The following is a 122,966-nucleotide window of genomic DNA, read 5'->3' as shown; positions in this document are numbered from 1 at the left end:
ATAGCATAAAAAAGTAATAATAAAAAAAAAAAAAGAAAAGGTGAAATAATGATTGCCCTTCATTTACAAAATGCCATTGCACCACGGAGGATCCTACAGTTCATACACAAGACTACTCTGAACGTTTTACTGTTTGTATACACGATTTAGATACTGTATACAAGAGTACAAAAAAATAAAAAATAAAAAATAAAAAACTAGGAGGATGATCGTCCTTCAACCACGAATACCATGTTGTTGAACTGTACGTCTGCCGGTTCTGTGTCAAGGACGAAGTAGTTTGGGGTGCAGCTGTGTAGATTGAGTTGCTTCTCGTCTCTTCCCCCTCTCCAATGTTTATAAATGCATACCACATTTTTTTTACACGCGAATAAACTAGGGTTGGTGCGTTAAAATTGACTACAATACGCTAGATGATCCCCCGAATTAACGCAGGATAAAGCCGAGTTTTTCATTATAAAATCATATATATATAGACTTTAGTTGACATTAGCGATTTTAGTTCAAATAATGACGTCACAAATGTTAACGGTTTCGGCGTTATTGTCTGCACGCTTCAGTTGGTTAGCCTTGTCGCTTTTATATGATTCGCATCTGCCCTAAGCATACAGCTGCTCGTATTGTTTGCATTGAGCAAAGAGGGGGGAAAAAAAGAGTTTTTTTACGGCTTTCGGTGCCTTATTTATATAATACAACGCAAACACTTCAATGGTGTTAATATATCTTTAGTTAATTAATCGCAGTTTGTATTCGAATTTACTCCATCCCACCTAAGTAATTGTCTTTAATAAAGCGAATAAATTCATATTTTATAAGTTTAATTAATATATTTTAATTATAATTATTGATAAAACGTAAAAAGAAACGCCGTAATAGTAATAAAGATTGAAAGTGATACGTAAGCAATGACGTTCTAATCTTTCTCGATCTCGCCGCACGTGCGATAATTCGATGAGTGAGTGGGGAAATGTCGGGGAAAAAAGGAAAAAAAAAGAAAAAAAAAAAAAAAAAAAAAAAAAAAAAAAGATTCGATTCAACGTTGGTAAACTTATTTACGGTTTAAGCGGGAAAATATTAAATTAACGTTTTTAAACAACGTTATTTTCCATTAAAATTCAAAAATTCTATCATTAATTATGATAATTGAAAAATGTCGCCGCCTTTAGGTGACGTCGTTGTCGTCGTCGTCGTCTTCGTCTGGAAAGCGAGAGGGAAATTTTCTTTTTCCCCCGACTTTAATCATTTTTTTTAAACTTAGAATTAAAGGAATGATCAATTTTAAAATTATAAACCCGGAGGTGATGTATATATTGTAAGAGATAAAAATAAAAATGCATTTTTTCCTCTTCGAATAAGGTAAGTGGGGGAGAAGAAGAAGCCCAGGTGCATAACTGGGCGTACACAAGACACAATTACCTACTTTTAAATGGCTTTACGACAAAGGAAAAGTAAAATAACATTATTTATTAAATATTATTATTGTTTAAAATAATAATTGTAAATCACGGATATCTCCAGTATAAGAAACTCCCATACATAAAAATAATTCTTCCCCTATATGAGGGGGAAAAATTCCGTTGGGGATAATTTTAGGGAATTTTTTTCTTTTTTTTTTTTTTAAATTTGAATTGCTTACAATTCCGTATTGTTTCTATACAAACAATCGTTAACGGATTTAAACAGAAATCCGTTCGAAATTTAAATTATATCACGGGATAATGTTTTAGTTAGATAAGCTTCCATGTTTTCCTAGAAATTGGCGTTTTCCAGTGGATAACTCTCGCCAATCAATCTCCATTCCCACAATGCATTGCAGAAGTAGCCCATTTCTCTCAGACGAGGGAGGTTAGAGCTAAGATAGACACTATAAAACACGTAAAAATGGCATTCGACAATGTAGCAAAGTATGCCGCGTTCTCAGAAACAAAAGAACAAATTATCGTCAGCGGGAGGGAAAAAACCGTAAAAAGAAAAAAAAATCCCCGAAACCCGATCATCCGGGAGTTGTATTATAGCAGAATTTCACACATTAAATCCTACACATCCGGTTTATTAAACGAGAGAGAAGTTTACACAGCTAAACGCGAATAAATGGTGGATGCAAAGGTCAGATACCTTCGGTATTGATTTTCTGTTAGGACGTTGCTCGATGTGGATATGAGGGAAATTGGCAGTTTGTTTAAAATTTTAACGCCGAAAATATGCTGGAAATTTGTTTAAAAATGAGGCAAAGTCTTAGATTTTACCGCGTGTCACATTTTTATTTAATAATAATAACAAATAATAAGCAATTTCCTCTCTGAATTTACGAGATTCGTAAGTAGATAAACGGGTTTTCGGGGCGGATTTGTTGTACAAATTCTACTACTACTTTTTTCTTTTTTTTTTCCTTTTCAACGTTTATTTTTAAGTAAAAACGTTGCGAATTTGTCGATTTTTATCTCTCAAATGTGTTTTATGCACAACGCGGCGGCGGTGGCGGCCGTGAGACATTTTTTATTTATTGTAATGCACCAATATTATCGATCGAAACGTTTTTCCGAAAAAAAAAACCAGGGGGAGTAAACGGTATAAAAAAAATCTGATTGGTTATACGATTCTCAAAACGATCGAGGCGACGCCAAAACTATTTTTTACACGTCACGGATATTTATTTTTTTTTTTAATTACGTCACCGCGTGAATAGAAGAAAAAAAAACACGAAATCGTGGAAAGAGGATGGGAAAAAAATTTCGGAATTTGGCCACTTCCGGCACGTGAGTGTGATATCCTGTGGATAGGTTCGAAAACCTACGTTCTTCAAAACAGAATACGATCGATTGCGATTTTACTTCTTCGCTATTCCGTCAGGTATAGTCCCGGATGTATCGATCGCTTCTTTCCAGACGTCTTACCCCCCTTCTCTACCGTCTGAAGGTCCCGGGCCTGTTGTCATAACGACTGCACGCAGCATCCGGGAATCTAGCCTGTATAATTTTCATCGATCGCAACTTACAACTCCTCTATTGGGAGAAATTCGAACTTAGAGGTCAAGCGCCTCTGAATTAAAAACGGAATGTCTGTCCGAAACGCTGTTAAGGGACGAAATTTCCCCCTTTTTTTTACGGGGGAGAGGTTCACCTCCACCTGCGTTCTCGGCCTCTCAACCTTGACGCATTGTTTATTGGGGGTTTCTCCTTTATTAGGGCCTCTTGTCTTGTAGCCGACACGAGAGGTTTGACGGTTTACGTGTCATCTTTTTGTCGCACTGGAACGGTTGGCCGATCATTCAGAAGAAAATCTGGAGAATTGCCTTAGTGGCACCTGTTGTGGAGAACGTACTCGAAAACCTCTAATGCGTCATAACCCCTGGGGTGTAACAGGAAAGATTACCGCATGTGGACCACTTAAACAACGTCGTTTATCTTTTTTTTTTTTTCCTTTTTTGGAGGGGTTCTTTTAATCGATTTGACTATCGATCTGCTTATGAATTAATTCTCTTTTGCGTGACGCCCGGGGTATCGTGTACGTTGTGTGTTTCTCAATGGGTGCCAGCGACTATGCTGTACTAAGAGGGCGCTCTTCTATCTTTCAGTAGAGGTGTGAACCGATAAAATATTGCCGAAAACAGAGACGAAGAGGCATTCTCTTTGTCAAGAGTTTCGCTCGAAAGGGTCGAGCCCCCTATAGATCCTGTTTAAGTACCTAGAAAACTCTCTCTATCGGAGGAATTCAACACATGGTACATACGACGTTCAGAGGTCAAGCGGATTTCACGTTGGTATCGTGCGCAATTTCAAAATTGTCGAATTTTTGGGCCGTGCCCCCGCTACTACAGGATATAAAATGGCGATTCAGATTGCAATTAGCAACCGACGAGGATTAAGTTAAAGATTTTCCTGTTGCTTCGGGGAACATAAAACCAGGACACATGACCTCAACCGCTAAAAATAAAAGCGCCCCTCATGTCGATGGGGGTCAGGAGGGAAAGTTTCCTTCACAGATTTTTTTTCTGTTGTTTTTGGAATTTAACTCTCCCCTATCTGGTTGTACTTCGATAAAAATGGTACAGTATTTTTTTTTTTTTTTTGGTATACGTATTCCTCTACCATTTTGCTTCTAGAAATCTCTATCTAGAAAATAAAATTCTAGATCCTTCTCGAATTTCCCAACCATTAAAGCCACCATTCGATTTCCTTTTTATGCCGAATAATTGTTGATTTATTTAAAAAAATTTTATAGCAACATAGGTAGTGCCTAGGGCTGGCCTATTTATGCGGTAGGAAATGGGGGATTAATGAAGGAAAATTTGATAGAAAATCGTTAAAAAGCGAGCTGTTTTTCCCCCCTTCTTTTCCTTCTGTATAATCGCTTATGATTGGAATAATGCGATCGTGATAAGTCCGGATGCTTTTGCTACAAGGTCACCTTGGACACTACATGTTCTTTGTTTCACTAGTAGACCTTCTTCCCCCAACTTTCTCCTTCTACTTGGGGGCCCATTCAGGGGAGACGAGTTTCTACTAGGAGCATTTGCTTACTTCGAAGAGTTCCCCCGTCTTGGCTTGTGAAAAATTCTGCTATTTTAGACGCTGGATGCTATTTTATTTCCCTCCCCGAATCGATTTTTTTAAAGTGTACTATTTTTTCCTGGATGGTCTTTTTTCTTCTTCTTCCTTCCTTTTCCATGCGTAACCTTCGCATGGCTCTAGATGACGACCCCTGCCATCTGGGTGTGGTCCCGTGTGTGTGTGTGTGTTGTGTACGTAGCCCGAGGTTAAATGAGGTGGCACGAAGGGGTCTTGTGACATTATCCCTTATTACGGGACCGCAAAAATAGAACGGGAGGCAGGAAAGTAAAAATGGATCTGTAAAATTCTGTTCTTTATCTGGTCCATCAGTTTATAGATTGCTGTTGTAACCTTGGGCGTGTGGGGAGTGCCCTGAATATTAAAACACCAGCACGTGGCTCCGGGGCAGGTCGTTGAGAGACTTTTTAAAACGATTTTAATTACATTCCAGCATCCCGTGAAGCTTTATATAGGTTTAAAGGTACCCCCAACACCCCATTTTTGGGTTGCGAAGAGGAAAGGCGTGCCCATCCCGAATCCTTCTACCCCCTAGGGTCCTTTCACTTCTCTCACCGCGGTGATCGTTAAGGGTATCGTCACTTTACCCAATGACTGCAACAGTCTACACATTAACCTTACCCCAACCGAGATTAAGCCAAGTGAAAAAGTGCTTTTTATCATTATAACCCCTTTATATAACTCCAAGCCATTGAGTGACATCTGGTGTTTAAGTTTATTAAATAATTGGGATAAAATCGCAATTAATTATTAGCGAACGAGAAAAAATAACAATAATAATAATCTATTCAAATAACTAATCGTGATTAATTGCTTAATTAATTTAAATTAATTAAAATTAATAATTATAAAAATAACTCATTTATATTTTTACGCGAACTGAAAACCGTTCGCGACCGTGCTGCCATCTTTTGACGCATTTATAAATTACCATTATAAGTTGTTTTTTTTTTTAAAATGTTTACGTAATTTTAATTTGAATAAAAAACGAAATAAACTTTTAAAATTAAAAAAGTAAATTTTTAAAATAAACCTCTAAAAAAAATGTCAATTAAATAAGGCATAAAAATAAAATTTCTTGATTACATCCCTCTCATATATCAACTCTTTTTCTTCCCTTTTAAATTATCATTATTAAAGATTCAAAAAAAAAAACAAAATTTATTTTTACTAAATTTAAAATTACTTCCTGATTTAAAATTTAATTTTTCATGTATATATATTTTAAAATAAAATATTAATTAAAAAATAAATTTTAACTGCTTAGAAATCAATATTTTCGGGTAATAATTTAGAAAATTTGATGCTTATATTAATTTTTAATGCATTTTTTTAAAAATAATTATTTACTTGCTTTAGGAATAAAATTTATTATTGATTAGAAAATATTTTTTCTTATAGTTTAATATAAATTTTTAACTTAAAAAGAAATTTGTGGGGTGAAATTGTAGACTTGGTACTCAAAAATATATCATCAGATGCATATCATTTTTTATTTATAATTATCTAAAGTTTAAGTAAATGATGATTAGGAGTTCAGCAGTATCATATCTTATGTAACATACTGATTAATGCAATAAATTGTCTATAATTTGGCTTCTAAAACGTTGATTTTATAATTTTGAGTCATACAATTTACAGTTTTTTCTTGTATGGAAACATAATAATTCTGTAGTTAGAAATAATATCATTTCTATTTTCTTGAAATATCCAATTGTCCTTTCACAATGACTACAGAATCTCCGCTTATCTCTACTCTTTGGTCTTTTACAGTCAATTGGAGCTCTCCTCCTCGTGGAGAAGACTGAAAAGCTAAAATTTTCAATGATGTTAAACATGTAAATTTAGAACATGCTAAATGTAAGAGTTAATTGCTTACCAAATAATTTGTTTTTGGACAGTATACGAGACCAGTAAGGAGCCGATATGGTGTGTGCCGAACCTGTCGTACGGTTGGTGGAGGACTTGTTAGTTTCCGAGTAATTTAAATGTGTTTTAAAGTTACAAAAGTGTTATATTTTGTTACCTGTTACGGGATCTTCTAATATACCAACCCAAGGACCAAAATAACGTGAGATAAAATCATACTGTATACCGTCATCGTTAATGCAACCGTTGTTTGAATTTCCTTTTAATGTAACTATTGCCCCTCGGATACTAAGAGGATTATCTATTTCCAATATGGTTTGCGAGGAAAACTTGATAGATTCTAAATCCTTCCTGTTAAAAAATACAAAAATGTATAAATAAAACTATTAAATTTAACATCAGAATAATTTGTATTGATAAGCATTTACCTTGACAAATTATCACGCAAACGAATCATTAATTTTCCTGCAACCGATGAAACCAGCACTTCCTCATACTCCAATTGTCCTACTATAAGCTAAAGAATAATGATAATCTTAATATAAAATGCATTATAGCATTATAATGATCAAATCAATTGTGTTGAAATCACTCACATTAACCAAAGGCTGTAACATCTGCATTTCCTCTTCACTCTACGGGAAAATATAATGTTAATAATTCGTATAAATTTTCTTACACAAACAGTAAAATAAAACAATTTCAATTTTGGTAGGTTTGTCACTATCTATCGATTGATTTTCAATAGCTTGGGACAAACCAAAGTCATAAATGATTTGCCTTATTGTAACTTAGCAACATATAAAGAGTTAAGTTATAAACTATCATTTCGCTTTAAATCTAATTCTATATTAATGATCATTTTTACCAATTTACGAGGATCGTTTCGAGGAAAGTCCAACGTTATTAATCCGTTATGGCTTCTAGAAGCATAGACTCTTCCAGCTAGAGTCTCGAATTCTAAGGTAGGAGAAGTGTTACCTAAACAGTTGAAGAGTGTGGATGCAGAAGCCAATGTAGCGTGACCGCACAACCAAACTTCTACTTTGGGAGTAAACCAGCGCAAACGAAACTTTGATTCTGTTCGCCCAATTTCATAATAAAAATATTCTGTATTAATGTGTGCATTTAAGCTTTGTAACATATTCACATAGACATAAACTCGTTACCTTTAGCAAAGCCGTCTTCGTCGCCGGAAGTTATGACGAAGGCAGTTTCCGATAAGTTCATTTCGGCCGCTATTTTCTGCAAAATTTCATCTGGCAGCTCCTGAAACAATCATTTTAAATTGAAATAAAGATTTCTTAAAAAAAAAAAAAAAATTAAATAATTAATAATAAATTACAATTCTGGTTAGCATCTTACTTACATGTTTCCTGGAAATTAGGCAGACAGCTGCAGGATTTCCAGCAAATGCTTTTTTAGTGAATGCATCAACAATATACAAAGGCAGAAGATTGTGATCCATTTGTTCAAACTTACTACTGTCTCCCTGTATCCTGTATAAGTGTTGACCTTGTTTCTGTTAGATAAGGCAAAACTGCAGATAATTCTTAGATGTGTGATTAGCTTCTAAATACAGTTACAACTGTAAACTGGCATTCAGCCAAAGTGTATGTGTATATATATATATATATTTTATTTTTACAAGCTCTTTTCACTGGTAACAATATTGCTATTGCTAATTAATTACACGACTCATGCAGGTGTTTCTCAGCTTGATACCAAGAGATAAGACTTTTTTTTACAGTTTATTCGTTCAGTTTAAGCAATATTTTACTTTATTTTATTTCTTTCGAGCCGGAGAATACGTCAGATAGAGAGAGAGTAAAAAAAGGGAGTCAAGGATAAGATTTACAGTGCTGTAAATATACCGGTTCGGCATATTATGCGCATAGTAATGAGAATAATTCTTGTTTTTCTTAAACGTCTTCGGTTATAAACAAAGGGAAATGTATTATTCCACATTCTATTCGTTGTTTATTCTTTATTTTTTCAGTCTAATTGCATAAATAACTCCGCAAAATCATCCACGAAAGTGCGCGCTTTAAGTCGGAAAGGGGGGGGGGAGAATTTAACGAATTTTATTTATTTTAATTTTTAGAAATGCTCATAAATCAATTTTTAATGAAAATTTAGGGGCCAAAAACGGCTCGGAACGGCCGAAATTTGTTAACTTAAACAGATGACGTAGCGGTCGTAAAGTAACTCCGTTTTTAATTGTATACGCGCGTAAATTTAATTTACTTCAATGAAGATAAATTAAATTCGCGAATAAATTTTAATTACAATTAATTTGATGTATTTTTTTTTTAATTCGCATTTTTAACTTAATTACGTTTTCGACATTTCTTATCTCACGTTTCAGTAAGCGCCCCAAGCGGTGGTAACGGGAACGAGTCATAAAAAAAAAAAATGGGGACAATAAAAATTCGTGAAAAATATGGTTTTAATAGCTGTCGAATAAGGAATATTTGTTGATAAAATTACAAAAACACTTCAAGTGCAATAATATATCTAAAGAAATTTTTTCGGAAAAAATTACGTCATATTTTCATATTTTTTAAAAAAATTAACCAATCGGATCGAAGGTTACATGCACGCGAGAAAGATCTTCTTTCTCGCGTGCATGTTCTCTCTCTCTTTTTTTTTAAATAATAACGATCGCTAAGGATAATTAATTTAAAATTTTTAATTATTGTTTTTAGTTTAAAGTATTAATTTAAATATATCTTAAAGAAAAGAAGCTTCTTTCAAAATTCGTCCGTAATATTACTTTAAGGGGAATCCAGGATCGGGTCTATTTCGAAGCGTCAGAAGCATGCAGTACATTTTTATATATTTAATTGCCTAATTTGCGCAACAAATACGTAAATTTACACCTTAACATTGTGTTGTATGGAAAATGTTTTATCTGTTGAAAATGAAAAATAAAAGAACCTTAATTCTTTCTGCCCAGCATATAAAAGTGGACATTGTTTTCGTGTGTGTTTAGTTAAGTTACGGCAAGCAACACTTGGGCGATCAGCCTAGGAGGGAATGCCTTCCGGGAGGTAATTTTAAGAGTAACTGGCCCCTGTTCAGGTGGAGAAAATCCGGAAAACTCCACGTGGCCAGCCCGTCCGGGTGAGGCGCAAACCCACGACCGAACTCCCAGTGTTCGGGGAACAAAACCGCTTGGCCACTGGTGGGCCCATTTTTTTCAAGCCCTTTAATAGATTTTGCCAGGAACATAATGGGTGACCGGCGAATGAAGAAACCTGGAATCATGTGGCCGACTTGCGAGCGACTACCTGTTTCTAACTAGCGGACAAATTGGGCCTTACATTTCCAGGTAGTGCCGGCTTGATAGTAACTTGCGCCTGAAGTAAAACTGATTTTTGCCATCCCCTTCTTTTCAAACCGTTGCAATAGAGTACCGGCACTCTTGTTTGTATGAGTCATTCATAAATAGCTTTAAAGTACAGTACAGTAAGTTTAAGGGACTTCACTCTATTTAGTTTATTTTTTATTCATTTTCTCTCCTGTTGAACATTTCTGACCACTCATTGTGTCATTTGTGGCAGTCATTTCATTGCCTAACCAATTGAGCTGGTCTGGGTCTGTATTCTGGTTGTTGTTCCTCATCTTTGAGTAACATTACTACATCATAAGCAGGTCACTTGTGATGTAGTATCGTTACTAGCTAATTATATTAGTAGAGTGACTGAGGTAGTAGAGGCATCGGCCTTCTAATCTGAGGACTCTTGGTTGGCTCAGAGATTTTTATTGGCACATCGTCCCGGATATATAGTGTTAAGCCCATCTCTTGCCGCCCATTTTGCTCCTGTCGCAAGCCAGCGAAAATCATCATAGAGAAATAAGCCTTTTAGAGCATGCAGAGCAAAGAATTAAATATATTTATATCAATGAAAAATTCAGTTTTTTGCCATGATGCCTGTCAGAAAAATATTTTTCCAACCGCATTTTATCGTCACCTGTGGCAACAAGAAGTATATTATGATTCTAGAACAAGAACTCATGTTTTAATTCTTTTATTGAAGAGTTTCCATTCCTCTTAACTTGTTTTCACACTTATAAGACCAAGAAGGAATGATAATATTTTTACTATTGTAAGAAATATCATCTTATTTAAACTTTTTACTTTGAAATTACAAAGTTAATACATATAAATAAAATTTCAGAAATAAACATGTCAACATATACTTAATTTTAAGACTGTTTCTACCCCACGAGCATTAGGAACGACTTTTATTATCTGTATCAGTCATAGGCTTGGCCAGATCCACAGGAGGACTGTCAGAGAGTAAAGAGCAGACTGGATGACAATCTAAAATATCTTAAATTCTGATTTAGATTCAAATCTGTGTATGTCTCAGAGAGGCATGCATCTAGTAATTACTACTACTAGAACTAAAATGAAATTAACCACTGTATCTATGGGAATGCAGCTAATTCAGTAAGTTTTTACAGTTAAATCTTTGGATGTAATTACGAAAAATATCACCTTTCTATACATCTAACAAAACGATTTTGATCTAAAATGATAAAAGATAATAATAATAATACAAATCTCTGAAAATGTTACGACAGTAAATGAAGTGTTTGACTTTTATAAGACAGAATTATAAGTAATTTATTTTTGTTTTGGCTCCTAAATTTAGCATTTTTACCTAATAATTTAAGTATATTTTAAAACAAATAAAATAACGCAAGATGTCAAAAGATTTTCATTCATATTCTGATAATTTAATAGCAATAACTGAACAACAACAACAACAACTTCCTCCACTCAAAAAGAATAATACATCTAGTCTTCTTTTGTTCCCCGTGGACATCCAATCAAATCACGAACAACAACTTCAAATCTAATCCTTAATTAATATCTACATTCAAAAACAAGAATTAAAAACCTAGAAATAAATGATTTATAGGCAATTAATTTATATTTTTTATATGGTACTAAATATTTAAATATCCTTACCGACGTTCTATAAATGCATTATTATTATTATTATTTAAAAATCCTTGAATCGGTATTTATCCAATCGATTAGCAGTCGTTAGACTACGTGGATAAAAATGTTTGTCGTCTATATAATGAATAATATTTACGAGACAATATTTTATGGGTTATTGACCACGCAAAGTCTGATTATTACGTCGTACTGATGGTAAAAACTAGGTCTTGTAAATAAAGAAAACAACAAAGAAATATAACAAATACGATGCAAACCTTTAAGAGTTTGCTGCACTGCAAGTGAAATCAAATGTAGAGTCCCTTTTTTTAGTGCAGGACCATACTAGATAGCAAGAGATGATATTCGACCATAGATCAAAAATTTTTAGGAATGTGTAACACATTCTTTACTCCTATGCTTATCTGACCTTTGACCAAATGTAGGTACAATCGCAGGTACTTGCTGTGCTGATTAGAAAACTGATTCGTTAAAAAATCATTTAAAGACCCGTGCAATTATGATCTAATTTGTTCCTGGAAAATTATTGTTAAGCAAACCATCATAAATTAAATTTGGATTTCTGTTAGACACAGTTTGAACTACATAAAAGTAAACAGGGACAGTGAACACAAAAAATGTGGCAATTCACAATAAATATGGGGAATAATAAATTGAGTAGTTGTATGACGAGAGTCTACTTACATATCCAGTGCATTATAAACGTATGAAAGATTTATTTTTGGTATGTTATAGTTTAACAGCAAACACTGCAAACAAATAAGAATATATCTTGATCAAATAAAATCAATTTTATAATATTTTTGTTAACTGACTTTTGGGCCACCTCGTATAACATTTAAATCATTAAATTCTATTTTATCTATACTTTGTTGAAGATATTAACAGATATTTCCAAATATTTTTGTTTGTTTTATAGGATTTTTCAAAGTTTTTGTAGTTTGTATCATTAATTGATAAAAATATCAATGGTAATTCACATTAGATAAGGATACAAAACTCGATAAAATTGGAAATAATAAAAATTGAGGACTTTAATATTTTTTCCTGTACAGAAATTATTGTCTTTTATGCCATATTATATCTACACTACTCTACTAAATAAGAATTTTGCTACAAAATGGAACAATTACTTAGAACACTTCAATGATTTTATCGAGAAAAATAAAATTAACAGAGGAATAAGGTAAAGCAGGGCAGATTTTTGTCATTTAGTTCATTTTTTTTTATCTTAAGTTTATATAATAGAAGAATTGTATGCATCACACAATACTTGATATTTTACAAGGTCTAAGGTCTTAGATTGTATTGGATCCCGAATACTGGAACAAGACTATCAACAAGTGTTTATATGTGCATATCTGAGGCTCCTAAAAGGTGCAAGGTCCTAGGCAAAAGACTAGGTCATCTGTGCCTGAAATTTCCAGTCAGCAGCAGATGTAATGCATACCAAGATAAACAGATTCACATGTCTTCGTATCACAAAAACTAATTTAATGATAAAAAAGTTTACGTTCTACTGCAAATTATATATAGATATTACTAAAGAAATCAATAATTGGAACGCAAGATCACATGTAGTGGAACAGACCTTCTGTATAAGCTCTTCTCCATCTAAATATGTAAAACTGCTAAGACATTCCTCTGGCATTGGTATAATTTCTACGGTATTTTTCTACAGTAAAAAGCAATAGAACAATGGAAAATGGAAAGGTCAATGCTGGAAATTACAATAAGAGCTGGAAAAAATAAATGAGTAAATAGAGAAAAGACAAGAGTAAAAGATGGCATGAAGAAAATAAGAGGAAATAAATGGAGACCGACAGGATGAGTCAGAATGAAGAATAACAGCTGGCTGGACAAAGTGAGTGACGCAATGAATGCTGAGAATGAAAGATGGAGAGAGAAAGACCGAGAAGATGACAATGGGATGATCTCAAAAGGAAGCTTAGAAAACAACTGATAAGACAGAGAAGAGGAAGCAATGGAGAGACTATCCTGCACACTGAATAATTTTAGATGATGATGAAGAAAATATGAACATCTTTCACTATAAAATTTAATAAATTACTGTTTTATATGAAAGCATTTTTCTACTTACACTAAAATAACTCTAGTTATGAAGACAGTTTGATGGAGGTTTAGCTAAAGAAGAATTAAGAACTCCAGGTTCTGGGACAAGTTTATAAGAAAAGTCTTCTGTCAGTAATGCATATTTTTCAGCTTTCAGAAACTTTCTGAAAAATTTTAAATGTTATTTTATTAAACTCCTATAAAATGTATGATACTTTATATGAACAGTATAGTGATTAAATATCAATTTTCACAAGATATTTCTATGTTGGAATGTACGACTTTGTACTAAGAAATGATACATATTTTCTTTTATTTAAGACCACTGGATTTATTTTTCTGAAAGATTGCTTATTAACATATAAGAAAAAACAAAGGAATATAGCAATTCTACAAAAATATCTGAGTGTTAGTCAAAACTGATCACCATGTATGCTTACATTAGGTACAGACAACAGGTCCTTTTGGTTATGATGCAGCCAGTAAGTTAAAACATTAACTAACAACGATGGCAACCTTTGTAAAATTCATACATTAACAGTGGCCAAACTGTGGTTCTTCTAGACCTTTATTGCAGCTCCCATACATTGGACCCCCTACCCCATATTACTTAGGGTTAGAGGTCTGACTTTAGTGCTATTCGTCTATTCTGTCTATACAGTATGTAGGAATTAATAAAATACCATTCGAATATAGAATGTGGCTCATGTATTCTGATATGTGATATATGGCTCCTAATATGACAAGATTTGGCCACCCTCGTGTGTGTGTATGTATGTATACACAGGATGAATCAAAAGTCCCTTACACCCCTTTCATCCAAAAGCACTGAAGATATTTCAACTTTGTTAATATTTTTACATAAAGTGGTGCATGGAGAATCAGATAGAATCTTTGTTGACGACTTTGAAAATGATTTTCAAGGTCACCTACGACCTCACTCTATTACATACTTTATTTACTTATTAATTTATTTCTAATTGATAAAATTAGCTTTGTTAAAGCCTGATAAAACATTTGGCAGTCCATTTGAACTTTTACATTAAGTAAAAGTTCCAATAGGAAAATTAAAGAGTACCATTTAAACAGTCTAAAAGAATTTTCTAGATTCAAATATACTTGGAACTGCATTTAGATTATATCATTTATATGTACTCAAATTTTCTTTAATTAATATTGAAATTTAGCCTAAAAGTAAGTGGTTGTGTTGCCATCTTTTAAAAATGTAGAATTTAATTAAATAATTTAGAAAAATTCTGGAAGAAAGGAGTGGTAATTTAACCCGAAACTCTCGCATACTGAACAATTGTGATCCAGATTATGTTTTTAATGCCAAGTAACATGTGATTGTAATTAAAGTACCATCTATTCAACACTGTTTAGAAAGTTACTTAGTGGTCCAAACTCAATCAAATTTGATATGGTGGCATTTCAAGACATGCAAATGAACATTTTCATAAAAAAAAATTAATATTAAAACTTGTCATTACAGAACTTCAATGCTGCAAGCAAAAACACATTTCACTTGTACGAGATATGCCACAGAGATCTTAGCAGTCATTGCTCGGTGCTTTACAGTTCCCATTCTGAAAATGTAAAGTCTAAAGGCAATGAATAACGTGTTTGACAACTGTCTGTAATCGATCTTCTGTAATGTTTCTTGCATACAGTTTGATATTGTTTTTTGAAACTGTCAAATCTGCAAAAAGTCCTTGATAAACCACACTTTTCAAGTGCCCCCACAAATGAAATTGTTCATTGCTGGCATCAAGTATCACAGTGGTATGTTTTGCCACAAATTTTTTACAGAAATATCTTCTGCATGCCCCGAAATGTCTACTATATCTTTACAATCTCACATAAGAGTAGAAAAATCACAGCCATCATATTTAAACCTTTAAATATATCTGAACTAGTTAAGCATTACGGTGGCAAGGTATATCCAGGTATTGTCATAAGTGAGCTAACCAGGAATAAGTGTGCAGAAAGAGAGAGAGAGAATTTATAATAAATTCTCACAAATTAATCATTAGTTTGTTCTCATTGGTTCATTCATAAATCATCTTTAGTATTTAAATCATTATTATAACGTTAAGCTGGCTAAACATGTACCAGTATACCTGAACGGTTGGATGAGAGAACTCAGTTTTTTACACGTTTAGGTATACTGGTATATGTGTAGCCAGCTTTAGAGTTCTGTGCGGATATGGTGATATCTCGTGATTGTATTCACGTGTATTACATTAATAAGTACTAACAAGTATGAACGGTATTTAGTATTTATATACAGACTAATGACTGCATTCGATTATGGCAAGCCCTTACTTTGTCAATAGATTCTTGAAAACTGCAATGTTAAGTGAAATCATACATGACAAAACCAATTTTATGATAGGCTAGTTGACAAACAAGAGTTAACTATGGGATATTTCTGTTCACAAAAACATCACCAAACTTCTAAAAAAAACCTCCAAAACTCCTCTAGTATTGAAAATTGAAATAAATATGAGCTGTACACAATATACAGGATCTTCCAAAAAGAATGCTACCATTTTAAATTATTGTAATTGTGTTAATTATTATCCAAGAACATTGCAACACACATTAAAACATTGGAAAACTGTCCAAGTTTCACATTTGCCAATTACACTTTCTCAATGCATGTGCCTCATGTCAATACACAAATTCTTTCTACACTTGCTACGGCACACCTGTTGTCACTTATCCCACAATTCTACCACTCCAAAATGCCTTCTCTGTTGTGGAGTTGCCATTTTTGTTTACAGTGTTTCCTAGAGATAGTGGATGATAAGACATTTGTAACCAGATGGGAGAAGAAATTTGGACAGTTACTCTATTGATTGATGTATATTGCATATTTCTCAGATGATAATGCAATTACAATAATTTAAAATGGAAGACCTCGTATTTAATAAAGATTAATTAAAACAAGTAAAATGATTATTTACCCCTAATTTTGGGAATCAGTGAGTGATAAAAAGTAATTAAAATAATATCTAAAATAACTAAGATTAAAAAATATATATATCATAATAAAATAATAATCAAACAGAAAGCAATTATTAAAATTATTATTTAGAAATTATAAAAAATTAAAATGCTTATACAAATAAGAGAAACTTTACTCCTTAAATATTATCAGAATTTCCTCTATTGCCAAAAGACTGATACAAAGTTTTGTATTTGTCTTAACTCTACAAAGATAGCGGAAACTCCAGAAAAACATTCGAGAACGGCACAGAGTTGACTTTAGTTAAATATTTATCTGTGGGATCAAACTGTGCAAATTGCTTAGAATTGCAGTTTGATCCATTAAATAAATATTTAGCTAAAAATATTTAAGGATTAAAGTTTTCCTTCACTGTTTAGTAATTTAGTTTAAGTTTAAGCTGAGTGTGAGCACAACCGAAAAGAACAAATAATGAGCAATTCTCAGTTAATTATCACAAGAAAATTGGACAATAGGAAGAAAAAACCGATTTCAATTATGGCCGTATCTTCAAACTGTACAAAATGAATTATTAAAAAATAAAATTTAATTTATTAATAAAAAAAAATTATGTATGAGATGGTGATAAAGGTACAAATTATGAATAAGACAGCAATAAAAGTACAAATTATGAATAAAACGTCAAAAGTTGGCAGTGTCTACAGAAGTGATTCGAGAGAATGTTTTCAGAAATTTAATTGCCATAGATTTTATTAATTAAATCTTGAATTTTAATTATTCCATGCTTCTATTTTATTTGGATAATTAAAATATAAATAATTATATACATATAAGTAATCCTTGGCTAACATACTTTCAGAACCATGTTCTTTATATCATTTCTCTTCTTACACAAACACTGTGTAATACTGTTTATATAAGAAGAGAAACAGTTTATTAATTACGAACAATTTTCATAGCACTAGCCATTTTTTCAGCACGAAATGGTTCCGGAGCAACTATTAAGCTTTGCATAGAGAGTTTGATTTATTCCAGACATGGCTGACAGAGTTCCTACATAACTTTTTCTATGATTTGCATACTATCGAGAGCCTTAAATGTATTTAAATCATAAGTAATTTACAATAAGCAAATGAACAAATATCATAATGCTATAAGTTATAAAACCTGAAGATTAGTTATCCGTAGTATTCGCACTTCCTTCACAAATATAGAATTTACATAAAATTCTGTTTATAGCAGCCTGATTTCACATCAAACAGTGTCCTATGGCCCTTTATTATAAAAAATTTTCTTGAGCCTGATCCATGCCCGAGCCATGACTTCGAGGAATGTATCTATTGAATTAATTGAGGAGTATCTGTAGATAATTTTTAAACACGTGCTAATTCATTGAAGTTTCAATTGGATATTATTATTTGTAGAAATAAAAATAAAATCACTCCTTTACAGGTCTCACATATGAAGTTTTTAATGCAGCAGCAAGACTAAAGTATAAATTATATATCTTTAACAAATTAACTGAAAATTGTGTAATAATTTAAGAGCATCTCATTCTACTTTTTTATTGAAAAATTTCATTTTATTGAAAAATTTTTATAACATTTCCAAAATAAATTTAAACACTATGTCCTATCATATTCAATACATTAACTTTATAATTTCTAAATTGTGTAGTTTAGAGTCGAAGAAAACACACGTTTAAAATAATAATTTGCACAAGCATCAATTCATTACTTTTAATATCTTATGTACAAGTTCGTTTTAATCTCCATAGTGAACTTATCTAAATGTTTATAGCTGTTTAAGTTTGAAGTGATTTAACTTGTTGATTATCCAGCTGTCCTCGACTCCTTTGGTGAATTCTCGAATAAATCTGCAAACGATTTTTTTGATTCTAGAGAATTCTATAATTTGTTACCCGCCCAAATTGTCTGTAATTACTATTTACGACATTATAATTTTATCTAAAACTTACCTGTAATTACAAACCGTAACTTTTTCGATATTCTGTGTTAAGTTGGACTTTATTCCGCTTAGAGTAACATCGTCTTGATAATCTTCTATTCCGTGTATACAGTGACAGACAACAGTGATTTCGACATAACGTTTCTTTGAATCTATTAAAGTTTCAAATAGTGGTTAACATTTCTCTATGAAAATTGCAAAATTTTATATATAAGGATTCAAATTTCTCACCGTCTTCCATAATAATACCAATCTGATAGATAAAACTGAAGAAGATTTCTTCCAGTTTTATTTGTAAGTCTTGTCGCTGTTTTAAATTCATAATGGTGTAACTTCTTTGTATTTCAGAAAGTGCCTGGAACATAAATGATGTATATTATGTTGTAATCATTCATGCTATCATGCTATTATATATATATATAAACAGTAGGATCATTTCTATCATTTATAAGTGATATGTGAAATACTTTTGTGGATGAATTAACAAGACCACAGGCAAGATTTGGTCTTGGGTTCATAGTTTCGGAACCATTGGATTGGACCATTGGCATACTCCAAAGAACACGGTTCACAATTAAACTGAATCTCTCAATATTTCAGCGCATACACAGTTTATATACAGTAGAACCTCGAAAACTCGGCTCTCGATAACCCGGCACTCCGGATAACTCGGCCACACCCTGGCAAAGCAAAAACATCCTTAGTTAATTAATTTTCATTATAGACAGCTTTATAAAAGTATAAATCTCTCATAAAGTATTTTTCTGGGGTCTGTCTTATCAGGTAAATTACTGTACACAGTGTATTCATTAATTTTCATTTTCATGTAGTAAAGGCTCTATGCCTTCATAAAGAACGTACTTTTCCTTTGTTTAAGGATATTTGGGCAGTTTCTTCTCTGTTATATTCTCAAGTAAACAATACATACAAGCACAGTACAGTATTTTCTGAGGAAACACTCGTACTTATTTTTTTAACCCCATTCCCGATAACCCGGCATTTTCACAAACTCGGCCACCCTTCGGTCCATATTAGGCCGAGTTTTCGAGGTTCTACTGTATTAGAGTTTATCATATAGTCTGAATTTTGTAAATTTATTTTACAAAATTCATTTAAATTCATGTAATCTATTTATATGCTTGAAAAAAAAAGAGAGTTTCATATTAGGAGAACATGTAGATTCATATAAGAGAGAATTTCTATGATTCTCTATGTTAATTATTTATACTGTTTCTATTTAAATAAAATAAATTTAAATTTCAGTTTTTCTATATAATGTAATTTCATGCAGATAACCCGCAGAAAATTGCAAGAATAAAAATAAGATCTTTGTATAACCCATCCTGCCGTATACATGTATCTTCAGGACAGCTGTCAAAAGCAAGATAATTACCAGTGCACAGTTTAGAAGTCGTCATTGCAAGAGTTAAAATATTGTTTTTTCTGTTTCATTTCTATTAACAAATCATTGTACGTATACATAAACAACCAAGCCCAAATATTCTATAATAATCATATTAATTTCTGGATTATTCAGAACTATAGTTTGGCTAACTATTATAAGATAATTTTTCTAAAGGCAGGAGTTTATACTGCTATCTCATACTAATATTAACTAATAATTATTGGATTGGCCAATAAGTCCATGTGTTTGTTTAAGGTGAAAAATAAAAAACATTTTTTTTTATGAAAAATAAAAATTTTATTCAATAATATTCACTGTTTATATTGAGTAGTTTTTGCCCTCTTTTGGGAAGCTTCATAATACCTCTTTTAAAAAACTTCCAGTTTTTTTTTGGCAAAAAACTGTTCCAAGTGTTGTTTTATGTCATCATCAAAAATGAAGTGCAAAGATTTAAAGAATTTTGAAGGAAGCAAAATAAATGATAATCAGAAGGAGCAAGGTCAGGTGAATATGGAGGATGAAGTACTGTACAACATCCCAGCCAAGCTCCAACAATTTTTGCTGGGTTTGCAATGATGTATGTGGCCAGGCGTTAACATGGTGGAAGATGAAATCCTTTAAATTCACCAGTTATGAATGCTTCTTCTGAATCGTTGCATTTAATTTGTCCAGTTGGTAACAGTATACGTCAGAATTGATCATTTTGTTTTTCAGAAGCAGTTTGTAAAACAAAACACCCTTCCAATTCCACCAAATAGATTGCTTAGATGAAGTCCAGCTTCTGAAGTGATTTGCAATGGTTTGGTGTGCTTCTCCCACGATCTTTTGCGATTGATGTTGATGTAAACAATCCACTTTTCATCCCTGTTACTATTTGCTTCAGTCACTTTCCTCACATTTTTTGAAGAAATGCAGATGGAAATATAAGTGATACAATTGGCTTCACTATGTTTGTGTGGAACCCAAACATTCAACTTGACGTATCCAAGTTGAAGCAGATGATTTACCAAGCTCAATTTCAATATTTGAAGAATATCTGCAATCTCTTGCGTCATATGGCACGGATTATTGTTGACTTAATTCTTTTATTTAATCGCTGTTTACTCAATTGGCTGACCTGATCATGATGCATCTTGAATGGAAAAATCTCTGAAATAAAATCTTGCAAATCACTTCTGGCACACACTTTCTTTCACAGTATCCTTACTATACATCTCTCATATTTTTTTTTGCAAGTTTGCACTGCATTTTTGCCTTTTTTTAAAATAAAAAAAAAAAATCACAGTGTGTCGATAATGTATGTTTTGTTCACTCATCCTTCAAATACTGACAAACACACAAAATGAAACTAACCGTCAAGCTTTATTTTTGACAAGTGTCGGCAAAATGTTGCTTGTCAAACACGTGTTTTCAAGATTAATACTACTAATAATTGCTAATTCAGAGCATCTAATAATAATTGCTTTTCAGAGCATCTAATAATTGCTTTTCAGAGCATCTAACTTTATCTATCGGCAAAAACTACACAAACTTATTGGCCAACCCAATACAATACTTATTAGTTAATGTTAGTGTAATTGAATTCAATTTAATTCAAAATAATAATGAACAAAATTGAAACTAAAGATGACCTTTTTGCTTTATTTTTTAAACTCTGTAATGTGTAATAACAGTCTCTCATCAGTCTGAAATGCATTTCCAATACTAATAAATCACACTGGATCTCTGAATACATCTCATTGCTTAACTTACAAGGTGTGATAAGTCTGTACAATTAGTCAGCTTGGGCTATACAGGAAGCATTAATCCATACAAAAAAAAAAAAAAACAAGAATATTTACAAGAATAAATAACTAACTGTAGAAAAGAGCTTATATCCCGTAGAGGCCTAAAATCCTGGCTTGGAGTCCTAGTGGGCCAGATTCCACATGATTGTCAAATAAGTCTTCCAAAACCTGGTACATCTGTGAGCAAGCAGTAATGCTATCTACCACAAAGTGGAAACCCAGAACGTACAGATCTTGTATGCGGTGCCGTACATATAACTTTAATGTCATTACAAATTTCTCACTAAACAGTAATTCTTCGAACACCCTGTATTTTATATAACTTAACACACATCATCATTGCCAAAATATGTAAAAATTACAGTATAACCATTGCATCATGACAGCGAATATGTGATAATCCACATGGATTGAAGCATATGATATCTGGATTAGATGTTTCTAATTTCATAGTGCTTTTAATATACTGTATTAAAATTTAGTACAGAACAATCTTAGTTTACTATTTTACCAAAGTAAATAGGATAAAATACCATAAATACAGAATTTATTTTAAAAATATCCAATTAATTTAACTTTTCAATAGTTATGATCCAAAACATGATTTCAGTTATAAATAAAACCATTTTCTTCATGTATACACCATTTTGGATAGGTTGAAACATTAAAAATAAAGGAAGATGATCATTAATTGGATATAACTATTATCGTCACCATCAAATTTTAAAGACAGAAAAAGCAACTACCGGATGATGGAATCAAATTGTTATTTGGGAAAGCGGTCCAAAATTCTGTTGGCCAAGCTAACGTGACATAGCGGCTGCCAAGAATTTTGATAAACGACGATTATATTACTCAACTGGCAGAGTTTTGGGTAGTTTGCCGCAAGTTAAATCTTCCAAAATTTCAAGTGTTCTTTATATTGTATACCTAAAAGTTAATTTGTTAAAATCTACTGGTATCATTTGACAGATGCTTTTTTTCTTCTTAGACATTTGATAAAAATAATAAATGGTTGACTGAAATATTTTATATCATTGTAAGTATACAGATATAAATGTCTACTGTTCTATCATTGTAAGTGGTTTTTTGAAACAAAAATAAAGCAATTTATTTATTTTCGTGTCATTGATAATACAGTCGACCCCCCTATAAGATATAGATACGTTCCAATTTATTAGGAATCCGATTTCTTACAAGTCGTTCCAATCACAGCCCAACATGTGTCAAGTTTATGGACTACGGCTGATTGAAAGGTTTTCTTCCATAAAATTAATCGATTCTACACTAATCCGACTCAACATTTCCAAAATACGTATATTTTTTCGTAGTTTTATAGGAATCGTAATTATAGGGACTGTAATTATAGTGGGGTCGACTGTACAATAATTTAACGAATTCTTACTTGATTCACATCTGTACATCAATTAATCAATGAAATAATAATAATAATAAAATTAACGATTAATAATTACCTCACTAGTAATTAGTCCTTTTAGAGCATCGATATCACCTTTGGCGAGTAGATTAGATACATGTACAAGTGCCTAAAAATTAAAAAAAAATATTATTATTATTATTGAATAATAAGTATAACTCATATGTTATTGTTTTGAATAAACTTTCTGAAGTTGTTAAAAAGCATAAAATTGTATTAAAATTTAAATATATTGTTGAATAATGACACGTTTAAAACAAAGTTATTGGTCCTATTTAAACACGATATACAAAACTGCATACATTTTTACAAAAAACGCAAGTTAATGCTAAGAATTAATTCATTAACTAGCAAAAAATGAATGAATGAACACAAATTATACAAAATTATTACTTTATAGAGCAATAAGAATCAATATTTTTTCTTGGTTAAACAATAGTTTGCTTGAGGCAGAACATTAGTGAAGCCTCTTCTATGTTGCTTATAGAACTGAGCTTGTTCTCAAAGTTTAGTCGGTCAATTTTTATTAAACTTTATCTTTTTACATATTACAAAATGAGGAAATTAAATATGTAATAAAAGTCAAAGGTTTATGATTTTGTTTTTGAGATATAGTGGGTCAAAATGACAATGTTCAAGGTTGCTAGTACGAGCGTGCACAAATTTTTAATTCTTTTTTATTCCAGTGGTAATGTCGCTGCTATGGTAGTGGCAAGCGATCATCACAGATGATTTTCTGAAACAATATTATTGACTTCTAGAGCTTCGACTTAATTCTTACTTTGTGTTCGGACAAAAAACAAACTGTGCCAATTTATATCCCTTGGTTTCTGTAGATTTGCACAATACAGGACATCACAACTGATGTGGTTTTGCTCAATCCATGCAATACATTAGTGCCAGAGACTTAAACCAGACCAGGGCTACTTTTTAGCATGACACCCTGTATATACTGAATGACAATTCAGTATAATATACTCTATTAGTTATACCTCTTTGAGCATAGATGTAGGATGCTTTCATAGACAATATGTCATGTGGGTATGAATGGAAGAAACAGACAGACATCTAGTGACTCAGTTCATTGTAAGAGAAGAATGAGTAAGACGTGACTTGAGCAAATTTGAGAATGAAGTAATTTTTAGTATTAGGTGTGCTGGCTCCAGTATTTCAGATATAGTGATCTGGGCTATTCGTGTATACTAGGGCATACAGGAATAGCATGACAAATAAGAAATATCTAGTTGCTAGCAGTTCTTGAACAAAAATAGCTTGAGAAATAAAGATGAGATCAATGGAAAAAGGGAATACAAAGGCTTTGTCATTCAGTTCTATATAGCAGTAGCATGCAAAACACATCTCTAAATGTACAACTTGTCAGTTTGTCTCAAACAGTATTTATCCATATCAGACAATTAAATACTGTCAGCCAAAAAGACTTCAATCAGCATTCAGTTATCAGCATCGGATCTATATCATCTGGTCCAGCGAGTACCAATCTCTCATATTGTTGATGACAATGTCAGAATTTGGTGTAAGCAGCACGAGACTATAGATCCATCTGGCATGATGTCAATAATGTAGACTAGTAATGATAGTATAATGGTGTGGGGGGAATGTTTGTTTACATTCATTAGGTCTCCATATCACAAACATTTGAAGCATAAACATATTCTTACTGTTCACGTACTTCTCTCAGCTATAGACTCATTCAGGATAATGTGACATGTCATGCAAGTACTGTCATAAAATAATTCATAACATAACATAAAATTCTGTTTAATTCAATACCCTGCCCAAATTCCAAACGTCAACTTAACTGAACACCTACAGGATGAAATGGAAAGAACAGTTCACAACCTGCAAGTAATAATGTAAAACAACTGCTTGATAGTGTTATGTTCGCATAGACAGTTTCCTGTGGAATGCTTCCGATATCTTGCCAAATCCAAAACAACTGCTTGATAGTGTTATGTTCGCATAGACAGTTTCCTGTGGAATGCTTCCGATATCTTGCCAAATCCACATGCAACTAAACACAAGCTATCTTGTAAGCTTTACCATTAGAAAAATACCTAAAGAAGTGATTTTTTTTTTTTGCTACTTTTTAAAAAATAATTTTCATAAAAAAAACTAAGTGTGAAGTGCAAAATAATGTTTAAAGTAAATAATTTTATGTTTATAACAATTTAATAAATGTGATAAATTATAATTATTGCATATAAAACTCTATATATCTGTGGTTCAAAAGTTACTAATTATTACAACAGCTCTCCGCTTAAAATGCTTCTTTCCAACGCAACAATTAATTAAAATTTACTAAAATTTTCATCTAAATACTTTCAACTTTTTAATTCAACAATAACTTTACTTTAGAACTTAGCAAATCAAATTAAAAACAATATTTATTCTTAATTAGATGCTTAATAGGCATTAAGAATTATCTTTCGTGAAAATGATTCAATAACATTAAAAATAATTTAACTATTAATGTCTTTGTCAGGACATGATAAGTAAATGTACAAAGCAGATAATTAGCTAGAATTGTAAAGTAATTAAAATATGATTCATGACTGGCAAAATTTAAAAATCCAAGGATGAAATGTACGGTATAGTTTGTCCAAAAAATTATTTTAAGTAAGGTTTTAACAAAAGTGAAGTTTTAAGTACAGTTTCTCCTATACTAAATGATGAAAATGTGCCCCACAGACCCCAAAATCCGAAGAAGTGTGGTCCGGAGACATATTGGGCCATATTCCACGAGAGATTATGAGATCGGCAAAGAAGTCTTCCAAAAACTTGGAACATCTGTGAGCATGCAGTAATGCCGTTTACTGCAAAGTGAAAACATGGGAAATATGTCTTGTAAGCATTATCATATGTATAATGTCACGACAAATTTCTCACTGCACAATAACTTTTCAGATGCCCTATATATTTAAAATATTGATATAATACAAACTGAAGAGTAAATACGTATAAAATTTGCTGTCTTCTTATATCCTTTCTAATCATAGGAACACAATTAATACTGGTTCTTCCTTGATTATAATTATGTAAATTGATTAAAAACTCTTTCTGGAACCAGATTCTTGTAAAAATGTAAAAATCCAAGGATGAAATATATATCTTTGAATGAAGTTATATAATTATAGGCAGGGAAAAGCCACAAAGTATGTATGGAACCCAAGTAGAGTGTATCCCCTTTGCCATTTTTCAACAAATGAAGTACATAGAATATTTCTTTATTAATAAAATGCAGTTTACTGTTCTACTGGCTGAACGCCAAAGTGAACTGCAGTATCTTACATTGAAGTTGAATGAGAGCTGAGTAAAAATGGCATTGAGAATAAGTGGAGAGAAAACAAAAGTTTTAGCATTTGAAAGAGATGAGCTGATTGAATGCAAGATATAGCTGAATGGTGTGACGATAGAGCAGGTTAGGTTAGGGAGTTTAGAACAGCTTTGAAAGAAATGGCAGAATAGTCAGGGAGATTAGAAGGTGAGTGAGTGCTTGTATGAAAGTGGTTGAGTGCACAGGGCAACTGGTTTGTAAGAATATGTTTCTGAAGAAGGCAAGTATGGCTGTGTACAAGAGTGTGGTCCTCCCAACTCTGTTGTATGGTTGTGAAGCATGGGTGTAGAGAATGAAACATAAGAGCTCAGTGATTGCAGCTGAGACGAGATATCTGAAGTGTGGTGTGACAAGGAGAGATCTGGTGAGTAACGAAGATGTGTTGATGCAGAGAATGCAATTGAGAAAGTGTGTCAAAGATGTCTGCATTCGTTTGACCACATAGAAAGAATGTCGAAAGATGAGGTGTGTAATAAGTTGTATGTTGGGGAATGTGGAGGGAAGGAGAGGGTGTGGAAAACCAAGGAAAAGATGGGCTGAGCAAGTGGAAGAGTGAAAGAGAAAAAGTGTGTGTGAAGAGTCATGAATGTGGAAGAAGCAAAATAGGTATGGATAGATAGAAATGGTGCAAGATTATCAGGTATGGATGTAATACATAATTTCAGCAGGTCCCAGAGTAAAAGTTTGGGCAAGTGTTCCTGGTGTGCTAAGCCTTGCCCATATGATGTTTCTCAGAAGACTGAAGCTTGCAGGGTGTTGTGCACAGGAAAGCCACTTTTTTCTTGATCAACCCTTTAGGGAATGCTATGAAAATATAGTAAGTAAAATGCAGTTTAAGTTTTTATTTTTTGTTAGTAAAATAACATTAAAATATTCCCAGCTCACCCTCTCAAAAGCTGAGTCTGTCTAAATAAACTATGTATGTGTCTGCTGGTTGAGAGAGCCAAATTTTTAAGTTGTACCATATAGTAATTGTGATGCTTGCTCACTCATGGAGGGCCTACAATAATTCTAGGATGCTGATAATCTCTATTAGAGGTAAAGATCGCGCGTGTGTGTGTGTGTGTGTGTGTCTCCATATGAGTTAAGGAAAGAGTGTCTATTATACTTTTAATTACTTAGGGGTAATTAAGTGAAGTGTGATGAGCGGTGGTGGTTCTGGGGCAATTTAGAGTGGGAAAGGACACTTTTGTGTACTATTGCCTATTCTCCATACACTGCATCAGTCAAGACTCACTGTCGTTTGCCTTGACCTCTACTCTACACATGTAGTTGTGGCTTTGGTGCTCACTGTCACTTGCATCTCAGCAGAAGGATGGGGGAAAGTCATAATAAGATGTAAACTCTGAATAAGGGATATGCCATCCACAGAATTATAGACCCCTTCCTGTACAAGGGATAAAGTCAAAGGAACCATACCCATACATGCAACCCTTTGTGAGATAATTGTCTCTAGTCAGTTATTATCACAAACCAGTACACTGCCTGTTTTCCATGCTTGCATCAGTCAAGACTCGCTATGGCTTGCCTTGACCTCCACTCTACACACATAGTTGTGCACTTTGGTGCAAGTGCTGCTAACATGGGTGAGCCCCACACCCCCTAAAACTATATAATATCAAATACTCCACAAACGGTCACGTAGGCTACTCAAAGCTGGCATAGTTGCATGGGCTAAATAATGAAATGAATGTCTTAGCAAACCGACACAATTCCCGATCACTTGCAACCCAGAAGTAGGCCAATTTTGGGAGCAGCATCTCACCAAGAGTCGCACATAGAGGCATGGTTCCTTTGACATTTTGGCTCCTATGAGTAAGGTCTACAGCTCCGATTCCCAACCGTTCGGAGATGCAATTGTACCAGCCCAAACTAGATAACTTTGAGTACTCCACAGTTGAGAGGATTACTCGAAACCAGAACCGTCAGGCCAACCGGACAGAAACAAAATGCTAATCTTGTCAGGACCTCCCCTACCGCTCATCACATTTCACCTGATTGCGGCGAAACACCACACCCCTTCTTAATTCACACCTCTGTCTCTGGACACTACCAAATGGGCCAAACCATTAACAGAACAAGTTCTATTTTGCATAAATACCGTTTTATGACTCGGCATTACTCTATTCGTACCACGTACATTTCGGTAATTTACAAAAGAAGAGAGATTTGTTTATGTTTTTCTCATACAAGACTACTGGACAACAACTTATTCTCATCACACGTATTAAAGGCCCGTTAAAGCTGAGAAGGAGATATTAACCTAAAACTTAGCACCTGTTTAGCACCTTTAAGGAAACTGGGCTGATCAAATTCTGGTTCGAAGTAGGGCTGAATAATGAGTTTAGTCAGAATCCAGTTTTTAATGGACATAAACAAACCCGGCCAAACGACCGGAGGGAATTCCATTAGATTTTTTGATGTTTCCTCCTCTTTTGAATCCTTCGAGCACCAACGAATTTTCTCCTTGTCTAACGAACACATTCCGCCGCTCCTTATCAATTTATACACTTGGCGATTGGAAAATAAGTCATTCTTGATGTGAATAAGTGTTCTAGCGTGTTGGATTTTGAACTTTTTGATAATCGTAAACAAACGATCCGCCGTGTGACATCTAAGGACGACCGCCATCTTGGTTACTTGCCTGCCCTCTGGAGTCAAAAGTTTGCTTCTCGTCGTAATTTAAAAAAAAAAATTAATTTTATTATTTTAATTTTAAAGTGTTTGCGTCATTTATATTTTGAAGAATTTGAAGTTTAAATAAATTAATATTACATGGAATTTTACTTTTATCGTCATCCTCGATTAACTTTTTAAAGCAAGATATGGGTTGTATGGTATGGTTGAAATTTTGCCCATTTAGGGACAGGCAGAATTATAGTAGGACGGATCGATGAGGTGAAGCGATGCGACAAATGGGTGATGTTCATTTCGCGAAGCTTTTATATAGGAAACTGGCTATTTAAGTAATACACGTGACTAGAAGAAAACCCGAAAAACTCCACCAGGCATCCCGCTAGTAAGGCGCAAATAGCGTTCCGTAGTTTTATCTACTCGGCATGGATGAGGAAATAGAACAACTCCCCCAATCCAAATTTCTTGCGATAAATTATGAGAAATTCGAACCCGGACCTTGAGAGCAATCGGCTGACGTCTAAACGATAATCTATGGGTTATTGCTTTTATATCATTGCCGGCTGTTATCATATTAGAATTTTTTGTGTATTCTTTCCGCCCCATGGGCACTAAGGCGGCCTTTTTATCGAGTCCAGTACGAATTCACCAGGCCCACAAAGGGACGGGGCTCGATATATCCAGAGGGACCATTCCCCGAAAAATTTCTGGTGCTTCTCGACTCATCCGGGCTCACTAGAGCGGTAGGCTGCCACCCTAACCGATCGGCCATTGTCCTGTTAAGCTTTTACCATAATTATCTTTGTTAACATTTTATTTTTTAATTGACTAAAAGTACAAAAATGTAAATAATAATGTCATGTCTTAATATTCTTTTGGACGAAGTCAAATTATTTCATTTGTTTACGAGTTTGCCGCTTTAGAGGATCAGGGTTCGAATTCGGTATCTTCACACATTTATACCAGTGATTTAAACAAAAAATAGACTTCACGAAGATTTTCTCGTTATTACAATTTTTTAAAAATAAAACCCATCCCTAACCTCAAAATTAAGCTTTATCTTTTTAATTATTGTAAAATGGCGAAAAGTTTTTAATAATAACATATAGTAACATATGGCGCCACACACAGTTTTAAATTGTTGCCAGGAAAGTTAAAAATTCAGGAATGAGTTGTGTTTATAAGAACATTTGGCACTCCAGAAGAGTTTGACAAGCCGAAACAAATATTTGGTTTGGTCTGGTTTCATTGGTACGTGGCAACGTGATGTGAGTGGCAATCCGCAGAGGAGAGATCTTTCGTGGAAAACTGGCCCTTTTAGGAGTTACAAACGTGAAGACAATCCAGAAAATTCCACGGCCAGGCACAAACCAACAACCGACTACTGGTGTCGTGGTTTCGTCTACCTGGCCACGAGTATTCGGTCCTGGATTAACAGGTCTGCATTGGTAAAAGCCAAAGATGCAGTGTATTATCCCCGATTTAAATTCTCTAGACTTGGCAATATGCAAAAATCTCTCTCTAATGAAGAACATGCAGATTCTTTGGGAGTGTGTCAGACATGACAAAAGGAATTTCTGCAGCAGCTGGACACCTTATTGACCAATTCTGTGAACATCACAGAATTCAATTTGAATAACAATTTTTCTGACAGACATACACCTTTCAGTATGGGGTGGCGTATCAATCTCTTCTTTCCTACTTTGTCCAGCTTATTTGGTTTTAAGCATATATAAACAGAACAATGTATTTTCACACTATTTACAGTAGAAATCCTATTATGCAAAATCCAAATAAAACAAGAAATGTGTGCAAACTGTTTGAAAATTGAAAAGATCTTTCTCATTCTATTTGGATTCGGTTGGTGAAAAATTAAAAATTGTTCCTCGATGTGAAATATGTATTATATTATGCAATAATTCTATTTGGCCTTTAACAGTATGCGTATTTTTACTAGTTTTATTAAAAAAACAGGCATAAATGGGTCAAAATAATTTTTTTTTGTATTGTCTGTCAAAAACTGAAAGTAGAAATTTCTGCTGATTTTTACGTTAATTTTAACTCCCACATTTAAATGTAAGCGATGCATGGCAAAGATTGTAGATTGGCGTGGTGTATGAACTGTAATGTTATGCTGAAATCTGGTAGTATATTAGTTATGAAGAATCATTTAAGTATAAATTACTGTCAACCGAAAGTCAAAAATGCAAGTAAACACAAAGCCACTTTCACTGTAATAATAAATATAAACACTATAATAGCGTGTGTGAGATTACGGGATGATCTTAATTTATTCATTAACCACTTACTAATGAGATGTTAGTAGACGACAAATAAATTCAGACCGCCCTGTAATCTCTACCACACTATTTTAGCATTTATATTAATTATTACAAAAATTAGGAAGACGAAGAGGAAGATATTTGCAAATTTAGAGATCATCTAAGTTTTTCAAAGTGAAGATAACAGTTTTAAACTAACAGATTTTACAAATTATTCAAAATGTGATAAATCTGTATTTATTATTGTTGACAAGAGATGTTTTCGAAAAGAATTTTGTGCAAGGATTAAATGCATTGTGAAGTATACACCCAGTATTGGTTTTGTCTGTTATGAGTGGGCCTAACCTACGACAGGATTAGCAGCATAGATGAGTTCGAGGAACAAAGTCGTAATTCGGAATGACAAAAATATTATATCTGGTTGGCTATATTTTTAAAATATATTTTCTGTACGAAGTTATTGATACGAGCTGAAATTCTTGATACAGTGGTACCTCAGGATACGAACGCCCCAGCATACGAAATTTTCAGGATACGACATGAAATTCGAACATATTTTTGCTCCACGATACGAACAAAAACTCACCATATGACGTTACATTAGTTTGCGGTGCCATTTTTTATTCACTTCTGTTCGTTGGTCTCAGTCGGCGCGTTTTCTTCGTTGTGGAAGGATCTCGCTCGATAAAGGAAATCTTGAGGTATTATCAGAAAGTGGCTGATTTTATTGTAAAGAAACATCCCAAAAAGATTCACACTGGCCGTATTGCTGCTCAGAGTAATGACATTTGCCTAAGTCATTTTAGAAAAATTTTAAAAAGTAGGCAAAGCCAAACCTCTTTGGTTAGATATTTTACCAAGCGACCTCTATCCAGTGAAAGTGCTGGTGGAAGTGAAGGAAAGAAAGCAAAAAGCAGTGAATAAAAATTAAAAAAAAATATATAAAACAACACTCATTTTTTTAATCTTTTCTAAGTTATTTTTAAGTTATTGTTACATTATGTTATGTAAGTTAAGTTTTAGTATCATTTCCCTTCTCCCTCTCCTCCGCCACCAGTTTACACCTCCACCGTCGTCTATCCTCAAAGTTAAAGTTCAAATAAAACTACATTTTTTAAATCAATTATTATTCTATTATGGTTATTTATACATTTACAAATACAAAATGCATTTTTCAGTGTTTTCCTTACTATATTTATTATTTTTTTAATGTACAACTTAGCTTCAATTTGAGTGTGTTTTTTGTGTTGGAACGAATTTTTTGGTTTTACATGTAATCGTATGGGGAAAAATGATTCACCTTACGACATTTTCATGATACGATCTCAGTTTCGGAACGAATTAATTTCGTATCCTGAGGTACCACTGTATATACACGTACATGTGAACATACCATCAACATCCAAATCAATTTATGAATATAAAACCAATCAACTGCAATAAACAACAACAACAAATTTATCTGAATGAATGGTATTCTTTATATTTATATACATATTCCACAGGAATATACAAAAACAATTTTCTCAGGATGTCATACAATATACAGGGTTTTTTTTCTCCTGAGGGAATTCACACAATTTTTCTATATATATAATTTTTTTTTTATTTCCATTTCTGCATTGTGCCCCTAAGTTGTCTTCTAGTGCTATGATGCATTCAAACTGGAGTAATTTCCTTTGTGAGTAGACTATATATGCAGCACCATCCTATAAATAATGGAATTTGTATTTTCTACAAGGCTGGTTTTTGTAGAATATGCAACAGGTTTTTTTTTTCTACTCCCAAAAAAATAAATTACTCAACAAACTTTTCTTGGAGGGGGAATTTTGGCACTGCAGACTAGTATGAAGTGCCCTGTCACAGATCTGCCTTTCTTGGATGTAACACAAAATCTATGGGAGCGGGATGGTGATTTGGATTTGGTACGGTTGTATAAATCGACCTAGACATCAATAAAAATATGCTTGACATTGAAAACTCTTATAGTAGACAATGAAAAACTTAGTGTGCTTTTTTTTTTGTTTTTTAGAAAAATCCAACTTGAGCACGTCTTACTAAATATTCCTGTTTCGAAAAACGAACTAACTGGGAATTAAAATTAGAAAATTAATTTATCGTCAATTATGGAATGTTCGACAGATAAACGTCTTTGTTATTTTAAACACGCACAATACAAAAATCACAAAATAAGGCAGATTAAAATTGCCACATTTTGTAAAATTTTTTTTTTCATCATTCATGAATAATTCTTAATTACAAGTAAATATTTACCTACTATGAGCATATTTAGGAAAACTTATGATATTAACCAATGATTCGTTTTCTTATTCAAAATAAATTATGCGCTCGCTTGGAAAGCTGTTTGAATGATGAAAATTCACTTATAATATTATACAGGCTGGCATTATAGAGCTTAGCAGCTGGAGAAAAACTGCACTATCAAAATGGATGTCCGTTAAATGGCATGAAGAGTTGATGCATTCAAATTACCATTCTTTCAAAAATGTAAAATTAAAAATGTCTACTTTGCAATCAAGCAAAAATGAATAAGAGAACATGAAAAATTATTTGAATCAGAATACTTTGCTAAAAATTAAAAATTTGTTAGATATGGATAGATTTTAGTGTATGAACCAGTTTCTCGAAGCATTTTCAATTTTGAAATACCTAGAAAATAAAGATAAATTAAATTTTCTTCTGGCAGCATAAAAATAGTATTTAAATACATTATAATTTAACATATTGTACCTTTCCATCAACCATATGAATGACTTTAAATAACTGAACTAGTAGACTTGACCCAATTTCTTTCTTCTTGTATCCTCTCAAAGCAGTCAAACATAAATACATACTGGAGAAAAAGAAACAATATTCTTTTAATTATTACATAATATACAAGAATTCTATAAATTCTAAAAGAAAATTACTAGCATCATAAAAAAAAACAAACAAAAAAAAAAAAAGAATTGTTTGCATTTAAAATTGGAGATGAAATTCAGACTTCAGTAGAATCCACTTATAGTAATCACTTTGGTATTCACTTATACTGATGATAATGCTGTTTAAATTATGTAGAGCAGCGATTTTCAAACTATTTTGAGCCACCACCCCCTTGTTTCCATAACCTTAGACCCAACACCACCAACAAATTTTCACTTGTGTGAGAAAGGCTTGGCAATATTTTTATAAAAACTTTTCTATGATCCTCACTTTTGTGTCATTACATTGTTCTCCACATCTGGAAACCATTAAAACGCAATATTTTATCTTACCCATTTTAACAGAAGAAAAGGAATAGTTGTCAGTGACTGCAACCGTCACCTATGGTCACTGTTCAAACACCCCTCTGTCACCCACTTGCTTCATTTTATTCCCCTAGATTTACTCATCGTCCACTTTGGGAACCACTGATATAGAGGAAGTAAATATGACAATTAGTTGCTCTGTTTTAACACTGACGTTAAAAATGTGTTAGCAAATAAAAAATGTATAACTTGAAAATTTATTAATAATAATTCATCTAGTGTCTGCTATCTTTAGAATAAATTTTATTTATTTATATTTCAAAATTATAAACCTTCACTTAATCATCATTAGATAAAATAATTATGAATGCAAGGCAATAAATAAAAATCTTAAAGATATGTAATTTTGCATTTACTTCTGAAACTCAGTAATGCAAATAATGTATAAATTGTTTGGAGTATTTATTCATGCACTACATATAATTTATTTGAAATTTTTCATTAAATGCCATCGTATTTTATTTAATGAATATTGTGATTTAATAGAACATCATTTTCAGCCAAATTAACTGGCTTTCTTTGGTTAATGAACTAGCAAATACTAAGTTTGAATGTAAAAGAATAAAAACTCTAGCATTAAATCGAATATACAAAATTTAAAACAAAAAGTAATATACAAAAATGTATTTTTGTTTATAATACTATAAAATAATTCTCAATCAGAAAAAATTTGAATGAATTTATAAAAATATTACATCAAAACAAACTGTTTATGTAATCACAGTTTTTGCAATATCAGATGTACAGTACAAGTTTGTTTATCTAATAAAGTGTAATATAATTTTTCATACTTCAACTTTTTCCATCGACAAATAAAGATTCATTCACACCCAACTATAATCATTCTGTACTATGAAAAATAACATTTTTATTCATTTTATAATTTTTGTTTTCATTTTAAAATCCTCTCTCTACTGTTAACTTTATTATTTGTTTACATAATATCAATAGTTTAATATAAAATATGTAATTTGTTTCTGAACTTTATCAATATTGATAAGATTCTGTTATTTGAATGTAATTTGATTTAATAATCGTATAATAATTCTTTAATGAAAAATTTTAATTCATTAAAAACGTGAGCATGTCTGAAGTTAAAACTTGTTAAATAAGTTAAAATGCAAGAATAATAACACAAAAAAGGTGATTAAAAGGCATTCAAAATAATTGAAAGTACAATTACTAGAAAGATTTATAAATTAACAATGTTTAAATATTTAATATATTTAAACATAATATACATTATATTTAATAACAACATTATAAACATATTTACATTAATTTCAGATTTTTCAATTTGTAATTCTACAAAAATAATAATCTAAGAAACAAAAGTTGTAGCTATTTGTTTTTTCTATATCATGTCATTGTAAGCAGAAAAATTTGATAACTAATAAGTGAAGTAGGCATGCTTTGTAGTAAAATTCCATAATTGCCAAAAATTAACTATTAAGAATTAAAATTTAACGTTAATTAATTACTCATTTTTGTTAATATATGATTATAGAAATTATAGCAAAAAAAACTGAAATCTTAAACATCTAAGTGCATGTAAAATACATTATTAACTTCACTAATTCTGAGTAAACCATAAATTTTTTTTGTTAATGAAAATACTTACATATGGTGTGTGAATTTTCACCCAGCGTGGTTTCTTTTCTGGACGACAATATTGGAAGGTAAAGGACATGCCTTCATCATCTAATTCCCATTCTTTTATGCTATCCCAAGCAAATTCAATCACTTGTGACTGAAAAATAGTTTAAATTATAGAAAAATTCATACAAAAAATTACTAATAAATAATATTATTTAAGAATTACCTCCATTGTACCATCATCTTTACATGCCTGAAGTTTAAAATTAGTTAATCCTACAGTTGCAACTACATGACCTTCTTTTCTTGCATCACATGCACAATGAGGAAATGATATTTCACCATAGCCTTCTAATAGCCTAACTAAACTAAGATACTACAAAAATTCTTTTATTTAACATTAGTTTTATTAAAAAATGTTATAAAAAAATTGAAAATTAATTAATTACCTCAGATTTCCTTGAGGAATCCTGAAGAGCTTTAAGTTCATATAATTTACTACCAGGTTTAACTTGGCCTTTATTAACATCGTCAATTGCCTAAATTAATTAAAAATGACACATAAAATAATGCCTAGATTAATTTCAATTAATTATAATAATTCCCCTGACCTGCCAGAAGAAAAAAGTTGCAGCCATATTATCATCACTAAGTTCGATTTCACGTTCTAGAGTAAACAACCATTTACGAATCAATAGACAAGTAGATGTAGCTGTACTATAATTCTGTATATATAAATTATGAGGAAACTCATTTGGCTGAAGTTTTCTTTCTGTTAAAAAATGAGAATTGTTTCAAGTTAAAATATTTCTACATTCATTAAAAAGAGAATATCTGACGAAAATAATTTAATACCAAATCCATATTCTACAATTTCAAACAGAGCAAAATACTGTAAGATATCTTTGGACATTCCTATTTTTTCAACTACAGCCTAATAAAAAAAAAAAAATAATGTTTTTAAATTAATTTGTTTGAGAAATAAAATTGAGAATGTAAGAAATTAAATAGTTTCTTACTTGATATACTTCTTCTGTTGAGCTATTTTTGCGAACATTAACGACAACAGTCGTTCTGTCAGGCAGAAGTACTTTTAAATCAACAGCAGCAGAGCTACCGCCCTATTATAATGTTAAAACTGTAGTTAGAAATACTGAATTATACAATGCAAAGTATATTGACATGTCATCAGTAGAATAAGTAGTATTAAAAGAGTGAATTTAAAATCAGAATAAAATATAGGAGGAATGCATTTCAAATCATTCTTTATGGAGGCAATTTAAATGGAAATTTGAGTATTATATACACACACATTCACACAATTATATTTTATAACAGGTATTTTGTATTGAGCTTCAGTGTACATTAATGCATGTATTGGAATGTCAGCAATAATTATAATATTTCCAGAAAAAACTGATGACAAATTAAAATATATTTTAAAATAGTTTCATAAAAATCTCCATTCCTACATTTCCAACAGAAAATTTATTTAAAAATTTAAATTAAACATATTTACAATATTTTTAACTAACAAATTGTAGCTTTTCTTTTGTTAATTTGAAAATGTTCAATTATCTATATTTATTTACAAAAATAATGTTCGTTCATTTTTGTTTTAAGACACATGCACCCTCTAATGTTCTTATGAATAAAATGTATCTAACACAACCTAACACAATGAAGAATTAATTAAAGAAGTCATGTAATATTAAAACACAGTTCTGTTAAAATATTTTATTATTAATATGAAAATTATATCTTACTGTTATGAAAACAAGAAAAATATTTAATAAATCATTTAAAAATTCTTACATTTTCATCATCTAAATCTGTAAGAAATTCTTGCATGATATCATTTTCGGCTATAACTCTAACAGCGCAAACTAATAGAAAAAAAATATTAAAAATTTATTATTATACATCTCAAATCAAAATCGTTTGATGTTAAGTGACATTAAATTTATTATGATGCTTGTTATACATGTAAGCCAATCAAAATTTAATAATTCAATTATTTAAAAATTTTAATGTTTTCAAAGTATCTTGTATCATAAATGAGAAAATAAAATTTAAGATATTATTTATAGCAAAACTGAAAATAATACAGGATTTGCACATAATGTAGTTTATGTTATATTTACTGAATGTTATAATTATAAACACACATTGTTAGATAGTATTTATGCATCCAAGCCAAATGCATTGAAAAATATAAAAAATGTGGAAGCCATTGAAGCTTTCACTTCGTTTTCTCCTGGAGATATCAAAGATTATGTCATTGCGCATTAACAATTAAATAATTAACAGATGATAACTAAAAGCAAGATGCAAACATGTACCAAAACCAATATGGCCTACAAACACCAAGCATGTTTTTATGTTAAATGTGCATAATGATGGCAATACATTGACATCAATAAAGGATCAAATAAAATTAGTTCTACAATTCTACAAAATAAACGTCTCATGTAAAATTTTTCTTATGCTTATACTGGTTCATTACACAAAGTTATAATGGATGTTTTTAAGATGTAAAATATGTCATGTGCAAACTATAATATCAATAGAAAAATTTAATATAATTTTATACAAATGAAACACAATTACATTAAATTATTTTAAAATAAATTCATTATTTTCTTATAAATTTACACATTGAAATAGGTTCAAGCTAATCAAATTAATAAATTGAAAGACAAGACAATATATAGATGAAACAATAAGCAAATAATCAATATTCCTTGCATGTAAACCAATGTTCCATCTAGATCTTTAGAACTATTATAAATTCTATTGAGTAAACTAATACAATTTGTGTTATTTCTTTGTTAACAGAATTATAAACCATTTTAAAATATCAAAATAATTTATTGAGAATATCAAGACATTAGTTGGAAAGTATTTATACTTACCAACTAATGTCTTTTTATGTTTTTTTTTTTTTTGTGGATAAGGAAAAAATATATTTACAACTGTTTAAATCATACAATACAAATCAATGCATTTATCATAACTTTAAATGTGTTAGTACATTAAATGTAAAAAAATCATAATTCTTTCAAATATCTTTGTAATCACAATTTTCAATTTACAGCTATCAGTTAAATTTAATTATAGAAATTATCAGTAAAAGGATAAATAATGATAGTGTATCAGAATATAAGCTGATAAATAAAATAGTACTTTTCAAATGTATTCTGTGTATATAATGTAGTGAACAATTGAAATATTAGCTATATTAAATTTTTTGTTATTGATATTTAAGTTGTATTTAGTAGGTATAAATTTTATTGTAATTTCCATTATATGCATATAAAATTAATTTTATATACTAACAATATTCTTATAGCATTATAATTACAATAAATTACAAATTTCAATCATTTATTTGAGAAAATGTTTTAAACCAAAATTATAATTATATTTCAATGTGGCTCATTCACAAGCTCAATTAGAAATGTGCACCATGATTTGAAATAAAAGCAGTTTATTTCAAAAATAGGAATATTCATAATGAGAGAGACTTTTCATTGAAATCACTTTTATGGCTTTCCAAAAATTGAAAAATTTCTTTCCCTTATTTTAATTTCATATTAATGTATGCTTATGAGGGAATAACAGTTAATTTTAGTGAAATAATCAATTTATTCTCTCTGAAAATCAAAACAAACTAATCAAATGTTTATAAAACAAGTTATAAAAATAATGCTAACCTTAAGTATTTTCAAATTATAAATGCAGGTTAATAATTTATATTGTTTACAACACATGAAACTACAAATAGTAAAAAGAATGCCGATGTCAAATATCCCTAAAGCATTATTTATGTTTATTCAAAACTTATTCCAGATATCAAATTTCTTTTATCTAATAATGAATGCTTCTGTTTGTTTTTAGTTGAAAAGTGAGCTAACTTTTCAACTAAAAACATTAACATTAAAATACAAGTTGGTAATTGAAAAATTTCAAATATAAATCATGATTTGTGGAGGGGAAAAGAATCAACAAATATCTTCTCATCCATATATATTTTTGTTTTCTAGAAATGGCTCTACCAATTATTAATAAATGATATATTAAAGCTTATAGATAAACAAAATGTGAACAAACATGAAGAATTACAACTGAAAATAAATAAAATATTTTCATATCCAACATATAACTATATGTTTATTTTGCTACTTGAAATGTTATACTAAAAAAATATTTATGTGAATTAAGTAATTCATTTTGATATTATTTTTGAAGTGTAAATACAAAGTTTATAAGAAAAATACAAAATTTCAGACACATTTTATATAATTCATAAACTTAAATTTTTATTAAAAATTAGACAAATGAACGCCTAATTAATTTGGAATAAAAATATGTTAAACATTTTAAAATTTATTTATTAATGAAGATCTGAAAAAAGCTGAAGACATTTGTGTTGTATATAAGATAAGAATATTCTTTACAAATTTTGTATGGCTTTTTATAATTTATGGATGGTTATGATTAAGATTATGAAAAATAATATTGACATGTGTAAAATGTTCATGTTTGTTTTTATGTATATTTATTCAATATGTTTATACATAATTATAATTACAATACATTAAAAAAATGTAAGATAGTTAAAGTCATTTGTTGTAATGAAATTAATAATTTATAAACAGATAAAATTATAAATGCACACCTTTCTCTAAATATTGTTCAAGACCTCTTCTTCTAGCATCTAGCTGCTGATCTGATAAAGAAAATGGCCATTTCCCAGGGAGTTTAGGAAAGTTAAAATCTGGAAATTCTTTTTTGAGATTGACGTGGAGTGTAGAAAACTCTCGATATCGCCTCGAACACAAATGTCTTCCAGCCATATAAATATTATACACCTGGTAATATAAAAGTAGCAGCATAATTTAAGTATTTACTAAAATCATAATTTTGAGAAAATAGATAAATGAAAACTTACAACAAATTTCTCCCCATTTTTTTCCATCCAATTATAATCGGGGATAGAAATAGGTAAAGAACGTTTCTCACTATAATCGATATAGGAATAGCCTGAAGAGTCATCACTGGGCTCTAACCTCTCTGCTTCCTGTGTCCAATTAACCATAATCAGTACTTCCTGACTAACGTCAATTATTTTATTTCTCGTGTTATTCATTCAAGCAACAATAGTTTTAAAAAACATGCAAAAACTTAAAATAATGCATTTGATAGAGAATGTTGTTCACGGCAGACAAGATATTATTGCTTTTAAAAAAGTTTTTAATCTATCAAAGTACAAAAGTTCAACAACATACCTGAGCAGTCACTGATATTACAGTTAATGTCAATCTATCACCTCCCGATTTGATTAAATCAACTACTTGTTTATGAGTAGCTCCTTCCACATTATTTCCATTACTATTGAGAAATAATTATGTATGTATTATAGCTTCATTTCCATTATTATAATCACTAAAAATATAATTTATATATTACACATATTTAACTAAATCAACTTACTAGAAAATATATAATGTAATTAATGCACGTTGAATAATGGCTAATGTTTTCGGCCCGGTTAACCGGGCCGAAAACATTAGCCATTATTCAACGTGCATTAATTAAGCTAAGTAACTATACTGACTAGATCAACAGGATTAAGGGCTATTTTAAGGCTAATTTTAATAATTAAATACACAGTAGTTTGAATTTAAGATATGTAGGCAGCCTAACTGGCTACCACCTCTTAAAATAATTAAAATTAGCCAGATAATCTGAAAGGTCATTTGGCTGTGGTTAGATCACCTGTGAAAATATAAAAGGGCAAGTTATTTGTAATTAATGAATCTATTTTATAAATTATATGATTTAACAACATATACTTTAATTTGGAGAGTTTATAACAATAAAATCTTTGTTAATTATTAATTAATCTTCTACTGAAGCATGCTGTTATAAGATTCAGAAATCTTCATTTGTAAAATCTTAGAAATTTACTATAACAAATTTATCGATGTTTTGATTAGTATCATTCAACCGACGGGTTAATGGGGGAGAACCAGTAAAAATTAAATTTAAAGAATGGAAATTCTTTAATAGCTATAAAATGTTATCTAAAATATGTATTTAAAAGCAAGAGATGGTAAGTAATGAATACAATAAGGATGTTCCTTATAAATATTTAAGTAGTCTAAATTGATTAAAGATTAATGCAGTACTTAAAGTAAAATTTAAATTTATTCTAGAATAAATGGCATCGAATCGTTTCAGATTTTTCCTATCAAGTTTCATAATTTGTATTTTTCAAAATAACAATATCAGGTAACACTGCCATAACAGCATGTTGTAAGCATTGGGAAAACAACAAAACAAACAAGTCTTGTATAAAATTACTTAACGTCAATTAAAAATGGTTATCGCAGTGGAAAGAATTTTATTTCGTCCACAAATATTTTTATTTCTAAATGAATTTAGTAAAGAATAAAATGTTTATATTTAAACCTAATTAAATTTTAATATCAAATTTAACAATTTAAAATTTTTTAAAAAATTTATTCTTTTGCGACGGCTAATAAATATGCAACTGTTAGTTGGTATGAATTTAATGTTACTACTAAACATTCAGAAATCCAAGACAGACATGTACGAAAATCAATGAAAATGCCCCACCCAGTTTACAGATTTTTTTTTGCGATGAGGAATCTATAAAATTGTTTATAACTAAAATGCTAGCAGGAATAATTAGTTATGGAAAGAATGAAAATCTTCAGCTTTTGAGCAATTATTTATTCGTATATTTTTTAATATAATCTCATTAAATAAAAAAATATCAAATATTAAATTAAATATTTTTTAATTGAACAGGACAATTCTTTATAAATATAATTGAGAGTAAGATGAAATTTGTTACACTTACACTTCGGACAATATTATAAACATTGTCCTTTCCCCCCCCAAAGAAATTCACATAAAATTATATTGTTCGTGAAACAATGTAATATGGATCAGTAAATTACCGTTGTAAATTTATCTATTTATAAAATGAATTAATTTTGTAACTAGTTTATTGGTTTTTCTGCCACTTCCCAATGTGCTATTTTCACTGATGTATGTCCATTCCTCCTTTAGGTCATCAACCCACTTTTAACTTAATGAAGCATACCCAGTTTTCTCCTTGCTACCTTACATTTCGAAACGACCTACATGAACGAAAATGATTATCGAGTTAGATAAACAATATCCGATAAATATTAATTGCGGGACAATTTCGGCTTGTTGCGTCTAAGTTAATCAATTATCGAAATGAAAATGAAATCAGTGAAGGATATGAAATGATTCAATTTAATTTTGTCATCTGAAATTCGATTCATTAGCCAACAACAGTTTTTCCTAATTAATTTTTGTATATTTACTCTTTGTATTTATCATTTTTCTTTTACTTATTATTTTAAATTAATGCACTTTTCTTTTTAATTCATTACTTTTGTTTCAATGCTTCAGATAGACATTAATTTATTCTGGAGAATGTTAAATGCTAGGAACTTTAAAACTTTTTTTCCTAAATTAATTAATCTTGATTTTATTCATTTGATAAATCTGTTTTAATAATAAAATCTAGAAATTAATCATAGACGATAAAAAAATTCTTCTTCTAGTTTGTGAAATTATTAAGTTTAGGATGAAATTTAAACAAAAAATTTACTGTTTTTATATTTCAACGAAGCATCTGTGCACAAATTTCATTCAAAACTTTCAATGTAAGGTACTAATTTCACATTTAAATTTTAAAAATAAGTCTTAATTTCTTTGTGTTATCAATTATCATACAACTGTAAACAAAATACAAAAGAAATGACATAAAAACAGAGATAAAAACTATAAAATAGAACAGAATTTCTATATTTAAAAGCATTTAGAGTAGTTTTAAGTTTTTAAATATCTAATAAATTTTTTGATAAATGTTTTATGTATGCAAAATCTATTTTTATATATCTTTTATGCTTGTGTTTTTATTGTATGCATCATAAATTTCAAATATTTGCTGCTTTGTACAACTTGTAAAAGGAAAGATCTTTTGATTAGCAAAATATTTTTGCCCATATACTTTTAAAATTTTACTGTTATAAACAATGAAACTGAATAAATTTAATGCAAAGAATCTTCAGAATTCTACAGATCCCTAAACAGAAAAAAGATGTCTGAAGACGGCTCCAGGCATCTGGTATTTGCCGAATGCCAAGCAAACATTTGGCTAATACGGAGTAGTGTGGATGACTATTCATTACTTGCTGTTTCCACTTCTTGTCGGTATATTGTGCTAAATCTTAAACAATTCCCACAATAAACCAATGTTCAGCAAATAATCATGTGTTTGTGTATGTGCTCATCATGTGACAAACACTTTGTAATGTACAGTACAGTACAGAAAAATTTTGCCAAATTCAGTAATTAATGCTAAAAACTAAATCAAATTACTTGTAACTAATATGTAAATTAATTTTTTTAGTTCTATTCACTTAATATCAAAGGCTTTAAAAATGCTTTATTAATAAAAAAAACTTTCCTACTTACAAAATATAATTTGATTAAAGAAACTAATTTTACAAAGTACTTCATAAAAAAAAATTTTTTTTTCCAAATATTTTTATTTTAAATTTCATTGAAAATGAAATTAAGAAATCTCGGGGAAAAATTATTTCATAATGGCATTACACTTAAAAATTTTTAAATGCAAATGAGTATGTTGGCGGTTTTTTCTCAGCCAAATTATATTNTTAATTTCTTTGTGTTATCAATTATCATACAACTGTAAACAAAATACAAAAGAAATGACATAAAAACAGAGATAAAAACTATAAAATAGAACAGAATTTCTATATTTAAAAGCATTTAGAGTAGTTTTAAGTTTTTAAATATCTAATAAATTTTTTGATAAATGTTTTATGTATGCAAAATCTATTTTTATATATCTTTTATGCTTGTGTTTTTATTGTATGCATCATAAATTTCAAATATTTGCTGCTTTGTACAACTTGTAAAAGGAAAGATCTTTTGATTAGCAAAATATTTTTGCCCATATACTTTTAAAATTTTACTGTTATAAACAATGAAACTGAATAAATTTAATGCAAAGAATCTTCAGAATTCTACAGATCCCTAAACAGAAAAAAGATGTCTGAAGACGGCTCCAGGCATCTGGTATTTGCCGAATGCCAAGCAAACATTTGGCTAATACGGAGTAGTGTGGATGACTATTCATTACTTGCTGTTTCCACTTCTTGTCGGTATATTGTGCTAAATCTTAAACAATTCCCACAATAAACCAATGTTCAGCAAATAATCATGTGTTTGTGTATGTGCTCATCATGTGACAAACACTTTGTAATGTACAGTACAGTACAGAAAAATTTTGCCAAATTCAGTAATTAATGCTAAAAACTAAATCAAATTACTTGTAACTAATATGTAAATTAATTTTTTTAGTTCTATTCACTTAATATCAAAGGCTTTAAAAATGCTTTATTAATAAAAAAAACTTTCCTACTTACAAAATATAATTTGATTAAAGAAACTAATTTTACAAAGTACTTCATAAAAAAAAATTTTTTTTTCCAAATATTTTTATTTTAAATTTCATTGAAAATGAAATTAAGAAATCTCGGGGAAAAATTATTTCATAATGGCATTACACTTAAAAATTTTTAAATGCAAATGAGTATGTTGGCGGTTTTTTCTCAGCCAAATTATATTTTTAAGGACAGATTTTAACATTATATATCATTAAATTCAGATAATTTAATGTTGTTATACTACAAAATATGCATATATATTCTTATTCTTTTACTGATATATTAATGACGTAAAAAAAATGTATACACAGAAGCAAAGCATTTAAAAAGTAGAAATACATTATAAGAATAAAATGCAACTATTTAAGGAAAACAAAGTTTATTTAATGGAGAAATGTTTTTGGACATTTACATGGACCAAATCAGCTGACAGCACGATACCGTTTGAAATGAATGCAAGATACACATAAATTTCAAAATCTTTGGGAACACTGTGTGTTAAAGTTATATACTGAACTGAAGTTGGTCTGAATAAAAATATGAAAATCTCTATTAATTAAACCAAAAACTACTTATGGACTAGTTTTAGAAATACCGTATATTCTGTTCTGGACTAATGTTTTTGGTCAATGCTGCAGACTTTTGTCAGAAAAAAAGCAGTTCATAAGAAGGAATGTTTGTATTCTATAAAAGAACGTTCAAAGAATATCTGCTAAATTTGAAAAAACACATGTGCACCCATCAGGAATAACTTTAAATGATATTTAGCAGATGTTTTTCAAACATTCCTCTCAGAAACTGCCTTTTCCTAATGAAAGTCTGCAGTGTTGTCCAAAAATGTCACAAATATATTGTATATTTTCTACTATACTAAAACTAGGGTCCATAAGTGGTTCCTATTTGTTCTGTCCAGTTCTATCCTGTAAGTGTTCTCTTATTAATTAAACTTTGGTTTCCTTAAGAAGCTGCATTTTCTTCTTATAATGTACAAAACAATACCAAGATTTACAAAAATTTTTGATAGAAATATTGTTTATGTAATTAAAAATTGTGTTCCACAAATATAAACATTCCTACAAAATAATGAGATAAAGAACTTATATCTTGATTCAATTGAACTCATTCTATATTTCAATAAGTTAATGTTCAATCCTGAGGATAACTGTTTAGTATAAATTCAAATAATTTGAAGCTAGTACAGCTTATATTTTGAAAATAAAATGCAGAGAAAATAGTACGTGATCTATTGGTTTATAGAATGCACGCATTTCAGATTCGTCAAATGCATATGTTCCGAGAACTATGGAGACAAGAAAAACTGACACGTTTCATGTTAGTGACATCTGTAGCTGAATAGTGTTGTTTAGCTATGTTTTTTATAATGTCTGTGTATGGAAAATACATAAATTTATTTTTAACTTGAAGTGATTAAAGAAGTGAAAAAGAAAGCAGGGAGAAGAATGTGATATTTCTAAAGACTACAGAACTCTGTCAAACATTAGTTTAATGTTCAAAGACTGATAATTCAAAGCTTTTTGAATTCCTCCCGGTGTTCACATTAGAAATTCAATTGTTTATTTTAGCCAATGTTTCAAATTTGTAAAAGTTAGACATCTATTCACTCCACATTATTACAATGAAAATAATTATTAAATGTCAATTTGGACCTTATAAGACAAATCTGGTCGGTTATCGCAGTGGAAAGAATTTTATTTCGTCCACAAATATTTTTATTTCTAAATGAATTTAGTAAAGAATAAAATGTTTATATTTAAACCTAATTAAATTTTAATATCAAATTTAACAATTTAAAATTTTTTAAAAAATTTATTCTTTTGCGACGGCTAATAAATATGCAACTGTTAGTTGGTATGAATTTAATGTTACTACTAAACATTCAGAAATCCAAGACAGACATGTACGAAAATCAATGAAAATGCCCCACCCAGTTTACAGATTTTTTTTTGCGATGAGGAATCTATAAAANGGACGTACTTTTCCTTTGTTTAAGGGTATTTGGGCAGTTTATTCTCTGTTATATTCTGTACAAGTAAATACTGTACAAGTACAGTACAGTATTTTCTGAGGAAATACTCGTACTTATTTTTTTTAACCCCATTCCCGATAACTCGGCATTTTCACAAACTCGGCCACCCTTCGGTCCACATTAGGTCGAGTTTTCGAGGTTCTACTGTACTGCAAAATATATGAAATTATTCAACTCTTGAAACACAGTAAGCTTTGTACTCCGACAAGGGTAAAAGGTTGTCCAAGTTAATGGTTCTCCAACAGCATGGCTATACAATACATTAATTTAATACAATCAGCTCTATATGCAAGTTTGACTGAACCCAGATTATACCGTTGAATTTATTATTATAGGAAATGGGATCAAAAAATTTCATGATAGTACATTTTACATGAACAGTCAACTTTCCGACTAGAGTAATATAATGAGCGTATTGTGAAGATTTCTGAATATCAAAATCACTGATTATATTTTTCTATTATCAAGAAATTTTAAATTAAATTACTGTTTCAAAAAAGTTTGACTGCATTAACAGGAGTTTACTATAATACATAAAATTTTAAACAATGAAATGAATAATAAAGGTAAGGAGAGAATGTTATAAGTGAAAAAATATAAAAATGCTTGATAAAATTTAATGAGTTTTCTTCAAATAACACTTGAAAACCCAACTTAATATTTAGTCACAAATAAAATATGTAATCAAATACAATACAAAAGATGTTACCTAATAATGTTCTGTATATTAACTGAAATATTTTGAGATGAAAATTTTCATTTCTACATTTACAAATAGGCTAATTACTACTTTACAATGATATAAAATAAAATTAATCAAAACAATTATGTATTACAAATGTATTTAATCTATTGTAATTCCATTCAAATTACATTTTAAATTAAGTTTCTACCATTAGTTTTCAACAATTTATCAGGAAATTGATCTTTGCACTCTTCTAATCAATAAGTAGTATTTATTGACAATACATTGTAAGCATTATATTTTCAATGTATTGACTTTAATAATGATATTGATATATAATCATAACTAATATTCTATAGATCTAATCTTAATGTAATCATTCTCATAGATGTAGATCTTTATGCATTTCTTTAATTAATTATTAAAATGTATAGATTTCATACGCAACCAAACTAAATGATAAACCAAAACTGCTAGATGTTTATCAGATTACTTTTTTATTCTATGCAGTTAAATGTGTTACACAGGGTGTTACAAAAATGGCGGTTTCTGTAAGCATTCGTATTATATAATTTATCTGGAAGTTGTATTATACTCAATAAAAAAAGTTTATGTAAGTGTACGGTCTAAAATGCATTCAAAAAGGTAATTAGTATATGCCTGAAAGCAGTAAAGATCTGATTTGTTATTTAAATTATGCATTTTTACTTACTTGATGAGAGTTAGCATATTAAAATGCTGATTGCTGAATAATTGCCTATTCATCCTCTTTGATTTGGCACAGTGAAGTATGTGAATCGGCAAATACCATACACAAGTCACAAGTAAATCATCACACTTCTTGATATTGGCCAAATGTTTGCTCAGCATTTGGTGAATACCAAATGTGTGGAAGTGGCTTTAGAAATTCAATGACGTGACAGGTTAAATTCAAAAATAAGTGTCACGACAGTAAAAAAAATTGTGAGCACTTGCGTATCAAATATATTCAACGTAATTTATAAAATTTGTTATATCAACAGAATAAAAATGTAAGTTAATATTAATAATATAATGCCAGATATTTGTTATACCAGAACATTGAATAAAGTAAATGTAAGATGATCATATTAAACATATATAACACTAAATAATTTGGAAATATATGGAAACTAGGCACGATAATATATTAAATTAATCCAAAAACACTGCTATTTTCAGGTTACCAAAATATATATTTCACAAAACATTTTCAGCCTAATTTGGACTATCCTCAGCATCAAACACAAAAGAAATACAGTAGTTTTTACAAATGCAGAAAATATTTTATTTTGTTTATGTTTACAAAATTATATATGAAGTTCAAAAAGAATTAAGATCATTATATTATAGAACTGATATAAATTTTTTATGTTAATAAATGAACTACCAGAAAGGATGGAGATCAGATGCAAAATATCTAAATATGAAGGTATCATCATAAAAAACCCACTACTACTACCTTTCAAAACTTTACCAATTTTCAACAAATTTGAAATAAAATAAAATAATTTGATATTTAGGAAATAAAAATTAGGTTCTATAATTTACAGTAAGGAAAGAAGCCATGCAGAATGCTATACTAGACCAAGGTCTGTATTTTGGTCATTATCTCTCGTCTTCAAGAAACATTACTGTGTCACAAGCAGATTGCTGATTGTGACATAGTTACTGTCTCTTGAAGACAACACATAACAACCAGAATACAGCCTCAAGTCAGTCTTTCAACATTTCTACTGATGAATCATACTAACACATTTATATTCTAAATAATAATAGTGATACTGAATAATGGTCAAACATCTGAAAACCTACTTAGAAGAATTAGTTCATTCTTTCATATAAATGCTAAAAACTTTCAAGTTCACAGCAAGTTAATATTAAAATTAACTGATTGTTTCACAGCTCAAGGCTTACTTAACAGGTAGAGAATGACAATATTATGATAAATAACTCTCTAACAAGTTAAGTGCCATTATTTTTAAGGTTATAAATCTATACAAAAATGAATTTGAATATTCAAATGAATATTCAAAATTCTTGTTCATCAATATATACAGAGAAAATGTTTCATTGAATTAACAATTTGATATACCAATAAAACTGAGTACAAAATGACACGATTAACAAGTCATATAGTAGTAAGTTATGAACAATTTCTAAATATTATTTGATATAAATTAAAATTTATATAATACATACAACACTTTTAACAACAATTTTTACTGCCACAATAATGATGATATAGATCTAAGCTCCTTAATTTTCATAAAATCCTGTTTTAGAATTTCATGATCTAATTAGTGATATAGATCAAGGAGCTGATAACAGTTAGTACCTTGACTAATATGGCTCTAAGCAAAGAAATTATTATTATTTTTTTTAATTGTATAAAAGGTTTCAAGTATATAGACTTTAAATAAAAATAACAAGCAAACACATATATATTTTTTTTTACATGAAAACAAGTTCTCTCTCAAATAATTTTAAATGAAAAAAAAAAAAGTTTTATAGTAATATATTTGGAAAAGAAGGGAATATAAAATTGTTGTATTTTATGTAATATTTTGAAAATTATGCAATAGAATTTCACTATAAAAATGAGACAAACTAAAATTAGAATCGTAGAGATAGAAAGTAAACAACTGTTCATTAAAACACTAAAAGATTTTTTGGTAGCTTTTAAAGTTTAGTATATTTTTACCTTGAGCTATTGACATAATTATAAATTCTTTATTTTTAGCTAGAAAAACTGAAGTAGATTGTCCTTCGAGAAAATATCCAAGGTCTTTAGATATTTATTGACATCTGAATAGTCAGTCATTGCAAATGATTAACATTTATAATTTTTATGGAAAGTAATTTCTCTCAAGAGATCTTTTCAATATATTAGCAATGTTATAAAATAAATAAGTTGCATCCTCTGCATCATAAAATTTTAAATTCTATCCAAATCTTTACATATATATATATATATAAAAAAAATGAAATCCAAAACCGCACACAATTACTTATATGATATATAAAAAAATTTCATCACAGAACAAAGTTGTACATCATTTTAATGAGAAAAATGTTCTAAATAATTTTGCACTCTCTACTTGCTATTAACTAGAACAGCAGACTACAAACAGAATAGCATTCACCTGTGAAATTCCTAAGCAAAAGAATCAAGAAATTTCATTTATTCTTTTATAAACTGTTGAAACCTATCAAGTGACAAAACTATATATATATATATAAAAATCAGAGATAAGTGAAATATTGCAACATATATAATATAGTTTTGTAATAAAAATAATAATAATAATAANTTATTTTATTAAACATGTATTAAAGCTATTTAACAATCTAAGTTTTGCACTTACATATTTAAATTCTAAGATAGAAATTGCAGCTTAAGAATCTTATTTTAAATTAGTTAGTTATTAATTTGGAAATAAGAGGATTACAAACAAAATATTAAAAATTTATAACCTTTAGAAAAACATTAAATACTTCGGCACTCTAATTACCTTTAATTAAGTAAGGTAGTGATAATTCTTGACAATTTGATTAAATTTTACTTAAAACAGTAGAGAATGAGGGAATTTAAACTGACTAAACTAAATAAACTCCTTACATTAGTTTAAATAAAAAGGTTAGAAGCATGTTTGTGTTGCCTAGAAAAGAAAATTTAATCGCTCTTTTCTTATCAACTTTGAAAATTTTGAAATGTATGTAAAAATCAAATAATAAAAATAAACTTTAGTCATCTGTATCTTTCACAAGGTAAAATATTTCTTAAGCATGTTTATTCTATTTTGATGTTAATATAGTTTTCAGTTAGAAGCATACAAAGTGTTCTATGTTATATTATTTTGAAAATGAAATACCTTAATTTATACACCTAAAAATTAACTACTAGATTAATTAAGGTATTCAGATTACTATAATTTCATGCAGGTAACTTTCAACTGCTTTCAAACTGACAACACACAGGTTAGCTGCATGATGTTACAGTAATTTAATTTTAGTATCGACACCCCAAATAAAACTTATTTTAATATTAGAAAAAAAATTCATAAAATAGAATATGACATTTATAATAATTTACATTTTAATTTTTATAATAAAATTAAAATTTTTCTATGTTTTCAGTACAGGAGCATCTGCACACACTGGCAGTCACACTAGAAGAGGTGTCGTATGATACATGTGCTACAAAAAACTGAAATAAAGCGGCTGCGTGGAAAAGTAGTCTGCCAAAATTCAAAACTATCCAGTTTTCTGGTAATTCTGGATTTCTGGAAGCTGGATATTTTGTCCAGTACTGTTTATCATTTGAAAAATATTTGAAGTATCATCATTATATAAATAATATTAAATTTTTTCAATAAAATATTTACAAGTATTTTGAAAATATATAATCAATATATTTATGAAAATATTGACTTTTTCTTTTTGCAATTTAATTCTATATTTAACTGTGTAACATCTTAGAATAACTTTTATTCTGCAATCCAATAATCAGTAAACTAACACCAACAAAAGTTTAAACTGAAGTCAAGCATTTTTAATTTACAGTACCAAATTCTTGTTTTTCTAACTTTAAATCATCACAACCTGTAAAAACGTATGTGAAAAGTAATATTTAAAAAATAATTTATTTCTATTTATGAATTAATATTTGTGTATTATATGTAATCATACTTATATAATAGAAAGGAATCGATCAAACAGGCTATCATTGTGCAGGCACGACAATGTGTGAACATACTTTGTGAAGTAGCTATGTTCGGAGTGAAATTTTTTAAAGTATTAGAATATTCACAAAAATGGATAAAAGTAAGTTTTCTATTAAGAATATTATATTCAGCAAGATATTTGAAAAGTAATATTCAAAAATTATAAAACTAATTTAAATTTTAAAAAAAATCCAAATTTTAAATGAATTAATTTCTCAAATCTTGAAAAAATAATTTTTTTCACAAATGAACTTTGTAAAGAGGAGAAGAGAAAAATAACATTTATGAAAATATTTAGAGATTTTATTCAGTATGAATGCAGTTTAAAATTCAAATGATAGTAAAACTGAACTAATTGGCAAGTCGTATTTTGATCAAATGAAATATTTAATGAGTTGTGGCTAGTATTAGTTATAATATTTGATTTTTTAAAAATCTTTCATATGTAAGTGTACAGATGACCTTTAGAAATTTTAAAAACTTATCTATTAAGTTATTAAAAAAGAGACAACCTAAAAAGAAGTAAACATAAAAAAAATTCATAACCAAAGATGATTGGTTTTTATATATATATAAAAAAAATGAAATCCAAAACCGCACACAATTACTTATATGATATATAAAAAAATTTCATCACAGAACAAAGTTGTACATCATTTTAATGAGAAAAATGTTCTAAATAATTTTGCACTCTCTACTTGCTATTAACTAGAACAGCAGACTACAAACAGAATAGCATTCACCTGTGAAATTCCTAAGCAAAAGAATCAAGAAATTTCATTTATTCTTTTATAAACTGTTGAAACCTATCAAGTGACAAAACTATATATATATATATAAAAATCAGAGATAAGTGAAATATTGCAACATATATAATATAGTTTTGTAATAAAAATAATAATAATAATAATAAAAAAAAAACATTAAGTTTCAATATTTTATTAAAAATGATGTAATAAGTTACACAAATAAATTAAGAAATTATATATAATTTAAAATTTGATATGAAAATTATCTTCAAGTACAAATTAAAAAGTAAATACTATTGTAATTATATAGGAAATGTAGACTGATTTGGTCAAACTAATTAGATATGCATAATCGAGGTAACAGGATATTAAGAAAGTCTTTCGCACACAGTTACACACTTCTTTACCCTTTTTTTTTTTCATTTCATTTCAAGAAAAAGTATGCAACTGTGTGAAAGTCTTAACAGGAAATAAGACACAAAGGATTTAAATATAGAATAATAATAAAAAAAATTAGACTTAATAGAATCATTATATACATTATAATGGCTGTAAGAAAATAGAAAATTTATAAAACTTATAGAAAATTAAATATTCTATGGTAACAAAGAGAAATCACAATAAATTTTATGATGTGTTCAGAGATATAATAGCATACATTAAAATTTTACTGAAATGTATTTTTAAAATACAAAAAAATATTCATTTATTTTAATAGCACTCGTGAAATGTCTTTTTAAAGCTTATTAATGCACTATCAACAGTTGTTGAAGTAAAAATAATGGATGAGAGTTGAATGCACTTAATTGTGAAATGATTCTTAATATATTTATAGTTTAAAGTTTATTGCAAATGATATAATCAATACATAATGAGAAAGCTTAGTCACATTGTGGGAAATCACATGCTTATTAAAAGAAAATAGTTGCCATTTATTTAACTAGAGAGAGAGAGAGAGGAGAAATTTGTCTAATTTTATTTAACTTCTAAAATCTTAAATATATATTTATAATTGATCATATTTGTGTTTCAATAAAAATTATATTGCTATTATCGTTAAAAAGAAAAACAAAATATCTTTATGAAGAGTTCAGAATTACAAGACACTTCTATATAGTTGAATGATTACATGACTAAAACATTAATAAAAATAAATATGTCTAATGAAACAAGTAGCATTGACAGTTTCAATGATTAGTGATCAACCTTAGCATTTTTTAAACTATACAATACATTACTTTTAAAATAATAGACGGGTACATGTAAATAATTCCTAGAAAAATATTTTATCATCATCAATAACAATTATTAAACAAGAAGAAATTATGCACATTGACGACAATCATAAATTAGAAACTGCTTACGAAAATAATTTAAAAAATCTAGTATTATTTTCTTACATTTATCAATCATTTCATAAGGTATCAATTATCATCTTACAATTAGAAAATTATTATATGACTACTTTTTAATGTAATAAACAATACAATCACTCACCACATCGGGATATAGTTAATCACATACTTTAAACAAATTATGGTGTACACAAACAAAAAACTACTGCAAACATTTTCAAACTCCACCAGAGTTCTTCAGACGTTGTAACGATTACCCGATGGAATGCCGTAAAAGCTTTTGGAATATAATATTCAAATGAGCATTTGAATACAAAGATACCGTTCCTTTTATAATCCATCAGGAATTGGAGTTGAGCTCTGGCCTTCATTAGGCCTAAGACTATTCTACAGTATATTTTAACCGACATTGCTAAAAAGTAAACAACCACTCGCCACATCGGGATATAGTTTTTGTTTATGTGCACACCATAATTGGTTCTGAGTATGTGATTAACTATAGCCCAGATGGTGAGTGGTACTTTTTAACAATGCCAGCTAAAATATGCCAGAGAACAGAATTCAACTCCAATTCCTGATGGATTGTAAAAGAAACAGTGTCTTTGTATTTGAATGCTTGTTTAAATTTTATATTCCAAAAGCTTATACAACATTCCATCGGGTAATTGTTACAACACTCGAAGAAGAACTCTGGTGAAGTTTGAAAGCGTTTGCATTAGTTTTTTGTTTTTGTTTACGTGCACACTGTAATTGGTTCTGAGTATGTGAGTAATAAACTATATTTATTGTTTAGTTTGAGTAAAAATACAATTAAATTCAACAAACTATCAGAAAAATTTTGCTACTAAAGTTAAATTTATTTACCTTTAATCCTTTTTGAATTATAAAAATTTAAATAACCTTAAAGTGTTTATATATTTAAAGCTATAAAAAAATTCAATATTTATTCAGTAAAAAAGTAGTGTCTTAAATATGCAAAATGAATTACAAACAAAACTTAAAACTAGCAATAACAATATTTAAAACACATTATAAACTTTTACTTACACTGAATATTTGTGTATAAATGAGAGCAAAACAGATTTTAATGTATTAAATTGTCTGATTTTACATTTTATCCTGTAAAGCTTAGTATTATGAATTAGTCTAACTTCATATATAATGTATAGGATAATTTCTTAAATTGCTGTTTCTATTGCAGAGAAAGCAATATTCCATAACTAACAATTATAAAACTGTTAAAACATGAATAAAAGTATACCAAACATTGCATGAACTTACTAGTTCTAATTCATTTAAAAAACCGCACAGTAATTATTATATAACATATTTAATGATACAGAATGCATAAAATTCATAACTAAATTAGTAAAGCTACAAAGAGAGAAAAAGAATTATTTTATTAATTTTTAAAAAGACCTTAACAAACTTTAATCAGATTTAGGTAATGTTAAATAATTAAATAAAATTTAATTGTAAAAGATTATCTTTAATTACAGGAGCTAGAATAGTATAAAGAAGTATCAAAATGAAATACCAGATTAGAATTAAATTATATCAGCAAACTGTTTACAATCGTACTCAACTCAAATTTACCAAAGTAAATTTTATTATGTAATCTTCAAACTTTTTTTTATTTCCCAAAACAAGAAAACTTTACATCATATTTAAGCTTACGTAACAAGTCTGGCATACGTCACCAGTTGCCAAATTTACCGACAAGACAATTTAAAGGATAAAAAGGTAATAAACAAACACGGAATTTACTACATTGACAATTTCTTCATCGTAATGTACAAAAGTGATGAACTGTTAGGAAGAGTAATATAAAAAAGTGAAAAATTGATTTTATTCATGTAAAAGGTTATTGGATACTTTTGAAATGCCCTCTTTTCTCTGCACTAAATTTATTTTTGATTGACATAAAATTAATTATAAAATTTAACACAATTCAAAAGTACAACTGCATGCAACATTAAGGCTTGTTGCCAAATCTGATTTTAAAATGAATTTTTCTTACATTAAAATTTCAATGTATAGATTTGTGTAATTTTAATTTATATTTTATAGAAAAATTTAGTTCTAAAAAAAAAAATGGTAAGTGGAAACTGAAAAAAAGCAATCTAGATTTTTAACAATGTTTTTAATTTATTCTTTAAAAGAAAACTTTGTGTCAAATCTTCTAGACCAGGAGTCAGCAACCCATGCCTGCGTCGCATAAAATATTAATAAATACGTATGTGAACAGTTTTTCCCACAATGAATTTAGTAAAAAATTAAAATAAGAAATTGACTAACAGACTTGCATCAAAACTAATTTAAAACTAGCGGCGACTAATATTCAACTAAATATTTCCAATATATTATGTTCACCGCAATTCCAGAAGTTAAATTAAGTATACCTATATTAATTTATAATTATATATGAATAAATAATTGCAATTTACTGGCATTTTTTTCTTTTTTCTCTTGTACGTGGCCTGCATCAGTTCAAAAGTTTTAAAATATAATCCTTACACTGAAAAAGGTTGCCCATCCCTGTGATCTCATTTATTTTTTAAAAACATTTTTACATTAGAATATAAAAAAAAAAAATTATAAATATTTATGGATATTTTTACGAATGTACTTCTGGTTTAAAATTTAATAAAGTAAGTAATTTCGACTTATAACAAATCTAATTTTTCCAGATAAGTTAAGATAAATCGAAACATGACTGTAAGTAGCAGAATTGAGGTTTAGACTAGAACAGGGGAGAAAGAAAAAAAAAGAATAAAAAATACACATGTACAAAGAATAGAGAATAAAGCCCATGTCTCAGAAGGGGAGAAAAGATAAAGCTAACAATACAATCCTATATACCTGTAGCTATTTGTCAGAGGGTGAATTTAGTAACACTTTTGAAATAAAAAATTAATAATTTAACTAAGAAATAATGATTAATTTCTTATACAAATTTCTAAAATAAAACTAAGTAAAAGTAAAATAATTGTTAATAAAACCACACTGTAAAAACATTCAGTTGATTAAATTGGTAATTAAGATTTTGAATGATTGTATCTCAAAATAAATTATTATTATTATTGGAAATTTCAAAAAATATTCAATAGGATAAATGATGAAATAAAAAAGTATAATATTATACTTCAGTGAGATTCAGCAAAATTAGTTACTGTCTGTACTTGCACTTTCATATCAGAGAATACGTAACAGATAAAAGAAAAATTGAATAAAAAAAAATATGGAAGCTAATATCCTGTCTCTCATCAAAGAACGAAAGGTTAAACCAACCAAATAAAAATTAAAATCCTCAATTTAAAATAAAACAAAAAGAAACATTATATTAAACTCCAGCACCTGCATAAAGATTTGGTGCATTTTTTCACAAAGAAAGCCTTTTATAAGAAATGGAAGAGAGATTTGACTGTTTAAGACTTCTGAAACAGTCCGCCAGGAGTTTATATATTAAATGTATTCCAAACTAACAACTAGTTCATCCAGGATATTTTTAACGAAAACTGAAGAAATAACTCTCTCAACAAACAAATTGAAAACCACTATTCATCCTCAGAAATGAAAATCTCAATTCTTGCAAGTAATGTTTTTGAGAGCTTACTAATCTCAAAAACAAACAGAAAAATACAATCATTTACGTCTCATGAAATTACATTGCCAATATTTTTAAAAAGTTGACTTTCATCTTTTACTTTTATGGATGGAAGCCTCCACATCTGAAAATGCTATGTAAAAACAGACAGTAAAACTTCTCTAACTCAAATACTTCTTTCACTCGAAGAAAACGAAGCAATAGGTAAGTGTCAACAGAACAGCACGGGGATTTAATGTCTTTGACTCGGATTCTTTCCAAGTCGAAGATTTTCGCCGTTCCCCCAATACCAATTTACATCACTTTCGATTTTCCCAACTGAAATTTTAACATTTATTCTATGCAAAGCAATCCCATTCTTGGATTCAGACAAAATTTTCGGACAGTCAGTTGACACCTATTTGCAGACAACATACCAGACCGAAGTGAGAAGACTTCTCGCTTTATCTCAACGGGATGCACCTGCAAAACTTCACTTCCATTAGTTACATCGAACATTTAGTCAGAAGGCGGGCCGTTTAAAAGTAAAAATATTGACGGTTCTTTACATAAAAGTCTATTCAGAATTGGCATTTTTTCACTCTTTAAGTCAGAGAACGGCATCCCCGCAACTCAAAGCTCTTCCCCGGCTCTCGGAGCTCCGAGTCGGAGAAGTTTCGCCACGATCCGAAAGGGGATGGAAGACAAATCTCATGCGGATACGCCAGTATCGCAGATTACCGAAAATCGAGTAATAGGGGCTACAAAGTGGGAAAATCGAGTTTAAATGACCAATAACACCTTTAAAAAAAAAAAAAAAAAACGGCATGTTTGATTAGTGAACGGAGATTTCGTTAAGCCATTCGAACGACTCTTATTATAATTCGTTAACGAGTAACTTAGATTAGAGAATAATAATAATAACAATACGCGACACTTACACCTCGAGTATCCTGTCCCCTTTCCTGATCCCAGCTTTCTCTGCCGCTCCACCTTCCAGGACTGCGCTGACATGTTGGAGAGGAGCGTAGAGTTCGCCGTTGATGCTCTTCAGGGGTCCACCTTCGCTGACTTGACCTCTAACGTTGAAACCGAATCCCGTTTCGGTCTTGTATATCGTAACGACTCGAGGTCCCGTCTGCACGCAAGGAGACGACGATTCCCCGTTGGCCGGACTTCTGTCCGAGTCGCTGTCTGCCATCTTGAGAGGGGACGGTCTTCACCTGAATGACCTAACCGATCAACGGTAATATCTGGCTGATCGGTTACATTAATTGCGTTTGACACTCGAAATTTTGTCGTAAACGAGTCACACTACCGAACTACATGACAGGAGTCTGACCGTTGACTAAACGACGCAACCTATTAATAACTTAAAAACAGACGAATCCCGAGGTAAAATAGCAAAGCGATTTCTACTTGCCGCCGCCAGATGGCAATTTGTTAAATGACTTTTTTTTTTTTTTTTCTCCTTTTTCCCAATCGAGTTCGTCTGTTTCGTTCGTTGCACGCGCTTTTCTGTCCCAATTTTTTGGGTTTTCGAATGAATATTTTTTCACCCGCAAATTATTACGATAATAATATATCGTTATTTATATTTTCGGGAATATTTTTTTAAAATTTTTTTCCAATAGTCTCGCGCGTGTTCTTCTTTCTCGCGGATGTGTTACATTCGTAATAGTTTTTTATTGATTCTGTATCGTTTATAAGTATTTTAAATACCACATAATGACGTTAACTTATAATTTATCTCTTCCCTCTATGACAATGTTACTTAATGTAATGAGTCTTACTGCAAGTTAAATTTAATTATTTTGAAAATTGAAATGAATACATTGCAGATTAATTTAATTAATGTCTAATCTGTTTATAAAAGTGTGTAAATATGAACATAACATTGTATATAACTTGATTACGTGCGATACAAGCAATGGATCTTTAACTCGACATGGATGCAATTAATCCGCATATTAGTAATTTAAATAATGCAATTTAGGACACGAATGGTCTAAATCTTAAGGAAGATTGCACTGGACGAAACTGTGGGAAGATCCTTATTACTTCTTAGTGTGTAGATGAACGCAAGACGACGTAAAACTTCTTTACAGAAACTTCAGAGTACGGTACAGGACTGAATATCCGGCAAGCTTGCAATTGGAAGCTGTTCGGTTTTCCGGATGTAGGCCAAATATACACTTAAAATATAAAATAAACAATGGCTTCGTTCGGCAGACTTGATGGTTCCGGAGCTGTTGAGTACTTTTCTGCCGAATGCCCTTTACGGAAGTACTGTTTCGGAACATGTTTGGTATTTTGACGTCACATTTAGTAGCGTCTTTCATTTACTCTACCTATCACTATCCAAAACTGACTGACGACGGCTGCTTTGTGCATGTCGCTTGTCATTCGGCAGATGTAACTACTTAACGGCTACCGATTGAAACACCTTTACTCGGTTATGACTGTTGACTCTGCTGAATGCAGCCGATGGAAAATAAATAATGAAACTGTTTTTGACATGCCTTATACTTATGCGATGGAAACCGAAACATTCTGCACGGTGAACTACGACCTGTCAAATTCAAAACTAGCAGGTTTCAAAAATAGCCAATTTTCCGGTAATTCCAGATTTTGGAAACCTGGATATTGGTACAATACTTTACTTTTGTTTATGGTAAGCCAGTTTCCTCAGTTTTGTATTTAAATACAAGACTTTTTTTAAGTTTTTGCCTTCCTCCTCGATGTGGATTGACTTCCCTTTCTGTATGTATTGATTTTCTTTCTTTTTGAAAATCAGTAAATGCAGAAAGGAAAGTCAAGAGTACAGAGGAAAGAAAAACAAAGAAAAAGAGGAAAATCTAAACAGAGAGAGGAACTAAGCAAGAGCTTTCAATAATAGTTGAAGCAGAAAATAAATAGGGCATTCATAGACTTTTCTAAAGTTAAATATTAGAAAATACAATGACTCACAACTGGGTAAACATTCAACATGGGCCAAAATGTTAGCTCTTTTGCACTTTCCTGCTGGTTATTTTGGTTTTTGTTACTGTTTTTTTTTTATTTTGTTAAATATTACTTTTCTTTTGAATATGGACTTTGTTAAAGATATCACTCATTAGTTATCTTTATTTTTCTTTAATTTTTACAACATTCCAGTGTTTGAAGGATTTTTAAAAAAGTTGCAATCTCACATTTCACAATGGCTATACTATTCTCTCTCCAAATAACAATCCTCCAATAAAATCCAAAAATATAAACAACATACCTGAAGCAAGCATTCAAACAATAACAAACTTGCTCTTTGAAATACTGAATTAAAATTAGTGTCTTAACAAATGCTGCTATTAGTTTGATTATTACATGCTTAATTTAATACAAATCCAATATCAGAATTATATAAAAACAATCTATCACCTTGAAGATGAATGATAATATGTATATGTCCTTGTAATTGGAAAAATATATTTATATAAGACTGATAAACACTATTATATATATTTAATTTATGGTTTCATTGACATTTGTAGTAACTTCTGATTCAAATAAATAATAAACTCAAGAAATTAATAATATTTTCAAGACTTTTAACAATAAACACTGGAAAATAATCTAATATACTTCGAGATAGATAACGATACATTTTCTGTTGTTTAAATATGCTACAATATTTACTAAAATTAAGCATGTAATAAAGAAAACTGTTGACTCAATGTTTAGTCTATCCTGTTCAATGCTTTTCAGTAAACTGCATATTCAGTTTAAATAATATATGCATGTACGACAGAAAGTTAAGTGATAACTTTATTGCAACACTATGTTAGGGGACTGTACTAAAAAATTTTTGAATGTGAGACCAAGATTAAGAAACTGTTGAAAAATAAAAATGTCTGGCAATATTAGCTATAATTTAATATAACAATAAAATGCAATAAATATACAAAATCAAAACCCACAATTTAACTTTGATACATTTAGTTTATCTTGTATTTAATAATTGTAGTGTCAGTGACTTATTTATTGTGTTATCAGTTGCAAAATATTTAAAAGCTGTTCCATATAAAGATGAACATTTTACTAAAATCTCATTTAATGAATTATTTTGATATAGTAGAAATGTTCTTTCTATACAGGGTTTCTCCAAAGTCACTTTGTGTTTTGGCGACATTAATTTTTTTTTTTTTTAAATGCTATGCTGTTGTAAAGATATGCAGCTTTAGTGCAAATCTGTATACAGTATTTACAAAACCTTAATTGGTTTATGTCAAATTCTGTGTAATTGTTAAATTTTCTATTCAGACCCATGTCACTGATGGTGAATGTGGAAGAATGTGTTTATGATAATATGCAAGATAAATGGCTTGAAATGCAAGAAAACTGGAAATAATTTTAAGAGAAAATTGCATAAGAAAGGTCTAACAGACAAGATTATTTGTGACTTGGTATACTGGAAAGTGTTCCAGGAAGTAGGTTATTGTTTTGAGTTCCATAGAGACATTGATGATTGCCATGTGGAGTACTAATTTTTCGCAGCATGTACTTTGAAATAAATATATTTTTCAAAATAGATAGTGACCTTTGAGACACTCTTTATACCAACTGCAATACGTTCAAAGTATCTGTCTTAAAATAGTGACTTAATCAATTCATATGTGTTATAACACAGAAAATGATAGTTTAAATTAGTAAATTGTTTTAATGTTTAATAAATTTTAATGAGAAATATGATTTTTCTTAATAATTACAAAATGAAACCCATGATTCTTGTGTTACTTTAAGTATATAAATTTAAATAATTTATTAACAATAATAAAAGTGTATACAAATTTATTTTACAATGAAGTAACATTATTATTATTATGCAAACGTTAATCTTAAAATAGATATACTTCACAATTTTTATTTGAATATAGACATCAATAACAAAAGCTAGCATATATAAAAAATAACTATGTATATAATGAATACAGTAAACCCTATCTAAAATGGAATCTGAGTAAAAGGGAAACCTGCCTAAACAGAAAAAATTCATTGGAGTGTAGTGATCTTTGTTAAATTTTATTGTAAGATGAAAACTTGTCCTATGTGGAAATGGAATGGGTTTGAATGTATGAAAAATGTAACTTAACTAGGATAAAGTGTAAAATTAAGTAGACAAATAAGTAAAATTACCTACAGGTATAATGATCATCATAGAGCACGACAAACCATATTCTTACAATGAATCGAAAACTTGTTAGAGAAAAGAAGGTCACGTGACAAGGGAACATATGGACTAAGGTCTTTGTTGACATTAACCAGGGGCAGAATCGAATACTTTCAGGAATCAAATGAGTTTCTAAGAACAGAGTTCTCGAGAACAAGCAATGGATGTAATTTGTGAAAAAATGAGAATATGATAGCACAATACTGCTAATTTGTCTTGTATGGAGTAGTTATTAACTAACTAGTATTGAGTATTCAAAAACAAGTTGATTAGTATGTTAATAATTACAGAGATTCAAGTAAGTGGCTACTTAGAGTATTCTTTGAGAAGTCAGATTACAGAATAATTTGGGTCTGTGTATTCCTGTAATGTAATTAAAATTCAGCAGAGCAATACACTAATTTTTGTTACTCAAATTGGCTTGTTTGCTGTTGTGTAAGTTCATGAGGATCACATCCTAAAAGTATTTAAATACTTAGCACAAATTTAGGAAAATAACATTAACTTTTTGCAATTGAACAGTACTCAATTCTTGGATTTGAATACTCCCATCTTTAGTCGGAATCATTTTGGATTATGCCAGTAACAAAATTGTTTTACACACATTAAATTGATTTTACTATAAAAAATGAATGTAACTGTGTTACATTCATCTGGTTTAGTTTAAAGAATACAATATTAAAACCTGTTCAAAATAGAAAAAATAATTTGGTATTGCGCAATTCTGATTTACACAGGTTTCACTGTACAAATAATATAAAATAAACTAAATCATTCAATAATACTGGAGCCACAAAATTCAAGAATCACAGCTATCTTCCAGATTTAGTGGTTGAATTAATTTGTCAAATATTAATGATAGGCACTTCTCTAATTCTTTGTTGTCACTGTTGTTAGAAATTATATAATCCCAATTTTCTACATCGTCCAAGTCACATTCTGATGCAACATCATCCACTCCTATGATTAATTTATATAATAAAACATTCCATTAATTATTTTAAAAAATGTGAATGCATTAATTAATTTATGGAGAAAAAGCAATACAAAAAATACTTTAAGACACTCATACTTTTATAATGAGTGTTCCTGAGGACGAAAATCATGGTTTGAAAACATTAGGACATATTGTATTTTTGTTGATTTTAGTTAAGAGATGGTGCCTAACATCTACCTCTAGTAGCAAATTACCTAGTATTAATCATTAAATTAGTAGAGTTACAGCCCAATTATTTAAGGCGATCATTTGGTTATGATTTTATCTCTATTAAAGCATCTCTCATATTGTTTTTTCCTATAAATAGAGGTAGTTGATTATAAATTACCTTTTGTAAATTCCCAACCACGTAATCTTCTCGTCGTTTCGGATGCAAATATTCGCACTAGATATGTTACTTCGGGATAAGTCTTTTTAAAGAAATCTAAGTCTGTCTTCCTTCGAGCATCAGAAATAACCCAAACTGCCTTTTCTTTTGCTCCATTCTGGGCAATGGAGAGACGACAAAAATATCCTGGATCCTTTTCCCTTATAGAATCACTCCATCTAATCATGCTGAGTCTATAATTTTCTTTATAGGTACTAGAATCTAGAAGTCGATTATAGTCAAGGTTGTGATCCTAAAATATTAAAAATTAAATAATTATTTTTTTCTATTAATCTTTAGATCTTACATTAAATTAACTAAATAATCAGTTTAAATAAGAAATCAATTCCACTAAATAAATTTGAAATGATTTCAAAACCTTTATAGTCCAGCAATAATTTTTAATGAACAAACATTTTCAACCATCTTACATTTATTGTTAATTTTCATATTTAAATGCTTATCTTTACTCTATTATATGCCTATGTAGCTCTCTAAATTGTTTTATGTTCTGGAACCTAATCATAAAGCTGGCCATTTAAGATGATTGAAAACATTTGTTTATTAAAATATAAATTTCAATTTTTTCATTGCTAGTGTGGAAGAATATAGAGTTTTAAGGATAATCACTTCATTCCATTTCATTATGAAATCTTTGCACTATCATGGACAGTACTGTGTTACAGTGCCCTTTTTCAATGCTATTTCACCTTACTCTTGCTGATAAAGGTTTCTCAGTAAGAATAAGAAAATTAAGTAAATTTATTAACTATTTCTCACTGCTGGCATTTGATTTATATTGTTAAATGATTTGTGAAATAGTTCTTTCACTTCTACACTGGACTTACTGATTTACTGATGCCAGTGACAAATTTCACAGGTAAACAAATGCTTGTTTACCCATGAAATTTGTCACTGGGCAGAGGTGAGGTTTAATGAGGTGTGACTTCTGAAATACTGGATGATTGTAACTAAATTACAGGTAACCCTTGTATAACATGATACTTGTACAATGCAATTTAAATACAAGAGTTCATATGTAATCAACTGTTTACATTATTCTAGTAAATGTTTTTCTAGCTACTACAGCATACTTTGCCAATGTAGATTGTCCAATTTTCTCCCATATGGTGATAGATTTTTATTTTTTATGGCATCTTGTTAAAAAATACTATTCTGTGCTATTAAGAATGTAATTTTATACACAAGAAATTCCCTTTGACATTTTGTGTATAAGCTGCTGCTATAATTTTCTTTTATTCTTTCAGTTGTATACTTGAAAATAACATTTAATTAGATAATAAGTGTGGACAAGTTAAATGAAATCTTCTGAATTACATAAAACACGGTAATTAATTATAGAGAGGCAGAAACATTCTCCCATGGCTGGAGATCTTTATTTCATACCCCATTTTAAAGATTCAATTTCATCCTGAAAACCTAAATGATATCATCTAAATTAAGTAATAATATTATTATATTTGTAATTATTTTAATACAAAAATATGATATGGGATTTCAACAGGTCCAAACTGAAGATACAGAATATTAACACCAATCTTTAACTTCAGCCAACGAATCTTAATATCAATGATGGACCACGTGAATCTTTTTGATATATTATTCCTCCATTGGAATATGCTAGCTCTAACAAGACATTTGAGATGGAGTATTTGAATTTCACAGGATTGTTCCATTGCCAGAATGTGCTGTTCGAAAAATACTAGTTAATGTTTGTGTCAGAAAATGATGTTTAGAAGCACTGAAGATGGTCATTAAAAGATTGAAAAGGTTCTGCTGCTACAATTTGTTGGCTGAAGTTAAAGGTTAATATTTTAATATGAATACAATACCTTAGCATATTGTTCTTTTAAAGGTGCAGAAAGCCTTAATAATGCACAGTTTTTCTCTCCAATCCTGTAATCAATAATTAAAATTATTATAAGAAAAATATGTTGGTAAAATATACTTAAACAAACATTGAATCATTTTATATTCAATATATTTTTATGCAATCATGCTAGTAGATTCCTAAAAGATTGCATTATTGCTAGTATATTAACAATTGTGATGTTTTTGGGATGTCAGTAAGCATAAATTTAAAGAAAAAATGAATATATTTTAAAACATATTAGACAACTGCACCAGTAAAGATTTAAAAAAAAGTTCAGATGAAGCTGTAGATGTCACTCCTTTTGTTGAAAGGTTAAACTTTACTTATCCTGCTGATAAGTTTCTAGTTTTGTTGGAGCCAACTAGATCATGTCAAAAATATAAGTGATTAAATGAAAAAGTTTGTTTGCAAAGAATAGACCTGTGATGCCATGAACCAGCTATGCTTTGCTACTATCCTGCTATACATCACAAGAAACTCTTTGAACATCTATTTACTACAGACTAGATAACAAAACTCCTCACAAATAAACTTTTCATTTGATCACCTTGTATAATTATATTAGTAAAAAATCCAATAATAAATGAGATTAATGTTTATATAAAGATTGTAAAAAAAAGAAGCTTTGGTAAAGAGATTAATACAATAAAAAAAAACAACATAACATGGAGATAAACAATATACTTTTAACAGTGGGTAACAGCTTGAGTAAACATGAATGTTTTTGACCATAAACGGTACTTTTTATATCTGAAGATGGCCTGATTAACCTGTATTATTTGCTTCATGAAGTGCAAAGGCATTCTTCAAATGTATTTATTATGCTGCTATCTTCCCAACAACAAATTTTTTGAAAATTAAAAGCACTTGAAGAACAGCTTATATCTTATATATCTTTTATAGTTTTCAACTTAATTAAAGCATCTTTTTCATTACTATTTTGGAATGGAATATTTTTTGTTGTTCATATAAATGATTTTCAACCATTTTGCACTTGTGACACACACTTTTATAATCATGTGATGAGTGCAACACAGTTTATTAATTATATAGCACTAGCCAACAGGTTGATTACAATTGATCAGTATATTAAGGAGTGACTTTCATTTGAAGTCAAAATATCAAAACATTATTCATATAACCAATAATAGTAACTCACTGGTAGTTAATAACTCCTGCAGATAATTCTCCAAAACCATACTTCTTTTATCCACTTGCCCTATTTTTTAGACACAACGTTATGTCCTTGCTTGTACTTGTCAAGCCTGTGGTAATGACTGATTTTTAATCAATAACATATACTCTGAATATCTAAATGATTCTACCATATAACATCATCTCAAAAATAACATTAAAACAGGGCTGTGGAGTCGGAGTCGTGGAGTTTTGGTGTTTTAGCCGGAGTCGGAGTCGGAGTCGGATGGTAAGGAAAAGTCGGAGTCGGAGTTGGAGTCGGTAGATTTTTATGCGACTCTACAGGCCTGGCAGGGCTGTGGAGTCGGAGTCATGGAGTTTTGGAGTTTTAGCTGGAGTCGGAGTCGGATTGGTAAGGAAAAGTCGGAGTCAGAGTTGGAGTCGGTAGATTTTTACGTGACTCCACAGCCCTGCATTAAAATGATATTAACTGAATTCGACCTATAGTTAAATGATAATTCTTTCTTTAAGTCTGTACTCATTAAATGATAAAAATAATCACCACATTGTGTTGTTTGCACAGTATTTTTTAAGGAGTTGAAGAATTGCTGTGAATCTGGTGTTGCTTGGCTTTAAGTGGTAGGGGATTGGTAAGTTTGGATTGGGAGAGGGCAATAAAAACAATGGCATTAATAACTAAAATGTACATTTATTGACCTGAGTATTTACAATAATGAAACTGCAATGTTATATTAATGCTTGCTCAGGCTTTAGGGATGGTTTGGGTGGGAATCCCACAATATTTTTTCTAAGGGTGTCAAAGAATATTCACACCCTTAGAAAACAATTTCTAAGGGTGTGAATATTTCAAACAGATTCTATTTTAAAACAATAATCATTGTTATGAAAACTTCTATTAACTAATTATAAATACTATGATTTATTCTGCTATATACATCAGAAATGTAAATAAATCTTAGGAACTTTCATATCTTTCAGCATCTTTTTAAGTTTTAAAAAATTAATTACAAATTTCTTGATAATTTCATAATCAAAAAAGTTTAGAGATTTCAATTTCTTTGTGATAAATGAATTGGTAACTGATATTCTAGAAAAATATTTAATTTAGATAATTTTCATTTTCTTATCATGTACTTTGAATAATGATAAATATTAAATGAATGAATGATTACTTCGGACTTTTTTAAAAAATGAAATTTACAATTTTCGTTAAATTACAACAATTTTTAAATACTTGTAATTAGATATTCATTAAAGAAAAAATTACACAAATGACCCCATCTGGATTTTTTTGTTTGGAATCATCTTAAAGCATTGGTGTGATGTATATTCAGTAACATCATGCGATGTTGATGAACTGGAGTCAGACATATGAAAAGCCTGTAAAATGGTGACACCAGGAATGTTATGTGCCATCTACAGCATCATGTTTAACCATCAATATCTTTGTATTACTGGTTGTTTTGAGTATGTTTGCTAATAAAATAAAGCTCACTTTTGTATCATTTTTTGCATTTTTTTTTTTTTTTTTTTTGTTTGGAGTTTCTTTTTTTTTTAGTTTTTTTTAAATCAATTCCCTTCAGGTATTTTAGCACTGGAACAAGCACACACTGCATGCATACATTCATGCAATGTTGGAAGGATCTCTTTTGCTCCTAGATAGATGTTTAAGTGGACATCCTTCTCCTTTGAAATCCTGTTAGGATTATAATCCTCCCTATACAGGCAAAACAAAATCAAAAGAAATTGTGAATTTTTGGATGGAACTTTGGAGCAGGATATCTTGTAAAGAGATGCTGAAGAGCAACTCTTCAAATGATATCTTACTCAGGAGTTTTCCTTACACACTTTCTGATTTGTTCTTATGTAAAATTAGTACTAATTTTTTAAAGGTTCCTTCAAGAATCATATAATCTTTAAGTTAAATATATTAATAAATATTTCAATTTATCTGTGGTATAACATCAAGTAGAGTAACTGGGGGTCCAAATTAGAATATAAATCACAAAAGTTAATTTAACAAAAGTAATTATTATAAAACTAGCAGAATACATTAATCTTTTAACGTCAAATTCCAGTAAATTTAAAAGAAGCACTATCCTCTAAATACGTTATTTTTTTGTATAAAATCAAATAAACCATATTTTATATTAAACCACTGTATTTAATGGAAAATCTATAATTGGATGACGGCCATACCAGCGATGAATTATTGCTTTTGTGCAAAATTTCAGTCATTCCTATACCACTATGAATGTATCCCCTAGTGCCGTGCAGGGCCTTTGAGAGGGGAAGGGAACTGAAGCTTTTTTCCCCAGGCATGGAGAATACTTAGGGGCCACAGTAGTTCCTAGTCCTATAAAGTTAATGTTATTTTTACTGACAGAAAATAAAATCTTTGACTGCTTCTTATCAATAAAAAAAATTCTATGTATTTTGTTTGTTCAAAAAAAAAATGTCTAAAGAGAGCTGGCTCTACACCTGGACCCCATACAAGCTCTCGATGGCCCAGGTGCTGTGGCATGTAAACTCTGAAATAATATATAGACACGTATATTTAACACATTACAATTTTTTCCCCTAAACTTATACCTTTGACATTTATTTATTTATAAAAATAAGTAGGGCTAAGACTTACTCCCTAATTACACTAATAGCATTATGCATCAATCTCGTGCACTAAATAGGCAGGAAGGTGCCGTACAGTGGCCCTTATGCAAAATTTATATGCCACCCTAGAATTATTATAGTTATAATGTTTAGCATTAATTGGTTATTTGTAACAGTAACTAGAAATAAGTATAATTTAAATAAATATAGAAATCTTTAAGTGCATTTATTATTCTTATAATTCTTAAAATAACTTTCTGTGCTTTCACGTTAACAAAATCTTGAATAAGCGTGCTCAGTGCCGATTTCGATGCAGGATTTCTAGCGAAGGATCCATAGCTGTGGAACTCTGCAAGAGCCCGAGGTACATCACAGCGTGTGAGTTTTGTAGTCCACAAGAAATGTCGAGAACTACCGATATGTAGTTAGTTCCGTTTCATTTATTTGGTCGTGTAAGGCTGCAACTATGAAGACGTGATTAAGCAAATTTTCTGAGCGAGCGAGAATATGTGGCGAGACACAATAAATATCAAACCCTGTCAGATATGTGTGAGAACCAGAAATTTGCTCATGCCAGTGAGATTTCTCGCTTCTCACTTGTGCATGTTTTTCTTTGTGAGAACTGTATCGCTCACAAACTCTCACTCTCTACTAAATTTGAGTCTGCGTAGTCACACCCTAAGGATGCATACAATCCTAGGATGTGTCTAAGATGCCACCAAATCTTGCCTAAATTAATGCTTCATATGTAATTGACATTTTTTATGGCTTGTATGACTGACACGTGTTCACTATAAACAATATAAAAAAACCTTTACCAAATTACCTTTTATGTAGAATATTAGTAATATAATCTTTTCCAGATTTCCTCTTACCACTAAAAACAAGGATAAGTTTTGGAAAATCGGTGGCCATTTTAAAACGATTACAATACAAGAAAGAATCAATTTAAAATTACTTAATACAATAACAATAAACCACGTGTAAAGATGTGTTTAAATTTGAAAAACGTAAACACAAAAGACCCTGACGGTACAGGAAATAGATAATTGAAAAAAAAAAATTAATGTATTATAAAAGCGAATATTTTTATAAANAAGAGTAGATTACTCTTGTACTCTAAATAATACTTGTTTGTACAGCACTCAACAGCTGTAATGTAAAAATAGACAATACAGTGTAGGCTATTTGATTTAATAAGAATCTTAATTAGCTTTAATAAAATGAATTCCTTCATAAATGTTAATAAAGTAATACTATATAATAATTGATTGCTAGTGATATGATTTATTATCGATCTAAATTCTTTTACTTGGCTATAGCACATTTACTATGCTTAAAAATCCCACTTAAAACCAATATAAACATAGGATGATACAGCCAGTGTAGCACAACGATTGACAGCAGCGCCTCTTGCGGCAACCTCTAATATAGGGACAGAAAATAAGCTCGATTTCGAAACTATATTTTCTAGCCACTGTAAGCAGGATAAGCAAATGCTTTGTCAGCCCGCAAGTATATCGTGGGAATGCTTGCAATTTTTTAAATATGAGTTTTATACTAAATTATTATATAAATATCGTAACTTTCTATTGTACTGTATAATTGCAAACATTTTACAAAATTTTAGATTTAAAATTAAAAACCAATCTCAATTTTGTGATTTTATATTTGCACACTTGCTAGGACACGGGGTTTGGTTTATTTCATTACGGCAACGTGACACGTGGGCGATTTGCTGAGTGGCATGCCTTCCGGGAGGACCGGGTTTGGCGGCACAATTGCAGATGTGAATGACACCATTGGGACCATAACAGAGTTGTAGACCATATCCATAGGAGCAAAAAAAGTCAAAGGAATCATACTTCTACTGGTTACCGTGCCTACAACATAACTTGCTTGCAGACGTTTGTTTGCAAGCAAGTTGGCGACCGGAACTGCCGCCACTTTGGTTCCACATTTGGAGGACTTTGCTCTATTCCTTACCGATAAATATCTGATAACCGTGTTGCGCTGTCTGTCAAACACTCGATAAGCTTAGCGGAGCGGCAGCATGATTGCCGGTTGCACCCAGAAGTAGGCTGATTATCGGGAAGGGTCTCATGTATAATTCCTTTGACTTTGCTCCTATGGGCACAGTCTACAGCTGTTAACGTCCCATCTACAATCTTATAAAACTGGCCCCTATTTAGGTTTTAACGGCGTGGCTAAAGTCCGTACGCGGCACGTTTCGATACTAGGCGGAATTGGTCTGGGTTGCGTCCTACTTTGTCCGTGATGTCCACGTTGACCTCGACCACGTGTTCTGTGTTCGTCGGCAAAGACTGACTGAGAAACTGATCCAGGCGAATAATTTATTTTATTTTAATCGGCCTCGCGATGTTTACAATAGTGTCCAGATATAAATCCAAGATCTGCACAGCTGTCGACTCCAAAGGTTAACTAACGTAAAGTGAAAAGCTCTCTCTCCTCGTTGGAGTACAGGAGCAAAGTGAGGTCAGAGGGCAAAGGTCACGCGGTGGCGCCCTCTGCCCTACAAGGTATTACAAACGTAAAGACAACATGGTAAACGCCACTGGTGGGCTGCTAGGACATGAAATTTCCAGCAATAAATGATGATTTAATGGCCAAGAAGTGAGCTTCGTACTTCTTTTCAGAGTACGAATTAGCTCAGTATTTTCTGCAATTTTTTACAGACTATGGCAGAGCAGCACCATAACTAGCATTTTATGTGCCCAGTGCAAGCTTCTGTAATTACACTCCAAAACTTGGTCCAGGTCATTTATGCACCCCCCCAGAATCTGCACTGTGCCTGGGCACCATCCTAGTTATGGCACTATGGCAGAGTAACAAGTTTTTGCCTAGCTTGCTCTGTATGAACTACTGTATAATCTTTCTACCTTTTTGCAAGAATCCTATTTGCTTTTTGGTCACTTTTATAAACATTTGTGCAGCCTGAAATGTTCCTCCTCCAGCCTTTTGCTGTTTTTCAGTCTCAAGACTTCTATACATGTCATTTGCACATGTAGATTTTTGCTTGGATAGGCTCATTCATCTGAGCTTTTCCATTTTGAGCCTTGAATGGCTTTCAGGTTTTCTTTAGAGGTTTGCTTCCTTTCTTTAAAGGTGTAGAACTTCTGAAATAATTTCTCCAGGAGGTGCAATGGATCTTTCTTGTCAAAGGTTACAATACATATATAGAAAGGTTATAGCTTTTCCATTTTCTAAATTCTTAACTAAAACCTAATTAATTTACAGTGGCAGATCTATGAAACTAATTTAGTCTTCATAGGCCCCAAAGCAATTTTTTTTTGATGTTGCCCTATTGTTGCTGGTTACAAAAGTCCCTCTATAACAGTTCAATCTTCAGGGTACTAAAAATTGAGTTTAGACAGTGTAATTTTTATTAAGATTTCTATTGTTTAATGTTGTGAGCAACTAGTCAAAGATTTAAAGCTTTAACCATGCTAATCCATTAAAGAATCCAGGTTTAGGTCTTTGGTTAATTGAATATTGAGCTAGGTATTGTCTGTAGGTGAAGTTTTATTAGCTAGAATTTCAAATGACATTAAATCAACTTGAAAGAAAACAACAAACAAGTAAATTCTTTATTTATTTTTTTATTTATATAGCATTCAAATACACAAAAAAATCACTTAGGCCCTAATATTGGAATGGATCTTTCAACAATCAGATTACAAAGATATTAAAATCTTTTAACATCATTTCATATGAAGATTTTTTTTAATGTTTTTAATAATAATAATAATAATTTACTTATTGCTCTTGAATCATCAAGTGACTTTTAAACTGAATATATTAACAGATAAATATTCATTTTTTAAAAATATATATATTTAATGTTAAATTTTTAATTATTATGATTAATAACTCCTCTTGGGAATGCACATAAATCAATATTATCCAAAACTCTGCAATACTTTTCGCTCGAGAATGCGAACACGTACCAAGAATCATAGATACGAAACTATTATTTCGAGAAAGAAAGAAAGGGACTGGCTTAAATGCCGTCGAAACAACAAACCTGTCGGAAAGGTATCGGATAAATTAAATTTAATACTGTATAACAAATAAAATATAGAAAATAATATAGATATTAACATAATTCTTTATTTTGTACAAATCTGAGGTAATTTTTTCCCATGTCATAAATGCCCACAAAAAATAAAATGAAAAAAGCAAGCTAATACTATTCTAACACACAACATAAATAAATAAAACTTTGTATCACACAGAACGATTCCGTGTATAGTTTTATACTTCAATAACTAAAGAACTACACAGTAAATAATATCCGAGAGCCTCACTTTTAATGTCTTTTATATAATAATTTTATCATTGCAGAACTATTTTATTTTATTTACAGAATCCCTTTACAGTACAGAAAATAACTTGTAGGCTTTAACTTGTAGAATTAAAGTCAATAACACTTGTTAGTAGAAAGTATGTCATAATGAATGGTGACAATCATTAATGGAATCTGTAAGTAAAGTAGATTCTAAAGTCATAAAATTATTACATAAAAGACTAGAATAAGGCTCTCAAACATTATTTACTGCATAGTTTTAACATATATGTATCATTAGTTATTGAAGTACGAAACTGCACATGGACTTCAGGATCATCCTGTATTTTAGAATTAATGATGATACTTAATTGGATAATTTGGCTATAAATACATGCCAATGAAAATTACCTAAGGTTTCTGGCTAATGAAGTAAAACAATAAAAATGAGGTACCAGAACAATAAAACCAACAGGCTGAATACCATGATTGTCTGTTCTTTCTATTATTACGCGTGCTGTCAAATTGTGGTTTTAACGCAACCCCGAAAGGAATTCAAAACAGTGATTGATAGAAACTCTTATAAAATATATCATTCATAAACCATTTTCAAGGTATAAAACTTCATTTTCATACAAACGTTCTTCTGCACAAAAAGGTGTGGTTATAAAATTTCTAAATGCAATTAAGAAAGATAGAAAATTTACATTATGACATCAACTTAAAGTTACACTCATCTATTTACACTAACATACATTGATTGTGATGTGTATTAACACCATACTAGTCTTAACATCTACTGGATATTGACGAAGAATAATTCTTTTGCTATTTATACAAAACGACTGAATATTTATTCTCGGTTTTTAATTACAAAATAGAGAAAAAACAATGTACCTGTCTGTGGGATTAAGGTAAATTGCTCAAAATCCATAAGCTGCAATCAAGAATTTAATCGATTAATTTGCTATCTCTAGATCAAATGTCCTTATTCATTTGATAAATAAGAATGATCGTGTCCTGGTATCTACGCCTACAGCTTATAGATTTTGTTAATTCATAGTACATGATATTTAATATAACAATTTGATATTTCTTATTATCATCTCTATATCATATTGAACATATAAAGTTTCTAAAAATATTTAATTCAATCTAAAAATAGTAAATTTAATCCTATGTTGTCCTGCCGTCATTTTACACAAGAGAAAAAATACTTGAAAATAAATTAGAATGTAATCGACCCTGATGTAAAATTTATTTACTACTAAAAATTATATCTGAGAGTATTTAAAAATTATACTCATCTACGGTATATTCTAGCATTCGCTTCTATGAAAACCAGTTTCGGACTGACTTCTCTCGGGTGTGGATGAAAATTCTAGTGTGTGGAGAATAGAAGAGACTTGCAAACTTATGTCCATCAGTTGTTGACAGACGTTACATAAATTATATTCCGCTTGTGTGACAATAAAATAACCTGTTCTATTTTCACAGATATGTCTGCAATAAATTCCAAGAATGACTTCTATATCGTCTTCTTCACTGTTTCCAAGGATCGATCCAGGTATCATAGATCGGTAACTATGTAAATGCTTAATGACCTTTCCCCATTTGCTTCCTTGAATTAATTCTAGAAGTACATTCTCCACATCGTGGCGGGAGACTTCTAATTGGGATGACGGAGAAAGACGATCGCTTTCGGTTTCTTCGACTGCTTTTATCAGTTCTAATTTTATAGCCGTTACTTCGTGCGATAAATCAAATACTTGGGAATGAGAAGAAATGGCATTTAAAAATGATAATAGTTTTGTATAGCTTTCTAGTAACAACAAAAGTTGAAAGTGAAGCTTGTATAAGCAACGACAAAGATCTACTCTTTGCTCTTCAACAGTTTCCTCTGCAACGGGTTCGCCCAAAGCTTCTAATTTCATTAAAGATTTAATACTGTCCATACATTCAATGGTATGTTCCTGTTTTTCAAGAAAAGTTTCCCAATGCTCTTGAATTTCTAGAACACAGAATTTATGCTTTTCTAACAATTGGAAAGATACTATAACTTCTGGATCTATATAAATAAATGGACATTCAGCCTGGGTCAGCAGAACATCCAACATAGTTAAGAAATGAGAAGCAATCTTTCTTAGAGAATCAGTCATTGTAAAAAACTGGCAACATTCTCTTGTCAGTCTTGCAGTTTTGCGAAACGTATCTTTAAAAAGTCGTGTTAGAATCTGGTATGTGTTTGTAGCAAGAATTCCAGTAGAATCATTCATCAAACTGTGAATGTGCGATCGCCAAATATCTTCGACATCGTCCAATGAAACTGGAGCTAGATGAACGACAGCTGCCAATGGTGAAAAGCTTGGAGATGTATTACTTAGAGTAAGATCTCCATCACTAGCAAGACTATGAGTAGAAGCAGATGCTGGACTTGATGATCTTCTTCCACGGTTTAACAGTGGTAGTGAGCTTGGAGGAAATACAAGACTAACGTTTCCACTCGGTAATTCTGGATTGTCATCAAGAGGAGACACACTTCCCATTTCGTCATCAGATGATTCTTCTTTACGAGGACTTAAATTTGAACCTCCAACTGCAAGTCCTATTTTCTGTCTTGTAGTTTCTTCAGATCCTTCAAAATTAGTGAGAGAACGTCTGCGTACACCCCAATTAAAGTTATCTAGACTTTCACCTTCTTGACTTTCTAATTCATATTCAAGAAAATCAAAATCTTTAAATATTCCAAATTGCTGTTCAGGATGAATAGTATCTTCTAATTTACTGTCAGCAGACATGTCATTATTTGTAGCTGAAATTTCTTCAGTACTACTGCACATAGATGATTGGTGTTCTATAATATCACTACTTTGGCTAAATATTACAGATGGACTCTTAGGCAAGCCCACACGTTGACCACAGCTTGTTAACAAACCAATCAAATGTTCTCTTGTTCTGGTTTGCGATAGCCAAGGACGTCTCCAACTTGAAGCTGAGCCATTCTCAGTAAATGAGTGATTATGTGATAAACTTCTCCTCGGAGATGCTGTTGTACTTTCTTCTTTCTCTGTTGTAACATTCGAATCTTTATTTGACATTTTTTGTTGAAATCTTTGCCCAACTACTGGAGTTAGTGTCAAATCAATGGTGAATTCCATAGTACGACCTGGTAATTCTCTTTTTGTTCCAAATTCTGAATCCGCAAAAGATGTACTTGATGCAATGCTCACACTATCTGCCGAAGAACTGCCAATGCTCATCGATGCAGGTGGTGCGGCCAATGTGGAGGAACGTGTAACAATCAGTTTCAATATCTTTAAAGCATCTTTCCACTGAGATGTCTCAATATATCTCGAAATGACTCTCAAAAGATCTGTATTAATAGCTTGGGCAGATGAAGCAACATCTAGATAATGAAGCATACAATGTAGGATTCCTAAAATGTGTTGTAACAGATAGGTTGGTCCTTTTTCCAATATTTCAACTAAAAATGAAATTAAATTTAAAAATACATGTGAATATGCATCGTATAAATACTTAACTACGCATTTTGTCCATTGAAAACTTTCTTTGCTGAAAGATCTTCGACTATATAGTGTCATCACAGTGGCTAGATTTTCTAGCTTCTTGGATTTTTCCATGCAAACCTGAGCAATACTTTCTGCACTTTTCACACAAGATACATTTGGATCATCATAATTATGCAGGAAATATGGAAGTAACGCCATCACATTAAATGGAAAACTTAATGATTCTGAAGGATCTATGACAGGAATGTCAAGTAAAGGTATTAATCGTGATAAAAGATCAATAGTTGATTCAAAAGTAGTTGGTGATGTACATCCTTTAAGAAGGAGAGCATGTACTCCAGGAAAATTAGACCATTTCATTTGAAACTGAATTTTTTCTAATTTTTCTTGGCAATCAGTACGCTCTATGGGTAATTTAGTTAAAACTTTCTCAAGAAGTCTAATCGCCAGTAAGAATTCATGTTCATAATCAGATTCAAGGAGGGATACAGCAATCCAAAAGAACTGAGCTAACAATGCCATTTTATCTTCTTGAGAATATTGCTCATCTGCCATTTTTAAAGACTGAGCACTGCGTGAGCGTCCTAAATTGTGTCCTTTCATGCGAGAATCTATATCAGTATTACTACGATGTCTTACGTCACGTCCCTCGCTAGTCGGAGAATCAGGTATCTTTCTCCCAGGATAAGAAATAGAGTAGGATGTACTACGTACATGGCCAGAACCACCTGTAAATACACCTAAACTTGCAGCTGGTTGTGTGATTGTAATTGGTGGTGCACTTTTTCTATTACTTTCTTTGTTCAGATTTGGTGTAGATTTGAAAAATTCTCGCATAAAATCACTTATTCTAAATGCTGCATCAAGAGAATCTATTGAAGCTTCAAGAGTAAGCATTAATTCTGTAACATAACCTTGCATATCTTCACCCTGCTCAGTTACAGTTTCTACCAATCGTGATAAAATGTCCGAAAGCATTCTGGCAGTAAGAGGTACCTTCAAAGCACGAAATATTTGCAACGAACGCCCTGCGTAATGCCGAGAAGAACAAGAAAGAGCTAACTGTAAAGCTACTTGAGCCCAACGATCTTGTATGTGAGCCAGTGGAATCGATTCTTTGAATACAAAGAGAACATGTTGCAAGAAGGATGACAGTTGCTCAGCACTTCGTACCACCCAAACTTTTGCTGTAATATCTTCGTAACTCCAAAGAGGATGTCCCATTTTTGATGCAATAAAGTCAATGAGAGAATTAATGTTTTCTGCAACTGTAACATTATGATTGCTTGTTAATTCCGACTTTGATTCGGTTTTATTTTCCTTTGTTGTATCACCCGAGCAATTGTCATCGTGTGCTACTGGTGCATTCATTTCAGTCACAGTAACAGTACTTACATAACTGTTAACACTAGAACTTTTTGGCAATTTTTGAATGTCTGTGAAGTTCTTTTGAACTGTTAGATATAGAGGTGGAAGACCATATCCCATCTGTTGCATTTTATTATTTAAAATAATTTTTGCAACAGTTAAATTATCACTATGATGTGTTATGATTATCAACAAATTTAACAGTAGTTTCTTACAATGTTCATGTACTAAAGATCTTGTGTGATCTAATCCTAGAAAAATAATGTGCAACATTAAAGGAACGTGAGGAGACCAATCAATATTAATCCCATCTAAAACAACATCAGCAAGTAACATAACTGCTAAATTACATCTATGAAATCCTGTTACTGGTTGAGAACTGTCTGGAAGAAATTCTGTAAGTGGTGCATAATAACCACCAAATTCTGGCATTGGTAAAGGATGAGGTTGTGGAGTTTCAGGTTTATTTTGGTCTTCTTCAGGAACCTGACATAGAAGAATGAAATTATCTTCTTCAACTGATGCTGATACTGTATGCTGCCCTTCTTCACTATTCGTTAAAGATGGATTTTGTCCTTTATTTAGACTTGCAATACTTGGAGTGCTTTGAAGTGATCCTTGACCACTACTATCATCCTTAATCTGGCTGTCTTTTTCACATCCACTTTCTGTGCTATGACGTTTTGTGTGCAAAGTTCCTCTTTCTAAAGTTAGTTCTCCTCGTGGAGCATCAGTATGAGTACTGTTTGAACCACCGTCATCTGAATGGCTACTACCTTTTCTAACACTAGTAACCCTGAAGAAAGGTGGAGTCTCAGTTCGTTCAATGAGACAATTAAGAGTTTCGACAGTTTGCATATCTGCCATCATTTCGTCAAGCAGACGTTCTGGACACGATCGTGCCATATATAATACTACTCTTTTGGCATAGGTAAGTAATTCATTTGGTGCAAGACCAGTGATTATGAATAAATATCTAATGATAACTTTCAAATTATTTGGCCAGCAGCTGCAAAGAGATGCCCACAGCTGCTCTATTTCTTTTGGATTTTCTTCTCCAAATTTAACAGTTATATAAAAAAGATTATTCAAAACCATTTCGGTAGCTTCAGCCGAACCCCATCCTTCCCGTCTTTCTAACTGTGCGGGAGGACACGTATCTTCTCCACAGAATTCCTGAATTCGTCCAAGATGGGTGAGTGGATTAATCTGAGTTATATTAGGATCAACGAGTTCCATATTATGAAGCCAAGGTAAAAGATACTGCAAAAGATTCTGTCTGACAGAAGGTCTTGCAGTCTGTAAGCGGTTTGTAATTTCTGAAAATATAGGCATCGTGAGTTCCGGATGAAGTTGTGACATTTGTTGAGATAACTGTATTTGTGAGCATGGATAACCTGAAATTAAAACATTTTCAGGCATTCCAGACATTTTTTTCCTCAATACAACCATACTACCCTGATCACCTTCAGAATCAATCTGAAGAGAAGCAACATTTCCAAAGAATCTATGATCTAGAACTTGAAGTAACTGAAGTGCAGTTTCTTGTATATTTGCTCTTGGACAACCTGCATTTAATAAAGTTACATTTATAATTGCCATATAATGATCACATGGATATTCTCTGATACTGAAAATTGTTGCCAATGCATTAAAACAGCCATCGGCCATCTGGATTTCTCCCGTATAACAACAGTCAACTAACCAATCTAAGAGAGAGCCTACATCTGGATTGAATTCTAATAAAAGAACAACAGTTTCCTGTCCTAATCTATATATTTTTTCTTCGGGACAACTTAAAAGACTATTTAGCCATGAATACATAGAACTTTCTTCGATCAATCCAAGCGGATCAAAGGAAGGACCACAACATAATGTAGCCGACATAGCTTGAAGAGCAGAAAATTCAAAATCAGAACATGGCTCTTCTTTTATAGATTTTCTATCAACAACATCAAAATGAGATCCAAATTTCCCACTCCAACTTGCAAAGAGATAAAAGAGATTTCTTCGTAAATCTCTTCCCAGAAGATTATAACGAGATTCTAATGGAAAACTTTTTATCAGAGAATGTATAAATTCACAAAAATGTTGCTTGATTTCCTGTACAATACTAGGAACATCTTTGTCATTTTCAGTTTCTAAATATAATCGGGCTCCATCAATGTATTCTACAAATGTAGTGTTAAGGGAACTAGCATCACGATCTAAAACACTTGGACTAATGCCAAAAGTACCTTGCTTAGCTATAAGCTCTAAAACTCTAGCTAATTGAACTCTCAAAACATCTCTTCTTCTTCGTCTTCTCATGTTTTCTTGTTTCCTATCTATTGCCTCTCTAATATAAACAACTAGCTCTTCCATTAGATCTTTAATGGCTTGTGGATTAACATGAGATAGACCAATCACAACCGAGTCTCTAAGATCTGCTTGTTCACTTCTTAAAAGTGGTACAATCTGTTTAAATAGATTACAGGCATGAACACCTCCACTATTTGGAGATCGACTATCTGATCGATCAGAACTAATACTATCTGGAGAAGAACTTAAACTTAATTCGGGAGATATGTAACGAATTGAAATGACTGAATTTGGAGGTGCAACTCGACAAGCAAACATTAAATAGTTGCGCCATAAACTAAGATGGAGATCTCTTTCATTGGGTGCTTTCTTTACTGCTGTTGGTCTTAAGAGCGAAGCTCGATTATCATTCACTGGATTTAAGTCAAGATAGTTAAAAAGAGTTGTAATTCGGGAATATACTATAGGCCATGACTGTGCAACTGCTGTGGGACAGTGTTTCAATACGCATTCACTATCAAGAAATCCCATTAAACAAACACACCATGCATCTACAGCTGATCCATCAGAAATTTCTGAACAACTGCCAACAACTTTAGTCGTGCCTTCACATGTTTCATGAAATCCTGATGTCCAAGCAGCACTACTTCTCTCTGCAAGCCATTGGAGATCAATATTAGATGCGGATGCTATTGCAGCCTTTTCTCCAGGTGGAAGATATGGTAAGCATTTATTAACAATATTTGGACAGGCACGATCTATGACATCAATAACTGGTTCTTCAATATCTTTGGCTGATGCAATATATTTCAGAACTAATTTGGCCTCTTTTAAAATGTGAATTGATAAACGTCTAGGTGGAAGACGACAACTACACAAAATTACAAGTGCAATGGCTTCAACTAACCTCAACACATTTATTGAATATTCAAGTTTTCCTTGTTCACGAGATTCTTTCTTCAGTGAATTATGAGATGGATTTTGAAGAGCATTTTTCCAATTTGTAAGAAATTGTAGTAGCATCCTTAATGCATTGTCTAACAACTGCGGAAATGTATCATTTACTTCACGCAACATAAATTGTAAAAATCCATGTATTACATCTTCTCTCCATTCAGGGAAATCTAGTGTTGTGTTCTGAAGTGATTGGAATGCTAAACCTCTCAATTCCTCGTCCATGTGAACAGTTAGACGAGATAACAAATCGACCAAATCTTGACGACTCATTCCATCAGGAATGAGACGAGGAATTGCAGCAACACACGTACGGAATAAATCTATTTTTGGTTTACGCTCACCAGTAATCATATCGTCAGGTTCTTTATTTATGTTTTGCACAGTCGTCATCATTAGTGGTCGTCCAAACTGAACATCAAGTGCTTTTAATATATCATCAAATGCTTTCCTAACATATACATAATATTGGGACATACCAATTGTTCTTGCTGTTTCTTCAGTTAACATTTTATTTAAAAATGTTTTTTTGACACGGAGAGTATTTCCAGACGGCAGCACACCCACAGTTCGAGGCATAGGAGGATCACCTTCTTTTTGTTGAAGACTATCAGCAACAACAAGAAAAGCTCTTAAACCAATACTCATTCTTTCTGGCGTTAGAATAATTTTGATGGGACGTCCTACTGATAACAGATCAAAAACAATTTCTTTCATTGCAAAATCAAGTCTTTCTTGAGCAATAAATTGGATAATTTTTACAAATATATTTAATGGCGTGTCCCTCGGAACAACAGCTTTGGATCCTTTGGGAAACAGAGAGTTAACAATACTCTGCAATCTACTCTGAGTGGCCGTGTTGCTCTCGCATTTGATACGAATCATGTAAACCCACAACAGGCGATATAAAGATTCCAAAGCCACTCTGCACATCTTTGGATCTCTATTTTTTAAATGAGACAGACACATAGCTAAGAAGTAATGCCAGTTCTGAAGAAAAAATGATTTTTGACTGACACACAATAAGCATGTAACAAGTGGGAACAAAGCCAAACTATGTTTTTTCTTTGTGCACAGATCCAAAGTCTGTGAATACAACATTTCAACAAAGGTCTTTAAACAAGGGACATTCACTTCGTTCTTGACCGTAGCTGCAACAGGAACTAATATTTCTACAAAAAGTCCAGCTAATGCATGTTTAATATCCTTATCTTTAACTTCTAAGAAGTATGTTGCACATTCTTGCATGAACTGGAAAGATGCTTCAAATTCTTCAATAGGAACCATTTTAACTCTAAAAAATTTCATACCCATTAATAAACTAATGGTACTATGAGTGATAATCGGGCTGGGTTCTTTATTTCTCAGTTCTTTTAATTCGGCCATAAAACGTTTCCTGACCGACTGAAATCTGGACTGAGCGAGGACTCCGATCACTTCAGCGTATAAATCCGCAATAATGTTGACATTTTGTACATTAGGACCGGTCTGTGCCCCTTCTCTAAATTTAAAGTGCTTAAATGCTAAGTTTTCAATGTGATTTACTAAATCGTCATGACCCGGATGAACGGGCAACTGTTTCAAAACTTCTATCAAAACCAAACAGAATATAAACTCGACAGCCAAGTCTCTCCGTTCGTGTAGATAATCTCTTTCCGTTCTCTCCATCATTTCTCCTTTAGATTTGGAGTCGGAACGAAGCTTCTGCTCCTGGTTGCTCGAGTCGATACCCTGTCTGTCATACCAGGCAAAGAGAGTTCTCAACAGAGAAGGTAGACAGTGTTCGGAAGCGGAACCAAATGCACTGAGAAGTTGGTCGAAGAGGGGATCCTCTCCTCTCTGTAGGGATTTGGACAATGGCCTCTCTAGTTGCTCAGCAAGAACTAGATCGATTTTCTTTTCGGCCTGGACTGTAAATTCGGCAAAAAGAGTCCTTAAAACAAATTCTCCAGGTTTAACTTCTGTATCTATGTTTATTCCTGAAGGAAATGGCTGCCTTTCTTTCCTTGCACCCCATGGAAGCTGCGTCTGTGCACTAACTGTATAACTACTCTGTTGAGGTTTGTTTTCTGTATTACTGGCACTCATTTTTATTCTTTAATTTAACTAAAATAACTAAAATTAAAACTTCGGTTACATTGTAATTCACTTCCTCTCCTCGATCCGCTCAACGCCCTCTATTGTTATCGGATATTCCAACAATAGCGAAAATTTTTATTTATTTATTTTTAAAAAAGTAGATAATTATAATGTTTAATTTAATTATTTATTTTAAAATATTTTTGTATTAACATTAAATAAAATAATTTAAGTTTAATTATAATAATGCTTATTTAATTGAGATTATTCATATTGTTACGTCAATTTGACGTCATTTCTTCAATTTGACAATAAGAAATTATTAATAATGACGTCAAATTTACGTAATAAAAATCGAAGAGATCTAACGTTAATGAATTCGGCAACGACTTTAACGTGCAGTTATGGGAATTCGGGTTCGAGTTCGATCGAGCCTTAGAGATTTTAATGAATGGTTTGACCCGAATTATCAGGTTCCTTTTCTTATCGATCGGCAGATTTATTTGTGAGCTTGACCGAATCCGTAATGGGCACGAAATAGGAAAACTTTAGAAAGCATTTTTATAATTTCAATTTAATTTTTTATTGTAAAAAAATTATTAAATGTGAAAATTACGTAAAAAATCTAAAGAATCTTGCATTAATTTACTGTAGCGGTTCTCAATATTTTCGGCATTTGGATGCTACAATACTAGCGTGTCTACCGCTCTGAGGGACTCGGGAACGGATAGGGGCAAGATATATTCCCGGGGGTTTGTGACTCTTCTGGATTCCTTTCCGGGTCCACCGAAACGACAGGCACACTCTACGAATCATACCGATTGAGAACTATTACATTAACAAGGAGTGCTACACTTATGTGCCCCGCCGATTTTGATAAATTTTGGCACAAAGCTAGTGTTTGATACGATAATATACTCACGCAAATCGTTTCATTCTATGGCCATAATGAGCCAGTTATAACTAATTGAATGTGAAAGTACTTATGGTCGACGAGTAATATAGTAATTTGGACACGTGAGCGCTGATGTGCCTAAGAGAGGAGCAGCAAGAGAAGATCGATGGCGTGTTTTTATCCACGCCGTTATATTGTATCACTTATTAAAATACCAGCACAATTAATATTTGGAGAGAGAGTAGTTCAATATCAACCGTATTTAAATAAATTTTTAAACGCCAAAAATGACTTGATAGAGCGGTACCTCTACAAACTAGTCAATGGCAGAAGATTACGAGGATGGATACCTTAACTTTCTAACCTCGATAACTCATTCATTACGGTCCATAGAATGAAACGGTTTTGGGAATTGCATTATCGTATCAAACACTACCTTTGTGCCAAAATTCATCAAAATCGATGGGTAATCTACATAAGTGTAGTAATCTTTGTAAGTTAATGTAAGATTCTTTAGATTTTCTATGTAATTATTTAAACTTGTTTACTTTTACTGTAATTTGTAGTGTACTATATTAAATACTGTACATCAAAATCGAAATATTTTTAGTATATTCCAACACTTTTATTTAAAAAAAAACAATTAAAACTGAAGTATACTGTCATGACAAATCGTCAATTTTGTATATTCGTAAATAATAATTTTTTTTTTATTTAGATACCATCGTGAATAATAATCCAAATCAGTTAAGAATTAATTTTCCCTTGCGATCAAATCCAGCTCTTTGCGTTCCATTTCTCACTTTGAAATGTCTTATGCAAGACCTCAAATTCTTCTTACCCTTCTGCACAAAGATATGTTCCTCTGGATTATATCCAACATTTACGTAAACGAAAGGTGTTAACATGGATAATGTACCCAACGAAGGTGAAGTATATATGAATCGTCTACCAAAATCACGCATTACGAAAACGTCTCCCAATATATTTTGTTGAATACAAATATCGGCAATGATCCACATCTGATCACCATTTGTCTGGTATTGATGAATGGAATTTTTAATTTCGAGGACACAACTATTTATTGCTTCTGTACCACACTTGGAATTTGTATAAAAGACATCAGAAGATAAATCGTAATCCAAATGACGAAAGTATTCTACTGTAGATTTTGTTCCGGAATCATCTACTAAATACACGAGACTATGCTCTAAAGATGTAAAAGTAATTCCACGGTTTGAAAACTTCGCTATACGATTCCATAAATCCACGTTGATGATTATTCCTTCTTGTAAGATGTTACCAAATGGATGAAGGATGCAACTGTTATCACCAGAGTGATCGATGGCTGCCACACATCTACCCGGAACATTTACCACGCGAACTGCTTTGTCAACAGTAATATCAACTTGAATATAGTGGTCGAGATGAATTCTGATAGTACCTTCGGGTGTAATTACGGGACAAAAATTTGGATACTGAGGATAGACGCCCGAGTGTAATCCATAATTTACCGAATAAGCGTCATAAAAATTGTTGCAAGGATTGTCGTTTATTGATTCAGATGTTACGTTTTGAGGTTCTCTCGAACTATTGGCATTAGATGAGGGGATCATATTTTGAATTGTGCGATCGTTTCTTGGACTGTAATAAAACATGGTCCTGAAGAAAGACTTGCGCCAATTATAGTAATATCGAAAGTTTTGGTTTTTTTTAATCTCGGAGAATATTCTTCGCTTTAACTCTTTGGTCTTTCTGTAAAGATTTAATTACATTAATAAATTAATGATAAATTAAGGAATTGTATAAAAAATTCAAATATTATAGAAATAATATATCTATTAATGCTTTGAATTTAATTTGGAAGATTAGGAATGATGGAATAACGTTAACTTGCTTTGATTTGATGGAATACGGTAAAGCAACACGTGGGTCATCAGCCAAGACGGGTTTCTCTTGGAAGGAAGGACTTTCTAAGAAAAACTGGCCCTATTTAAGTGTTAGACATGATGAAAACTTGGAAAATTTCACATGGCCATTCCGTTAGTGAGGCGCGAAACCTCCACTAATTATTAGTGGTTAATTTCGTGGCCGATTTGGTCACAAGAAAATTCGTTTTTTGGAATTTTAGAAATGGGTTGATATCTTAATTTTGTGTAATAAAAAATAGATATTGTTAAAGCTTATGTTTAATTTTATTAAATTTTTAGTCTGGAGTGCACGAGAAGAAAGGGGCAAATGCTGGTTTAGGTGTTTGAAAGGGTATTGGAGAGACTACGAGTGTGTAAATGACAGAATGTTATGGGTACGGTTCAAAGTGAAAATGCTAAGAGTAATTACGATTGTTGTATAGTGAAGACCACTGTAAGTAATGAGAATAATGAGAAGCTCTGGGAGAGGTGGCGGGAGATAAATAACATGGGTTCAAGGGTCAGTTGAAGTCTATAAGGGAAAGACTGTCAACTATAAAGACCTGGACACGTTAGGTCATAACAATTTGTTACATTCAGTGTAAGAAATTGTAAATATTTTATTTTTTTATATTTAAAATCTTGTTTGGCGTTCCAATGTTTTTTGTTCTATTTTCCGTTAGCTTTTGTAAAGTGTTCGAATTTTAAATGGCAAACTGACGAAAGTCTTTATTTTTTTATTTTATCTTATTTATACACATTTACACGTTAGTTTAATAAACATTTTTGCTTCTGTACGACGTTGTATGTATAAATAGTTGTTTGAGTGATCTACTGAAGCAGTTATTTTATGAATTATGATTAATTTTTTTTTCTTTTTAAAAAAGTTGAGATTTTTTTTTTGTAGAATTTTATTGTGACGTTTTGCCATTTATCAGAAAACATTTTAGAATTTCGTACAACATGTATACAGGGTGGCTCAAAAGTCAGTTAACGATCATAAGGTCTAAATTTCTGTCACATTCTCCTAATACTTTATCGCTTACAAGTTTTACAGAAAATTATTCGAAACCTTTCTTCTTCAATACATAAATTACGATGTTTCAACATAATTCCACAGAATTTTCTGGCAAAAGACTTTGTTAACTGACTTTTAGACCACCCTTCATGTTATTATAACATTTACTGTAAAGTTTATATAATTATATGAATTTCTTATAAAGACATTAAATTTTACCTTCTTATCGTATTCTTTAGAATTTCTTTCGTCGATATTCAAAATTTTTCTAACGATTTAAATTAATTAATTCGAATGTTAATCATCATCATCGATAGATAGTAAATAAATACTTTTATGGTAAATTTTCGTAAATGTTTACGGAAATAACTTTAATCTTTAAGTATATTAATAAATATACATTTAAAATCAGCTTATTTTAATAGACTTAAAAATGTGAAAATGTTGAAAATAAAATTTAATATAATCCTTCGCTTTACGACGAGATATACAACACAACACATGGGCCAAATTTGCCAAAGGGGTGGCACTCGGCAGGGCTTTCTATTGAAAACTGGTTCCAATTTAGGTGCGAGACACGTGAAGAAAACTCGTAAAACTCAAAAACTCTACCTACTATATATCGATTATAATTATGGCTGACATAATTACAGTAGAACCTCGATTATCCGACCCCCGATTAACCGACACCCCGGTTAACCGACCGTCCTAGTCGGCAAATTTCAAATGTCCGCGAGTGATGTGGTGCTACAATATTTGGCTATGTCTTGGCTACTTTAATATTATTTTTACGTGTTTTAGCTGGCAACACTCATTCGACCATGAAAGGGAGCCAGTATTTAAACGAGGCTTAATTTTCTAATTTTTAACGATACAATAGCGACGATTATTATTATTTTTTTAAATTTGATAGGCTTAACAGGGAGGAAAATTCAACGCGAAGTAGGTTAATAGCGATATACTAATATACTAATTACATGGGATATAATAATATACTACACTAATAATGGATTTTTTCATACTTTTCGGTTATCCGACTTTTCAATTATCCGACCAACCCCAGTCCCCAATTAGGTCGGATAATCGAGGTTCTACTGTATAACCTTACAATTTTATTATGATTGATATAAATTTTCTGTTGTGACTTTTGAACATATTATTTCTGGTATTACATAATTGGAACGTAATATTAAATTTTTACCTTGAGAAATAGGAAATAGAACGGCTCGCTTTACGATGATTCGCTTAACGACGGTTTTCTAAAAATCAATTAGGTGGTAAGGCGGGAATGTGTTATATCTGTATATAAATAACGTGCGATTTTTAATAATTATAACTTATATTTTATGAATAAATAAAATAAAAATCACGATAATTGAGGGATTACATAACAATAAATCGTTTGTTGCCAACATCGCTATTGATAAAAGAGCAGAAAGTTTATCATTTCGATCTCTAGTTATTACTAATTTAATAAATATAACGAATAGTTCATTGCTAAATTATAGAGAACTTCCATTATTCTGTAGAATATGGATAAAGAAGAAGGATCCAAATCTAGCAAATCCGAAATTTCCAAAGCGAACTGGAGGAAAATTTCGGAAAAGTTCGTCGAGATTGTTAATTTGAAAGTAATTAACAACAATAATTCTAAGTTTATAAAATCTATTCACAGTCTATCTGATACAGTTTATAAGACACAGTAGAATAGAGTGCCCAACAGAGAAGATTTCTTAGATCCATTAGAGTAACGGTTCAAGAGCCTCAATAGGCAACGTTCTTACTGAATCATCTGAAGTAATTAGAAAATCAGGAAGAAAAAGGAAATTAGGCAATCCTATTTATCCTTCAAATCGTGCCGTAATAAATGAAAATGTAGACCAATGTAAAAAAACCTTTCGCTCGCCTCTTCCTTCAAAAGAACAATACAAGGCTACAAAATAGGGATGGATCAGAAAATACAATCTGGATTACTCCAAAAGTGTCCAATTAACAAAAGAAAACAAGAACCAAATTGATGTAAAACTATCAAAAGGTAGTATGAGACAGGATGAAGACCCAACTACGATGAGTGAATCCTGAGTTGGTAACTGATGGCCTTCAAGTTTTACTCTTTGATTCCTTAGACAACGATCAGGAGAACTTGGATTTATCAAAATTGTCTCGGGTGATGGAATCGATTTGCACGACTCCTGAAGATATATCAAGAATCGGTGATTGGATAATTAAAAAAAGAAACGTTGCCGAGCAGTACAATAATAAGAGTAAAGGGCTTTCGAAAACTATGAATAAGGATTACCATTTAAGAAGATATATCCATAAATTGAAGAAGACCGCTGACGTTCTGCAAAATGAAATCAACACGCATCCAATAAAACAAGAAATCTCTGAGATGAAAAACGATATTCAAAGATTCAGATCGAAGTTGAAAAATTTGAGCTCCAGTTTCACGAAAATACAAGGACAAATTTACAATTTACTGAAAGATACGAGCAAAGAGTATCAAAAGGGTATAGTGGGGTCGACTGTATTTTGACTGGTTAGAGCTCTTATTAAATTTCTTAACTATAAACTTTCATGAAATTTAATAAGAGCTCTAACCAGTCAAAATAGTAATTTTATTGGATGTGTTAGTACAGTAGAGTGTCGATTATCCGAGTCAATTGGGGACTGGGATTGTTCGGAAGATCGATGTTTCGGATAACTGATCATACACGGAAAATATATTAATTTATCCCATCTTGACATTTTTCTCCGTTGCGTGTCGCTTCGCGTTAAATTTTCGTCGATGTTAAGCCTAACGAAGACTATTGTATCGTTAAAAATTATTTTTTTTATTTTGTACGAACAAAATAAATATATTGAAAAATATAAAAACAATAAAAAATTATACTTCAGAAGTTAATTTAGTATCAAAAACGTAAAATATTTGAGTAGCCCAAGACATAGCCAAATATTGCAGCGCCACAGCGCTGGCGAAAATTTAAATTTGCCAACTGGAATTCTTTCGGATGATTGACGTTTCGGATGATTGACTTTCGGATAATCGACGCTCTACTGTAATTGTATTTCTTAATACTTCTATGTACATTTTTTTACATTTTTATATTTTTATTTTATGTTACTCCGTTGGTTATTTAATTTTTTATTTTTTATTTTTAAATTTTTATTTTATCTTATTCCGTTGCTTATTTGATTTTGAATTTTGAATTTTATATTCCATTAATTCAAATTTGATTCTCAACCTGAAGATGGCCTGTGAATCAGGCTGAAAACGTTTGTTTGAAATAAATTATATTTCTCGGCAAGGATAAGGTGTTAGTTATATGTATATACACACTTCTTTCAATTTTAAAATTAAATTATTTTTAAATTTTAAAAATTGTAAAATATTCGATAAACGGTACGTTCCATTTTGGAACATTTTTAAATTCTAAAACTTTTATATTATTTATATTTTTAATTTACTCTAAACGATTTCGAATTTCTACATTCGAAGAAACGCTTGAAAATTTAAAATAAAACCGAATCTCCGACTTATAATGCATTAAGCGTTGTTGATTGAAATCTATTCTTCACCAATAAAAGCATGGCTCTGAAAAGAGCCGTTTGATTGCTAAATTACGGGAATCTAGCAATTGCAATTCCGGTTCTGGTTGAAGATTTCAGTTCTATCGACGCCCTGTTCTGTTTCTGCTGCCATTACTCCTATCACAACTCCTCTTTCTCCCCTTGGATCCTCCACTTTTCTTCCTCCTCTCCAACCTTTTTAATTTCGATCGTCTTGTCCTGGCTTTGCTGGCCTTCGACATCTTCCTAGATGTGTTCTTTCGAGTTATCCTGCTTCTTCCACTTTTTCTTAGGATATTTCCGCGTATATTTCTGCTGACGTCGTGGAGGAAGTCCTTTAATCTCCGAAGCGTTTCTTGGTCGAAAGGAGTCATTTTCTATAATTCGGGGGCTCGAGTTTCTTCTTTTGTTTTTTGACGATCGTCCATGGCGTTGTTTTTCTTCTTCGGAATAGAAGCAGAATGACGGAATTCGACGTTTCGAACGATGTTCAAAGAAACGATTCCGTTCTATGGCAATCGAACTTTAATATTCCAAATTTAAAACACGATTTAAAATTATTATATTTAAAAAAAATTAGCAAAATTTATGTCTCTGAATCGGTTAAAATTTTTGAAAAAACTTTTAAAAAATATTTTAGTGTGTAATCGTTTAATAGGAATCTTATTTACACCGATTTTAACACGACAGATTTTATTCGGAAGGCAACTTTATTCTTATTTATTTCGATTACAGATGATACATTTCGGACCGAAAACTTTATCTGGTTCTTCTTCAGACTAAAAACCAACCAATTTTCATTATTATTATCATGATATAACAATATGAATTTGCGTAACTTTTCGAACTTGCTTAATCTCGTATTTAGATAGTACTAATTTCCCCTCTGTTAGATACACGAAACAAGGTAACGTATTGTAATCGTGTCAAATTTGATCCTCCGAGTTTCCTGCAAATCTCCATGTTTTGAAAACCCCTGAACCCAAAAAATTCAAAAGAGACGGAAAAATTCCGTGAATGCGTGTACGTTGGTGTCTATTTCTTGAAATATGTCAGGATGGGGTAAAGATTAGGAAACGAAATTTGGCATGGTATCTTGTGTGCAAGGAGCATCGATGCTATTAAATTTTGGTGGTAAAAAGTCGAAGGGGTGGGGAGTTAGAGAGGGTCACGTGTCATATCTCCACTAGGGTTTAATGAAGTTTTTACTCGTTATTAGCATTTACAATTTTCTATAAAACTCCTCACTAGTCTCAAAATTAAGCTATTTGCCATATTGTAATAATTATAAATATGAAAAGTTTTTATAATAAAGTCTCATAACAGATGGCGACACACGTAATTTTATTTATTATGATTTTAAATATAAAAGTTTTATTTTAAATAAAACGTTATAACAGCCGGGAAAGTTATGGAACTCGTTGCTGGATTTGTTTTTTTACTTTTTTTAGGTTCAGGGATCTTAAAACGTTGAGATTTACGAAAAATACAAAGGGCGAAATTTGACGCGATTCCAATACTTTCTTGTGTCCAATTCCTAACAGCCAGGAAAATAAAATGCGAGATTTAACGTTTTAAATGATTTACAAGGAAAATTGCGAATTTTATTAAAGAATTTACTTACGCAAGTTGGTCAAACCGAAACTTTTCGGTTCATTATAAGGGTGGATTATGGTTTGAGATCACAAAGCGCGTATATAAGCCCACAAGAGTCTGGCCTGGAGTAGAAAATTTACACGAACAATTTTTTCTAAACTCCTGCAACTTTCAGAGTAAACGTTTGGAAATAAATTTACAAAGTGTCTTAGAAACAGGGCCTCTCAGAGATTAAGAGAGGCCTGCTCAGATAAATAAGGCAAAATGTAATTTACAGCGTATCGAAATAAAAATCGGAATACTTTACGTAAAAGCTATTAAAAGTTTTTATTTCTAAAACCATTTTAAAAATTACAGAGTAAAAAAAAGCATATATTTTATAAATGATCTTTTAAGAAATACCTTATAAAAAATATAGTTTATGTTCAATTTTTCATAGATATACACTAATCAGAAGCTATGGAAGTGTGCCCAATGTTTCCAGTTGAGAATTTGCTGATTTCAGGACCGAAAGTTTCGACGCTATCAATCGCTGAAGGATCAGAAAAAGTTTTCGATGCTGTTTGAACGGATGTCTGCGAAGTTTTAACTCCACCCCTGAAGGGATCACTAACTGTTTTTGTTGTAGTTTTAGTTGAAGTTTTCGATGTTCCAATCCCGTCTCCGAAGTAATCACCAGCGACTGTACTAGAATCTTTGGAGGTTACGACAACAGATTTTACACCATTCCTAGAAACAGTTGAGATCTGTTTTCTGGATTCTTCGAAATTTTTGACACCCGGTCCACCATTTCCTCTGACTTTAACAACTTCCTCAACTTTAGTTTTGTAAACTTTTCCTCTATTTCCAGAGAAGCCAAACTGTGCTGATGCGATGGTGAGAAGTAACAACAAGAAAATAATTTGTTTCATCATTTCCATTAGTCTTCCTCTTTCTCTTATGTCCTACGATTTAAACTGTGGTATTTATAATATTTATAACTGTTTTTCTACGAAAATACTGCCTCTTTGTTCTCTACATATTCACCAATAAAATGAAAGTTTGATAACCTATATATAATTAAAATTCAGACTGTGCGCTGTTTGCTCAGCTTTCATGATTCAGAAAAGTTATCCCGTGTTTTATGTTTTTTATTAATAAAATAAAATACGGAATTAATTATTTAAGTAATATAAAATTTCTTATTAAATTTTAATTATTATTATCACATAAAAGTCAACAAAACCCTTAAAATTTATTTTTGAGAATGAATTTTAAGTGTTAACTATATCAATCTTAAATTATATAAGGACTTATATAATTGAAATTTTTAGGAGTGATTTTACCCAGATACTTTAGGAGTAATTTTACACAGATACCCACAATGGGTCCACAATGAAGGATGAGGTCTGGTAAATCCCGGACAGACTGCCCAATTGAGTCCTAGGAAGTTACTCCCTGGATTCGATGTTGGGTCCTCCAGACCGGTAGGCTAATTCCTTAACCTCCAGGTGCCTTTTTATGCCTTGCAAACACTCTTCAAGTGTTTGCAAGGCATAAAAAGGCCCTTTCATATCTATCATAGTTTATATTGTTTCAATATTTAAAAAAAAAAATTTAAAAAATTATTTTAATTAGGCAAATTTAGTGATATTATAAAAAATTACAAAAATCTAAATTTAGTAAAAAGTAATATTAAAATCAATTATTTTTATATCACTCGCTCTCAATACCAAAGTAAACATAGAGCATAGAGCAGCTGTATTTATTTTAATGAACATACACTATCAATGAATGAGCTTTTTCGCAGGAAATTAGTTTAAAACTCTTTTCTGGTAAATTTATAATATAAAAAATATATTTTTAGTAGTTGCATAAATACTGTACTTAAATACATAAAATTAAGACCTGTAAAAGGTGTGGCTATAAGCAAACGTGACCATCAATCACACACATTGTGGGTTCGTTGGGGTCATTTTTTTCCAGACCCCAGGCCCAAAAGGCTTAATGGTTAGTTTTTTTTAAATTAAAACATGATAAAGAAACAATATAAATTAATGTTTCTTTTGATAGAATGAAAAAACGACCGTAATTATATTAATTACAGGCCAGAACTACCGACAATAGACTTACGTGGCCAGTTTTTCACCAAAGAAAATAAAATTTTTATCACTTCTATGTCCGATATCACAGGAGATTAATATGGCCAATTGACCCTATTAGTCTGTTTTTATCTGGTTCTGTATATTAGAAATGTTAAAATCGTTTGAATATTTGAAAATTTTTCATTATCCTACCAGTGGCTGAGTGGATAACACTACTTAACACTGGTAGTTGTGGGTTCGACCCTCGCCAAAAAGCTAGCCACGTGGTGCTATTTTGGGTTTCCTTCACGTATTTTTTTTAAACTCTTTCCGCCCTGTGGGCACTAAGAGGGCCTCTTTTTGCAAGCCCATTATGGGTTCGGCCAGGCCCACAATGGGGCTGCCGGGTAGTGAAGGGCGGGGCCCGACATATCCGAACGGACCACCCCCCAAAATTTCCTGGGGATTTTTCGACCCGCTCGGATTCGAGCCCGGGTCCCCCAGAGCGGTAGGCTGCTACCTTGACCGCTCGGCCATCCGGACGCCTCCTTCACGTATTTAACGTATAAATAGCAGTTAACTTGCCGTAGAAAGTCTTCTTGGGAGGCATCCCTATTGACAGATCGCCTTTGTGTTGTGTTGTCTTATTCCATCAGTTTCAATTCCCAAATGTTTTTCACTGTATTTATGATTGAAAAAATGACGAGTATCTTGTGCTGAAAGAATAAAGATATAAAAACATTTGATGTTATGTTTTAACTGTTTTTTAAAAATGTAGCATTCTATATTAAAAAGAGATTTTAATTTTTATAATAATTTATAGGAAATATTACTTTTATTGTGATTACGTATAAACATTCAGTTATTCTCCATCAATATTTTTTCTCTGTATAAATGAACCTTTAGTTAATAGCATTGACTAGTATGTAATAATTCGATTAATAATTTTAATTTTGTAAGAATTGTACACATAAGTTTCTAATTCAGTAATAAAAAAATATTATAAATTAGTTTGACTTTGATTATAAATTATAAAACACATTGTTAAATCATATTCCATCACATGTTGAGATATATTCTTGTATTTTTCTTGTAATATTAATTAATTTGATCCATTTCTGACATTTGTAACGGAAATATCACTTTAGTGCAAGACCTACTTAAAACGGTGAATTTTATTTCAGATGAATTACTATTACTTAATAATAATAATTAATAAATCAAGTTATTAAAAAAACAAGCATTAAAAAATGTAAATGTCCTTTTATAGTCACAATCAATAAATTTCTACCATCAGTAGTCACATTTTATTTACCTCACTTAATGTTATTGGTCATAACTGTAGTTAAGTCCTAAAGTGATTACAATAAGCAGATTCTATTGTAGAACATGTTTTCTAGTAATTATAACAATAAGCTGACCATTTTTTGGTATATTTTCAGAACCAATACACAAATGTTAAAATATGGCTGACCAGACTGAATTTCCAATCAATGTTTCTCTTATAATATTGGTTTTCTAATCATTATACACTTAAAAGTTTATTCCATAAAAATTGATATTATTAAGTAAAGAAAAAAGGTTTAAAAAAAATAACAATTTATCAACAGTTTTTAATTAAGTTAAGTGATTAAATAGTTTTCCAATGCTAGCTAACCAAACAACAGCAAGTTTTGCACTATACTGGACCAACATTTACCAACATTGTCTCAAAATTATTTTCTTGGATAACAATAGTCATTAAAAAGAAACCACCACTAAGAAAAAATAGTAAAACATTTACAATACTAAATTTAAAAGATTGTTCATTATGAGATTAAACCAAAAACAGGTAAAACTACTTCAAATTTATCATTAAAACCTGTTTGAAATCAAAACTTTTTATCCATACTAGTTATTTTTAAAAATATTACAAATGCTTCCAGATAAATATTTTTTAGAATATTGAAAATGTAGAATAAGTGAAGCTTAAATAATTGATTTATAAACAGAGTTTATTTTGTGCTTGACAATAATGTTTTGGAAAAAGCATTAACTACTTTCCATAACATTGTGATAAAAACCTAATTTTTGTCATTCACCTATATTTATAAAATCTTTGACATTAGTTATCATCTTTGTTTTCTTCTTATTGCAGTTTTATATTGCATAAATCTTTTAGATAATTTAATATTTGATTACAGTCACAACAACACTGACTAATCACTAAACCTTCTTCACTTCCCAGTCATGATTAATAGAACAGATAAAAGATTAGAGTTGTGTGCAAATAAGATTGTGCCAACATCAAAAAAAGATTATCAAAGCAAGGATAAAACACATTATTAAATCATAGTTTATCACATTACACAGATAAAAAAATCTTTTGGTGTCTTCATTTTAACTTTGGATTGAAATACAAGTTTATTGTATTTTTCTTGTAATATTAATTAATTTGATCCATTTCTGATGTTTTGATATTGTGTTTAATAATAAGGATAAATTTAATTGTTGACATCTGTTAGATCATTAACATGTATCTGGTATATTCATTTAACTACAAATATTTACAATATAAAGTAGTTGTGTGTATCATTTCATGGTGTTCTTATTCTAAATTAATAAAACTATTGATGTCTTACTGGGCAAAATGAATGTTTTGATAATAAATGAACACAGCAGATAATGTGTCATTAATAGTTATTATCTATTGTCATAATATTTTATAGAATGTTCTTTTCAGTCAACACATGGAATATATTTTCTTAATTTGATTTTGGTATAAAACAAATCACTTAGCACAATTTTGTTGCAAAATAAAAAATAAATACCATTATTTATTGGAAATTAGTAAAATACTAGATGAATCAGTGATAAGGTAATATACATAGGCTATTTTTTTTTCAATCTCTGATGGTCCATAAAAAAAAAAGGCAAGAGTAAATAACAAAATAAATTTATTACCAAAAGTTAGGTGCAAACATGGTTACTTCTTGACATAATCACCGTGAAAATTGAGGCATTTGTCATATCTGTGGAAGAGCTTTCTCATCTCCTCTTCATAGAATGTTGTTGTCAATGACTCAAGATGGGCCCTGATGTTTTGAAAATTGTCATTAGTCTCAAACCTCTGCCCTCCTGACCACTTTTTCTGTTCAGAAAAGAGGTGGAAGTCACTCGGCACCAAATCAGGGCTATATGCTGGGTGTTTAAAGGTGATGAAGACTTCCACCCAGCTTGAAACTTTTTAATGTGTGAAGACTTCAGACTTTCAAGGGGATGAAAAAGCTCATCCACAGATATGACAAATACCTCAATCTTCACGGTGATTATGTCAAAAAGTAACCATGTTTGTACCTAACTTTTGGTAATAAGTTCATTTTATTATTTACACTTGTCTTTGTTTTATGGACCATCGAAGTTGAAAAAACCACCCTCGTATAATGTTTTTAAAATAACAAATCATTACTTTAAATATTAAAGTGACTTTTATAATTTTTATTGAATAATTCTGGAATTTAAGTTCAATTATAATAAATAGAAATTTTTTATTTAATTTTGTAAGATCATTTTGGTTAAATTGACAAACTGATATAAATATTTACTAAAAGTAACTTGGTTAAATTAGTGGCTAAGTTCAATGAAGTATACAGTTGACCCCCTATAACATGGGTTCCTACAGTTCGGATTCCTATATGACGGCAAAAAAATTGCAACGGTATCCGTACAAACATGGTAAAAAAAACTCCTATAATTCGGTAAAACATCATTGGGCAGCCGAACTACTTTCCGCCGTCCAGTGCCATGCTACGGAGAGTTTAGGTGGGTTAATTGAGTTTACTATCGTCTGTACAGNATGATTGACTTTCGGATAATCGACGCTCTACTGTAATTGTATTTCTTAATACTTCTATGTACATTTTTTTACATTTTTATATTTTTATTTTATGTTACTCCGTTGGTTATTTAATTTTTTATTTTTTATTTTTAAATTTTTATTTTATCTTATTCCGTTGCTTATTTGATTTTGAATTTTGAATTTTATATTCCATTAATTCAAATTTGATTCTCAACCTGAAGATGGCCTGTGAATCAGGCTGAAAACGTTTGTTTGAAATAAATTATATTTCTCGGCAAGGATAAGGTGTTAGTTATATGTATATACACACTTCTTTCAATTTTAAAATTAAATTATTTTTAAATTTTAAAAATTGTAAAATATTCGATAAACGGTACGTTCCATTTTGGAACATTTTTAAATTCTAAAACTTTTATATTATTTATATTTTTAATTTACTCTAAACGATTTCGAATTTCTACATTCGAAGAAACGCTTGAAAATTTAAAATAAAACCGAATCTCCGACTTATAATGCATTAAGCGTTGTTGATTGAAATCTATTCTTCACCAATAAAAGCATGGCTCTGAAAAGAGCCGTTTGATTGCTAAATTACGGGAATCTAGCAATTGCAATTCCGGTTCTGGTTGAAGATTTCAGTTCTATCGACGCCCTGTTCTGTTTCTGCTGCCATTACTCCTATCACAACTCCTCTTTCTCCCCTTGGATCCTCCACTTTTCTTCCTCCTCTCCAACCTTTTTAATTTCGATCGTCTTGTCCTGGCTTTGCTGGCCTTCGACATCTTCCTAGATGTGTTCTTTCGAGTTATCCTGCTTCTTCCACTTTTTCTTAGGATATTTCCGCGTATATTTCTGCTGACGTCGTGGAGGAAGTCCTTTAATCTCCGAAGCGTTTCTTGGTCGAAAGGAGTCATTTTCTATAATTCGGGGGCTCGAGTTTCTTCTTTTGTTTTTTGACGATCGTCCATGGCGTTGTTTTTCTTCTTCGGAATAGAAGCAGAATGACGGAATTCGACGTTTCGAACGATGTTCAAAGAAACGATTCCGTTCTATGGCAATCGAACTTTAATATTCCAAATTTAAAACACGATTTAAAATTATTATATTTAAAAAATAATTAGCAAAATTTATGTCTCTGAATCGGTTAAAATTTTTGAAAACACTTTTAGTGTGTAATCGTTTAATAGGAATCTTATTTACACCGATTTTAACACGACAGATTTTATTCGGAAGGCAACTTTATTCTTATTTATTTCGATTACAGATGATACATTTCGGACCGAAAACTTTATCTGGTTCTTCTTCAGACTAAAAACCAACCAATTTTCATTATTATTATCATGATATAACAATATGAATTTGCGTAACTTTTCGAACTTGCTTAATCTCGTATTTAGATAGTACTAATTTCCCCTCTGTTAGATACACGAAACAAGGTAACGTATTGTAATCGTGTCAAATTTGATCCTCCGAGTTTCCTGCAAATCTCCATGTTTTGAAAACCCCTGAACCCAAAAAATTCAAAAGAGACGGAAAAATTCCGTGAATGCGTGTACGTTGGTGTCTATTTCTTGAAATATGTCAGGATGGGGTAAAGATTAGGAAACGAAATTTGGCATGGTATCTTGTGTGCAAGGAGCATCGATGCTATTAAATTTTGGTGGTAAAAAGTCGAAGGGGTGGGGAGTTAGAGAGGGTCACGTGTCATATCTCCACTAGGGTTTAATGAAGTTTTTACTCGTTATTAGCATTTACAATTTTCTATAAAACTCCTCACTAGTCTCAAAATTAAGCTATTTGCCATATTGTAATAATTATAAATATGAAAAGTTTTTATAATAAAGTCTCATAACAGATGGCGACACACGTAATTTTATTTATTATGATTTTAAATATAAAAGTTTTATTTTAAATAAAACGTTATAACAGCCGGGAAAGTTATGGAACTCGTTGCTGGATTTGTTTTTTTACTTTTTTTAGGTTCAGGGATCTTAAAACGTTGAGATTTACGAAAAATACAAAGGGCGAAATTTGACGCGATTCCAATACTTTCTTGTGTCCAATTCCTAACAGCCAGGAAAATAAAATGCGAGATTTAACGTTTTAAATGATTTACAAGGAAAATTGCGAATTTTATTAAAGAATTTACTTACGCAAGTTGGTCAAACCGAAACTTTTCGGTTCATTATAAGGGTGGATTATGGTTTGAGATCACAAAGCGCGTATATAAGCCCACAAGAGTCTGGCCTGGAGTAGAAAATTTACACGAACAATTTTTTCTAAACGCCTGCAACTTTCAGAGTAAACGTTCGGAAATAAATTTACAAAGTGTCTTAGAAACAGGGCCTCTCAGAGATTAAGAGAGGCCTGCTCAGATAAATAAGGCAAAATGTAATTTACAGCGTATCGAAATAAAAATCGGAATACTTTACGTAAAAGCTATTAAAAGTTTTTATTTCTAAAACCATTTTAAAAATTACAGAGTAAAAAAAAGCATATATTTTATAAATGATCTTTTAAGAAATACCTTATAAAAAATATAGTTTATGTTCAATTTTTCATAGATATACACTAATCAGAAGCTATGGAAGTGTGCCCAATGTTTCCAGTTGAGAATTTGCTGATTTCAGGACCGAAAGTTTCGACGCTATCAATCGCTGAAGGATCAGAAAAAGTTTTCGATGCTGTTTGAACGGATGTCTGCGAAGTTTTAACTCCACCCCTGAAGGGATCACTAACTGTTTTTGTTGTAGTTTTAGTTGAAGTTTTCGATGTTCCAATCCCGTCTCCGAAGTAATCACCAGCGACTGTACTAGAATCTTTGGAGGTTACGACAACAGATTTTACACCATTCCTAGAAACAGTTGAGATCTGTTTTCTGGATTCTTCGAAATTTTTGACACCCGGTCCACCATTTCCTCTGACTTTAACAACTTCCTCAACTTTAGTTTTGTAAACTTTTCCTCTATTTCCAGAGAAGCCAAACTGTGCTGATGCGATGGTGAGAAGTAACAACAAGAAAATAATTTGTTTCATCATTTCCATTAGTCTTCCTCTTTCTCTTATGTCCTACGATTTAAACTGTGGTATTTATAATATTTATAACTGTTTTTCTACGAAAATACTGCCTCTTTGTTCTCTACATATTCACCAATAAAATGAAAGTTTGATAACCTATATATAATTAAAATTCAGACTGTGCGCTGTTTGCTCAGCTTTCATGATTCAGAAAAGTTATCCCGTGTTTTATGTTTTTTATTAATAAAATAAAATACGGAATTAATTATTTAAGTAATATAAAATTTCTTATTAAATTTTAATTATTATTATCACATAAAAGTCAACAAAACCCTTAAAATTTATTTTTGAGAATGAATTTTAAGTGTTAACTATATCAATCTTAAATTATATAAGGACTTATATAATTGAAATTTTTAGGAGTGATTTTACCCAGATACTTTAGGAGTAATTTTACACAGATACCCACAATGGGTCCACAATGAAGGATGAGGTCTGGTAAATCCCGGACAGACTGCCCAATTGAGTCCTAGGAAGTTACTCCCTGGATTCGATGTTGGGTCCTCCAGACCGGTAGGCTAATTCCTTAACCTCCAGGTGCCTTTTTATGCCTTGCAAACACTCTTCAAGTGTTTGCAAGGCATAAAAAGGCCCTTTCATATCTATCATAGTTTATATTGTTTCAATATTTAAAAAAATATTTAAAAAATTATTTTAATTAGGCAAATTTAGTGATATTATAAAAAATTACAAAAATCTAAATTTAGTAAAAAGTAATATTAAAATCAATTATTTTTATATCACTCGCTCTCAATACCAAAGTAAACATAGAGCATAGAGCAGCTGTATTTATTTTAATGAACATACACTATCAATGAATGAGCTTTTTCGCAGGAAATTAGTTTAAAACTCTTTTCTGGTAAATTTATAATATAAAAAATATATTTTTAGTAGTTGCATAAATACTGTACTTAAATACATAAAATTAAGACCTGTAAAAGGTGTGGCTATAAGCAAACGTGACCATCAATCACACACATTGTGGGTTCGTTGGGGTCATTTTTTTCCAGACCCCAGGCCCAAAAGGCTTAATGGTTAGTTTTTTTTAAATTAAAACATGATAAAGAAACAATATAAATTAATGTTTCTTTTGATAGAATGAAAAAACGACCGTAATTATATTAATTACAGGCCAGAACTACCGACAATAGACTTACGTGGCCAGTTTTTCACCAAAGAAAATAAAATTTTTATCACTTCTATGTCCGATATCACAGGAGATTAATATGGCCAATTGACCCTATTAGTCTGTTTTTATCTGGTTCTGTATATTAGAAATGTTAAAATCGTTTGAATATTTGAAAATTTTTCATTATCCTACCAGTGGCTGAGTGGATAACACTACCTAACACTGGTAGTTGTGGGTTCGACCCTCACCAAAAAGCTAGCCACGTGGGGCTATTTTGGGTTTCCTTCACGTATTTTTTTTAACTCTTTCCGCCCTGTGGGCACTAAGAGGGCCTCTTTTTGCAAGCCCATTATGGGTTCGGCCAGGCCCACAATGGGGCTGCCGGGTGGTGAGGGGCGGGGCCCGACATATTCGAACGGACCACCCCCAAAAAATTCCTGGGGATTTTTTGACCCGTTCGGATTCGAGCCCGGGTCCCCAGAGCTGTAGGCTGCCACCTTGACCGCTCGGGCATCCGGCCGCCTCCTTCACGTATTTAACGTATAAATAGCAGTTAACTTGCCGTAGAAAGTCTTCTTGGGAGGCATCCCTCTTGACAGATCGCCTTTGTGTTGTGTTGTCTTATTCCATCAGTTTCAATTCCCAAATGTTTTTCACTGTATTTATGATTGAAAAAATGACGAGAGATAAATTACCTCAGTTGATTCATTTAATATTATTATAAACAATTAAATTATGTAATTAAAAATAGAAACAATTAAATATATGGCTTCTAACTGCAAACACAGCATACAGCTTTATAAATATAGTACAGTGAACTGAAATGGAAACAAAATGGCGTCACAGAGGTGAATGCTCTTAAATATAAAAGTTTAATTTATTTAGAAAACACACAGTTTAAAAATAGAAAATAGTATTTGTAAAACGAAAGGATGTTTTTCGAACTCGTAGTTCGGTTAAATGGGACACGGAAACGCAATACATGAGAAATATGCCGAGGAGGAGTGTTTCTCGGTGGAGACTTCTAAGGGGACACTGGCCCCTATTTACGTATTTAATTTGTGAAATTTTTTACTCCATTCCAGGGAGCGGCAAGTGTCCCGTTTGCCCCTGTATGAGGAGCCCTTAACTATCCATCAATAGTTTTATTGTGATGCAGAATCCCCAGATTATACTATAACAAGAGTTTCATGGCCGGATGATAGAGAAGATTAACCGCCTCTGCCATTCGACCGTATTAAACAGATAAGAAATTTAACCATGCTATTTTAGAAGTATTATGGCTTTTGGTGTATCTGGCGCTACTTAAAGGACAGTTTGGTTGTATAAAGAGTGGGATGTTTAGAGGAAGAAGTGAATTGCAAAGACGATTAGTTAAATCTATTTCATTATGTCTGGGTGTAGCCAAATGGATAAAACCACAGAACATTCGTGGGGTTTAGTTTTCATCTGTTTTTTTTTTTTTGGTCTTATAGGAGCTAAGAGGGCCTCGTTTTCTGACTCATTGCGGGTTCAGCCAGCACTGGCGTGCCGTCATTGGAAGCGGTGGATGCTCCGCTTTCCTTGTATTTTCTAAAATATAAATACATATTAAACAAAAGCTTAACAGAACCATTTCTAACCGAGTACAGTGGAGACATTTCTTCGTATTATTAATGTAATAAAGACAGAAATTTTTCCAGTTCAACGAGAGTGACCGAAAAGTTGTAAATTTTGGAAATTTCTGAGAACACTTGATCCTAAAACGAATTAGTTAGAAAACAAATGACTTTTAATAATCTTATTGTTACATTATTGTTTATATACCGTTGTTATTTTAATAAAAGATTACAAAGCCTTGTAAATATTGTTATACAAAAAAATACATTTTTATATTTGTACTATCTGCAAGGACCCGCTTCGCTGGGTTTTTATTTGTTCGTACATTTGTATGTAATATAGTTTTTTTTATATATATATAAAAGACTGTTTTTCTAAGAAATCTAGAATCTAGCTGCAAGGACCCGCTTCGCTGGGCAGAAAGTAACGATAGTGAAGATTAAGATAATTACATTATAGCNAAATTAATAAATTTTAATGAGATTCGATCAAAAATTTTATTCAAAAGTCACACTTTTCTGTCATTTTTTACCATGGATAATCTGATATTTTCATACTTTTAACCTTCTAAAATCAAATTATTAAGCATGAAATGATTTTGTGTCGTAAATAAAATAGTTTAGAATATAAGAAATAATTAAATATTCTCTGTAAGCTATTATTTCGTGTGTCGTGCATGACGTTCTTCTGTAATTTTCCTTGTTTATGAGGAAAATTCTCTTATTTATACAAGTGTTTCTATGGAAGTAAATTCGCATCCGTCCAATTTTCAACCGCATTTTTTAAATATAAATTTAACACTTATATATTCAACATATTTACAGGCATATAATAACTTAGAGATGATTAAAAAATGATGAGTTAGAGGTTGACAAATAAAATAGGTAAATGTAGGATGACAAGAGTTCAGACAGTGTTATTAGATATTGACAGTGATAGAGATTAGTGATGTTACGGAGTCTAAAAGAAACACGTGTTAGTGTTGTTTTAAACCTATATAAACAGAGGACAGGTGTAGTAGGTTATCAATAAATCTTCATTCGTATTCTACTTTTGATAGTGCAGAATGTTGTATGAATTACTGAAATATGTAGAGCCAATGTGAGTCATCAGAAATGTAATTTCTCGTGTCAAAAATACAAAAATATTCCCAAATACTGAATCGAGTAAAATTATATAGCACACTTTATATAGTTTTAAAGTTAATATATTATTTAAATGCATGAAAACGATGAAATACCTACTAACCAAATGGATAAACCAACTTCTTCCTGCCGCAAAGCGACTCTAGCGCCAGCTATCGGCAACCTGAAACATTAACTCTACTTTAAAACATAGCTCAGAGACTAATATATCTATCCGACTCTGATAATACCTGTGCTTTTTGTCGAAAATTTCCGAAATTTTGAAGGGAGGTTTGTGTATTAGGGGGATTAACGCTATTAAATTTTGGTGGTTAAAGGTCTAAGAGGTGGGGAGATAAAGGGGGACGAACTTAATCACGATTTCACTCGTTATTAACATTTATACTTTATTTTTTTTATAAAATTCGTTCTCTCCTAAAAAATTAAGCTTTATGCCATTTTATAATAGTTAAAAATATAAAAAGTTTTTTGTATAAAATACTATAACAGATGGCGCCACCAAAATTTTAAATGTTGCCAGGAAAGTTGAGCAACTCGTTGCTGGTTTATTTTACCATTTTAGCTGTGCTCCATGCATAAAAATGCCTACAAATGCAATTTAATTGGCTTGCAGTTTGAAAAAATTGTTATGGCAACGCAACACTTAGACTATCTGTTTAGGGGGATGCTTTTGTGAGGTCTTTTTAAGAGTAACTGGACCCTATTCAGGCGTTACAGACGTGGAGAAAACCCGGTAAACTCCACGTGGCCAGCCCATCCTGGCGATGAAAACGTTTAATGTTTTCACATTTATCATGATAAGGGTAATAGTTTCAACTGATATTTCCAATGATTGATTAAATTTCTGTGATAGACACTAGAGAGGTTGCGGCCAACGTTTTCAACGCGAAAACGTGTACGTTGGACGTTCAGCGCCGCCTTCCTGTAAGTCTAGAAGTTTGACAATGGCGTATGGAACGAGCTTGATTCCACTGATGTTCCAAACGCCATTGTCAAACTTCTAGACTTACAGGAAGGCGGCGCTGAACGTCCAACGTACACGTTTTCGCGTTGAAAACGTTGGCCGCAACCTCTCTAGTGTCTATCACAGAAATTTAATCAATCATTGGAAATATCAGTTGAAACTATTACCCTTATCATGATAAATGTGAAAACATTAAACGTTTTCATCGCCAGGATGGGCTGGCCACGTGGAGTTTACCGGGTTTTCTCCACGTCTGTAACGCCTGAATAGGGTCCAGTTACCCTTAAAAAGACCTCACTGAAGGCATCCCCCCTAAACAGATAGCCTAAGTGTTGCGTTGCCATAACAATTTTTTCAAACTGCAAGCCAATTAAATTGCATTTGTAGGCATTTTTATGCATGGAGCACAGCTAAAATGGTAAAATAAACCAGCAACGAGTTGCTCAACTTTCCTGGCAACATTTAAAATTTTGGTGGCGCCATCTGTTATAGTATTTTATACAAAAAACTTTTTATATTTTTAACTATTATAAAATGGCATAAAGCTTAATTTTTTAGGAGAGAACGAATTTTATAAAAAAAATAAAGTATAAATGTTAATAACGAGTGAAATCGTGATTAAGTTCGTCCCCCTTTATCTCCCCACCTCTTAGACCTTTAACCACCAAAATTTAATAGCGTTAATCCCCCTAATACACAAACCTCCCTTCAAAATTTCGGAAATTTTCGACAAAAAGCACAGGTATTATCAGAGTCGGATAGATATATTAGTCTCTGAGCTATGTTTTAAAGTAGAGTTAATGTTTCAGGTTGCCGATAGCTGGCGCTAGAGTCGCTTTGCGGCAGGAAGAAGTTGGTTTATCCATTTGGTTAGTAGGTATTTCATCGTTTTCATGCATTTAAATAATATATTAACTTTAAAACTATATAAAGTGTGCTATATAATTTTACTCGATTCAGTATTTGGGAATATTTTTGTATTTTTGACACGAGAAATTACATTTCTGATGACTCACATTGGCTCTACATATTTCAGTAATTCATACAACATTCTGCACTATCAAAAGTAGAATACGAATGAAGATTTATTGATAACCTACTACACCTGTCCTCTGTTTATATAGGTTTAAAACAACACTAACACGTGTTTCTTTTAGACTCCGTAACATCACTAATCTCTATCACTGTCAATATCTAATAACACTGTCTGAACTCTTGTCATCCTACATTTACCTATTTTATTTGTCAACCTCTAACTCATCATTTTTTAATCATCTCTAAGTTATTATATGCCTGTAAATATGTTGAATATATAAGTGTTAAATTTATATTTAAAAAATGCGGTTGAAAATTGGACGGATGCGAATTTACTTCCATAGAAACACTTGTATAAATAAGAGAATTTTCCTCATAAACAAGGAAAATTACAGAAGAACGTCATGCACGACACACGAAATAATAGCTTACAGAGAATATTTAATTATTTCTTATATTCTAAACTATTTTATTTACGACACAAAATCATTTCATGCTTAATAATTTGATTTTAGAAGGTTAAAAGTATGAAAATATCAGATTATCTATGGTAAAAAATGACAGAAAAGTGTGACTTTTGAATAAGATTTTTGATCGAATCTCATTAAAATTCATTAATTTAATTAACATTTAAAACCTAAATATCATACATCCAATTTTTGGCAGAATTACGACGGTTCTAGAGAAACCGTCGTAAAGCGAATCGTCTTATATCCCGTACGCTCTGTCTTAATTTGAGGTTACGTTCTTAAAAATTCAGTTTGGAATTTACGTAATAACACGTAAAAGTGTTACATAAATATATAATGTATTAAATTCTGTATAATATAAAAAAATTATACAAATCGTAAACGTGGGGATTGTAAAACGTGCGGTCGTAAAGTGAGGGTGTATTATAACATAGATCGTCTACTGGAGTGTGTAGGCAGGGTCGACTTGAGATTTTACGGGATCTGGGGAGGGAGTTCTTAGAGAGGTCGCGGCACTGTGTGTAAGTTAGCGAAGTCGAGAATTTCAATTAAAAAAATTGGAATTTATGTTTAATTTTTCGTCAACTGACGCAATTTTACTGCTATGAATTAGTAAAATTAACATCAGAAGCAAACAAAGTAGCAGTATTTGAACACGAGGAAGATTAACCCATTCGTTGATAAAAAATGCATTTTGATTGATTGAATTTTTGAATTTTATGTGTGAAAACGTTCTAACATAAAAAGAATTTATGTTTTTGAGATTATTTTACATATAAAACNCAAATCGTAAACGTGGGGATTGTAAAACGTGCGGTCGTAAAGTGAGAGTGTACTATAACATACATCATAGATCGTCTACTGGAGTGTGTAGGCAGGGTCGGCTTGAGAATTTGGAGAAAAGTTCTTAGAGAGGTCCCAGAATGTTTGAAAAAGGAAATTTGTTTTTAAATCAAATTTTCTTAGAAATTTGGAAGTGCGGTGCCTGGTTCCAGGCCCGAAAAATCGACGTCTGAACTGGTCCCGTGTGTAGGTTAGCGAAATCGAGAATTCCAATTAAAATAATAGGAATTTATGTTTAATTTTTCGTCAACTGACGCAATTTTACTGTTATGAATTAGTGTGATGGTGCTAGTGAGGGAGACGCTCTCCACTTCATTTTTTACTGTCCTTTGCATGACGAACATCGTTACCCTTTCTACCGTGATTGCATCCAGGGAGGACTGAACTGGCCGCCGAATCTAGAAGACATTTCTTTTTATCAAGAGAGAACTTTGGAATAGCTTTGAGAGTTTTATTGCTATCATCAAAGCTCTTCTCCCGGACAGTTATAGAACTAACGTAGCACTACCAGACAGCGACATAAATGGAAACGATGAAATCAATGATACAACGATAGAAGACAGTGACAGTGATTAAGTGCTCCTTTATAATATAATATTGTCGGTATCCTTAGTGGTTGTCATTGTTGTATACCCTCATGTTTTATGTTATACATCTCGGATCAACATTGTCAATATGTAAATGTCTACTGATTGTAATATGTAATTGTATTGTATTGTATTGGTGCCGATAAGGAGCACTGAAGTCCTAAGCACTAATCTTCATCTTTCCTGTCTCCGTACTTCCTAAGCCCTTCACCTCTTAGACTACTTTTCCTCCCCCCATTTTCTACCGTGCATAAAGTCGGCATGGACCGATAGCTCCTCTACCTTTAAACTAAATGTTATGAATTAGTAAAATTAGCATAAGAAGCCAACAAAGTAGCAGTATTTGAACACGAAGAGGATTAACCCATTCGTTCATAAAAATGCATTATATTTGACTGAATTTTTGAATTTTATGTGTCAAAACGTTCTAACATAAAACGAATTTATGTTTATGAGATTATTTTACATATAAAACTTCTCACAATTTCAGTTTTTCTAGAAATTTAGAACAGAACAAAGCGTGTCAATAGATTTACACGTGGAGAAGGGAGAGAGAGTAAGAGAATGCACGCATTTTAACAAAAAATATCCATTCTTTTCCTATTATTTTGACATCGATACCTGCACATTGTTTATTCACTTCACCTGTAAAATTGTGAAATCAATAGGAAGAGGAAGTTTCGATGTGTGCATTCTCTGCTCCCTTTCTACCTGATTCTAAATTAAATGTTTAGTGAAATACTGAATTAAATTTTTCTACAAATGTATGAATTTTATTATACTTTTTATTTGAAAATTGAATATAATTAACGCTATTACTTGTGAATTATGATCAGAATGACTAATTATCATTTCTCTGGCTATTATATGTGCAGCTCACTTGCCAAATCGATTAACTCCATAAAACAAAAAGTGGAGAAAAGTGACAAAGTAATATACATTCCTTTTTAAAATTCCTTTTAAATATTACATATTTTTTTTCTTATTATAGACAAACTTCATGTGGAGTTAATCGATTTCGCTTGTGAATGACTCATATATAATAGAGAGAAAGTAAGGCAATCGATCAAAAAAATGACCCATTCCAAGCGATCGATCAATAAACGACTCTCCTTCCAGGCGATCGGTTAAAACAATGACCCCTCCCAAGATTTTTATATTTTTAGATTCTAAAGATTTCACCTTCAAATGTCCAGAAATGCAAAAAATTTTGGGGGCTTTTTCTTTATGTATAGATTTTAGTGTGGGTGGGGGACACAATTTTGTTCACCCTATTTGAAGCTTAATAACTCCTGTGCTTTTCGTCGAAAATTTCCGAAATTTTGCAGGGAGGTTCGTATATTAGTGGCATCGATGCTATTAAATTTTGGTGGTTAAAGGGCGATGGGGTGAGGAGATAGAGAGGTGATCACTTGTATCTCGAGTGACACCAGACTTAATGAAGATTTTACTCCTTATTAACATTTACAATTCTTTTATTTTTTTAAATAACACTCATCACAATCCTAAAGTTATGCTTTTTGCCATTTTATAATAATTAATAACAAAAATATTTTAAAATAAAAATCTCATAACAGATGGCGCCACACACAATTTTAACTCTTGCCGGAAAGTTATGCAACACTACTGGATGCTATAAGGAGGAGGACAGGAGATCAGCCTTGGAATTTTTCCTATGTGGCACGTGTTTTATTTAACCAAAGAATTATTCTTATTTTTCTTACACGGTGTCCTGCCTGGCGGATTAATTACCAAGTGTGATAATGATGCCAAATTGACGCCATTACCACAACTTCTCATAAGAACACTGTTAGATGAACCATGTCATTTCAGATGCTGGTTATAGAAGAGAAAGACTTTACATAGAAGGGGTCAACGATATAAATTATAGTAGATTGCAGAAATGTTCATATTTTTAACAAAAATAACGCTTAATAAACGATGTTTAATGAGTAATTATTAATTGATTTTTTGTAAAATTAGAAAACAAATTTGTATGTATGTATATATATATTCGAAATCTACTTTATTTGTGTTTTATATTCCAAAATTTTCCAGGTTTTTTTCATTATAAATCATGGAAATTCATTGTAGGCCACCCAATTACACTTCAGATTTTCTATTGTAGACCACCATTGAAGAGTGAGAAATTCTGTTTAAGGATGCAAAAAGTTAACCGTAGAAACGTGGAAATGTTCTTAAATTCTTCTGTAACCTCAGATAGAACTCGCTTCAATCCTCTTGATGTACTTTTCAACAAGACATAAACCTGAAAGATGAAGAAGAGATTTGAATTTAGATTTATTCAAATAAAATCTGATTTAATTTACACTAGCAAGTAAGTCCGTTATTAAGATTATTCAATTATTTCGTACTTCTAACCCTTCTATTGTATTATATTATTGAATTTGATTTATATAGCTGTAAAGGTTAACTTACGTAAGGGCTTATCGTAAAATAGAGGAAATATTTAAACTCTGCAATTGCATAAAACATATTTTGTGCTAACCGGTAAACTCGTATTATGCAATTTTTATATTCGAATGCCACTACAGTAGACCCCCTATAACACGGGTTCCTATAATTACGATTCCTATAAGACGGCGAAAAAATTGCGACGGTATCCGTACAAACCTGGTAAAAAAACTACTATAACTCGGTAAAACGTCATCGGGCAGCCGAACTACTTTCCGCCGTCCAGCGCCAGGCTACGGAGAGTTTATGCGAGTAAGTTGTTTACTATCGTCTGTACAGTATGTAAATTAGGTAACGTAAGTCTAATACAGTACTGTAATTTTATACATTTCTTGTGAAAGAAACATTTCTTATTCAACGGCCATAAAAGTTATTTATATTAATGATGTCTCCAAAGTTCAACGAAGTTTTCGCAGAAAAATAACTTATCAGAAATCGCGCCCGCCGTTTGGTGCGTTGCTCCGCGACGAAAACAAGCTTAAGCAATGGCGACATCGAACGGTGCACATTCGGTAAGTAATCCTACAATTTTTTGTTTATAGCGTAGTTTATACGGATTATTCNCCTATTTTATTTGTCAACCTCTAACTCATCATTTTTTAATCATCTCTAAGTTATTATATGCCTGTAAATATGTTGAATATATAAGTGTTAAATTTATATTTAAAAAATGCGGTTGAAAATTGGACGGATGCGAATTTACTTCCATAGAAACACTTGTATAAATAAGAGAATTTTCCTCATAAACAAGGAAAATTACAGAAGAACGTCATGCACGACACACGAAATAATAGCTTACAGAGAATATTTAATTATTTCTTATATTCTAAACTATTTTATTTACGACACAAAATCATTTCATGCTTAATAATTTGATTTTAGAAGGTTAAAAGTATGAAAATATCAGATTATCCATGGTAAAAAATGACAGAAAAGTGTGACTTTTGAATAAGATTTTTGATCGAATCTCATTAAAATTTATTAATTTAATTAACATTTAAAACATAAATATCATACATCCAATTTTTGGCAGAATTACGACGGTTCTAGAGAAACCGTCGTAAAGCGAATCGTCTTATATCCCGTACGCTCTGCCTTAATTTGAGGTTACGTTCTTAAAAATTCAGTTTGGAATTTACGTAATAACACGTAGAAGTGGTAAATAAATATATAATGTATTAAATTCTGTATAATATAAAAATTATACAAATCGTAAACGTGGGGATTGTAAAACGTGCGGTCGTAAAGTGAGAGTGTACTATAACATACATCATAGATCGTCTACTGGAGTGTGTAGGCAGGGTCGGCTTGAGAATTTGGAGAAAAGTTCTTAGAGAGGTCCCAGAATGTTTGAAAAAGGAAATTTGTTTTTAAATCAAATTTTCTTAGAAATTTGGAAGTGCGGTGCCTGGTTCCAGGCCCGAAAAATCGACGTCTGAACTGGTCCCGTGTGTAGGTTAGCGAAATCGAGAATTCCAATTAAAATAATAGGAATTTATGTTTAATTTTTCGTCAACTGACGCAATTTTACTGTTATGAATTAGTGTGATGGTGCTAGTGAGGGAGACGCTCTCCACTTCATTTTTTACTGTCCTTTGCATGACGAACATCGTTACCCTTTCTACCGTGATTGCATCCAGGGAGGACTGAACTGGCCGCCGAATCTAGAAGACATTTCTTTTTATCAAGAGAGAACTTTGGAATAGCTTTGAGAGTTTTATTGCTATCATCAAAGCTCTTCTCCCGGACAGTTATAGAACTAACGTAGCACTACCAGACAGCGACATAAATGGAAACGATGAAATCAATGATACAACGATAGAAGACAGTGACAGTGATTAAGTGCTCCTTTATAATATAATATTGTCGGTATCCTTAGTGGTTGTCATTGTTGTATACCCTCATGTTTTATGTTATACATCTCGGATCAACATTGTCAATATGTAAATGTCTACTGATTGTAATATGTAATTGTATTGTATTGTATTGGTGCCGATAAGGAGCACTGAAGTCCTAAGCACTAATCTTCATCTTTCCTGTCTCCGTACTTCCTAAGCCCTTCACCTCTTAGACTACTTTTCCTCCCCCCATTTTCTACCGTGCATAAAGTCGGCATGGACCGATAGCTCCTCTACCTTTAAACTAAATGTTATGAATTAGTAAAATTAGCATAAGAAGCCAACAAAGTAGCAGTATTTGAACACGAAGAGGATTAACCCATTCGTTCATAAAAATGCATTATATTTGACTGAATTTTTGAATTTTATGTGTGAAAACGTTCTAACATAAAAAGAATTTATGTTTTTGAGATTATTTTACATATAAAACTTCACATAATTTCAGTTTTTTTCTAGAAATTTAGAACAGAACAAAGCGTGTCAATAGATTTACACGTGGAGAGGGGAGAGAGAGAGAGAATGCACGTATTTTAACAAAAATATCTATTCTTTTCCTATTATTTTGACATTGATACCTGTACATTGTTTATTCACTTCACCTGTAAAATTGTGAAATCAATAGGAAGAGGAAGTTTCGATGTGTGCATTCTCTGCTCCCTTTCTACCTTGTTCTAAACTAAATATTTAGTGAAATACTGAATTAAATTTTTCTACAAATGTATGATTTTTATTATACTTTTTATTTGAAAATTGAATATAATTAACGTTATTACTTGTGAATTTTGATAAGGGCTAATTATTACTTATCCAGTTGTTATATATAACAGAGAGAAAATATGGCGATCGATTAAAAAAAAAAAAAAAAAGGCTCCTTCCCGGAAAATCCACCAAAAATATGACTCCCCTCTCAGCCGATCGATCAAAAATATGACTCTCTTTCCAGGCGATTGATCAAAAATGACTCTCTTACAAGACGATCGATCAAAAATATGACTCTCTTTCCAGGCGATTGATAAAAAAATGACTCTCTTACAAGGCGACCGGTCAAGACAATGACCCCTCCCAAGATTTTTACGGTATTTTACTCAAGGGACTTCACCTTGAAATGTCCAGAAATGTAAAAAAATGTCGGGGTCTTTTTCTGTATGTATAGATGTTAGTGTGTGTGGGGCACGATTTTGTTCACACTGTTTGAAGCTTAATAACTCGTCTGAATATTGTCAAAAATTTCTGAAATTTTGCAGGGCGGTTTGTATATTAGGGGCATCGATTCTATTAAATTTTAATGGTTAAAGATGGAGATGGTGAGAAGATAGAAGGATTCCGTGTCCTATTTCAAGTTGGGTAAGACTTAATGATGTTACTCATTATTAGCATTTACAATTTTTTTTCCCATAAAACTCATCTCTACATCAAATTAAGCTTTTTTCCATTTTGTGATAATTGATAACATAAAAAGATTTTAAAACAAAAATCTCATAACAGATGGCACCACACACAATTTTAACTCTTGCCGGAAAGTTATGCAGCACTTTGCTGGATGCTATAATGAGAAAAAAATAGAAGATGTCTTGCCTGTCAAATCGATGCCATTATTATGCTGGATTATAGAAGAGAAAGACTTTACATAGAAGGGGTCAACGATATAAATTATAGTAGATTGCAGAATTGTTCATATTTTAATAAAAAATAACGCTTAATAAACGATGTTTAATAAGTAATTATTAATTGATTTCTTTGTAAAATTAGAAAACAAATCCGTATATATACCGGTATACAGTCGACACCCACATAACACTGTTGATTATTCCGTTTTATATGAATTCCATGTTGTACGAGTCACTTAGATTTTACAAATACGTGAGCCGTTCACATTCGGGCACACGTATTTATAAAATCTAAGTGACTCGTACAACATATGGAATTCATATAAAACGGAATAAACAACTGTGTTATAGGGGGGTCGACTTGTATTCGAAATCTACTTTATTTGTGTTTTACATTCCAAAATTTTCCAGGTTTTTTCATTGTAGATCGTGGAAATTCATTGTAGACCACCCAATTACACTTCAGATTTTCCATTGTAGACCATTGAAGAGTGAGAAATTCTGTTTGAGGATGCATAAAGTTAACCGTAGAACCGTGGAAATGTTCTTAAATTCTTCTGTAACCTCAGATAGAACACGCTTCGATCCTCTTGATGTACTTTTCAACAAGACGTAAACCTGAAAGACGAAGAAGAGATTTGAATTTAGATTTATTCAAATAAAATCTGATTTAATTTACACTAGCAAGTTATTATGTCCAAGTTATTAATAGCAAGTTATTACACTAGTCCGTTATTAAGATTATTAGATTATTTACTACTTCTAGTACGAAATAATTTTGTAAAAATGCGAGAATAATTACTTTTATGTGATCACATAACATGTGAATAAAGTGCACATTACACATAGTACAACTGCAGCAAGTTTTGAATAAAGCAATGTCGCCGTGATGATAAATTGGAAAAATAATCATCGGCACAAGAAAAAGACTGTACTTTATGCCTTAAAATCGTTGCACGTACATTAATTTGGCTGAACGTTAGAACATCTTTAAGCAGTATCAGTGAAGGAAGTTTGGAGCAATGGGTTTATGAGTAAATAAGGGAAGACGAATTCAGGGAGGGGTGTCCACTTTCTTGGTAGTTAAGTATTTATTAACGTGAAGAAAACCCAGAAAACTGAACGTGGCCAGTCTATTGACGACGCGCGAACCCACAACCGACTATTGGTGTTTGGTGGTTTTATTCACTCGGTTACTGGAGGGAATTTATTTATAGACCTGTAAATTCACTGTCATCAGTCTGCTGTCTATTCCTAATCTCGAGAAACGGAGTTAGATAGATGAANTTTTTTTTTTGTAGATTTCCATTGTGCTTTGGCATTAAGTTACCACGAATTTTTCGTTCGTATTTAAAATATTAATAAACTTCACTCTCCCGCTAAAATCTTGAAAATTTCAAGTGAAAACAATTGCCAATAATTGCAAATTGAAATGAAATGAATGCCAATTACATCAAAAATTCACTATTTCAGTGGTGGATACATCAAGAGTCCACTGTATTTATATATGGAAAGCTTAGGGAAAGAAGGCCCCAATTAACTATATACGAACTTCTGATGGAAACCGAAAATCACGTTTATTTCAATTCGAAAAAGTATATGAACGTACCTTCCGAGTTTCATAGGAATTGATCAAACGGTCTAGACGTGTATCGCGAACAAACAAACAAAGATACTCATTTATATACATAGAAGAAAGAGAAACTGAAGCAAAATTAAGCATTTATATGTAACCGTTCTTGATAGACCTTGGAACTGCACTCCAAAAATCCAGAAGCTTTCTTCTTCTTCATCCCAATTTATATGGAAACACTGTCTGCTGCCTTCTCCTATTCTGACTAAAAGAATCTGTAGTATGTTTGTATGCTTAGGGATTGTTTTTTGGAGTGCAGATTTAAGTTCTGTCAATATGCAAGGATGAAATTGTAACATGCCTTAGAACACGTGTTTAATGGTATATTATCCAAACGAAACGAGAAATTGTGTAAAACTGTTGTGGATTTGACAAAATATAATTATCATTTACTGTATTCGGTATCGAGTCATATTTTGTGGGCCCCGGTGAGAAATTGGTTTGTTGAAAAGGCCCAACATGTATATTTCCGTTGTTAATTCTCGAATCTCGAGGGTCAAATATTAACCAAGCGTGATGCCCTTCTAAGTACAGGGTGCTGTGTGAATGTACAGAATCTATGTTTAAAGTCTCACCCTTAGCTGAATATCTAGAAAAGGTTGAAATATTTTCAATAAATTCGAATTTAATGTTGTAATCAGAGATATAATTTACATATACAGTAAAACATGTCTAAAACGGACTCTCTAAGTGTGGGATGATTTTGGAGCTATCCGTTTTAAACAGGTTTTTACTATATTTTCATCTTCACATAATACAATAATCGCAAGGAGGTTTGTGTATTACGAGGTATCCTACTGGAGATACACACGACTCCCTTTATCTCCCTACTCCTGGACCTTTAATCACCAAAATTTAATATCCTCCTAATAAAAAAAAAATGCTCCTTACAAAATTTCACGAATCTCGATTTTCATCTATTTAACTCCGTTATCGAGATTAACGAAGGACAGACAGACAACAGTGGGAATGTAAAAGTCTGCAATTTCAAAAATTGCAGTCCAATAAATGCGAGTGATTTCTTTTAGAGAAAGAATTTTTTTTTTTTTAAAATACAAAATACCAAATTTCTGCAATATTTACGATTTATTTCAAGCATTTAAATTTTTGACATCAGTTATATTTTTAGATAGAACATTTCTATTGGGTTATTACAAGTTTGAAAGTATTGACGACTGGAAATTTATTTTCTGCCCAAAATACCTCCACCAGCACCTGCTGCACTGCCTGCGCCAATCTCGCCAGCGTCCATGCCAGACTGACTTACTCCGTCGGCCATATTAATTCCAGATTTGGCAAATGTAACCATTCCATCTTTAAAACCTGAAAAACCTCCATGAACAGCACCGATTCCACCACCAGCCGGGGAACCGGCATTGACAACTGCGAAAAGAAAAAACAGGAAAACTGCGATTTTCATCATTTTCTTCGATTGCTTCTTCGGCGAATTATGCTTTTCCCCAATTCTCTTGCAGCATTATATACGATTTTCCCATGCGCTTTCCACCAATAAATTCCTAATAATATCGCTTCCTTGTCCACGTCCACCAATGTCCAAAGGGTTTTCGGAAAGTCACGCCATTTCCTTATTTATTCAGCTTTCGTGAGAAGCCCTAATGAATATTTTTACTGGAACAATTCATTTCTAGTAGAAACTGTCTCGTACAATTATACAAAGAGGACCGGAACGGTAAGAACTAAACGTATCTTGCGATATAACTTGAAAATTCGAGTAATTTCTTTATTTTCTTAAACTACTCAGTGTCCCCGATAGTAACAGTCTATGCTATCAAGATATCGATTGGAAGATGTAGCATTAATCGATTGAAGTTTTCCTATTCAAGAACAAATTGACGACATCTGTAACAAATTTTCTATTGTAATTCTATAAATTTCCCTGTGTAATTGTATTATTTCTTTGACTAGGCTATCTCTATGTCGTTTTATATACTTGTGACTTCATTTACGGAAAATGTAATCTTAATTTACTACGTAGGATTTCTGTAAAATACAGAACCATTGGCTTTAACACGAGTTCTTAAAAACCAACTAGTTCTTTAATTAAATCGGGAATTAATTAATTAATCTGTGTTAATGTTCTACATAATTTGTCTATAAAGAATTAAAATATATTTCTATTCCTGTATAGTAAATTCTCAAAAGACGAAATAAATCATTCACTATTACTAAGACCAGCGGCCATGTGATAGAATCCTCGATTAACTATAACTATTCGGGTGTTTTATATTCAATACTGTTAATTGGTCGCGGGTTCGAGCCTCACAAACAGACTGGACACGTGTAGTGTCTAATGCATAAATGGCTGTCAGTTTTCTATTAAAAATTACTTTCGAAATGCATCTTTCATTGGCATATCCCTCCCTCCATTGGATTGAAGGGATACGGAAACACAGCATGTGTTATCGAATCCCAACAATCCACTATGTAAAGAATAGTAAAGACAATTACATCAAAAATTCACTATTTCAGTGGTGGATACATCAAGAGTCCACTGTATTTATATTTATATTATATTTTTTTTTTTGTAGATTTCCATTGTGCTTTGGCATTAAGTTACCACGAATTTTTCGTTCGTATTTAAAATATTAATAAACTTCACTCTCCCGCTAAAATCTTGAAAATTTCAAGTGAAAACAATTGCCAATAATTGCAAATTGAAATGAAATGAATGCTTAGTACAATGGGATCTACCAGAATTTTTCATCGGGTACCATCATTATTGCTAGACGAATGAAACTAAAATATTCCTCTGCTTATTCTACATAATTCATCATAATTCTGCGGAATTTAAACAAGAAAAATTGAAATACTGTTTAAAAAATTAGGATGTACATCAATATTATTGTACGGTATTTACCATGTTTAAAATCTAAGTGACTCGTACAACACGGAATTCATATAACACGGAATTATCTACAGTATTATGGGAAGGGGTCTACTGTATTTACAATACAAGAAAGTATTGAAATCGTGTTAGATTTGTCCGGGTTTTTNAATTTTTCATCGGGTACCATCATTATTGCTAGACGAATGAAACTAAAATATTCCTCTGCTTATTCTACATAATTCATCATAATTCTGCGGAATTTAAACAAGAAAAATTGAAATACTGTTTAAAAAATTAGGATGTACATCAATATTATTGTACGGTATTCACCATGTTTGCTATGGTTTAATCATAATGTAAGACAGGGAGGAATGGTTATCTACCACTCTGGAGGACCCGGGTTCGATTCCTGGTGTGCAATCCGAGGAATTTTTCACGGAAGGTTTCTCACGATTACATCCGTCACAACCCGACCTCTCCTTCTCCTATTGTGGGCCTACCGGACCCGCAATGGGGTAAGGAAAAGGGTCTTCTTATTGCTCGTAGGACAAAGAAGGNACATCGAAAATTTACTATTTTCAGTGGTGAATACATCAAGAGTTTACTGTATTTATATTTATATTTTATTTTCTTTGTAGATTTCCATTGTGTTTTGGCATTAAGTTACCACGAATTTTTCGTTCTTATTTAAAATATTAACAAACTTCATTCTCCCGCTAAAATCTTGAAAATTTCAAGTGAAAACAATTGCCAATAATTGCAAATTGAAATGAAATGTATGCATATTACAATGGGATCTACCAGAATTCATCATCGGGTACCATCATTATTGCTAGACGAATGGAACTAAAATATTCCTCTGCCTATTCTACATAATTCATCATAATTCTGCGGAATTTAAACAAGAAAAATTGAAATACTGTTTAAAAAATTAGGATGTACATCAATATTATTGTGCGGTATTTACCATGTTTGCTATGGTTTAATCATAATGTAAGAGAGGGAGGAATGGTTATCTACCACTCTGGAGGATCCGGGTTCGATTCCTGGTGTGCAA

The 122,966-nt window shown here is 31.4% G+C and overlaps 6 protein-coding genes across 6 annotated transcripts; all 6 read right to left on the bottom strand.

Moving 5' to 3' along the window:
- Positions 1-6,047: 6,047 nt before the first annotated feature.
- On the bottom strand, positions 6,048-8,889 carry LOC111627422 (phenazine biosynthesis-like domain-containing protein 1). Its single transcript, XM_023370991.1, has 8 exons — positions 7,807-8,889; positions 7,607-7,706; positions 7,306-7,517; positions 7,034-7,072; positions 6,866-6,954; positions 6,595-6,788; positions 6,448-6,510; positions 6,048-6,380 (listed from the first exon to the last, which is right to left on the bottom strand). The coding sequence occupies exons 1-8, from the start codon at positions 7,903-7,905 to the stop codon at positions 6,262-6,264; spliced, it is 915 nt and encodes a 304-aa protein (XP_023226759.1). The 5' UTR covers positions 7,906-8,889; the 3' UTR covers positions 6,048-6,261.
- A 9,176-nt stretch (positions 8,890-18,065) lies between these two features.
- LOC111627996 (m-AAA protease-interacting protein 1, mitochondrial-like) lies at positions 18,066-29,057 on the bottom strand. The gene is made up of 5 exons (XM_023371710.1): positions 28,690-29,057; positions 23,095-23,166; positions 18,659-18,782; positions 18,438-18,579; positions 18,066-18,335 (listed from the first exon to the last, which is right to left on the bottom strand). Exons 1-5 carry the CDS (start codon positions 29,041-29,043, stop codon positions 18,254-18,256), a joined length of 774 nt encoding a protein of 257 aa, XP_023227478.1. The 5' UTR covers positions 29,044-29,057; the 3' UTR covers positions 18,066-18,253.
- A 3,728-nt stretch (positions 29,058-32,785) lies between these two features.
- Positions 32,786-60,391, bottom strand: LOC111627978 (sorting nexin-27-like). The gene is made up of 13 exons (XM_023371687.1): positions 59,886-60,391; positions 41,524-41,626; positions 41,187-41,315; positions 40,914-41,106; positions 38,048-38,118; positions 37,252-37,353; positions 37,088-37,166; positions 36,844-37,004; positions 36,682-36,771; positions 36,459-36,608; positions 36,258-36,386; positions 34,080-34,182; positions 32,786-33,998 (listed from the first exon to the last, which is right to left on the bottom strand). Exons 1-12 carry the CDS (start codon positions 60,143-60,145, stop codon positions 34,105-34,107), a joined length of 1,545 nt encoding a protein of 514 aa, XP_023227455.1. The 5' UTR covers positions 60,146-60,391; the 3' UTR covers positions 32,786-33,998; positions 34,080-34,104.
- A 3,402-nt stretch (positions 60,392-63,793) lies between these two features.
- On the bottom strand, positions 63,794-72,196 carry LOC111627987 (phosphomevalonate kinase-like). Its single transcript, XM_023371698.1, has 4 exons — positions 71,997-72,196; positions 67,365-67,428; positions 65,473-65,764; positions 63,794-65,107 (listed from the first exon to the last, which is right to left on the bottom strand). Exons 1-4 carry the CDS (start codon positions 72,083-72,085, stop codon positions 64,947-64,949), a joined length of 606 nt encoding a protein of 201 aa, XP_023227466.1. The 5' UTR covers positions 72,086-72,196; the 3' UTR covers positions 63,794-64,946.
- Positions 72,197-76,662: 4,466 nt separating this feature from the next.
- On the bottom strand, positions 76,663-85,804 carry LOC111627970 (protein furry-like). Its single transcript, XM_023371679.1, has one exon. The coding sequence runs from the start codon at positions 85,715-85,717 to the stop codon at positions 76,796-76,798; it is 8,922 nt and encodes a 2,973-aa protein (XP_023227447.1). The 5' UTR covers positions 85,718-85,804; the 3' UTR covers positions 76,663-76,795.
- Positions 85,805-87,219: 1,415 nt separating this feature from the next.
- LOC111627960 lies at positions 87,220-89,794 on the bottom strand. Its single transcript, XM_023371667.1, has 3 exons — positions 89,751-89,794; positions 88,501-88,592; positions 87,220-88,358 (listed from the first exon to the last, which is right to left on the bottom strand). The coding sequence occupies exon 3, from the start codon at positions 88,259-88,261 to the stop codon at positions 87,347-87,349; it is 915 nt and encodes a 304-aa protein (XP_023227435.1). The 5' UTR covers positions 88,262-88,358; positions 88,501-88,592; positions 89,751-89,794; the 3' UTR covers positions 87,220-87,346.
- Positions 89,795-122,966: the final 33,172 nt, after the last annotated feature.

Source organism: Centruroides sculpturatus, unplaced genomic scaffold (genome assembly GCF_000671375.1).
Source record: "Centruroides sculpturatus isolate CEXI.00-Female unplaced genomic scaffold, Cexi_2.0 scaffold1, whole genome shotgun sequence".
NCBI lineage: Eukaryota > Metazoa > Arthropoda > Arachnida > Scorpiones > Buthidae > Centruroides > Centruroides sculpturatus.
This window is presented reverse-complemented; position numbering and strand designations above follow the sequence as displayed.

Coding starts and splice junctions, on each gene's coding strand:
- LOC111627960 (XM_023371667.1), bottom strand. CDS start 88,261: ATGTTTTATTACAGTCCAAGAAACGATCGCACAATTCAAAATATGATC.
- LOC111627970 (XM_023371679.1), bottom strand. CDS start 85,717: ATGAGTGCCAGTAATACAGAAAACAAACCTCAACAGAGTAGTTATACA.
- LOC111627987 (XM_023371698.1), bottom strand. CDS start 72,085: ATGGCCACCGATTTTCCAAAACTTATCCTTGTTTTTAGTGGTAAGAGG. Junction 65,765..67,364: donor TAAAAGAACAATATGCTAAG/GTATTGTATTCA, acceptor TTAATATTTTAG/GATCACAACCTTGACTATAA. Junction 65,108..65,472: donor TGGTTGGGAATTTACAAAAG/GTAATTTATAAT, acceptor AATTAATCATAG/GAGTGGATGATGTTGCATCA.
- LOC111627978 (XM_023371687.1), bottom strand. CDS start 60,145: ATGGCAGACAGCGACTCGGACAGAAGTCCGGCCAACGGGGAATCGTCG. Junction 37,354..38,047: donor CAGATTTAGATGATGAAAAT/GTAAGAATTTTT, acceptor ACATTATAATAG/GGCGGTAGCTCTGCTGCTGT. Junction 36,387..36,458: donor AAGATGATGGTACAATGGAG/GTAATTCTTAAA, acceptor ACTATTTTTCAG/TCACAAGTGATTGAATTTGC.
- LOC111627422 (XM_023370991.1), bottom strand. CDS start 7,905: ATGGATCACAATCTTCTGCCTTTGTATATTGTTGATGCATTCACTAAA. Junction 7,518..7,606: donor CGAAGACGGCTTTGCTAAAG/GTAACGAGTTTA, acceptor TTGGGCGAACAG/AATCAAAGTTTCGTTTGCGC. Junction 6,955..7,033: donor TGTTACAGCCTTTGGTTAAT/GTGAGTGATTTC, acceptor ATTATTCTTTAG/CTTATAGTAGGACAATTGGA.
- LOC111627996 (XM_023371710.1), bottom strand. CDS start 29,043: ATGGCGGTCGTCCTTAGATGTCACACGGCGGATCGTTTGTTTACGATT. Junction 23,167..28,689: donor TCCTTAAAGGTGCTAAACAG/GTGCTAAGTTTT, acceptor TTTAATTTTTAG/GCACTTGTACATGTATCTAA. Junction 18,580..18,658: donor TGGTATTATTATGGAAGACG/GTGAGAAATTTG, acceptor AAACTTTAATAG/ATTCAAAGAAACGTTATGTC.